This window comes from Pogona vitticeps, chromosome 6 (assembly GCF_051106095.1).
Source record: "Pogona vitticeps strain Pit_001003342236 chromosome 6, PviZW2.1, whole genome shotgun sequence".
Classification (NCBI taxonomy): domain Eukaryota; kingdom Metazoa; phylum Chordata; class Lepidosauria; order Squamata; family Agamidae; genus Pogona; species Pogona vitticeps.
Window position 1 is genome coordinate 104,350,413 of NC_135788.1, and position 126,100 is coordinate 104,476,512.

Genomic DNA, 126,100 nt, shown 5'->3' on the forward strand with positions numbered 1-126,100 from the left:
ACTTACAGCAATTTATGATACATTTAAACAGAAAGGTATTGGCACCCGGAACCATTCGGGGCAGACTTCTGCTCTAGCCTATTATGCAAAAGTCAACAGATTTAAGGATTATTCAGGGGACTATCGCATAAGGAAAATGTTAGGAGAGGGGTAGGATTCAGAACATGAGGGTCCCTATTTCATCACAGATATTGGAGCGCATGTGCCAGCAGTGGGCAATTTTATATAAGGATGAATATGAGAAGGCCCTTTTTGAAGAAATGTCTTTGTTAACATTCTTTGGGGCCTTTAGAATTAGTGAGGTGATGGCATCAGGAAAGGAGGATAAGTCTACGTTAGCCCTTCAATGGCAGGACGTTAGGGTGGAAGAAGGAAAGGTACAAATCCTCATTCAGTGATCCAAGGCCAATCAATTGGGCAAAGGTACACAAATCACATTAGGGCAGTGTAGCTTAAGCAACATATGCCCCATTAAAGCCACACAAAGATACTTGAGAGTCAAAGGACACTACCCAGGATATTTTTTCCAACATACTGACAGGTCTCCTCTGATGAAATATCAGTTCTGGAAATTAACTGACTTAGCTGTAGACAGTGTAGGCATACAAGGTATGAGATTTGGTACCCACTCTTTTAGAATAGGTGCAGCCTCTACCGCAGCTGCTATGGGTTACAGTTCAGAGGAAATCAAGAGGCTGGGCCGCTGGTATTCTTCCAGTTATCGCAAATACATGAGAACATTACCTAACATATAGGCAGGGGCCTGGTAGGTCGGTGAGACGAAGAAACATTACAATAATCGGACACAGTTATATTCACTGGGAGGGGCTTTATGCTGCTGCATCCACATGGGGGAGTGACCTGGGCCTCGCACCCAGTGTGCAAGTCACATGGAAAGGACTGCAAGGCATGCAATGGATCCAACTTTGCAGGTTGGCGGCCTTTGGCCAATCTCCTCCAGATATATTGGTCGTACACCTTGGTGGTAACGACTTAGCCAGACATCCTGGTAAGGCTTTGATTTTGGACATCATTTGGGGCCTGAATTGGTTGAAGGTCAGGTACACTGTTATGCAGATTGTGTGGTCCACAGTCATTCCACGATTGGCATGGAGAGATGCCAGGTTTTTCCTCAATGTTAACACAGCTCACAGGAGTGTTAACTGTGAGGTCTGCAGAGCAATCTGCAGTGGCCTTGGATCACTAATAGGTCACCAAAGGATCCGGATGGATAGGCCTGAGTTGTTGTTTTTTTTTGAATGACGGAGTCCACCTGTCCAATTTGGGTTTGGATGTCTTCTTGGGAGAGATCCAGGGGGTCTGCTTGTTGAGCTTGAGTGACTCAATGGCAAGCATGGAATATAGCATGGATATGGCAGCTAGTGTGGAAAAAACAGGTATTTCTCGGTGAGTCCCACTGTAAAATCAGGTAAGCTAACAATGCATCGGACCTCCCGGGGCTACGGATCGTGCAATTACAGCACTTGGGGGGAAAGATGCGCTTGGCCACCATCAACAGTCATCAAATAAAGATGGCTCAAGGTCTGGGGGTGTTTATTAGCAGCCAGCTGGGTTCCTGCTGTCTTTAAAACCACGAGAACCTCGGGCCGGGGACTAGCCCATATAATTATTGATTTATCTGTTTCCACACTACAGCAAGCCCCCTTTGCAAATTGATTGGCAAAATTTTTGGAATGAATATCAGTTTGTTTATTTATTTATTTATTTATTTATTTATTTATTTATTTATTTATTCATTCATTCATTCATTCATTCATTCATTCATTCATTCATTCATTCATTCATTCATTCATTTGATTTATATCCCGCCCATCTGGTATAATTATATACTCAATAAAGTGTGACCTGTGTTTTAATCCGTATCACTTGTCTCACATCTTTATTCTAGGGTTGGGGGGCAATGTTACAGGTGGGTGTAGTTATAGATGTACACAGGTACAGAGTAGCATTTGCTTCAACAGTCACATTTGTATCGGTGGCATCCTGTACATCAGCATTTTAGTTCTAGCTCCAAAAAGAGGAAACTCACTGAGATTTACAAAAGTATTCACCAACCATTCAGCAATTCATCCAAAGGGACTATTCTCTACTTGACAGTAGTCATAGATTCTGAACAATAGCTGTTGATTTTCCACTCAGGACCAATTAAAAATTGCAACATTCAAATACTTTGTATAAGGTCCATTTCTCTCCCAACTACTGTAAGGATTGTAACTAAGGTCATCCCGACCGAGGGAGTACAGTCAGAGTTCTCCTACACAAAAAGTCCCAGAATATTGATCATATGTAGAGATGTGCAATGGTCCTTCATTCAGATGCAATAGGCAGCCTTTGACAAGGTTATAATAATAATAAATGTTTATTACGGTCATTCACCAGCAAAAGTAAGATACTTTTTTTAAAAATTAGGAGACATAAAAACACTATAAAAGCATTAAAAACACTAAAAACACCAAAGCACTAAAAACATCTATATACATATATACATCTTACTAAATATCTCCTACCTCCCTGTCATAGGCCTTATCTATGGGCTATTACAGCTTGCATAGAAACTTCTTGCATAGAATGCCAAAATTGTTACTTTGAAGCTCATAGAGCCCGTGTGATCATTATACCAAATTGGTATATACCAATTTACAGATTCTATAGCTGCGCTTTAGGTTGACAAGGTTGGGACTCAGTTAGTGATGAGTTAGGACAGATAAACACTCAAAAATAAAGGATTTAGAACAAGCATTCAAAGAGCAATCTTTGTGAAAGATTTATAAATCCTTAACACCACATATTAAAGAAAAAAATAGCAAAGAAACATGCGTGGAAAAGGAACAGAATTAGATGTTCAGAAAACAACTGTAGAAGAAAATGTTAGTTTTAAGAGTTTCCATAAGGCAGCCTTGATCTCTTTGTTTTTCATGCTGTAGATGAATGGATTCAGGGTGGGAGAAATTGTGGAATACATCATAGCAGAAACCACATCCAGAGTAGAAGAAGCATCGCTGGGTGGTATTACATGGGCAAAGACTCCAGTTAAGACATAGAGAGAGACAACAGTGAGATGCGGAATGCAAGTAGAAAGAGCTTTTTTCTGGCCATGTACAGATGGGATTCTCATCACTGCAGTAAAGATCTTCACATATGTTCTGATAATGAAGACAAAGCATCCTAATACTACACTAGAACTTAGTGCAAGAAGCCCAACTTCAACTAAATAAACATCAGAGCAAGAAATCTTTAATAAATGTGGAATTTCGCAGAAGAACTGGTGGATAATATTAGAACAGAAGGTGTTTGCAAAGGTGGCAGATGTATGCAATGTGGCATAAAAAACACTAAATATCCATGCAGTAGCCACCATTTCAAGGCAGGTTCCTTTGTGCATAATTCTACCATACTCAAGTGGGCTGCAGATTGCAATATGATGATCATGTGCCATTATAGTTAGGATAATAAAATCTAATGGTGCCAAAAGTAAATAAAAGAACACTTGAGCAACACACCCAGGATAAGAAATGGACTTGTCCTCCATAAGGGAACCAGCCATAGATTTCGGGACTATGACTGAAATGAAGGCAAGGTCTATCATGGCTAAGTTCAACAGGAAGAAGTACATGGGGGTGTGTAGGTGGTAGTCAACAACAATAGCAATGATGATGAGAAGATTCCCTATTACTGCTGTGAGATACAATGCTAGAAATATAGAGAAATGGAAGATCTGTAGTTCTTGAATATTTGGGAATCCCAGCAGAAGAAAAGTGGACACAGAAGTCAAATTCTTCACATTGTCTGCAAGGGCTGCATATTCTCTACACCAAGAAAAGAAAATATTGCTAAATTTCAATATTCTTATTTAAACCAAAGTGAACTCACAGTTTTACCAGAAGTTCTTAATGAAATCAGTACTAAGCAATTATATTTCAGGATTGTAGCCCTACTCATTCTTTGTTGTTTGAATAGCATTATCTGTATGGGTTCTAAGGTAGAAGACACCATAATAAACAAGACATCAAGGAAACAGAATGAAAAAAAAATCACCAGAAAAACTTAAACGGAAAATGATACAATGCAAATGTAAGGTTCTTCGTCAAGGTCACAGTTTAGGAGCCCTTTGACGAAGTTATTTTGAAATGTAAAATGGGATGAACCACATGTCCTGGTGAGGTTATTCTACAATCTGGGTGCCAAGCGCAGAAATCCTTTTCTTCAGTCACCAAAAAATGAGCTATACCCACTACATGATTGAGAATGGCATCCCTAACTTATTCTAATGTACAAGATAGTCTGCACTGGGGATGCGGTCCTCTACGGAGCTCTAACTTAAATCCTTCCAATCTTTGTGCATAATTGCCAGCACCTTGGATGGGACCACCTGGTTCACAAGCAGTCAGTGCAGTACTTTGAAAAGGCACAGCCCATGAATGATGCACCAACTATAACAGCCATCAAGGATATTGCCACGTAGGAACTGGACTACAAGGGAAGAATCCACTCAAGGGAATATCAAGTCTGAAACTGGACTATTCGTCCATGAAGAGCCAGACCTGATGGACTAGATATTCTCTCTGTGGAACACATTTGCCTCTTTGTGCATCTATTCTAGCCCCATCATCTATATGCCATCTCCCCTATTAAACAAAGAAACACCTTCTGATACAGAACTTGATTTTGACAGTCTTAAACATCAGTTCATTGGCTCTTACCCGGCTGCTTGTGGTTGCCATCCGGAATATCCACAAAGGAGAAGGAGAAGCAGTAGTAGAAGACATCCTCCTCAACAAAAAGAAACAAGGAAACAAACACCAAAGTATTATGACTGAAAATCTTACAAATAAAACAGATCCATGGCTGCCATCATCATCATCATCATGATGTATTCTCGAAGGCTTTCACACAGCCACAATCCGATGGTTGTTATAGGATTTTCGGGTTCTAATTATAGGAGGTCTTTGAGATCTTATCAAATCATGCTGCAAATACATGCATTCTAGAAAAGTAACTTCCTAAATCATGTTTCAGAGAGTTCATTTACCTCTTGATAAAACATCTCTATTCTTCTCAATTGATCTTTTCATAAGGATCCAATGATTAAAGTCACCCCAATTTGTAGGAACTTCTTGCTAATCTTCTGTGGCTCAGCTACATGAGATTGTTGTAGCAAGGTACAACAGATTTGCACATCTGTCTATTTTAACACGTATTACTGACAATATTTATCACAGTGACAAAACAAGTGTAATAATAAAGTCCCAAGAGAAATTATTGCTGTCTGTATACTAAAATTGCTCTCTAGGAAAAACAAAGTGCAGGTTCTTACACACATGGGAGAGGTGCTCCCATGCAGATAGAGATGGACTAACATGACTTGTTTCCCTCCTGCCCTTAAGATATGCTCAGCCTCAGCTCTCCCACCCTGTCACTATCCCTATCCCTAATCCTAATGTTGAACTTAAACCTTACAGTCTTGTTCTCATCCTACCCTATGTGTATAGCATCACGCATAGAGTTAATATTATTTGGAAGCCAACATCAAGAATGACCTGATCAGCATTATCATTCCTAAATTTAAGAAAAATGGGAACGGGATGAATTTTCCCAACTAAGCCCCTATAAACAACCTCTGATTCATACGTGCTTCCTCTGTGCCTAGGGGAGGGGTGTGCCTCGCCACTGCATTACTATGGTTGTTATTCTGTTGTGCATTTGATTCCATGTAAATACTTATATCAGCCAATGTATTTTCATCTTTATCTTAAGATCTGAATACAGCTCACTTTCCTGTGTTCATGCCACATGTGACACCACCTCAAGGGCCTAAAAGAGTGTCTAGGGCTGAAAGTAGACCCATCAGAAAAAAATAAAACAACTTTTTTTATAGCTCATGATGCCAAACTCTCCTAAGGTTGAAAATTGTAACTAATCTTGTTTCTTTTTTTCCTTCTCCAGATTTTACACATACACTACAGCTTTTGATAATACATGATGGAATCTTACATCCTCACCAATTACCTGCCTGTCCTTTTCCTGCTTAGTCCATACATCACTCCCTTGCTCTCCTATCATCTGCTGCCATTGCCAAGCCTTGATTTTTTTTTCTTTTGTGACTCTCTGCACACATTGAGTGATTCTAACTTTTAAACCTGTAATTTAAGGCAATAATTAAAAGGGCCAGTTTGGATATTGCTCCCAAACACTTTTTTTTAAAGGCGGAGGGCATGATATTCCCACCATGAGACCTCTTTTCCACCCCAATAAATCTACAGCACACCTACTCACACCATTGTGTACCGGATTAAAACAGGAAAAATGTGTGCCTACTTAAGCATGTACTCAAAAAGAAACCAGGCCTGTTTGCTACTGATGTGCAACAAATACATTTTCCTCAGTTTAATGTGAAACTTGAGTTTTAGACCAGAAGGCATGAAGAGATTTGTAACATCCACCTGAAGAGTCTAGAATTCAGATTCATGTCTGCATACCATTTAACATGCTTTTACAGTGGTGCCCCGCTTGACAACAATAATCCGTTCCAGTGAAATCACTGTAGAGCGAAATCGTCGTCAAGTGAAAGTCTTCCCAGAAACGTAGGGGCACTTCGACCCCATTCAGACATTATGCATCAGTCCATATAGGACGAAATAGATGCACACTCTGAAATTCCACCCCATCTTCCCATCTGAATGTCAGTGAAACCTTCAAATGCAAAAGGGTCTTGAATCTTCATCAACCCTAGTTCCGCACTTTTCAACATAGAAATTCTGTCACACAGAAATATATTTTATAATATTTATTTTCAATGCCCTGGGTTCTGTCATTTTTGGATCCACACAGAAGCATTCTTGGAGTATATGAGAATGTAAGCAAATGTTCAACTGATTGGAGAGAAAAATAAAATTGAGACAGGCCTTATTGGAAGATTAAGTTGGCAGTAGCAAGGGGGGGGAAGCATATAAAAACAAAATTAGAGGTGGAGGGAATCTTGGTAGTGATGACAATGATGATGTTCAAGAAAGACAATAATTTAAATGTAACTAAAAATGAAACTATGGCCAAAGTTTCATGGCTTAATATTGCAAAAATAAAACTCAAGTAGGCCTACTGAATAAATAGGGATTTAGTGAGTCAAATCCTCCATAAGTTTTATTCTTCTAAATGGGGCTGCACTAAGTGTGACTAGAGATAGGCACAAATTAAAAATCAACACATTTGTTCAAAAATCACTAATTTGTTGATTCATATTCAAATGAATTTACATCCCCGTTGAATCACAAATCAGTGAATTTTTAGTGACTTTGGATTTGTCAATTCATTTAGCTATCAAATACAGCGGCCTCACCTACCGCCCCAGAACCTAGAGACACCAAAATACAGGGAAAGTTCGTCTGACTCTTCTTTACAATCCCTTCAAGTTTGGTGAAGACTGGGTTTCCCGAAGCCAGCTGCTAAAGGGCACTTTTCTGGGGGAACCCAATTTGTGGCTGTATAAATTGGATGTCTGAAACCCAATCTTCGCTCAACTTGGAGAGATAGTAGAGGAGAGTTAATAGATACTTTTCTGTGATGGTGGTGACTCTGGATGCCTGGAGAAAATTTTACAGGGGCCCCTACTTGTGGGTGTATAATGTGGATGTCTGAGAAATACATACATTCGTAATTTGTGATTTGTTGACCTTGATGAATCACGAATCAAAATGAATCATCATGTTTCTGATTCATGCCTATCTCTAACTGTGACTCACCAGGCCAAAGTAAGTGACAACTATGGTAGACTTAAAGTCAATAGAACTTGAGGAGCAGCTGACTCACTAAATTAAGAGGTTGGAGATGAGTTAGTCATGAGAAATGGCATAGTAAGAATACAGTGGTGCCTCGCAAGATGAGCGCCCCGTTTAATGACGAAATCGCATTACGACGATCCTTTTGCGATTGAAAAAGCGATCGCAAAATGATATTTCCTATGGGGGAATTTCACTTTGCGATGATCGGTTCCCTGTTTCGGGAATCGATTCTCGCAAAACGACGATTTTCAGCCAGCTGATCGGCAATTTCAAAATGGTCGCTGGATAAAAAAAATGGCCGCCCACTGTTTTCTGGGACAGATTCCTCGCTGCACAGGCAGCGAAAATGGCCGTGCTATGGAGGATCTTCACTGGACTGTGAGTTTTAAGCCCATCGGAACGCATTAAACAGGTTTCTATGGGCTTTTTAATTTCACTTTATGATGTTTTCGTTCTACAGCAATTTCGCTGGAACAAATTAACATCGTAATGCAAGGCACCACTGTAGTATCAGAATCGATGACCCATCTGAATACAACTATTGTACATGATTTGTACACAATTAATGCTACAGGTGCGATGAGATTTTTTAAAAGAAAAGGCTGGAATTTAACAGTTTCCACAAAATAGTCTTGAGGTCCTTGTTTCTCATGCTGTAGATGAATGGATTTAACAGGGAAGGAATTACAGCATATAGCACACCAAAAGCCATGTCCAGAACAGAAGAGGTACCAGTTTGAGGCCTTGTACTGGCACAGATTCCAGTGAATATAAACAGAGAGACAACCGTGAGATGGGGAATACAAGTAGAAAAGGCTTTTCTCTGACCATGCACTGAGGGGATTCTGAGCACTGTAGCAAAGATCTGCACATATGTTTTCATGATGAAGATAAGACATCCTAGCATAACACCACAGCTCAGTACAATAAACCCAACTTCCACAAGATAAATGTCAGAGCAGGAGAGCTTTAATAACTGTGGAATTTCACAGAAGAACTGACTGACTGTATTTGAACAGAAGGTGTTTGCAAATGTACCACCAGTGTGTAACACGGCATAACCAAGACTAGCAATCCACCCTAGTGCTACCATCTGAAAGCAGGCTTCTTTGTGCATGATTCTTTCATATTGGAGTGGGTTGCAAATAGCAATATGGCGATCATGGGCCATTATAGTGAGGACACAAAAACCTGAAGCTAAAAAGAAGACATAAAAGAAAGCCTGAGCAACACATCCAGCATAAGAAATTGATCTGTCATCTGTAATGGACATAGCTATGGATTTAGGGACTGTGACCGAAACTGAGCCAAGGTCCATCATGGCTAAGTTCAAAAGGAAGAAATACATGGGAGTATGAAGGTGGTAATCCAAGGCCACTGCAATGATAATCAGAAGGTTCCCAGTTACGGACATCATGTACAATGCAAGAAATACAAGGAAGTGTAAGATCTGCAGTTCTCGGACATCAGAGAATCCCATCAGCAGAAAAGTGTGCACTGTGTGATTATTCATCTTTCCTTTTGTACATGCATATTATCTGTAATTAAAAGGAGAGAAGAACTATGAATCTGCTCATTATAATTAACTGGTTATTTTAAACAGAATTTGCCGAACTAAACAAGGAAATTTATCAATCCTCCCCTACCCCCGATTTATTTGACTATTTGGTACCATTCAAATACAATAATATCTGAAATGCCAGAATGCATTTTTCTAAAAGAGCAAAACATGAAGTTAAAAAAGCTGATGTTCTGCTACTAAAGGAGAATTACTATTCTCATTTGGACCCCACCATCTCCCCTTCACCTCCAGTTTAAAGATTTTTTTTTTTGCATACACCAAATGCAACCTACCATGTGTGTAAGTTTTGAATAACTTTGGCTAAGTGCAGTTAATTGACAAAATGCTGGGTACATCGTGGTTGCATAATTGGGCACATCACCTGACATACAACTAGAGCATCTTGTAGCAACTTGTCAATTAGCTGCAAGAAGTGTGGCAAGAAGTCCAGAATCCACTGCAAGTATTGCGGGGTGTGGGTCATGTGCCCCCTTACAACACATGGGCAGGGTGGGGCACGGGAGAAGCCCCCAAGATGGTGCCATGATGTGGCCATGTAGCTGCTCAAGGTCTACACTGGTGGTAGTGGCAGCAGCAGAGGCAGACCCAGCACTCCTAGAAGCTTGAAGTCAAACTGCCAGGAGGGGAAAGAGCAGCACAAGCCGCCGTTGCAGGAGCACACCAGGTGGAGTGGCCTGTGAGGCCTTCTGCCCCTTCCCCCACACTATACCACTGCAAGTAGTTATGGCCACTTATGCAAAACCTACACCAGTGCCAATAGTACTGTAGTCATTCCGTCTGGTAAATCATACTCTCTCCCGCTGAAAACAAAATAATATTGTGGGATTTTTATTTTTATTTTTTTGGTGATACACTGAAATTCCCATTAATGTTGGAAAATCCATCATTGTATGAACAGAGTAAAGTATTTCAGCATTGCATTCCCATATAGTAGGTGAAGTAGCCTATACTAGTTGTAATGTGAGCAACCTTTGTGCCCAATAACACTACTGTCACTGATGGAATAAATGTCCTCAGAATGAACTGCCAAAGTTTGTGCCAATTTATTGGAAACCAGAGAACTTCACTTCAGCCTCTCTGAACTACATTTCATCAGTTAAATATACTTTGAGTAATTTGTAGCAATACATGTGAAAAGTGAGGAAAGCAAAAACAATGTCATGGAATGACAATGTTGTAGGTGTAGTTCTATGTGCTTTTTTGAGCAGTGATGAAATCTGGGAAACAAAACGCATGCCAGTGGCTGAGGAACAAAGTATGCTCTAACTTTATGGCACACATTTACATAAAGATTAGTTTGTAAATATCACCTCCATAAGGTGTTTTACTATTTAATGTGCTTTTTAAAAAAACTTATCTTCAAGTCCAAAGGACCTTTCATTTCTTCAGGGTTCATTATAAAACTGGATGAGTGCAGAGAATGAATTGATAGCTACAGTGAGACAGGATCACCTCAGGAAAGAAGGAATAGGAGGGCTGCTCTCAACATACCATTTGCACACCTTTGATAGGACTGGTTGCCAATAGTGGGAAGCAGGTGAAGAAAACCAGGCTGAGTCCTCTGCTTCTTGGTGAGGACAAAACATAATGTGCTAAGAAACTACAGTCATGCCTCGCTTTACAATTGCCCCGGATTATGATGAAACCGCATTACGACGATCTTTTTGCAATCACAATTGTGATTGCAAAACGATGGTCTAAATGGGGTTTTTCGCTTTGCAATGATCAGTTCCCTGCTTTGGGAATCGATTCTTCGCAAAATTACATTTTTTAAACAGCTGATCCGCGGTTTCAAAATGGCCACTGGGTAAACAAAATGGCTCCCCGCAGATTCCTCGCAAGACAGGCAGTGACAATGGTTGCCCTATGGAGAATCTTCTCTGGACGGTGAGTTTTGACCCCATTGGAACACATTGAAGGGGTTTCAATGCGTTTCAATGGGTTTTTTTTCGCATTACAATGTTTTCGCTTAACGGCAATTTTCCTGGAACGGATTATCGTCATTAAGTGAGGTACCACTGTAACTGAATAGTGATTGCAGGTTCCGAAGATAAGCATCTTCACTCTGCCTTGTGCGGAGCTGCCATGGCAGGGATGCTTTGCAGAGTGATGGAAGGGGTTGAAGGGAGGGGTTGAAGGGCAGAGCCTTTAAGAGCGTCCCTCTTGCCCAGCCTCTTCTTCCAACTGCAGAGCAACCCTCCCACCCACCGTAATGGTAAGAATGAGACTAGCTGGTTGCCTATGGAGCCAGATAGGAATTTTTGGCCTGCATCCACGATGGGCTTTGAGGGAGGCAGGTGTGTTTTCGCCCATCCCGTTCTTACTGCTGGGGTGTGGTTCTTTAATAAAATTAATTAAATAATTATAATGGATAGTTAAAGCCACATTTTCGGTCACAGTGTAAGTGGCGTAAGATAAACATCAGAGTGCCACTAGTTAAGAAATCAAAGCTTGTGTTCCTCATTGTGTGCTATGTAACAAGACTGGGGCTTTACTAAGAAGTAAAAGAAGGCTGGAGAAATGAAATAGTACCAGCCATTGTCCTCACAATGAAAGGCCATGGTTCTTCTCACTATAATTAAGAACAGAGCACTTCACTCCAGTTTCTCTCTACTACATTTTACATAAAGATTAGGGATTGTAAATAGCTCTATAATGCATTATATTTCAAACTGTTTCGTCATTTGTAGATCAAAATTTCCCACATGCAATAGCTAAAATAGCCAAGTGGCCTAGTATATCCATCCCATGATAACTATATTTTTGAGTGTGTATTTGCATGGCAGCACTCACAGACCAAGCATTATCCAATGTATTAACCTAAATAAAATATCTCCATCCCCCTGGAAATAGTTCACATAAATGGAGAGCATTTCATTTTACACCATTACAATGGTGTCCACTCATGTTATTCCAAGTTCTACTCTTCGGCATTTTATAAGATATTTCACCCAACAGCTACTTAATAGTCATCTTTATGAAAACAAGAAGCATCAAATTGGAGATTTCTGAAGGCAAAACGTACTCCAAGGGAAAACATTCACAAACCAATTGCTATAAATTAGATAGATAGATGATAGATAGATAGATAGATAGAGGGGGGGACATGGGGGGAGAGCACACAAACACATAACTATGGAATCCACAAAAAGAAATAAAACTTACTGAAATACCTTTAAAAGTGTGGAATAAATCTTTGTTTTAGAATTCAGCTTTGGCTTTAGTTTGAACTATGGCATGATACAGCACAGGTGTATGAGCAGATTTTTTGTCTACTCTAACCTCAGTATTTCTTCCTATGTAAAAGAAAATAAAGACCTTCATTTGCAGCAGCAAAAGAATCACACGGACAGGAACTGAAAACACTTGTAACTCGGCTTTCGCTTCTGGGAGGACCTTACTACCAAGAATCCTGATCGGAGGAAATAAAAACCACTGCTGAATCTCCCTTCATACACTTTTGAAGTTACTCAAGGGAGATCATTAGCACAACTCCTCTGTGTCTGAATTCCAAGAAAGAGCCCAATCTTGAAAATAAACTTGAGCATTCCCTCAGGGATTTGTTAAGGGTTTGCTTCATCAAAGTGTTCTTAGCATTTTCAGGTGCGCCAAAATGCCAGGATTTAAAGAAACACAACAAAGGTTTGGCTCCCCCATCACACAGAGCTGAATGAAGTTATGGCCCTTGTTTTCAACCCATCACTTGTGTCTCTCATCTCTTTATTTCAAGGTGAGTGAGCAAGGCAATAGGAAAATATGAAAAATTTAAAGGGTACATGAAATGATCCAGAAAGATATCCAAGCAAAATATTAAGCAAGCCATTTGCTCTGTCGGACCAATTTCCTTTAAGAGACAATCCTCCCAACAGAAGATAAAGCAGATGTCATGTCTTTGCAGTCCTGCCCATCCTTAACAGTATAGCACTCTTATGAGGAGTACCACCCCTCATGTCCTCCCAGGACACCCACTCACCTTCCTCTATTGCTCCCTCATTCTTCCAAAGAGTTTATTTTACTCAGTACAAACCCTTCGAAACCTTTTGTATCTTTGAAGCCACTTTGTCTCCAACATCCCATTCAGTGGAGCTTTCAAACATGCTGGTTTTTCTGATTGCTTGGCTACACATTGACATTCTTAGTTTGGGAAGGTGAAATGGAGATTTATTATCTGCTTACTCATTAAATTCTGAACAAAATGGGGAACCTTCTATGAGTAATGGCAGGCCCTTATCATTTCTGTGACTTTATATCTATTTATGTATTTTTACTTAAAATGTTTGTAGTAAAACATCACAACATATTGAAGGTTAGCAAAGTGCATGAAGGAACTGGAACTGTATATAAGCTTCAAACTTCAGAGGAGTTTATTCCCCAGTTTAGTGACCAATAATTACCCCTACACACATTTGTGAGGCATTAAAGAAATAATTACCAAACCATAGCTTTCTGAATACATGAAAAAAGAATTCTACTTGTAGATGAAATCTACAGTATGTGTCTCATTTTCTCTAAGTGCTTTGCATTTGTTCTTATTACATCAAAGGACCACTGGTTGAGGAGCCAAATTATGCCAGCTAGATATCCAGATGTCAGTATTTTATGAGCCATGATATCTTTGAACCTATCATCCACTTTATACTTCTACCAAGAGGTCCATCACTTTTCTTCCTTACCCTTTACAGCTACAACCTCCTGTCCCCCTTTGTAAGAGTTAAAGAGAGTCCAACCTATAAAATCTTGGGGAAATGTAAAACTGGCTCTAAAACTGAAGAGGCAACCAGCAATGTACTGTATCATCTATTCCGGCTTCTCAATTGAGGATGAGATCCAGGAAATATGTTTTTCCATTGAGTTCATGTTGGAAGGCCTCAAAACCTTTTTCTAGATTTGAGATTATTTGTCACAAACATCCCATTCAGTGGGGCTTTCTGACTACTAGGCATCAAATTCACATTCTCTGATCGGGGAGGTCAAAAGGAGATTTCTTACACTCATTCAGTACATTCAACACAATGGGGAGACCTCTGTGAGTGATGGCAGGCCCTCACTGCATCTATGGCATTATAGTGTGCTATGTGGACCCAAATAATGTAGCTGATACAGCAAATTCATAGGTATCAAGACCTTACTCCTTATGATGCCAGCTCTTTCTAGGACTACTCTACTTGGAATTTGTCCTACCAGGTGATACCAAAAAAGGTTCAGAGAGAATGCATATTGAACATTATCAACTTCCTCTCCTGCAGTACACAAAGGGTCCAGCACTCACTGCACTACAGGAGTGTACTTGGGACACAAGCTCTATAGATCTGGATCTTGGTATATGCCGTCAGCTTCTTATTAAGCCATACTCTCTTTGTGAATCTAGAGAACATGGTACCTGTTTTGCCAATGCATTTATCCAGCTCAACATCTAGAGAGAGTATCAGAGATCTTTGAGCTCAGGTATACGAAATTGTGAACAACCTCCAATTCTAGTGTAGAGGTGGTAATAGAGGGAGGTGACTCCATGCCCCGTTTGACGACAATAATCCGTTCCAGTGAAATCGCTGTAGAGCAAAATCATCAAGTGAAAGTAAAAAACCCATTAGAATGCATTAAAAACTGGTTAATGTGTTCTAATAGAGGAAATACCTCATCGTCCAGCGAAGATCCTCCATATGGCGGCCATTTTTCGGTGCCTGTAAAGCAAGGAATCTGTCCTAAAAACAACAGTGAGCAATTTTGCACAGCGGGGAGCCATTTCACGACCCGCTGATCAGCTGTTTTAAAACTATCGTTAAGCGAAAAATTGGTTCCCAAAGCAGGGAACCGATCATCGTTAAGTGAAAAAACCCCTTTGAATCATTGTTTTGCGATCGTGATAGCAATCACAAAAAACTCATTGTAAAGCGGATTCATCATCAAGCGGGGTAATCGTCAAGTAGAGCACAACTGTACTTATTTATTTTATTGAGAAACTGTTCCATTCAGGACATTTTGGGAGTGACGGACAGCAGAATAAAATAAACCAACATATCAAAATTATGATACAAACTATCAGCATAAAGTGCTGTCCTCTGAAGATGCTGGTCACAGAGACTGGAGAAATGTTAGGAAGAACAACCTTCAGAACACAGCCAAAGAGCCCAAAAAAGCCATAACAGCTATCAGTAAAGGCTTCTATAAAGACAAGGTTCTTCGTGAAAAAACATAAGCACTAAATGCATTTACAATTTTAGATGCAATTATTTTCCTCAAGGGTGTACTGTTGATATCCTAAAGACCATACTCATAGAAGGTTCCAAGCAGATCTTAGACACAAATGGAAGCCCCAGGACTGCCTCAACTAAAGGTTTTAGTCATGCTGGATGAAAAGGGAGAATGTGTGTCCTCCAGTAAAGTTACAGTGGTGCCCCACTTGACAATTACCCCACTCAACAAAGAATCCACTTTATGATGAGGTTTTTGCAACCGCTATTGTGATTGCAAAACAATGGTCTGAATAGGTTTTTTTCGCTTTGCGATGATCGGTTCCCTGCTTCGGGAACTGATTCTTCGTATAACGACGATTTTCCAACAGCTGATCGGCGGTTTCAAAATGGCCACCGGGTAAATTAAATTGCCCCCCGATGTTTTCTGGGACGCTGTTTTCGCAAGACAGCCACCAAAAATGGCCGATCTTCGCTGGACAGTGAGTTTCCAGCCCATTGGAAGGCATTGAAGGGGTTTCAATGTGTTTCAATGGTTCTTTTTATTTTCGCATTATGATGTTTTCGTTCTACAGCGATTTCGCTGGAACGAATTAACGTCGTGATGCGAGGAACCACTGTAAATTAAAAAGTACAAAACTACAGCCTTCTAAGTACATAAAAATCAATCATACTTGTGGATGAAATTCATGTCTCTAATTTTCTCAGAAGAGTTTTTGCACTTATTGTTATTACATTAAAGTACAGTTGGCAAATGTTTTCATGTCAAAGTGACAAATTATACATTGGGTTCCTACCTAGACATCTTGAGAATAATCCAGTGCCATCATATCATTGAACTTAGCATCAGTGACACATACCAGGAAGCCCGAAACATTTCTTCCTCCGACTCTAAACCTATAAACATTCTCCTTTCCAAATGTTACAGAAAGACCCATCTAATAAATGCTGGGAGAATGTAAACCTGGCCCTAGGACTGAGGAGGGAATCAGCAAGGTATGAACTATTGTGACTTAACAAGATGGAAACAGGTCCAGTCAGGCTGGCTTAGAGGCATCAGCCATTTTCATATTCTTGCAAAACTGTAGCAGTATTGTTTATGTAACTTAAAACTATAGTGACACCAGCAACATTTCTACAGATTCATACAAAACTGTGGTTTATGCTGCATCCATAATAAATTGAGGCCATTATATATATCATGAGAAGGCAAGACTCATTGAAACAGGCAGTAAAGCTGAGGAAGAGTGGAAAGGAGCAGAAGAGGAGGAAGACCAAAACTTAGGTAAATTGATTCAATATAGAACCCAGAGCCTTTAGTTTGCAAAAACTGAGCCAAGCTGGTAATAGTACAATCATCTAAAGTTCATTATTTGATTAGGACACCATGGTAGAAATGATTTGACAGAACATGACCATGAAATCAAGGGGTGGAATCATGGCGGTGATGGTGATGATAGAAGAGGAGGAGAAGAAGAAAGAGAACAACTTATAATTGAACGAAAATGAAATAATGGTCAATATCAAATAATGTTGCTTAGCATATCAAATCATGCTAGAGTAAACTCAATGAATATATAAGGATTTACTGAGTCACCTCCTCACTATAGGCTTACTCTGACTTACTATGCTAAAGTATGTCACACGAGGAGTTGACTCACTAAATTCCTGTTGAAACAATAGGCTTCCTCTAGTGCAATGTACTATACAAAGCAACAGGGTTTTGCCCGTTATGTTGTAGTCGATGATGTGAAACACAAATGGCAAAATGCATATTGTGGTGGGAAATTGTCACAACACTCTGTTTCTGCACATTGCTAGAAATCATCTATCATGGCTTCTCAAGATGGAAACAGACTCAGGTAGGATGGCTCACTTATTGCAGCCGTTAACCACCTAAATAATCTTGCAATTTTATTTAACTGCAATAATCTTTGAATATGTTCTTGAATGCTATGCTTATGCAATACAAACGGATTTTTCTATGAAACTTTATTTTTCTGATAAAAACAATCTTAAAAATTCTTATTGAGGACTGGTTACTTGAACAGCAAAGGTCTGACTAAATCCAGAAAGTGGAAAGGGCCACAAGTCTGCTACTATTCAGAGTCCTACCTCGCTGAGCTGTTGTGAGTTCTAAGGAATCACAAAGCCCATGTGTTTGTACTTGTTCTTTTTAGGTCAGACCTGTTCAAAGGGATTTATGCTACACACTGCTGGTGCTTAAAGGACTCAGCCAGCACAGAAATGGCAGATAAAGGCCTGGCGACTCTGATAGAGTGCCCATTGAACCTTTAGAGAACCATGAGCATAGACTAACTAAAAAAACCCCGGCAGTGTTAGGGGAAATTGGAAGGCAAAAGTAGACGAAGACCAAACTTGAGATGAATCGATTCAGTGCAGGAATCCAGAGCCTTCAGTTTGCAAGACCTAGCAAGGGCTAGTTATGATAGGACTTTCTGGAGGTCATCACACAAGCTTATGTTCTCCCTTCCCAGAAATGTAGGGGCACTTCAACCCCATTCAGACATTATGCATCAATCCATATAAAACGAAATAGATACACACTCTGAAATTCCACCCCATCTTCCCATCTGAATGTCAGTGAAACCTTCAAATGCAAAAGGGTCTTGAATCTTCATCAACCCTAGTTCCACACTTTTCAACATAGAAATTCTGTCACACAGAAATATATTTTATAATATTTATTTTCAATGCCCTGGGTTCTGTCATTTTTGGATCCACACAGAAGCATCACTGGAGTATATGAGAATGTAAGCAAATTTTCAACTGATTGGGGAGAAAAATATAATTGAGACAGGCCTCATTGGAAGATTAAGTTGGCAGTAGCAAGGGGGGGGAAGCATATAAAAACAAAATTAGAGGTGGAGGGAATCTTGGTAGTGATGACAATGATGATGTTCGAGAAAGACGATAATTTAAACTTAACTAAAAATGAAACTATGGCCAAAATTTCATGGCTTAATATAGCAAAAATAAAACTCAAGTAGGCCTACTGAATAAATAGGGATTTAGTGAGTCAAATTCTCCATATGTTCTATTCTTATAACTGTGACTGGAGATAGGCACAAATTAAAAATCAACACATTTGTTCAAAAATCACTAATTTGTTGATTCATATTCAAATGAATTAACACCCCTGTTGAATCACAAATCAATGAATTTTTAGTGACTTTGGATTTGTCAATTCATTTGCCTCACCTACCCATCCCAGAACCTAGAGACATCAAAATACAGGGAACTTTCATCTGACTCTCCTCTACAATCCCTTCAAGTTTGGTGAAGACTGGGTTCCCCGAAGCCAGCTGCTAAAACTTGGAGGGATTGTAGAGGAGAGTGAATAGACACTTCTCTGCGATTGTGATGTCTCTGGATGCCTGGAGAAAATTTTACATGGGGCCTTACTTGTGGGTGTATGATGTGGATGTCTGAGAAATTCATACATTCATAATTTGTGATTTGTTGACCTTGATGAATCACGAATCAAAATGTATCATCATTTTTCTGATTCATGCCTATCTCTAACTGTGACTCAGCAGGCCAAAGTAAGTGACAACTATAGCAGACCCATTAAAGTCAATAGACCTTGAGGAGCAGCTGCGTCACTAAATCAAGAGGTTGGAGATGAATTAGTCATGAGAAATGACACAGTAGGAATAGTATCAGAGTCAATGACCGATCTGAATACAACTACTGTACACAATTTGTAGATAGTTTTAAAAGAAAAGCTTGGAATTTACCAGTTTCCACAAAGTAGTCTTGAGTTCTTTGTTTCTAATGCTATAAATGAATGGATTCAACAGGGAAGGAATTACTGCATACATCACAGCAAAAGCCATGTCCAGAACAGAAGAGGTATTAGTCCGAGGCCTTGCATTAGCACAGATTCCACTGAATATAAACATGGAGGCAACTATGAGGTGGGGAATGCAAGTAGAAAAGGCTTTTTTCTGACCATGTACTGAGGGGATTCTGAGCACTGTAGCAAAGATCTGCACATAGGTATGGATGATGAAGATGAGACATCCTAGCATAATACCACAGCTCAGTACAATAAACCCAACTTCCACAAGATAAATGTCAGAGCAGGAGAGCTTTAATAACTGTGGAATTTCACAGAAGAACTGACTGACTATATTAGAACAGAAGGTGTTTGCAAATGTACCGCCAGTGTGTAACACGGCATAACCAAGACTAGCAATCCACCCTAGTGCTACCATCTGAAAGCAGGCTTCTTTGTGCATGATTCTTTCATATTGGAGTGGGTTGCAAATAGAAATATGGCGATCATGGGCCATTATAGTTAGGACACAAAAACCTGAAGCTAAAAAGAAGACATAAAAGAAGACCTGAGCAACACATCCAGCATAAGAAATTGATCTGTCATCCGTAACAGACGTAGCTATGGATTTAGGGACTGTGACCGAAACCGAGCCAAGGTCCATCATGGCTAAGTTCAAAATGAAGAAATACATGGGAGTATGAAGGTGGTAATCCAAGACCACTGCAATGATAATCAGAAGGTTCCCAGTTACGGACATCGTGTACAATGCAAGAAATACGAAGAAGTATAAGATCTGGAGTTCTCGGGCATCAGAGAATCCCATCAGCAGAAAAATGTGCACTGTGTGATTATTCATCTTGCCTTTTGTACATGCATATTATCTGTAATTAGAAGAAGACAATAACTATAAATCTGCTCATTGTAATTAGCTGGTTATTTTAAGCAGAATTTGCAGAACTAAAAAAAGGAAATTTACCAATCCCCCCCCTCCCAATTTATTTGACTGTTTGGTACCATACAAATACAGTAATATCTGAAATGCCAGAATGCATATTTTTAAAAGAGCAAAACATGAAGTAAAAAAGCTGATGCTCTGCTACTAGAGGAGAATTACCATTCCCATTTGGACCACACCATCTCCCCTTCACCTCCAGTTTAAAGATCTTTTTTAGCATATAGCAACTGAAACCCTACCATTTGTGTAAGTTTTTAATAACTTTGGCTAAGTGCAGTTAATTGACAACGGGAGGGGATGAAGGGAAGAGCCTTTAAGAAGCAGTGTCCCTCTTGGCCTGCCTCTTCTTCCATCAGCCAAACAACCCTCCCACGCACCCACCCACCGTAATGGTAAGAATGAGACTAGCTGGTTGCCTATGGAGCTGGATGGGACTTTTTTGCCTGCATCCACAATTGGCTTTGAAAGAGGCAGATGTGTTTTCGCCCATCCCATTCTTACTGTTGGGGTGTGGTTCTTTCATAAAATTAATTAAACAATTATAATGGATAGTTAAAGCCACATTTTCGGTCACAGCATAAGTGGCGTAAGATAAACATCACAGTGCCGCTAGTTAAGAAATCAAAGCTCGTGTTCCTCATTGTGTGCTATGTAACAAGACTGGGGCTTTACTAAGAAGTAAAAGAAGGCTGGAGAAATGAAATACTAGTTATTGTCCTCACAATGAAAGGCCATGGTTCTTCTTAATATAATTAAGAACAGAGCACTTCACTCCAGCTTCTCTGTACTACATTTTACATAAAGATTAGGGATTGTAAATGTCAACTCTATAATGCATTATATTTCAAACTGTTTCAATCATTTGTAGATCAAAATATCCCACATGCAATAGCTAAAATATCCAAGTGGCCTAGTATATCCATCCCATGATAACTATATTTTTGAGTGTGTATTTGCATGGCAGCACTCACAGACCAACCAGTATCCAATGTATTAAGCTAAATAAAATATCTCCCTCCCCCTGGAAATAGTTCACATAAACGGAAGGCATTGCATTTTACAGCATTACAACAGTGTCCACTCATATTATTCAAAGTTCTACTCTTCAGCATTTTATAAGATATATTTCACCCAACACCTACCTAATAGTCATATTTATGAAAACAAGAAGAAGCATCAAATTGGAGATTTCTGAAGACAAAACGTACTCCAAGGGAAACATTCACAAACCAATTGCTATAAATTAGATAGATATATATATAGAGAGAGAGGCATTGGAAGGGAGAGCACACAAACACATAACTATGGAATCCACAAAAAGAACTAAAACTTACTGAAATACCTTTAAAAGTGTGGAATAAATCTTTGCTTTTAGAATTCAGCTTTGGCTTTAGTTGGAACTATGGCATGATACAGCACAGGTGTATGAGCAGATTTTTTGCCTACTCTCTCAGTATTTCTTCCTATGTAAAAGAAAATAAAGACCTTCATTTGCAGCAGCAGAAGAATCACACAGACAGGAAGTGAAAAACACTTTGACTCAGCTTTGGCTTCTGGGGGGACCTTACTACCAGGAATCCAGCACCTGAATCTCCCTTCATACACTTTTGAAGTTACTCTGGGGAGATCGTTAACACAACTCCTCTGTGTCTGAATTCCAAGAAAGATCCCAATCTTGAAAATAAACTTGAGGATTCCCTCAGGGTTTTGTTAAGGGTTTGCTTCATCAAAGTATTCTTAGCATTTTCAGTTGTGCCAAAATGCCAGGATTTAAAGAAACACAACAAAGGTTTGGCTCCCCCATCACACAGAGCTGTGGAGGTGGGGGGTGCTCTTTGCTCACCCCTCGCCAAAGCCAGGCAAGTATGGAATGCCACAGCTTCCCATGTGGCTGGATTGGGGGTGGGGCAAGAGCACCTTATTTAAGGCAGCCCTGCCCCAGCTGAGGCGGGGTGCACAACTTACCCACCTGGCCTGGGTACCCACCGTGAGACTAACTGGTTGCTCCTAGAACCAGACAGGAATTTTTGGCACAATTTACCTGATTGGCAGATATGGAGCACAGTGAACAGGATGGTTTTTGCCTATCTCACCTATGGTCTGTCACGGACTGACTTGCTGGGGTCGTTTATAAATAGGTCACACTGTCAGGTAATACTATAGAAGAGGTGATGATTGGTGAATTCCCAAGGGGGTTGATAGTCCATCCTATTTCCCATCACTGAAGATTCCTGGGATTACAAGGTTGGAGAGGAAGACATTTTGGGCCCTGGCTCCAAACTGGGATTCTACTCTAGAGCAGGGCCATCCCCTGTCTGACTTGGGAGGGCTCAAGTTTAAAACTGAATAAAGTTGTGGCCCTTGTTTTCAACCCATCACGTGTGTCTCAACTCTTTATTTCAAGGTGGGTGAGCAAGGCAATAGGAAAATATGAAAAATTTAAAGGGCACATGAAATGACCCAGAAGGGTACCCAAGCAAAATACTAAGCAAGCCATTTGCTCTGTTGGACCAATTTCCTTTAAGAGACAATCCTCCCAACAGAAGATAAAGCAGATGTCATGTCTCTGCAGTCCTGCCCATCCTTAACAATATAGCAGTCTTATGAGGAATACTACCCCTCATGTCCTCCCAGGACATCCACTCACCTTCCTCTATTGCTCCCTCATTCTTCCAAAGAGTTTAATTTACTCAGCACTAACCCTTCGAACAGCAGCCCTGAAATTAAAAGATGCCTGCTTCTTGGGAGGAAAGCGATGACAAACCTAGACAGCATCTTAAAAAGCAGAGACATCACCTTGCCAACAAAAGTCCGCATAGTCAAAGCTATGCTTTTTCCTGTAGTGATGTATGGAAGTGAGAGCTGGACCATAAAGAAAGCTTACCGCCGAAGAATTGATGCTTTTGAATTGTGGTGCTGGAGGAGACTCTTGAGAGTCCCCTGGACTGCAAGGAGAACAAACCTATCCATTATAAAGGAAATCAACCCTGAGTGCTCACTGGAGAGACAGATCCTGAAGCTGCAAGGAGAACAAACCTATCCATTATAAAGGAAATCAACCCTGAGTGCTCACTGGAGAGACAGATCCAATACTTTATTTATTTATTTATTTATTTATTTATTTATTTATTTATTTATTTATTTATTTATTTATTTATTTATTTATTTATTTATTTATTTATTTATTTATCTATTTATCTATCTATCTATCTATCTATCTATCTATCTATCTATCTATCTATCTATCTATCTATCTATCTATCTATCTATCTATCTATCTATCTATCTATCTATCTATCTGGTTGGTTAAGACCACTCTACTTTGGCCATCTCATGAGAAGAGAAAAATCCTTGGAAAAGACCTTAATGTTAGGAAAGTGTGAAGGCAAGAGGAGAAGGGGACGACAGAGGATGAGATGTTTGGACAGTGTCATCAAAGCAACCAATATGAATTTGACACAACTCCGGGAGGCAGTGGAAGACAGGAGAGCCTGGTGTGCTCTGGTCCATGGGGTCATTAAGAGTCGGACACAACTGAACGACTAAACGATGACGAACCCTTCGAAACCTTTTGTATCTTTGAAGCCACTTTGTCTCCAACATCCCATTCAGTGGAGCTTTCAAACATGCTGGTTTTTCTGATTGCTTTGCTACACATTGAATTCACATTCTTAGTTTGGGAAGGTGAAATGTGTGTGTGTGTGTGTGTTTAGTCGTTTAGTCGTGTCCGACTCTTCGTGACCCCATGGACCAGAGCACGCCAGGCCCTCCTGTCTTCTACTGCCTCCCGGAGTTGTGTCAGGTTCATGTTGGTTGCTTCGCAGACACTGTCCAGCCATCTCATCCTCGGTCGTCCCCTTCTCCTCTTGCCATCACACTTTCCCAACATCAGGGTCTTTTCCAGGGAGTCTTTTCTTCTCATTAGATGGCCAAAGTACTGGAGCCTCAGCTTCAGGATCTGTCCTTCCAATGAGCACTCAGGCTTGATTTCCTTTAGAACTGATAGGTTTGTTCTCCTTGCAGTCCAGGGGATTCTCAAGAGCCTCCTCCAGCACCACAATTCAAAGGCATCAATTCTTCGGCGGTCTGCTTTCTTTATGGTCCAGCTCTCACTTCCATACATCACGACAGGAAAAACCATAGCTTTGACTATTCGGACTTTTGTTGGCAAGGTGATGTCTCTGCTTTTCAAGATGCTGTCCAGATTTGTCATCGCTTTCCTCCCAAGAAGAAGGCGCCTTTTAATTTCAGGGCTGCTGTCTCCATCTGCAGTGATCATGGAGCCCAGGAAGATAAAATTTGACACTGCCTCCATATCTTCCCCTTCTATTTCCCAGGAGGTGATGGGACCAGTGGCCATGATCTTAGTTTTTTTGATGTTGAGTTTCAGACCGTTTTTTGCACTCTCCTCTTTCACTCTCATAGACCGTTTTTTGCACTCTCCTCTTTCACTCTCATAGACCGTTTTTTGCACTCTCCTCTTTCACTCTCAGGTGAAATGGAGATTTATAATCTGCTTACTCATAAAATTCTAAACAAAATGGGGAATCGTCTATGAGTAATGGCAGGTCCTTATCAGTTCTGTGACTTTATATCTATGTATTTTTAATTAAAATGTTTGTAGTAAAACATCACAATATATTGAAGGTTATCAAAGTGCATGAAGGAACTGGAACTGTATATAAGCTTCAAACTTCAGAGGAGTTTATTTCCCAGTTTAGTGGAGTTGACCAATAATTGCCCCTATGCACATTAGTGAGGCATTAAAGAAATAATTACCAAACCGTAGCTTTCTGAATACATGAAAAAAGAATTCTACTTGTAGATGAAATCTACAGTATATGTCTCATTTTCTCTAAGTGCTTTGCATTTGTTCTTATTACATCAAAGGACCACTGGCAAGTGATTTTAAGTTGAGGAGCTGAATTATGCCAGCTAGATATCCAGATGTCAGTATTTTATGTGCCATGTATCTTTGAACCTATCATCCATACTTCTACCAAGAGGTCCATCACTCTTCTTCCTTACCCTTTACAGCTACAACCTCCTTTCCCCCTTTTGTAAGAGTTAAAGAGAGGCCAACCTATAAAATACTGTATTGGGGAAATGCAAAACTGGCCCTAAAACTGAAGAGGCAACCTGCAAGGTATCCTCTATTCTGGCTTCTCAACTGAGGATGAGATCCAGCAAATATGTTTTTCTGATTGTAAGTCATCAGCCACCTTCATGTTCTTACAAGGCTACAACTGTGCTCTTTAAACTGTGCTACAACTGTACTTTAAAACAATAGCTGCACCACCAATATTTTCCTGCTTTGTACAAATCTTTGGCAGAATATCTGCTGCAACCATATTGAGACTTTATGCATGAATCCAAAGAGGGCTAAGTGGGTGGTGATACACTGAAGCCCCATCCCTTAAGTTCCCACCTGAATATCAGCAACATATTTAAATGTGAATACAGCCCTGCTAAAGCTTGCTTGATAGCCATAAATGGATTTTGATGCAATTAAAGTATGGAGTCTTGTATTTTTACATAACTTGTTCCTTATTTTTCAGCTTTGAGATTCTGAAATATATAAACTGCAGTCCAACTGAAATAAATTCTGTAACATTTATTTTCCCTGTCCTAGGGAATGGTTCTCTCATACAGGAGAGCCACATACAAACATCCTTGGTGTGTGTGATATGGGTGGGAAGCCACTTGTTATTGAGACATCAAAATTCACTAGCAGACTAAGGTGGTACTACCAAGGGAAGGGGTCTTTGCCATGGCCCAAAACTGGCTTTCTACCTCACTATGTAAATTGGAATCCTGTATAATACATATATCAGAGGTGTTTTTAATGTCAGCCTATGTAGGTTGTCTTCAACTCAAGGGGCTAAACAGGAATTAAGAAGGATAAATGATACAAAATTAGTGATCAATATAAATAGAAAAGTATTTGTACAAAATTCTAAAGATGGGTGGAAATGGTTTTAGAAGAAAGCCTGAAATTTAACAATGTACACAAAGCAGTCTTGAGCTCATTGTTTCTCATGCTATAAATGAATGGATTCAACAGGGGAGGAATTACAGCATATATCACAGCAAATGTCATGCCCAGAGCAGAAGATGTATAAGTCGGAGGCCTAGCATAGGCAAAGCTTGAGCTGAATACCAACACAGAGACAACAGTCAGATGGGGAATGCAAGTAGAGAAAGCTTTTCTTTGACCATGTACCGAGGGGATTCTGAGCACAGTAGCAAAAATCTTCATGTATGTTATGATAATGAAGATAAAGCATCCCAGTACAATAAGACAGCTCACTACAAGAAGCCCAACTTCCACAAGATAAAGGTCAGAGCAGGAAAGCTTTAATAACTGTGGGATTTCACAGAAAAATTGACTGACTGTATTTGAACAGAAGGTGTTTGCAAAGGTGCCAACAGTGTGTAATAAGGCATAACCAAAACTAGTAATCCACCCTAGTGCTACCATCTGAAAGCAGGCTCCTTTGTGCATGATTCTTTCATACTGCAGTGGGTTGCAAATAGCAATATGGCGATCATGGGCCATTATAATTAAGAGAATAAAATCTGATACAGCAAAGAAGATATAGAACAAAACTTGAGCAACACATCCAGCATAGGAAATTGAAGAGTCCTCCATAAGGGCCATAGCCATGGATTTGGGCACTATGACCGAGATTGAACCGAGGTCTAGCATGGCTAAATTGAACAAGAAGAAGTACATGGGGGTATGAAGGCGGTAATCTAAGGCCACTGCAGTGATAATGAGAAGGTTCCCAATGACTGTCATCAGGTACAATACTAGAAATACAAAGAAGTGTAAGATTTGCAGTTCTCGGACATCAGAGAAACCCATCAGCAGAAAACTAGACATTGAAGAATGATTATTCATATTGTCTTCTGTAGTTGCAGATTATCTGTAATGAGAAGAACAGAAGAACTGCATATCTGTTAATTATAATTAACTGGTTAATTTAAACAGATTCTGCCTATGTAAACATGGAAATTTATCACTGCTTCCTCCCTTACAAACAGCAGGTAGTGCAGGGGCCTACAGAGTAGAATAAGCTTCAAGTTTCCCCAAAGTAAACCACCCCTTATTGGTTATCCTCAACTGGCATTGTTAGTCTCAATAATTCACTCTGAGAGATTGGTAAGAAAAAGAATAAAAGGTTCAATTTACTCATAGTTCTGAACAAATAAAAAAAGCATATTGTAGAAAATTGACTGGTTACACAAATAGGCTTTAATAAGCAGAGAAGTGTGGCTGTCTTCAAAATTAGAGGCAGAAATGGAAAAATTGGTTACTGATTGACAGTCATCTCAGCTTAGAAAAGGTCCCTCTGAGCTAAACCTCTTAAAGGCAACATATAAGGCTGACAATAATTCCAAAAAATATCACTGTGGTATAATTTTCTGTGATTCACAAAAATTCATGTCTGAAAATTCATCACAATATGAATAGCATAAGACATCTAAGCATTGTATATCTATATACTAGGTGAAGTAACCTAAACTCTTTGGGCTATAGAACTTTTTTTATTGCCAGTTACACAACTGTTAGTGGTGAAAGAAATGCACTCACAATGAAAGACCCTTGTTCATGCCAGTTTACTGAAGACCTAAATAAATTTGATTAAAGAATCACAATACATGTAAAAAGTGACTAAATCAATAACAATATCCTGGCAGGACTATATTGTGGGACTACCTCTGTGTGCTTTTGCAACAGAGACAAATAAATCAGTGGAAGCAACATGGCATATGCTAGTGCTTGAAGCCTAAGTATATTCTTACTTTATGTGGGGCCTTTAAATCAGGAATAGCACTTGTAAACATTCATTTTACAATTCAGTATATGTCCTCAGTATATCCAGCAGTTCATGATCTCTTTAAGAATGAATGAATGAAAGGACTTTTTCGAACACTTTGTTTGTATACCTCTGATAGGACTTGCTGGAAAGAGTAGAAAGCAGATGAAGAAAGCTGGTTAAGTCTTCTGCTTCTAGGTGAGGACGAAACATCGTGGGATAAGAAACTACTTGCAGCGTGATTCCTGGTTCCCAAGACAAGCATGCCTGTTCTTCCCGAAATTAAGAACAGCATTACTCCACATGATCCAAGCTTATCTGATCTTCAGAAGAATGCCCCCAAACCATATGCTGCAGTGACCATGGTCAGAATTCTGTTTTTTATGTAGATTGGCATAAAATAAACATCAGAGTGCCACTAGTTAAGAGATCAACATTTGTGTTCCTTATTGTATTCTATGTAACAAGACTGGGGTTTTACTAAGAAGAAAACAAGTAAAAGTAAAGAGGGACGTGGTGGTGCTGTGGGCTAAACTGCAGAAGCCTTTGTGTGTTGCAGGGTCAGAAGACCAGCAGTTGTAAGATTGAATCCACGCGACGGAGTGAGCTCCCGTCGCTTTGTCCCAGCTCCTGCCAACCTAGCAGTTCGAAAGCATGTAAATGCGAGTAGATAAATAGGTACCACCACAGTGGGAAGGTAAACAGCGTTCCGTGTATAGCCGCGCTGGCCACGTGACAACGGAACTGTCTTCGGACAAATGCTGACTCTACGGCTTGGAAACGGGGATGAGCACCGCGCCCTAGAGTCGGACACGACTAGGCTGAAAATGTCAAGGGGAACCTTCACAAATAATGAGCATGAGATATTTTCCCAGCCGTGATGCAATGAAGTTCTCTTTGACACTGGAAAATCCAAAACAATGTGAACTCTATGAGGCATTTGAATGTTTTATTTGCATACAGTTCCTTAAGTAATCTTACATTGATTGTAATGGCTCACTAATGAAATAGCTGTCCTCACAGTGGATGGTTATTTTTTGTCATTGTTTGTGCCATCAAATCACCCTTGACTTATGGTGATCCCATGAATGAGTGATCTCCAGAATAACCTCTCCTCAGCTCTTGAAAACTCAAACCTGTGGTTTCCTTTAGGGAGTCAGGCCATCTTGTATTTAGTTTTTTTCCTGCTGTCTTCATCCTTTCCCAGCATTATTTTCTTTTCCAGAGAATCCTGTCTTCTCAAAAGGCACCCAAAATAGCACATCAGTTTCAACATTTTTGCCTGGAGAGACAGTTCAGGCTTGATTTGAATTTTCCTATTTAACACAGTATTTATTACTGTGATCTTTTAATAACGTTCAGTTACTTCAGGATTCATTATAAAAGCAGATGAGTGCAGAGAATAAATTTGAAATATTTTATGAGACATGATCTCCATAGGAAAGAAGGAATGGGGAGATTTCTTCCATCATTCGTGTACCTATAGTAGGACTTGTTATAAGTTGCATTGAATCAAGTGGGCTTACACTAGTTGCAACATACTGCACCAAGCAACAGGATTTCAGCCTTTAAATATCATAGAGAAGATGGTCAAAGAAGAAAACAGAATAAGGAAGAGTCTGTTTAATAAAAAAGATAAGAGACACAGAAGGGAGAGGAAAATATTTGTGAAATGAAGTCATGAAAACAGTGAACAGTAGTCTCCTAGAGAAAAAGTTCTTAGACTAAGAATTCTACCCTAGATGGCAGACGGTTAGTTGACTTTTTAAAAAAAATTATTTATTTTTAATAACTTGCGTCCACTTCAACTTGTGCTGAGGTGACATTCCTCCAAGCCAAAGAGTGCTGGAGATTGCTTAGGACTATCCTCACCGTAACCTAACTTTGTGCCAGCCAGTCAATGCCTCTGGTGGCAGACCTTTGAGATCAGCTAGCAGAAATCAGTGTGAGGTGATTTCTGTTAGAAAAGTGTCTTCTCCCTATTCTGCTTCCTACAGAGAGCGCTTCTTTGTGCAGGGATTGTACCAGGAATCATGGAAGAATCTGGGGGGGGCACGGTAAGGACTATTACTGTTTGTTAGGCATGTTAGGCATGTAGACAACGGAGGCTACAGTGCAAAAAAAATGTCAATTGGTTGAAGTGGGATAGTGGCACAAGACTATTTGTAGGCTGTACAAACTAATTTCTCTGGCTAGCTGTCTGAAAAGTATTTATGCTAGAACATGTTCCTCCACATACGCATTCATATATCTACAGTACTAAGTTGAGTAATTTTTGGTGGTGTTTGAGGAGACAATGATTCCCAAGTGTCAAGGCTTCAGCAGAATTCAGAGAGGCGCAAATACTGACTAGTTTGGACTACAGTATGAAGGATACCATGACTAGCATGGCCACCAACATATTCTGTTAACTGTAAACCACCCAAAATTAATTTTCTCATCTCTGTTATAAATTGTGATGATACCCATATGGACCACAAAATATATAGGGAGATTTTAATCTGACTTTTCCATACACATTTTTGAGCAATAGTGAAAATTAGACATTTGATTTTAGTCTCATTAAGCAACAGGAAATTTGTTCGAGGTGTCCACATATGATGTTTATTTCCAATATGACTGTTCATTTCACAAGCCACAGTAATTGTTTGAGAACAACGCGGTATTTGCTGGCAATAATTGATACATTATATAGATTAACTGTTGCAATCAATTGTGAATCTAGGCATTCCACATGCAATAGCTAAGAGACTCAACTTCTCCTGTTATACATCCCATGATAACTATATCTTTGCATAAATATTTGCATGGCAGCATTCACAAACCTACCAATGGACATCATACCAAGTGTGAACAAAATCTTTTCCCCTGGAAATAGTTCAGAAAGATACAGGGCATGGCTCTTCCCCCATTACAGAATCACAGGATTATCTACTCATGCTAACAGAGCCTCAACTGTATAGCATTTTATAAGGCATAGTTCATATTCACTGCAACTTAATAATGTTCTTTATGGAAACAGCAACAATGAGAAGAAACAAACTGGACAGATTTCTGAGGGCAAAATGTACTCCAAGAGGAAACATTCATATCCTGTAAATTTCATAGACACTGGAGAGAGAGAGAGAGAGAGAGAGAGAGGACGGGGAAGGAGGATAAAAGGAAACATCCCACAAACTCTGGAATTTCACAAAAATATATAATTTTAACCAAAAAACCTTAGAATAGGGTTAAATAATCACTTGCCTTGTAAGATTCCTCTTCTTTTCCAATTTGAATGATGGCATGATACAGCACAGGTGTATGAGGTGACTTTTTGCCTGCACTAATATTAATAACCCTTCATGTGTAGACAAAATGAAGACCTGCATTTGCAGCAGCAAAGTTAACTCACATGCAAGAAGGGGAAACACTTTAACTCTGCTTTGGTTTCTGGGGATCTTACTCCCAGGAGTCCAGCATACCTGATTAAAAAACATTGTAATGTTCTTCACACACTTTTGCAGTTACCCAGTCAGATCATTACCATCACCCATGTGTTTCTGAATTTCTGGAAATAGGCCAATCTCACAAATGAATTCAAGCATTCTCTCAGGGCTTTTGTTAACTTTTTGTTGTATCAAAGTATTACCAATATATGTTGTGTCAAAATACCATTATTTAAAGCAAAAGAAGAATTGCAGTAGAATTATATGTTTTTTTAAAGAAAATATGTAAAATGATAAGTGATTCAGAAGGATTATCTGGTTGAAATATTGAACAAGCCATTTAACCATTGAGGCTATATTCAATAAAGATGCTCACTTCCCAACAAAAGATAAATGAAATGGGTAAACGAACACAGACCCGCTCTAAAACACACACACACACAGAGAAAGAGCATATTAGAGTTTAAAATATATCTAGGAAAACTAGAGTTCAGTTTTGGATGCACTCTTGGGAATAATCCAGATGTCATCTCTCTGCAGTCCTGCCCATTCTTGACAGTACAGCAGTCTTACAGGACCTACTGGAAGTCCTCAAAACCTTTCCTAGGTTTGAGGTCATTTGTCACTAACATCTATTTCAGTGTTGTTTTCAAACATAATGAGCTTTCTCACTGCTAGCCTTTGAATTCACATGCTCAGATTGGGAAGGTCGAGATTTCTTATCTTCTCATTCACTACATTCAAAGCAAAACAGGGAGACCTCTCTGAGTGACTGCAGGCCCTTAGCAACTCTAGGACATTATTGTGTGTTGTTGTTGTTTAGTCGTTACGTCATGTCTGACTCTTCGTGACCCCATGGGCCAGAGCATGCCAGGGCCTCCTGTCTTCCACTGCCTTCTGGAGTTTGATCAAATTCATGTTGGTCTCTGTGTTATGCAGACCCAAATAATATAGCAGATACAGTAGATTTACAGGTGCTCAGACTAGGACCTTACTTTTGATCATCCCCTTCCAGCAGGCCTTGGGATTTTCCCAATTTAAGTAATTCATTTTATCAGGATTAATTGATTCTGGATAACAAAGCAGGTTTAGTATAAGATTACACAAACCAATATTTGTATCCAAATTCTTATACAATTATGTTCTAATCATGATACCACTAAGCATGACTTTAGAGGAAAGTCCCAGATCTAACCATTTGTCCATAAGATACTTAATCTCTTTGTTTCTCATGCTGTTCATGAATGGATTTCCCAAGGAAGAAATTATGACATATATCATGAGAAATGCTGTTGGCATATGATGAAAAATGTGAAATTGTTTTATTGCATTGTGGGAGAATGAATGAGAGGAATTATTTGGCATGGGAGCTGAAAATGCACATGTTCCTTCTCAGGGAAGGTCTTTGGGACATTATAAATAACCCACCAAATCCCATAGAAGTTGAGGATGATGAGGATGAGGAAGCTGTACAAAAGGAGAATGTACTGAAGAACCAACGTGCCTTAGATGCAATTATTTTGTGCCTTGAAGATAGCCAATCGCCACTGGTGCAAGGGATTAATTCCACACAAGAATGTTCGCAAATTTTGCGAATGGTGCATGTCTGGGACACTGTTGCTTCTTAAGTTACCCTGACCAGGCAGGAGGAAGTGTAACCAAGTGCCAATTGTCTTGTCATGTCTGGGTGCCTCGTGTGATGTATTGGCAGTGATGCTGGAATGTAATCCACAAGACCAGCTAATGATGGCATATCTATTTGGACAGCTAAAGGAAGAGGAGTCGAAGAGAGCTGATAATCTGGTCGCCAGGAGTTAGCATTTTCCAGTGGAGAAGAAAACTCCACCAAAGCAGCACAGTGTTCCTGGAATCTTGACGATGTGCAGATGTTTTTCCTGTGGGAGTTCAACTCATCTACAAAGTGTTTGTCTGGATGTAAAGGAAAAGATTTCTACACATTCGTCTCCAGAAAGGAAAGGCGGACAGCAACAGAAAAGGAGAACTCAATGGATCCCACAAGCTTCTGTAGTTTGCCGTGCAAAAGATTCTCAAAATAAGGACTGGATTCTGGACAGTGGAGCCAGTCAACATCATTATTTCACTACCTTTTTTAGTTATATATTCTATGTAGAGAGATATTTTTAAAAAGAAACTATGCAACAAATAATTAGAACATACTGACAATTGGGAAAATATGTGAAGGAAATACAGCTGAGCTTCTTTTGATTTCAGAAGAGTTTATCTCCCAGTTTAGTATAGTTTATTGAAAAACACAGAGAAAAATTGCCCTTATCCAGATCTCAGTATTACAAGTGTCATGTTATCTTTAATTTATTATCATACTCACACATCTACCAAGAGACCCATAACCCTTCTCCCTTACTCTTTACACTTACTATTGTTCCCCATCCTTTCCTCCTTACTAAGAGCTAAAGAGAGCCCAACCTAATGTGAGAAGATAAACTAGCTCTAGAGAAGGCAATCAGTAAGGAATCAACTATCAGAGTGGTTTAGGTATCTGGCTGCAGAGCCACCGTTGGGGAGTTCAATTCCCCATTATACCTTTTTGACGGTATAGAAATGATGATCCCCAGGGTCCCTTCCAACTCTGCAGTTGTAAGATTATTGTTCGCAAGAAGGAAACAGATCCAGGTAGGCTAGCTCACTGATTAGGAGTAATCAGCCATCTTCATATGGCTGGAGAAGGGTTCTTTATATGTTGCTGGTGGATCTAGAATACTAGATGCATCACCAACATATTCCCTGGTTCATCCATATCTTTAGCTCATGCTACATGCACAATACATTTCTACATGTTACTGGTAAGACCAAATGAAACTCTACAAGGAGACTTGTTTTTTGTGAATCATAATTCAAGTTAATGTTTTATGCATTCTCAAAGGCTTTCATGGCCAGGATCCTATGGCTGTTGTGGGTTTTCTGGACTGTTTGGCTGTGTTCTTAAGGTTTTTCTTCCTAATGTTTCACCAGTCTCTGTGGATGGCATGTTCAGAGGACAGGAGTCAGAATTCTATGGAGCAGAGATAGAGTTCTGACTCTTGTCCTCTGAAGATGACAGCCACAGAGACTGGCAAAACATTAGGAAGAAAAACCTTGAGAACACGGCCAAACAGCTCAGAAAGCCCACAACAACCAATTAATGTCTTATATTCTTTCGGAATGCCTGGACACTACATCCCTCTTCAGATGTTATGCATGAATCTACAGAGGGCTTAGCAGGTGGTAGGGATGGAGGGCATCTCCTATGTTCCCATCTGAATGTCAGCAAGATCTCCGAATGCAAAGGTAGATGGGCTAAAGCACAGGCCATAGATGAAGATGGATTTTGGCCTAATGCCAGAATTGGGTCTTATATCTTCACAAACTTGCTTCCTCATCTTTCAACTTAGAAATTCTGAAATATATCACTTCCTTTTCATACTGAAATATATTCTATAACATTTATTTTGTCTCTCTTAGGCACCGGTTCCCTTATGTAAGCACTCTCACAGAAGCAGCCCTGGAGTTTCAGAGACTGTATCAAAGTGAAAGTTGCATGAGATTGAGACCTCAGTAGCAGGCTAAAGTTGAACTAGCAAGGAACAGAGGTCTTTGCAACTGTCCCACCAGTGTGTTAAATCCACAAATTGTAATTTGGAACTCTGCATATTACTAATGAATATCAATGAAATCAATGAACACAAATTTCAATATATTTTCTCTGTCAGATCATGTAGGTGTGCAAACATACCTCAATATGGTGAAGATGCATCCAAAAAGGTGACCTACATAAGAGCAAAGCTATCAGGGCCAAAAACCAATTTGAATAGAAGTGGCCTTGTAGAGAATTAACTCTAAAGGTGGGATAAAACAGTTTTAGAGACAAACCTGACATTTAGCAATTTCCACAAACCTGCCTTGAGCTCTTTGTTTCTCATGCTGTAGATGAATGGGTTCATCAGGGAAGGAATGACTGCATATATGAAAGCAAAAGCCATGTCTAGAGCAGAAGATGTATCTGTCAGAGGCCTTGCATAAGAAGAGCTTCCACTCATTATAAACACAGAGACAACAGTGAGGTGAGGGATGCAAGAAGGCTTTTCTTTGACCATGTACAGAGGGGAATCTGAGCACTGCAGCAAAGATTTTCTGCACATATGTTTTGATTACGAAGATAAGGCATCCTAGCAGAATACCACAGCTCACTGCAAGAAGCCCAATTGCCAGAAGATAAACATCAGAGCAGGAGAGCTTTAACGACTGGGGGACTTCACAGAAAAACTGCTGGACTGTGTTAGAACAGAAGGTGTTTGCAAAGGTGCCACCAGTGTGCAACAGGGCATAACCAAGACTTGTAATCCACCCTATCACTACCATCTGAAAGCAGGCTCTTTTGTGCATGATTCTTTCATACTGGAGTGGGTTGCAAATTGCAAGATAACGATCATGGGCCATTATAATTAAAACAATATAATCTGAAGATAAAAAGAAGAAACAAAAGAAAACATGAGCAACACATCCAGCATATGAAATTGAGGTGTCCCCTGTAAGGGACATAGCCATAGATTTGGGCATAGTGACTAACACTGAGCCAAGGTCCAGCATGGCTAAGGTGAAGAGGAAGAAATACATTGGGGTATGCAAGTGGTAATCAAGGGTCAGAAAATATGTGTCAAGCTTAGTCTTATTCAAAATCAAACATTGTACTGACTTGGATGAGATTTTTAAGAAACTCATGAAATCTGAAATTAAAAATGGAAAGCTGAATTATAAAATATTTATTTATTTATTTATTTATTTATTTATTTATTTATTTATTTATTTTTCTATCCCGTCCTTTTATACAATGTATACTGTGGGCTATGCTCACAGAATATTCTAAGAAACATTTCTTCTTCCTGCCCAGGTCTTCTGCTTTACTGGGCCATCACCACCACACCCAGAAGAGCTGGAGACTCAGGTGGAACAACAGGCAACACTGCCATGGCCGCAACAATTTATCAATCCTTCTGCCATCTTGGGTGTCAGTGTTCCCAGCATGCACTGTGTACTTGCATCATTGAGGCCTCTTTGATCTATAGCAGGGGTTTTAAACTCAATTTACCTGGGGGCCGTTAGAGGCAGAGTCTGGGTGAGGCTGGGCCGCATCAGATTTTCCGCCAAGCGGAGCAAGAGCCCGAGGAAGCCGCCCAGGAGTTTCCTTAGCCAACGGACAGGTGGGCTGGCTGGCAGGCTGCAGTTCTGGATGGAGGGTGCAAGAGGTGCTGTCTTGGGAGAGAGCAGGCGAGCGAGGCAAGGCTTTTTTTTTACTCTTGACAGCAGAGGATGTGTGGGCGCTTTGGGGGGGGCAGGCAAGGCGAGGGCCACAAACTATCATCTGGGGGGCCGCAAATGGCCCCCAGGCTGCATCTTTGAGACCCCTGCTCTAAAATATATTTTACATGCCCAAAAGACTCTGTGACTGGGTCATTTTCATAGGGACCTACACATAAGCATCCTTGGAGTGTGTGGGAATATATGCCAGTGTTGAGCTCCGTGGGAAGCCATCCGAGACAAAAAAAACTTCAATAGCAGATTAAGGTGGCACTAGCAAGGAAAAGAAGTTTCAGTAGTGACTTTAATCACAAAAATCTAATTTACAAACATGCATGATATTTTTGGATTACAGTTTAATAAATTTTTGCTATCAGGTCCTATAGGGGGCCTTCAATAAAGAGTGTCAACAGAATTCAGAACATGAATTGGGAAGGATAAATGATAAGATCAGTGATGAATCTGAAAATAATACGTTCAGAATCATTTCTAAAGATGGATAGAAATGGTTTTAGAAGAAAACCTGAAATTTAACAATTTCCACAAAGCAGCCTTGAGCTCTTTGTTTCTCATGCTATAGATGAATGGATTCAACAGGGGAGGAATTATAGAATAAATCACTGCAAATGCCACATCCAGAGCTGAAGTGGTATTAGTTGGGGGCCTTGCATGAGCAGAACCTCCACACAGTATTAACACAGAGACAACAGTGAGGTGAGGAATACAGGTGGAGAAGGCTTTTCTCTGACCATGTACTGAGGGGATTCTGAGCACCGTAGCAAAGATCTGCACATAGGTTTTGATGATGAAGATGAGGCTTCCTATTGCTATACTGCAGCTGAGTACAATAAGCCCAAATTCCACAAGATAAAGGTCAGAGCAGGAGAGCTTTAATAACTGTGGGATCTCACAGAAGAACTGACTGACTGTATTAGAACAGAAGGCATTTGCAAAAGTGCCACCAGTGTGTAATAGGGCATTACAAAGACCAGCAAACCAACCTAGTGCTACCATATGAAAGCAAGCTTCTTTGTGCATGATTCTTTCATACTGGAGTGGTTTGCAAATAGCAATATTGCGATCATGAGCCATTATAATTAAGACACAAAAACCTGTAGTAAAAAAGAAGATAAAAAAGAACACCTGAGCAACGCATCCATAATATGAAATTGAAGTGTCATCTGCAAGGGACATAGCAATGGATTTGGGCACTGTGACTGACACTGAGCCAAGGTCTAGCACTGCTAAATTGGACAGGAAGAAATACATGGGAGTGTGAAGGCGGTAATCCAAAGCCACTGCAATAAGAATGAGAAGGTTTCCAATTATTGACAGCAGGTATAATGCTAGAAATACAAAGGCATGTAAGATCTGCAGTTCTTGGACATCAGAGATTCTCATCAGCAGAAAAGTAGATTTTGAAGTATGATTATTCATATTGTCTTCACTATTTGCATATGATCTGTAGAGAAAAGAACAGAAGAATTGTTAATATTTAAATTCTAAATAGTTTATTTAAACTTTGTTGTTGTTTAGTCTTTAAGTCATTTAAAGGAATGGGTTCCAAACCTCAGGCCATGGACCCCAGCCTTACCTAACACTAAGTCGGTAATTTTCCAAAATTGGTATTTTGTTAGAGGGGTTCCATCCTCATGTATGAAAAAATAATCATGACCATGTCCTCTAACCTTTAAGTAAACTCCTATTGCTTTTACCGGACAAAAAGATTTCTATTGAACAGGGACCTAAAGTAAGGTTTGCTCCCTTCCCTCGCTGGTCTGCCTTGGACCGGCAGATGCGAATTTGCACCATATCCTCTGCTAACGTCACATCGTGCCATTGTAGGGCTAAACTCGATGCATCGCCTTTCCCAGCTGCTACCACCTCGCTGATCCTTAGGGCACCGAAAAATGTCAGCAAGGAGGCAGCTTGAAACAGTACTGCTTCAAAGGTGTCCCTGCAGATATTTGGCAGCAACTAGCTAAACCCCTTCTATTAAGGAACACTGTAAACTGCTGCAGGTGCTCCATGGGAGCAGGCCACAATGGTTCCCGGTCTACTGATCTCCTGAACTCCTGGAACTCTGTACTCACTGCCCGGTATGCCTTCCGCACCCTTGGAGCCAGGGCCAGGCCTATAGCTCTTTCGGCGTCCTCCTGCCAATTTGCCAGACCTCTGCTGGTAGTCTGTCTGGACGCCACTGGCTCCTGAATCTAACTCCCTGAACCACGGGATCTGTTGGCATGATACAGCATCAGCCAAGCTGTTATCCAAACCAGGGATATATTTTGCTTGGATAAGAACATTGAATTTCAAGGCACGCAACAGGATTAATTCAATCTGCATAACAAAGTGGTCCTAGCGTAAAATTGCAGGTCACAAAACCCAAGATGATATCCAAATTCTTATACAATTTTGTTCTTACAGGATACATTTAAGCATGAGTTACCTGCTCACTCTCCACACTGGCATATAATTATGATATACAGTTCCCTGATATCACTGTTTTGCATAGGGTGGGGGAAAAGACTTCATCTACTTGTGTTTCTACTTAAAATGATCCATTCTTCCTCTTTAAGAGCTGGCATTCTTTGAGATACAAAATAGATGTTTGTTCTGCCTTCACAATGGATATTGAGAGTTAAAATAGATTGCACTGAAAATAAGGACCTTTTAAGCACCAGCTGGATCTCACCAAATTTCACTGTGCCAGGAAAAGTGTAGTTCAAGACAAAGTGGGGACACACCTAGAGAGAGTTCTCTAAGAAAGAGGGCAGGCCCTTAGTAGCAATAGGCCTTTAGTGTGTATAATGATGACCCAAAGAATGTAACAGGCATAGCAGAGTCAGAGGTTTCTAGACCACGACCTTACTTCGGTTGACTCTGTCTTTTCAAGTCCATAGTATGCTGCAACCTTCCAGCATGCATTGAGACTCTTCCAATTTAATTAATTAATCCTAACATAATTAATTTGATCTTGATACAGATACGGTTCAAGCAAAAGGTTAGAAATTATGGAAGCCAATATTCATGTCCAAATTTGCATACAGTTTTATTCTTACATGACACATTTAAACATGGCTTAGAGTCAAGTTCCAGATCTAACATTTTTCACAGAGCATTGTTTTTCATGCTGGGGATCAATTGTTCACAACCATAGGTCCCCAGGTGTTCTTGGTCTAAAACTCCCATAAGCCTTGACCAGTGGCTATGGTGGCCAGGATTTCTGAGAGTTGTAGTCCAGAAACTTCCAGGGACCCAGGTTTGGGAACCACTGAGGTAAAGGAATCAATTCAGCACTGGATATACTGTATATCTTGGGAAATCCAATTACCAGATTAGAAGAGGTATCAGTGGAAGCTGTTCATAGGTAAATAATACAAATAATGCAATATTTCAAAAAACATAGAGGCAGTATAACTGAAGAGGGTAAACATGAATTGGGAAAGATAAATGAAAAAGTAACAAGGGAATCAGGATTAATACACAATATGAATAGAACTGCATTAGTACACAATTCACACTAAAGATCAGATGAAATGGTTTTAGAGGCATGTCTGAAATTTACCAATTTCCACAAAGCACTCTTGAGATCTTTGTTTCTCATGCTATAGATGAATGGGTTCAACAAGTGAGGAATTATAGAATATGTCACAGCAAAAGCTACATCCAGAGCAGATGATGTATCAGACCGAGGCTTTGCATAAGCAAAGATTCCACAGAATATCAACATACAGACAACAGTGAGGTGAGGAATACAAGTAGAGAAGGCTTTTCTCTGACCATGTGCTGAGGGTATTCTGAGCACTGTAGCAAAGATCTGCACATAGGTGTGGATGATGAAAATAAGGCATCCTATTGCTGTACTGCAGCTGAGTACAATAAGCCCAACTTCCACAAGATAAAGGTCAGAGCATGACAGCTTGAGTAACTGTGGGATTTCACAGAAGAACTGACTGGCTGTATTAGAACAGAAGGTATTTGCAAAAGTACCAACAGTGTGTAAGAGTGCATAAAAAAAACTACTAAAGCATCCTATTGCTACCATATGAAAGCAGGCTCCTTTGTGAATGATTCTTTCATACTGCTGTGGGTTGCAAATAGCAATGTTGCGATCATGAGCCATTATAACTAAGATACAAAAGCCTGAAGTTAGAAAGAAGAGATAACAGAAAACCTGAGCTACACATCCAGCATATGAAATTGAAGTGTCATCCATAAGGGACACAGCCATAGATTTGGGCACTGTGACTGACACTGAACCAAGGTCTAGCATAGCTAAATTGAACAGAAAGAAGTATATAGGGGTATGAAGGTGATAATCCAAGGCCACTGCAATGATAATGAGAAGGTTGCTAGTTACTGACATCAGATACAATACTAGAAATAGGAAAAAGTGTAAGATCTGTAGTTCTCGGACATTGGAGATTCTCATCAGCAGAAAAGTAGACATCAAAGTATCATTATTCATGTTGTCTTCTGTACTTGCATATGATCTGTAATGAAAAGAACATAAGAACTATTAATCTGTTACTGCCAATGAATTGGTTAACTTAAACAGAATATGTTATGTTTTCTGCCATCAAGTTGGAAACAACTTAAAGTGACCCTAATCTAGCTTTCAAAATAAGTGAGATATTTAACAATATTTACCAGTTCCACACCTTTAGTGAGCTTCTATAGTTGAGCAGCCTCTTGAGTCCTTTACTGTCCCTCTATTTACTAAACAACTGATTGAACCTTGCTGGGCGGCTCGCTTTTGCCTCCCTCCTCAGATGACGTGAGACTCTTAGTCTTGTGGTAATTGTCGTTGGTGAGAGGAGGGAATGTTAGGTTATTTAAGGGTGTTCCACCCTCTCCCCGCCCTCTTCCTTTCCTGGCGCCAGTGAAAGAGAGAGCTCCAATACACTGCGCTTTTGCTTTTGCAAGTGAATCATTGTTTGGAATGGAAAAGGTGGTTCAGAAAAAAGTTTCCAAGGAAGAAAGGGAAGGGAGAGTCTTGGGTCCTTTCACATCACCCCCTCTGGAAACCTTAAGGGTCTCACCTTTAGGAATTGTTCCAAAAAAGGTACAGGGAGAGTTTAAATTAATACATTATTTGTCCTACCCTGAGGGAGAGTCGGTCAACAATTCCATCCCTCAGAAACATTGTACAGTGTGCTGCATCTCTTTGAGGAGGAGGTTCACATGATACTGAAGTGTGGTGTAGGGGTGGAGATGGCAAAATGTGATATTAAATCAGCTTTCCAGATTTTGCCAGTTCATCTGCATGATTTTGATCTGTTAGGCTTTCATTTTCAAGGATCCCTCTATGTTGACAGAGCCTTACCCATGTGTCAGGCGCAGCACTTGAGCGTTTCAGCTCGTTTATTGAATGGAAGCTCAGAAGCAGGGTGGGCCGTAAGTGTAAGGCCCATTACCTTGATGATTTTCTTTTTTGTGGTGAGAGGAACACAGGGAGGTGTAAACTTATCCTGAACACTATCCAAGCAATGGCAGAGGAGATAGATTTACAACTGGCAGAGGGAAAAAACAGAAGGACCAACATTGAGCTAGACACTGTACAACAGACATCAAAGTTGCCAGGCAACAAATTAGCTGACCTTAAAATTTGGATCGCATCACTATTACAAAGGAGAAAGGTGTCTCTGCAAGAGCTGCAAGAAATCATAGACCATCACGACACCATAGAGTCATGGTGCTGGGACGTGCCTTTTTGCATCAGCTTTGCAATGCGATGGAGGGCCCGCATCACCCATTGCATAGGACTAGGGTTACGCAAGGTATGAGGGAGGACCTACAAGTCTGGAATCAGTTTTAGCAGGTTTTAATTGAATATCTTTCTGGAGAAGTGAGATAGGGTTGAAGGTGGATTTTCCAGGTTCATTCAGACACTGCGAGCTCCTTAGGTTTTGGGATCTATTTCAGAGGGAGATGATGTAGCAGCACATGGCCTGAAGATTGGCATCAGGCCCGTATTACCAGGAATCTAACATTCCTTAAATTCTTCCCAATAGTAGGCACACTGTGGCTATGGGCAGAAGAATGGTCAAACTCTGTCGTACATTTTTGGTTCGACAACCTTATGTCTCATTCAGAGAGGGTCATGGAATTGATTAGGGCATTCACACTGCAGGCCTTGAAATTCAACATTTTGGTTCAGGCACAACACATTCCAGAGATAGACAATAGTTTAGCTGCTGCCTTGTTGCATCAACAGATCAGGTGGTTTAGGGAGCTAGATCCAGGAGCCAACGAGTTCCTGGAGATTCTGCCCCCAGAGGCTTGGCAGCTTGGCACGAGGATGTGGAAGATTTTCCTACCCCATAGGACAAATCACTGATGAAATAAATGTCCTCAGAATGAACACCTACTATTCATGTCAATTTACTGAGAAACAGAGCATATCACTTTAGCTTCTCTGCTCTACTTTTCCAAAATAATTTAGATATATTTTCACATTTATTGTATAACAGCCTTAACAACTGATTTCTCTTTGGGTGAGAAGTAGTTAACTAATCTAAAAAGGAGTCAGCTTCTGGGGATTTCCCCTGCATGGTGTCACTTTGTGAATGGTAGTGAGCAGAAGAGGGCACCCAGTAGACCACCTTGACTGCTACCAGTATTGTTGTCAACATTCAGGCTGCCCTTTGCTATGTAAGACTTGGCATCCTTTTTCCTGCTGGCAATGCAAGCAGGATATTGTGTAGCAATATTGGGCCAAATTCTGGTTTTTGGAATCATAGGTACAAAAGCCCAATATGCCACATTCATTAACCAGAGGGTTTTAAGGAACTGAATCCAAATCAGCATTTCTCTCCAGAATCTAGGCATACGTGGTTTCAAAAGGAATACTCTGCAGTGACCATAGCCAAAATCCTGATCTTTATGTAAATTGGCAGAAGTCAAATACAATACCATAAATCACGCTATTGATGTGCCACTAGTTAAGAAGCTGAAGTTTACATATCTCATTGTATAGTATATAACAAGATGGGGATTTAAATAGTAGGAAAGGATACTGGACAAAAGGAGTACCAGCCATGAAATCCATTTAAAGTGGAATAAACTTGCTTAATACAGTATATGATAAATTTAGTTTCCAATACCCAAATTCACAAACAAAGGCTGCAGAGAACAAATAAGACATGTCTAATTTGTTTGTTTCATAGGGAATCAGTTCTTATATCTGTTCTAAACTATTTGGAGGTTTCAGTTCAATCTGAGAGGAAGAGGGATTAATTTCTATGGTCCCACGAGACCCTTTGTCCATTGTGCATCCTCTAATAGCTGGCAATATGTCTGGAAATTTCTGTAGGAAATTTTCTCCCCATACCCATTTGTATATCTACAAAGTTTGGTGACTTTTGGTGTTTCATCTCTTGGATTCTTAGGGTGGAAACAGACCTCTACGTGTTAATGCTTCAGTAGAATCCAGAGTTGGGAGTGGGCAGCTTACTATTTTGGTCTACAACATCCAGAACACCAGAGATAACAAGGCTATGTGCACAACTGTAGACCACCCCAAATTAATTTTCCCATCTCTGATATGATCAGAGATGATGCCTGTATTGAATACTAAAGATAGGGACATTTGATTTTAACCTTTTTATACTGATCTTCTGACCAATCATGAAAATTAGACAATTGGTTATAGTCTCATTAAGTGACAACAGAAAAAGTGATCAAGATGCCAACATAGAGTATCTCATTTTATTCCAACACGACTGTGCATTACACAAGCCATAGTGATTGTATGAGAGCAACATGATATTTTCAATAATGGAAACATTAAACAGATTAACTATTTCAGTCATTTGTTAATCAAGATATTCCACAAGCAATAGTTAATAGAGCCAAGTGTCCAAGTATATCCATCCCATGATAATTGTATTTTTCAATGAATATTTGCATAGTAATACCCATTATAAATAAAATATTTATCCTCTGGAAATAGTTCACATAGACACACGGCATTGTTCTTTTAGACTCTTAAACCACTACAGCATTGTTTCCTCATGCTAACTGAAGCTCTGCTTTCCAGGGTTATCTGCTTGATGTTTCACATCATCTACAACTTAATAATGTTCTATTTGAAAACAACAACGACAATGAGAAGAAACAAACTGGACAGGTTCGTGCTGGCAAAATGTATATGAAGAGGAAACCTTCACAAACCAGATCTGTCAATTAGATGGACAGTGAGGAGAGAGGGGAGAAAAGAGAGACATGTGGAGAAAAAGAAACGACCCACAAACTCTGAAATATACACAAATATAAATAGAATATCCCCTCAACTACTCTAGAAAATTGTTGAATAATCACTTGCCTTGTAGGATTGCGATTCTTCTCCAATTTGAGTTAAGGCATGATACAGCACAGGTGCATGAGTTGACTTGTCTGCATTTATAGTAGTAGCTCTTCAGGTGTAAATGAAACAGCCAACCGTATTTGCAGCAGCATGTTTATGGCATACAGGAAGGGAAAGCACTATAACTCTGCTTTGATTTCTTGGGATCATATTCTCAAGGGTCCAGAACACCTGGTTAAAAACAACAACTAAAAAAATAAACTCTTGATCCTCCTGTGCAATGTTCTGACACACTTCTGTAAGCACCCAGGGAGATCATTAGCATCACCCATTCATGTCTCAATTCCTAGAATTAATGATTTGCGCTATTTAACGATTCTTCACAAGCACTGTTGGGGCAAAATGCCAAGGTTGAAAGAAACAAAACAAAAGCCATAGGAACATATGGGATATTTTTTTAAGTGTATGAAATGAGATGTGATCCTGAAAGAGCAAAATACAAAGAAACCCTTTGACCAGTCAGGCAGCATTCCATAAAGACTCTAGCCTCCCTATAAATGATAAAGAAAAATGATAGAATAACACACAAATGTGCACACACACAGAGAGAGAGAGAGAATTATTGTACAATGTGCAAATATGTTAATATGCTTTTGCTCTCAGATCTTGTACGTGGACTTCAAATATTGGCAAAGGACCAATATACAGTGGTGCCTCGCTTAACGAGTGCCTCGCTGAGCGATGAAATCGCTTAACGAGGCACTCTGGGTCATCACTGGAGCATTCGCTCAGCGATGGCCCCTATGGGGTTTTTTCGCTTTGCAAAGATCGCTAAGCGATTCGCTTAGCGATCTTCGCAAAATGAAGCCGGGGAGAACAGCTGAACGGCGGTTCCAAAATGGCCGCCGGAAGGTCCGGGCCGCATTTTCGCGCCCTGCCCTCGCTTAACGAGGGTGCGAAAATGGCGGCACTATGAAGAAACATCGCTGAACTGTGAGTTTTCAAGCCATAGGAACGCATTGAACAAAGTTCAATGCGTTTCTATGGGTTTTTTTGTCCCGTTTAGCGATGTTTCGCTATAGCGAAGGTTAATCCGGAACGGATTAACCTCGCTATGCAAGGCACCACTGTATTCTCGAAGGCTTTCACGCCCAGCATCCAATGATTATTCTAGGTTTTGTGGGCTGTTTGGCTGTGTTCCGAAGGTTTTTCTTCCTAATGTTTTGCCATTTCTCTGTGGCTGGCATCTTCAGTGGACAGGGGTTAGAATTCTGTCTGTGTTCTTGTCTAGTTAGTGGGATAGTTGAGTATTTGTAGCTGTGGGATCGGCTTTTTGTTATTATGGTAATCAGGGTGTATTTTGCTATGGGTGTATTGTTGCAATAAGGGCGGAGATGGTCTGTCACTGTGATTGATGGGTTTTGTTATCCAGTCTTTTGTGTGCAGTGATCACATACATGTTTGTCGATCTCTTGCAGGCTGAATTTTTTTAGTACTGGGAGCCAGGCTTTGTTGAGTTTTAGACTTTCTTCTTTTTTGTTGAAGCTCTGCTGATGTTTGGGGATTTCAATGGCTTTCCTCTGTAGTCTAACATAATGATTGCTGATGTCATCCAGTAGTTCTGTGTTTTAAAATAGGATTTCATGTCCAGCTTGTTTCAGGGCATGTTCAGTACTACCGATTTTTCCGGTTGTTATAGTTTGCAGTGTCTTTCATGTTCTTTGATTCTAGTGTGGATGTTGCATTTTGTGGTCCCAATATATACCTGGCCACAACTGCAAGGTATCTGGTATACTCCTGCAGTGGTGAGAGGGTCCCTTTTGTCCTTTGCTGACCATAACAGTTGTTGTATTTTCGTGGTGGGACTGCATACTGATTGTTAAGTTGTGTTTTTTCAAAAGTTTCCCCATGCAGTCCATGACTCCTTTGATGTGTGGCAGAAAAAATTATTTGTGGGTGGCTGTTTTTCTTCTTCAGTTCAAAGTACAAATACATTGTGCATTAGCAGTATTCAACATTCCTTATGACAAATCAGAAAAGTGCCCATAACAAAAAAATATACAGTGGGGTCTCGACTTACGAATGACCCTACTTGCGAACAATTCAACTTACGAACCCGCCCTATAGAGGAAATAAGGACTCGACATACGAACGACCCTCGAGTTACGAACGGGGGAAAAACTGCCCCCTCCCTCCCCTTAGAGGCTTCTGGAGGGGAAAAAAGGGTCAGAAACTTTAAAATAAATAAAAGAAAGTCACTTACCAGGCCTTGGTAGCCCCCAAACAGCAGGAAAAAGAGCAGGAAACAGCTAAAAGCTGACACCCAAAAAGAAGCCTGGCAGCCATTGTGTGATTTTCCCCCGCTCCTGCACCCTCCTCTGCCCGCCTATCAGCTGATGGGCTGGCTCTGAAGAGGCTTGGGGAGGCTTGCTCAGCACCTAAAAACCCTGCCTGTGTGTCTTTGTGCTGAAAAAATCAGCACAACATGGTTTAAAACATGATTTAAAATTGGCTTTGTTGAAAAAAAAAGATTTCTAAAGTGCTTTGCAAACTGTTCCCTGCCTTCCTCCTCGTTTCCTGAACCTAAGGGGAAAAAGAAAAAATATCCCCCATCTAGTGGCAGAAGGCGGAATAGCAGCTTCCCATTAGTTTCTATGGACAGAAAAGAGCAGATACAGATTAATGGTTTTCAATGCATTCCTATGGGAAATGCAGATTCGACCTAAGAACTTTTCGACCTAAGAACCACCTTCCAATACAGATTAAGTTCGTAAGTCCAGACCCCACTGTAACCATGAAACTTAACCTCGGATCAGTACCAAATTTGGTATGGATGTAGCAGAAAGTCTGCACTCACTGTGTGCTAAATCTGGGGACATTTGTTCAAAGAGGTTTTGTGTTGTGATTTTTTTAAAACAAATAATAACACTGTTTTATCCCCGTACAGAAACAGGACTTCTGAGAATTCAGAAGGACCTATTTGCATCGCGTAGCATCTTGGCCAATCAGAATGTGTCTCCAATCAATCCACAGAGCAGATGCCAAGGCCTTCTGTGTGAAAGAAAGAAGACATAGTAGAATGGAGAGTCTCCCATTATGGAGTGTTTTGGAAAATTTCTTCTTGGAGCTGAAACACCCAGAATTATCCCTCCACCATAGTTATCTTAGTGTCATGAGTTCAGCTGAAGATCCAGAACCTGAGGGGTTAACTACAGCTGAGGAGAATGTTGAGCAATTAGAAGCAAAGACAGCTGAATCTCCACCAGATTCTCCTCCCCCAGTAGCCAGGGTAAGGGCTAGACTTCAGCAAAGATTTTGACTCAAAGGTCAGAGGGTCGCCTGAATGCTGCCGGCAGAAACATCAGGTCAGCTAGCCCTGAGCATTGACAGGATGAAAGGCTACCAGCAGTTCAATGACTGTTTTACTATATAAGCAGCTCCCAGATGGCTGGGAAGCTCGTGGAAGCAACAAGTCAAATCTCTGGCTTGCATCCACGCTTCTGACTACCTTGAACCTTGTTCTTTGGACCCTTGGCTTTGGACTCTGACCCTGGACTACATTGTGTGATTTAGCTTTTGACTGTGACCTTGGATTTACGGTTTGTGATTTGTCTTTGGCATTTTGATATTGGCTCTTCATTCTCTGAACTTTTGACATTGGACTGGCTTATCGGTCTCTCCTGTTGAAACCCCCCGGGAACGTGACACTTAGGCTTTTACTTAGAAACATATCCTCTCTTCTCTGGTATGATCTATGCTCACGCCTGTATGGCCCTCTACATATAGCTTTCCTTTCACAGCAACTGTGATAATGAGACATTTGTTTTTGGTCCTTTTAAGGAACAACAGAATAACAGCACATAAAGTTGCCAACATATAACATTTTATTCCAACATGTATTACAAAGGGCATCATTATTGTAGGAAGACAATATGATGCTTAGTGACAGTAATTGACATACAGAGTAATTGCTTCTATCTTTTACAAAGAATCATGTATATACAAATTTTGTATCCTGCTCCACATACAATAGCTGATAGAGGAAGGTCAAAATAGAGGTTCTTATTAGTTTACTTATTAAATTCAAGAAAAGGCAGTCCCGAAACCAGCAAAACCAGGGAGCCAGACAGGGGACAGATTGTATTTGTCTTCAGTGTGGAAGGGATTGTCACTCTGGAATCGGCCTTCTCAGCCACACTAGATGCTGTTGCAAGACCTCTATTTAGAGCATGTTACCATAGTTTCTTGAGACTGAAGGATGTCTACTAGCAAGACAAAGTGGGGATACAACTGGGAGAGGAAGGTGTCATGGTATATTCATTCCATAAAAACTATTTTCTAAAATTAATATTTGCATAGTAGCATTCATAGATCGACCTATAATCACCATATGAGCTTGAATTTAAACAAAATCTTCACATGGAAACATACAGCCCTGATTTTTACCCAGTTCCAGAACAGCATTTTCCACTCATGTTAAGAAAAACTCTACACTTCAACATTTTGAAGGTGATATCTGTACTACCCAATTAAGTTCTTTATGAAAACAACTAAGAGAAAACAAACCAGAGAAATTCCTGGTGGGAAACAATTATCAACCCAATGATAATTACACAGACAATGGAGGGGGGCATGAGGAAGAAAGGAAACAACTCACAAATTCTGCACTACACAAACATAAATAAAATGTACCCCTAAAATACCTTAGAATGGTATTTAAAGAGCACTTGCCTGATAAGAATACAACATGGGTGGACAAGCTGACCTTTTGCTTATACTAATATTAGTAGCTATAATACTAGCCCCCCAACCAAAAAATAAGAAAACATCATGGAAGAAGTGATTTAGGCATCTAACTACAGAGCCAAAGGTTGGGAATTCATTTCCCCACTATTCTTCCTTGACAGCAGCTGGATTATAGGGTCCCTTCCAGTTCTGCAGTTCTAAAATAACACCTCTAGCATATCAGATTTTTAAATATATTAAGTAAAACCAACTTTTTGGGGTGAACTATAGAAAATAAGCCAGATATCATTTCTCTGCGGCCCTGCACATCATTGACAGTAGACCAGTATTATGAAGACTACCACACTATATCTCTTCTGGGCATACTTACGCTTTTCCCCCCATTGCTCCTTCACTCCTCCAAAGAGTTTGGAGTATCAAAAACCTCTCAAAACTGTATCTAGGTTTGAGGCCACTGTCATTGAAGTCCCATTCAATAAAGCGTTCAGATATGGTGGCATTTCTGACTGCTGTTTACTGCATTCGTATTCTCAGAGTAGGAAGGTCAAAATAGAGGATCTTATTAGTTTACTTATTAAATTCAAGACAAGGCAGTCCCGAAACCAGCAAAACCAGGGAGCTGGACGGGGGACAGATTGTATTTGTCTTCAGTGTAGAAGGGATTGTCACTCTCGAATTGGCCTTCTCAGCCACACTAGATGATGTTGCAAGACCTCTATTCAGAGCATGTTACCATAGTCTTGAGTCTGAAGGATCTCTACTAGCAAGACAAAGTGGGGATACAACTGGGAGAGTCTACTACTAGCAATGGTCCCTTAGCAGCTGTATGATCTCTGTGTGTTATACGGACCCAATGAATGTAACAGGCATAGCAGATTCAGAGGTGTACAGACAGTGACTTGCCTTCTGATGACATTATCTTTTCTAACCTTCAGTATGCTGTGCCTTTCCAGCATGCATTGAGACTCACCCAACTTCATTAATTAATCTTAACAAACGTACTTGGATCTGGATACTGAAGTGGTCCTAGCATAAGACAACTGATTACAGAAGCCAACATTAATATCCAGCTTTTATACAATTTTATTCTTGAAGAATACATCTAAGCATGGCTTTTGAGGAAAGTACCACATCTAACAGTCTGCATAGAGCATTCTTGATCTCTTTGTTTCTCATGCTATAGATGAATGGATTCAGCATGGGAGGAACTGTGGCATATATCATAGCAAATGCTATATCCAGATTGGAAGAGGTATTGGTGACAGGCTTTGCATAGGCAAAAAGTGCACTGAACATAAACAGAGAGACAACAGTCAGGTGGGGAATGCAAGTGGAGAAGGCTTTTTTCTGACCATGCACAGAAGGGATCCTGAGGACAGTAGCAAAGATCTGCACATATGTTCTGATGATGAAGATAAAACATCCTAACCCTACAGCACAGCTTAATACTAAAAGCCCAGCCTCTGCTAAGTAAATATCAGAGCACGAGAGCTTTAATAGCTGTGGTATCTCACAGTAGTACTGATCAACAATGTTAGAACAGAAGGTGATTGCAAATGTACCACAAGTGTGCAATGTGGCATAAGCGAGACTAACAATCCAGCCAATGGCCACCATGTGAAGACAGGCTCTCTTATGCATAATTCTCTCATACTGGAGTGGGTTGCAAATTGCAACATTCCGATCATGGGCCATTATGATTAAGACAATGAAGTCTGATGATAGAAAGAAGAAACAAAAGAAAACCTGAGCAACACATCCAGCAAAGGAAATGGATGTATCATTCATAGCAGAAATGGCTATTGATTTGGGTACTGTGACAGAAATAGCACCAAGGTCTAGCATGGCCAGATTCAAAAGGAAGAAGTACATGGGAGTGTGCAGTCTGTGATCAACAGCAATTGCAAGGATGATGATAAGATTCCCTGCTAGTGCAATCAGATACAACACTAGGAACACAAAGAAGTTTAAGATCTGTAATCCTCGGATGCTTGAGAACTGCAGCAACAGAAAGGTAGATGTGGAAGTACGATTGTTCATGTTGTCTTCAGTACTTGCATATCAGCTGTAGAACAACAAATACAAAACTCTTAATATACTCAGAAAATGAGATGCATTAAATTGCCAATGTTGATTATTCAAGTTAATATAAACGGACTCCCTTTAATTCAGCAAGGACATCTATCAGACATTTCTTTGCTTAATCATTGGGGTCAAACAATTATTTGTCATAGTACTGGTGTTCTGGTCTCATGTACCTGTAGTGCCTTCCTTTTCTCAGTATTCGGCTTTCTCATCCTACTCTAGGCACCTGTCTCACACTTGGACAGCCCATCCAGACCCAGAATTTGATTGCCTAAAATCCCCAGTGGTTTCATGTATGGGTGCAATACATGAAATATGTAGATAGTGAATGCATAAGACACATGCGCATATAATGAAATAAGATTCTTTTCATCAATCCTGTGCATACTCCTTGCAATGCTGGAAATGGGATTATATTTTCATATAATCTCCATCCAGTCCAGATCCCAGATAATTCAGACTGTCTGAACAGCTGGAGACTAGGTGCTTACATTTGGCTTTAATGAGTCCCCTCGCTGACATTCTTCTCAGATACTCCCTCTGTATAAACACTAAATTTTTGTGTATGCAGAAAACTAGAACAATCCTGGTGTAAGAGATTCAAATGGAGATATGACTGAAAGTGAATATAGATCTTGTCTCCTTCACTCAACCGTGTGTGTATGTAAAAATGGTGGATTGTTATAACATGAAGAATTAAAAAACAGAATGAAAAATAAACTTTTTGTAAATGAAAAAGTAAAATTGGTGAATTGCAATGAGGTACAAACATGGAGGAAACTAGCATCATTGAACTCTATGCTGTTTCACACAGAAAACAATTTCTTCAGCATTTAAAGTCTCAAAACCCAATTTCATTAAAAGAGAAGTTTTTTAAAACAAAAAGGAGATATACTAGTGATTAAGCAGATTAAGTTGCAAAATATTTAATCAATGTAATCAATAAGTAAATGATTGAGTTCACACATCGAGAAGTTTCTGTTCATGCTAACATAAATTCTTAATTGTGGAATTTATATAATACAAAACAAGTTGGATTTGTGTTTCCAGGAAATGTCTTTCTACTCTAGTTAAAATATTACTATAGTTTGGTAGCACTAGCAATCATTGATCAAATAAATGTTATATTGGATGGGTGAGCTTACACAAGATTACTTTCATTATAAATGTTCATATTAATGTGAAATTACACAAGATCTTGCCTATGCTCACTCTTACATTCTCACATGCACAAATACACAAGCCAACTGAATTGATAGTTATTTGCATAGGATTTACACATAATATCATTATTAGGTCATAATAATATACATGCACAATTCATTTAGCAAATAGCATGCCAAGTGGCTGCTGCAAATTTAATTTGAACAATGTAACAAGTTCTTCCTCAGCATCATGATGTTCGAAATATATATATGAGCATTTGAAAATATTTTAGCAAAGACGTGAACAAGTCACAACAAATACTGTATATTAAATTCTTTTTTTATTGTACTGAAGTCAATAGATTTTTGGCAGCAAAATGTTCTTCCCAAAACCCAGATTATAAATAAAAAGAGATAGATAGGCCAATAGCAAAAATTAAGAGAAAAGAAGAGAAGAGAAGCTGGACAGATGATAAGAATGTTAATGTTCTAATATGCCCAATTTCATAAAACTTACCCAAACACCATTAAATGGTTTTAAATAACCACTTGCATTTTCATGCATTTTGCTCCAATTTCCCAAAAAGTAATCTAGTGTAAGGTCACCCAAACACCCTTTAAATCTTCATCTTGAGATTACTACAGGATGCCTGCCTTGTTTCTTTTCTGTTCCTTTTAATGGCTCTTCCCTCAACTCCTGAGATTCCCAAAGGCTTCCCTGGGCAAAGAGGAGCCAAAGGGAGCCTCAGAACTTACAATGGACAGATAGGAAGCTTTTCATTAGTGTAAATTCAACTCTTCCATTGCCTGATCTGGATTAATCAGGGTGCAAAGTTACATCATTATCTCATGTGAGCCTCCCCAGTTTTTAAGAGCTTTGTTATATATATATATACATATATATACATATACATACATACATACATACATACATACATACATACATACATACATACATACATACATACATACATACATACATACATACATACATACATACATACATACATACATACATATATATATCTGTCCCCTGAACAGCTCCCTGTTTTTGCTGGTTTCGTGACTGCCTCTTTGCCTCAGCCTGCTGAACAAGGGTCTCTTCAAATTGGGAGAGGCCATGCTGCACCGCCTTCCTCCAGGCTGAACGCTCAGATGTTTCCTGTATGTTGAGGTGCATTCCTAAGGCCTTCAGATCCCGCTTGCAGATATCCTTGTATCGCAGCTGTGGTCACCCTCTGGGGAGGTCACAGCTGTGATTCTCCCATACAGGACATCTTTTGGAATCCAAACATGAGCCATTTTCACGACATACCCAAGCCAATGTAGACATCGCTGTTTCAGTAATGAATACATGCTAAAAATTCCAGCACGTTCTACGACTACTCTATTTGGAACGTTGTCCTGCCAGGTGATACCAAAAATGAGTTGGAGGCAACGCATATGGAAGGTGTTCAGCTTCCTCTCCTGCCGTGCACGAAGGGTCAAGGACTCACTGCAGTACAGGAGTGTGCTCAGGACACAGGCTCTGTAGATCTGGATCTTGGTATATGCCGTCAGCTTTTTGTTAAGCCATACTCTCTTTGTGAGTCTAGAGAACATGGTAGCTGCTTTGCCAGGGCATATGTATTTATTAATTTATCGATTAACTATTTAATTCTATTGTAAAGAATATCTACTGAATTAATTGTTCAATTAATTAATTACCCAATTAATTTCCTGCTTGATTAGATCAACAATTATTCGTTATAATAAATTAGCTATTGCTTAATCAAATTGATTTTACTGCCCAATATATTTTATTTAATAATTAATTCAGTAATCAATTAATTATTAATTTAATAAAGGTACCACTTAGTTTAGTATTAATTCTTTATTATTCTTAATATTATTTTTGTGCTTCTCCCCCTTTTTAAACTATTATTTTATTTATCTATTTTATTACTTTTATTATTTTTGTTATTATTTGCTGTAATTATCCAACTTTCTAATTTGCTTTCAACTTCCCCATTTTCTAATTTGATTTAATTTTACGTTTTTCTTTTAATTTAATTTTTTTTACTGTTGCACACTTGGTTAGGAGGTTGTCCGGTCCCGCAGACAAGTTGCTTCCAACTGTTAGCACTTAAACGCAAGGGGGGGGGTAGGCGCTCTCTTAAGTGTAAAACACAAAGCGGATTCCCAAGCCTTGCCAAAGAAACTCCTCCAAAAAGGTAGGTAACAAATCCTTAAAGCAACTGAAATTATCATAGAGCCAAAAGAAATTAAATTATAGCCTCCCGCTAATGTAAAACACGGCAGCACTCAGTTAATTTTTTGCTTGTGGCTCACCCGACTATTGTCCTCAATCCTACCCCGTCTTCCACTAGGTAATTTTTTTGTACTAAACCCGTCTCTGACCTTTCCTGCTGTTTGCTTCTGTTTCCCTTTTATTAATATTTTGTTATATATATATAAAACTTTCACGCTGCTGCGCGGCGGGCGTGAAGCCATTCCGTCACTTCCCCCCCTTGCCCGCTCAAACTTCTTAACAAAATTTAAGTGAAGAAATTATACAATTAATAAAGTAACTCAATGAAATTAATAAAGCAACTATCAAACTTAGACCCTGGGAGGAAGCCGATGCTTGGAGTGTGTGGGAATATATGCCAGTGTTGAGCTCCGTGGGAAGCCATCCGAGACAAAAAAAACTTCAATAGCAGATTAAGGTGGCACTAGCAAGGAAAAGAAGTTTCAGTAGTGACTTTAATCACAAAAATCTAATTTACAAACATGCATGATATTTTTGGATTACAGTTTAATAAGTTTTTGCTATCAGGTCATATAGGGGGCCTTCAATAAAGAGTGTCAACAGAATTCAGAACATGAATTGGGAAGGATAAATGATAAGATCAGTGATGAATCTGAAAATAATACGTTCAGAATCATTTCTAAAGACGGATAGAAATGGTTTTAGAAGAAAACCTGAAATTTAACAATTTCCACAAAGCAGCCTTGAGCTCTTTGTTTCTCATGCTATAGATGAATGGATTCAACAGGGGAGGAATTATAGAATAAACCACTGCAAATGCCACATCCAGAGCTGAAGTGGTATTAGTTGGGGGCCTTGCATGAGCAGAACCTCCACAGAGTATTAACACAGAGACAACAGTGAGGTGAGGAATACAGGTGGAGAAGGCTTTTCTCTGACCATGTACTGAGGGGATTCTGAGCACCGTAGCAAAGATCTGCACATATGTTTTGATGATGAAGATGAGGCTTCCTATTGCTATACTGCAGCTGAGTACAATAAGCCCAAATTCCACAAGATAAAGGTCAGAGCAGGAGAGCTTTAATAACTGTGGGATCTCACAGAAGAACTGACTGACTGTATTAGAACAGAAGGCATTTGCAAAAGTGCCACCAGTGTGTAATAGGGCATTACAAAGACCAGCAAACCAACCTAGTGCTACCATATGAAAGCAAGCTTCTTTGTGCATGATTCTTTCATACTGGAGTGGTTTGCAAATAGCAATATTGCGATCATGAGCCATTATAATTAAGACACAAAAACCTGTAGTAAAAAAGAAGATAAAAAAGAACACCTGTGCAACACATCCATAATAAGAAATTGAAGTGTCATCTGCAAGGGACATAGCAATGGATTTGGGCAGTGTGACTGACACTGAGCCAAGGTCTAGCACTGCTAAATTGGACAGGAAGAAATACATGGGAGTGTGAAGGCGGTAATCCAAAGCCACTGCAATAAGAATGAGAAGGTTTCCAATTATTGACAGCAGGTATAATGCTAGAAATACAAAGGCATGTAAGATCTGCAGTTCTTGGACATCAGAGATTCTCATCAGCAGAAAAGTAGATTTTGAAGTATGATTATTCATATTGTCTTCACTATTTGCATATGATCTGTAGAGAAAATAACAGAAGAATTGTTAATATTTAAATTCTAAATAGTTTATTTAAACTTTGTTGTTGTTTAGTCTTTAAGTCATTTAAAGGAATGGGTTCCAAACCTCAGGCCATGGACCCCAGCCTTACCTAACACTAAGTCGGTAATTTTCCAAAATTGGTATTTTGTTAGAGGGGTTCCGTCCTCATGTATGAAAAAATAATCATGACCGTGTCCTCTAACCTTTAAGTAAACTCCTATTGCTTTTACCGGACAAAAAGATTTCTATTGAACAGGGACCTAAAGTAAGGTTTGCTCCCTTCCCTCGCTGGTCTGCCTTGGACCGGCAGATGCGAATTTGCACCATATCCTCTGCTAACGTCACATCGTGCCATTGTAGGGCTAAACTCGATGCATCGCCTTTCCCAGCTGCTACCACCTCGCTGATCCTTAGGGCACCGAAAAATGTCAGCAAGGAGGCAGCTTGAAACAGTACTGCTTCAAAGGTGTCCCTGCAGATATTTGGCAGCAACTAGCTAAACCCCTTCTATTAAGGAACACTGTAAACTGCTGCAGGTGCTCCATGGGAGCAGGCCACAATGGTTCCCAGTCTACTGATCTCCTGAACTCCTGGAACTCTGTACTCACTGCCCGGTATGCCTTCCGCACCCTTGGAGCCAGGGCCAGGCCTATAGCTCTTTCGGCGTCCTCCTGCCAATTTGCCAGACCTCTGCTGGTAGTCTGTCTGGACGCCACTGGCTCCTGAATCTAACTCCCTGAACCACGGGATCTGTCGGCATGATACAGCATCAGCCAAGCTGTTATCCAAACCAGGGATATATTTTGCTTGGATAAGAACATTGAATTTCAAGGCACGTAACAGGATTAATTCAATCTGCATAACAAAGTGGTCCTAGCGTAAAATTGCAGGTCACAAAACCCAAGATGATATCCAAATTCTTATACAATTTTGTTCTTACAGGATACATTTAAGCATGAGTTACCTGCTCACTCTCCACACTGGCATATAATTATGATATACAGTTCCCTGATATTACTGTTTTGCATAGGGTGGGGGAAAAGACTTCATCTACTTGTGTTTCTACTTAAAATGATCCATTCTTCCTCTTTAAGAGCTGGCATTCTTTGAGATACAAAATAGATGTTTGTTCTGCCTTCACAATGGATATTGAGAGTTAAAATGGATTGCACTGAAAATAAGGACCTTTTAAGCACCAGCTGGATCTCACCAAATTTCACTGTGCCAGGAAAAGTGTAGTTCAAGACAAAGTGGGGACACACCTAGAGAGAGTTCTCTAAGATAAAGGGCAGGCCCTTAGTAGCAATAGGCCTTTAGTGTGTATAATGATGACCCAAAGAATGTAACAGGCATAGCAGAGTCAGAGGTTTCTAGACCACGACCTTACTTCGGTTGACTCTGTCTTTTCAAGTCCATAGTATGCTGCAACCTTCCAGCATGCATTGAGACTCTTCCAATTTAATTAATGAATCCTAACAGAATTAATTTGATCTTGATACAGATACGGTTCAAGCAAAAGGTTACAAATTATGGAAGCCAATATTCATGTCCAAATTTGCATACAGTTTTATTCTTACATGACACATTTAAACATGGCTTAGAGTCAAGTTCCAGATCTAACATTTTTCACAGAGCATTGTTTTTCATGCTGGGGATCAATTGTTCACAACCATAGGTCCCCAGGTGTTCTTGGTCTAAAACTCCCATAAGCCTTGACCAGTGGCTATGGTGGCCAGGATTTCTGAGAGTTGTAGTCCAGAAACTTCCAGGGACCCAGGTTTGGGAACCACTGAGGTAAAGGAATCAATTCAGCACTGGAGGAAATACCGGTATGTATACTGTATATCTTGGGAAATCCAATTACCAGATTAGAAGAGGTATCAGTGGAAGCTGTTCATAGGTAAATAATACAAATAATGCAATATTTCAAAAAATATAGAGGCAGTATAACTGAAGAGGGTAAACATGAATTGGGAAAGATAAATGAAAAAGTAACAAGGGAATCAGGATTAATACACAATATGAATAGAACTGCATTAGTACACAATTCACACTAAAGATCAGATGAAATGGTTTTAGAGGAATGTCTGAAATTTACCAATTTCCACAAAGCACTCTTGAGATCTTTGTTTCTCATGCTATAGATGAATGGGTTCAACAAGTGAGGAATTATAGAATATGTCACAGCAAAAGCTACATCCAGAGCAGATGATGTATCAGACCGAGGCTTTGCATAAGCAAAGATTCCACAGAATATCAACATACAGACAACAGTGAGGTGAGGAATACAAGTAGAGAAGGCTTTTCTCTGACCATGTGCTGAGGGTATTCTGAGCACTGTAGCAAAGATCTGCACATAGGTGTGGATGATGAAAATAAGGCATCCTATTGCTGTACTGCAGCTGAGTACAATAAGCCCAACTTCCACAAGATAAAGGTCAGAGCATGACAGCTTGAGTAACTGTGGGATTTCACAGAAGAACTGACTGGCTGTATTAGAACAGAAGGTATTTGCAAAAGTACCAACAGTGTGTAAGAGTGCATAAAAAAAACTACTAAAGCATCCTATTGCTACCATATGAAAGCAGGATCCTTTGTGAATGATTCTTTCATACTGCTGTGGGTTGCAAATAGCAATGTTGCGATCATGAGCCATTATAACTAAGATACAAAAGCCTGAAGTTAGAAAGAAGAGATAACAGAAAACCTGAGCTACACATCCAGCATATGAAATTGAAGTGTCATCCATAAGGGACACAGCCATAGATTTGGGCACTGTGACTGACACTGAACCAAGGTCTAGCATAGCTAAATTGAACAGAAAGAAGTATATAGGGGTATGAAAGTGATAATCCAAGGCCACTGCAATGATAATGAGAAGGTTGCTAGTTACTGACATCAGAGACAATACTAGAAATAGGAAAAAGTGTAAGATCTGTAGTTCTCGGACATTGGAGATTCTCATCAGCAGAAAAGTAGACATCAAAGTATCATTATTCATGTTGTCTTCTGTACTTGCATATGATCTGTAATGAAAAGAACATAAGAACTATTAATCTGTTACTGCCAATGAATTGGTTAACTTAAACAGAATATGTTATGTTTTCTGCCATCAAGATGGAAACAATTTAAAGTGACCCTAATCTAGCTTTCAAGATAAGTGAGATATTTAACAATATTTACCAGTTCCACACCTTTAGTGAGCTTCTATAGTTGAGCAGCCTCTTGAGTCCTTTACTGTCCCTCTATTTACTAAACAACTGATTGAACCTTGCTGGGCGGCTCGCTTTTGCCTCCCTCCTCAGATGACGTGAGACTCTTAGTCGTGTGGTAATTGTCGTTGGTGAGAGGAGGGAATGTTAGGTTATTTAAGGGTGTTCCACCCTCTCCCCGCCCTCTTCCTTTCCTGGCGCCAGTGAAAGAGAGAGCTCCAATACACTGCGCCTTTGCTTTTGCAAGTGAATCATTGTTTGGAATGGAAAAGGTGGTTCAGAAAAAAGTTTCCAAGGAAGAAAGGGAAGGGAGAGTCTTGGGTCCTTTCACATCACCCCCTCTGGAAACCTTAAGGGTCTCACCTTTAGGAATTGTTCCAAAAAAGGTACAGGGAGAGTTTAAATTAATACATTATTTGTCCTACCCTGAGGGAGAGTCGGTCAACAATTCCATCCCTCAGAAACATTGTACAGTGTGCTGCATCTCTTTGAGGAGGAGGTTCACATGATACTGAAGTGTGGTGTAGGGGTGGAGATGGCAAAATGTGATATTAAATCAGCTTTCCAGATTTTGCCAGTTCATCTGCATGATTTTGATCTGTTAGGCTTTCATTTTCAAGGATCCCTCTATGTTGACAGAGCCTTACCCATGTGTCAGGCGCAGCACTTGAGCGTTTCAGCTCGTTTATTGAATGGAAGCTCAGAAGCAGGGTGGGCCGTAAGTGTAAGGCCCATTACCTTGATGATTTTCTTTTTTGTGGTGAGAGGAACACAGGGAGGTGTAAACTTATCCTGAACACTATCCAAGCAATGGCAGAGGAGATAGATTTACAACTGGCAGAGGGAAAAAACAGAAGGACCAACATTGAGCTAGACACTGTACAACAGACATCAAAGTTGCCAGGCAACAAATTAGCTGACCTTAAAATTTGGATTGCATCACTATTACAAAGGAGAAAGGTGTCTCTGCAAGAGCTGCAAGAAATCATAGACCATCACGACACCATAGAGTCATGGTGCTGGGACGTGCCTTTTTGCATCAGCTTTGCAATGTGATGGAGGGCCTGCATCACCCATTGCATAGGACTAGGGTTACGCAAGGTATGAGGGAGGACCTACAAGTCTGGAATCAGTTTTAGCAGGTTTTAATTGAATATCTTTCTGGAGAAGTGAGATAGGGTTGAAGGTGGATTTTCCAGGTTCATTCAGACACTGCGAGCTCCTTAGGTTTTGGGATCTATTTCAGAGGGAGATGATGTAGCAGCACATGGCCTGAAGATTGGCATCAGGCCCGTATTACCAGGAATCTAACATTCCTTAAATTCTTCCCAGTAGTAGGCACACTGTGGCTATGGGCAGAAGAATGGTCAAACTCTGTTGTACATTTTTGGTTCGACAACCTTATGTCTCATTCAGAGAGGGTCATGGAATTGATTAGGGCATTCACACTGCAGGCCTTGAAATTCAACATTTTGGTTCAGGCACAACACATTCCAGAGATAGACAATAGTTTAGCTGCTGCCTTGTTGCATCAACAGATCAGGTGGTTTAGGGAGCTAGATCCAGGAGCCAACGAGTTCCTGGAGATTCTGCCCCCAGAGGCTTGGCAGCTTGGCACGAGGATGTGGAAGATTTTCCTACCCCATAGGACAAATCACTGATGAAATAAATGTCCTCAGAATGAACACCTACTATTCATGTCAATTTACTGAGAAACAGAGCATATCACTTTAGCTTCTCTGCTCTACTTTTCCAAAATAATTTAGATATATTTTCACATTTATTGTATAACAGCCTTAACAACTGATTTCTCTTTGGGTGAGAAGTAGTTAACTAATCTAAAAAGGAGTCCGCTTCTGGGGATTTCCCCTGCATGGTGTCACTTTGTGAATGGTAGTGAGCAGAAGAGGGCACCCAGTAGACCACCTTGACTGCTACCAGTATTGTTGTCAACATTCAGGCTGCCCTTTGCTATGTAAGACTTGGCATCCTTTTTCCTGCTGGCAATGCAAGCAGGATATTGTGTAGCAATATTGGGCCAAATTCTGGTTTTTGGAATCATAGGTACAAAAGCCCAATATGCCACATTCATTAACCAGAGGGTTTTAAGGAACTGAATCCAAATCAGCATTTCTCTCCAGAATCTAGGCATACGTGGTTTCAAAAGGAATACTCTGCAGTGACCATAGCCAAAATCCTGATCTTTATGTAAATTGGCAGAAGTCAAATACAATACCATAAATCACGCTATTGATGTGCCACTAGTTAAGAAGCTGAAGTTTACATATCTCATTGTATAGTATATAACAAGATGGGGATTTAAATAGTAGGAAAGGATACTGGACAAAAGGAGTACCAGCCATGAAATCCATTTAAAGTGGAATAAACTTGCTTAATACAGTATATGATAAATTTAGTTTCCAATACCCAAATTCACAAACAAAGGCTGCAGAGAACAAATAAGACATGTCTAATTTGTTTGTTTCATAGGGAATCAGTTCTTATATCTGTTCTAAACTATTTGGAGGTTTCAGTTCAATCTGAGAGGAAGAGGGATTAATCTCTATGGTCCCACGAGACCCTTTGTCCATTGTGCATCCTCTAATAGCTGGCAATATGTCTGGAAATTTCTGTAGGAAATTTTCTCCCCATACCCATTTGTATATCCACAAAGTTTGGTGACTTTTGGTGTTTCATCTCTTGGATTCTTAGGGTGGAAACAGACCTCTACGTATTAATGCTTCAGTAGAATCCAGAGTTGGGAGTGGGCAGCTTACTATTTTGGTCTACAACATCCAGAACACCAGAGATAACAAGGCTACGTGCACAACTGTAGACCACCCCAAATTAATTTTCCCATCTCTGATATGATCAGAGATGATGCCTGTATTGAATACTAAAGATAGGGACATTTGATTTTAACCTTTTTATACTGATCTTCTGACCAATCATGAAAATTAGACAATTGGTTATAGTCTCATTAAGTGACAACAGAAAAAGTGATCAAGATGCCAACATAGAGTATCTCATTTTATTCCAACACGACTGTGCATTACACAAGCCATAGTGATTGTATGAGAGCAACATGATATTTTCAATAATGGAAACATTAAACAGATTAACTATTTCAGTCATTTGTTAATCAAGATATTCCACAAGCAATAGTTAATAGAGCCAAGTGTCCAAGTATATCCATCCCATGATAATTGTATTTTTCAATGAATATTTGCATAGTAATACCCATTATAAATAAAATATTTATCCTCTGGAAATAGTTCACATAGACACACGGCATTGTTCTTTTAGACTCTTAAACCACTACAGCATTGTTTCCTCATGCTAACTGAAGCTCTGCTTTCCAGGGTTATCTGCTTGATGTTTCACATCGTCTACAACTTAATAATGTTCTATTTGAAAACAACAACGACGATGAGAAGAAACAAACTGGACAGGTTCGTGCTGGCAAAATGTATATGAAGAGGAAACCTTCACAAACCAGATCTGTCAATTAGATGGACAGTGAGGAGAGAGGGGAGAAAAGAGAGACATGTGGAGAAAAAGAAACGACCCACAAACTCTGAAATATACACAAATATAAATAGAATATCCCCTCAACTACTCTAGAAAATTGTTGAATAATCACTTGCCTTGTAGGATTGCGATTCTTCTCCAATTTGAGTTAAGGCATGATACAGCACAGGTGCATGAGTTGACTTGTCTGCATTTATAGTAGTAGCTCTTCAGGTGTAAATGAAGCAGCCAACCGTATTTGCAGCAGCATGTTTATGGCATACAGGAAGGGAAAGCACTATAACTCTGCTTTGATTTCTTGGGATCATATTCTCAAGGGTCCAGAACACCTGGTTAAAAACAACAACTAAAAAAATAAACTCTTGATCCTCCTGTGCAATGTTCTAACACACTTCTGTAAGCACCCAGGGAGATCATTAGCATCACCCATTCATGTCTCAATTCCTAGAATTAATGATTTGTACTATTTAACTATTCTTCACAAGCACTGTTGGGGCAAAATGCCAAGGTTGAAAGAAACAAAACAAAAGCCATAGGAACATATGGGATATTTTTTTAAGTGTATGAAATGAGATGTGATCCTGAAAGAGCAAAATACAAAGAAACCCTTTGACCAGTCAGGCAGCATTCCATAAAGACTCTAGCCTCCCTATAAATGATAAAGAAAAATGATAGAATAACACACAAATGTGCACACACACAGAGAGAGAGAGAGAATTATTGTACAATGTGCAAATATGTTAATATGCTTTTGCTCTCAGATCTTGTACGTGGACTTCAAATATTGGCAAAGGACCAATATACAGTGGTGCCTCGCTTAACGAGTGCCTCGCTGAGCGATGAAATCGCTTAACGAGGCACTCTGGGCCATCACTGGAGCATTCGCTCAGCGATGGCCCCTATGGGGTTTTTTCGCTTTGCAAAGATCGCTAAGCGATTCGCTTAGCGATCTTCGCAAAATGAAGCCGGGGAGAACAGCTGAACGGTGGTTCCAAAATGGCCGCCGGAAGGTCCGGGCCGCATTTTCGCGCCCTGCCCTCGCTTAACGAGGGTGCGAAAATGGCGGCACTATGAAGAAACATCGCTGAACTGTGAGTTTTCAAGCCATAGGAACGCATTGAACAAAGTTCAATGCGTTTCTATGTTTTTTTTTTGTCCCGTTTAGCGATGTTTCGCTATAGCGAAGGTTAATCCGGAACGGATTAACCTCGCTATGCAAGGCACCACTGTATTCTCGAAGGCTTTCACGCCCAGTATCCAATGATTATTCTAGGTTTTGTGGGCTGTTTGGCTGTGTTCCGAAGGTTTTTCTTCCTAATGTTTTGCCATTTCTCTGTGGCTGGCATCTTCAGTGGACAGGGGTTAGAATTCTGTCTGTGTTCTTGTCTAGTTAGTGGGATAGTTGAGTATTTGTAGCTGTGGGATCGGCTTTTTGTTATTATGGTAATCAGGGTGTATTTTGCTATGGGTGTATTGTTGCAATAAGGGCGGAGATGGTCTGTCACTGTGATTGATGGGTTTTGTTATCCAGTCTTTTGTGTGCAGTGATCACATACATGTTTGTCGATCTCTTGCAGGCTGAATTTTTTTAGTACTGGGAGCCAGGCTTTGTTGAGTTTTAGACTTTCTTCTTTTTTGTTGAAGCTCTGCTGATGTTTGGGGATTTCAATGGCTTCCCTCTGTAGTCTAACATAATGATTGCTGATGTCATCCAGTAGTTCTGTGTTTTAAAATAGGATTTCATGTCCAGCTTGTTTCAGGGCATGTTCAGTACTACCGATTTTTCCGGTTGTTATAGTTTGCAGTGTCTTTCATGTTCTTTGATTCTAGTGTGGATGTTGCATTTTGTGGTCCCAATATATACCTGGCCACAACTGCAAGGTATCTGGTATACTCCTGCAGTGGTGAGAGGGTCCCTTTTGTCCTTTGCTGACCATAACAGTTGTTGTATTTTCGTGGTGGGACTGCATACTGATTGTTAAGTTGTGTTTTTTCAAAAGTTTCCCCATGCAGTCCATGACTCCTTTGATGTGTGGCAGAAAAAATTATTTGTGGGTGGCTGTTTTTCTTCTTCAGTTCAAAGTACAAATACATTGTGCATTAGCAGTATTCAACATTCCTTATGACAAATCAGAAAAGTGCCCATAACAAAAAAAATATACAGTGGGGTCTCGACTTACGAATGACCCTACTTGCGAACAATTCAACTTACGAACCCGCCCTATAGAGGAAATAAGGACTCGACATACGAACGACCCTCGAGTTACGAACGGGGAAAAAACTGCCCCCTCCCTCCCCTTAGAGGCTTCTGGAGGGGAAAAAAGGGTCAGAAACTTTAAAATAAATAAAAGAAAGTCACTTACCAGGCCTTGGTAGCCCCCAAACAGCAGGAAAAAGAGCAGGAAACAGCTAAAAGCTGACACCCAAAAAGAAGCCTGGCAGCCATTGTGTGATTTTCCCCCGCTCCTGCACCCTCCTCTCCCCGCCTATCAGCTGATGGGCTGGCTCTGAAGAGGCTTGGGGAGGCTTGCTCAGCACCTAAAAACCCTGCCTGTGTGTCTTTGTGCTGAAAAAATCAGCACAACATGCTTTAAAACATGATTTAAAATTGGCTTTGTTGAAAAAAAAGATTTCTAAAGTGCTTTGCAAACTGTTCCCTGCCTTCCTCCTCGTTTCCTGAACCTAAGGGGAAAAAGAAAAAATATCCCCCATCTAGTGGCAGAAGGCGGAATAGCAGCTTCCCATTAGTTTCTATGGACAGAAAAGAGCAGATACAGATTAAATGGTTTTCAATGCATTCCTATGGGAAATGCAGATTCGACCTAAGAACTTTTCGACCTAAGAACCACCTTCCAATACAGATTAAGTTCGTAAGTCCAGACCCCACTGTAACCATGAAACTTAACCTCGGATCAGTACCAAATTTGGTATGGATGTAGCAGAAAGTCTGCACTCACTGTGTGCTAAATCTGGGGACATTTGTTCAAAGAGGTTTTGTGTTGTGATTTTTTTAAAACAAATAATAACACTGTTTTATCCCCGTACAGAAACAGGACTTCTGAGAATTCAGAAGGACCTATTTGCATCGCGTAGCATCTTGGCCAATCAGAATGTGTCTCCAATCAATCCACAGAGCAGATGCCAAGGCCTTCTGTGTGAAAGAAAGAAGACATAGTAGAATGGAGAGTCTCCCATTATGGAGTGTTTTGGAAAATTTCTTCTTGGAGCTGAAACACCCAGAATTATCCCTCCACCATAGTTATCTTAGTGTCATGAGTTCAGCTGAAGATCCAGAACCTGAGGGGTTAACTACAGCTGAGGAGAATGTTGAGCAATTAGAAGCAAAGACAGCTGAATCTCCACCAGATTCTCCTCCCCCAGTAGCCAGGGTAAGGGCTAGACTTCAGCAAAGATTTTGACTCAAAGGTCAGAGGGTCGCCTGAATGCTGCCGGCAGAAACATCAGGTCAGCTAGCCCTGAGCATTGACAGGATGAAAGGCTACCAGCAGTTCAATGACTGTTTTACTATATAAGCAGCTCCCAGATGGCTGGGAAGCTCGTGGAAGCAACAAGTCAAATCTCTGGCTTGCATCCACGCTTCTGACTACCTTGAACCTTGTTCTTTGGACCCTTGGCTTTGGACTCTGACCCTGGACTACATTGTGTGATTTAGCTTTTGACTGTGACCTTGGATTTACGGTTTGTGATTTGTCTTTGGCATTTTGATATTGGCTCTTCATTCTCTGAACTTTTGACATTGGACTGGCTTATCGGTCTCTCCTGTTGAAACCCCCCGGGAACGTGACACTTAGGCTTTTACTTAGAAAAGATATCCTCTCTTCTCTGGTATGATCTATGCTCACGCCTGTATGGCCCTCTACATATAGCTTTCCTTTCACAGCAACTGTGATAATGAGACATTTGTTTTTGGTCCTTTTAAGGAACAACAGAATAACAGCACATAAAGTTGCCAACATATAACATTTTATTCCAACATGTATTACAAAGGGCATCATTATTGTAGGAAGACAATATGATGCTTAGTGACAGTAATTGACATACAGAGTAATTGCTTCTATCTTTTACAAAGAATCATGTATATACAAATTTTGTATCCTGCTCCACATACAATAGCTGATAGAGGAAGGTCAAAATAGAGGTTTTTATTAGTTTACTTATTAAATTCAAAAAAAGGCAGTCCCGAAACCAGCAAAACCAGGGAGCCAGACAGGGGACAGATTGTATTTGTCTTCAGTGTGGAAGGGATTGTCACTCTGGAATCGGCCTTCTCAGCCACACTAGATGCTGTTGCAAGACCTCTATTTAGAGCATGTTACCATAGTTTCTTGAGACTGAAGGATGTCTGCTAGCAAGACAAAGTGGGGATACAACTGGGAGAGGAAGGTGTCATGGTATATTCATTCCATAAAAACTATTTTCTAAAATTAATATTTGCATAGTAGCATTCATAGATCGACCTATAATCACCATATGAGCTTGAATTTAAACAAAATCTTCACATGGAAACATACAGCCCTGATTTTTACCCAGTTCCAGAACAGCATTTTCCACTCATGTTAAGAAAAACTCTACACTTCAACATTTTGAAGGTGATATCTGTACTACCCAATTATGTTCTTTATAAAAACAACTAAGAGAAAACAAACCAGAGAAATTCCTGGTGGGAAACAATTATCAACCCAATGATAATTAGACAGACAATGGAGGGGGGCATGAGGAAGAAAGGAAACAACTCACAAATTCTGCACTACACAAAAATAAATAAAATGTACCCCTAAAATACCTTAGAATGGTATTTAAAGAGCACTTGCCTGATAAGAATACAACATGGGTGGACAAGCTGACCTTTTGCTTATACTAATATTAGTAGCTATAATACTAGCCCCCCAACCAAAAAATAAGAAAACATCATGGAAGAAGTGATTTAGGCATCTAACTACAGAGCCAAAGGTTGGGAATTCATTTCCCCACTATTCTTCCTTGACAGCAGCTGGATTATAGGGTCCCTTCCAGTTCTGCAGTTCTAAAATAACACCTCTAGCATATCAGATTTTTAAATATATTAAGTAAAACCAACTTTTTGGGGTGAACTATAGAAAATAAGCCAGATATCATTTCTCTGCAGCCCTCCACATCATTGACAATAGACCAGTATTATGAAGACTACCACACTATATCTCTTCTGGGCATACTTACTCTTTTCCCCCCATTGCTCCTTCACTCCTCCAAAGAGTTTGGAGTATCAAAAACCCCTCAAAACTGTATCTAGGTTTGAGGCCACTGTCATTGAAGTCCCATTCAATAAAGCGTTCAGATATGGTGGCATTTCTGACTGCTGTTTACTGCATTCGTATTCTCAGAGTAGGAAGGTCAAAATAGAGGTTCTTATTAGTTTACTTATTAAATTCAAGACAAGGCAGTCCTGAAACCAGCAAAACCTGGGAGATGGACAGGGGACAGATTGTACTTGTCTTCAGTGTGGAAGGGATTGTCACTCTCGAATTGGCCTTCTCAGCCACACTAGACGATGTTGCAAGACCTCTATTCAGAGCATGTTACCATAGTCTTGAGTCTGAAGGATCTCTACTAGCAAGACAAAGTGGGGATACAACTGGGAGAGTCTACTACTAGCAATGGTCCCTTAGCAGCTGTATGATCTCTGTGTGTTATACGGACCCAATGAATGTAACAGGCATAGCAGATTCAGAGGTGTACAGACAGTGACTTGCCTTCTGATGACATTATCTTTTCTAACCTTCAGTATGCTGTGCCTTTCCAGCATGCATTGAGACTCACCCAACTTCATTAATTAATCTTAACAAATGTACTTGGATCTGGATACTGAAGTGGCCCTAGCATAAAACAACTGATTACAGAAGCCAACATTAATATCCAGCTTTTATACAATTTTATTCTTGAAGAATACATCTAAGCATGGCTTTCGAGGAAAGTACCACATCTAACAGTTTGCATAGAGCATTCTTGATCTCTTTGTTTCTCATGCTATAGATGAATGGATTCAGCATGGGAGGAACCGTGGCATATATCATAGCAAATGCTATATCCAGATTGGAAGAGGTATTGGTGACAGGCTTTGCATAGGCAAAAAGTGCACTGAACATAAACAGAGAGACAACAGTCAGGTGGGGAATGCAAGTGGAGAAGGCTTTTTTCTGACCATGCACAGAAGGGATCCTGAGGACAGTAGCAAAGATCTGCACATATGTTCTGATGATGAAGATAAAACATCCTAACCCTACAGCACAGCTTAATACTAAAAGCCCAGCCTCTGCTAAGTAAATATCAGAGCACGAGAGCTTTAATAGCTGTGGTATCTCACAGTAGTACTGATCAACAATGTTAGAACAGAAGGTGATTGCAAATGTACCACAAGTGTGCAATGTGGCGTAAGCGAGACTAACAATCCAGCCAATGGCCACCATGTGAAGACAGGCTCTCTTATGCATAATTCTCTCATACTGGAGTGGGTTGCAAATTGCAACATTCCGATCATGGGCCATTATGATTAAGACAATGAAGTCTGATGATAGAAAGAAGAAACAAAAGAAAACCTGAGCAACACATCCAGCAAAGGAAATGGATGTATCATTCATAGCAGAAATGGCTATTGATTTGGGTACTGTGACAGAAATAGCACCAAGGTCTAGCATGGCCAGATTCAAAAGGAAGAAGTACATGGGAGTGTGCAGTCTGTGATCAACAGCAATTGCAAGGATGATGATAAGATTCCCTGCTAGTGCAATCAGATACAACACTAGGAACACAAAGAAGTTTAAGATCTGTAATCCTCGGATGCTTGAGAACTGCAGCAACAGAAAGGTAGATGTGGAAGTACGATTGTTCATGTTGTCTTCAGTACTTGCATATCAGCTGTAGAACAACAAATACAAAACTCTTAATATACTCAGAAAATGAGATGAATTAAATTGCCAATGTTGATTATTCAAGTTAATATAAACGGACTCCCTTTAATTCAGCAAGGACATCTATCAGACATTTCTTTGCTAAATCATTGGGGTCAAATAATTATTTGTCATAGCACTGGTGTTCTGGTCTCATGTACCTGTAGTGCCTTCCGTTTCTCAGTATTCGGCTTTCTCATCCTACTCTAGGCACCTGTCTCACACTTGGACAGCCCCTCCAGATCTAGAATTTGATTGCCTAAAATCCCCAGTGGTTTCATGTATGGGTGCAATACATGAAATATGTAGATAGTGAATGCATAAGACAGATGCGCATATAATGAAATAAGATTCTTTTCATCAAACCTGTGCATACTCCTTGCAATGCTGGAAATGGGATTATATTTTCATATAATCTCCATCCAGTCCAGATCCCAGATAATTCAGACTGTCTGAACAGCTGGAGACTAGGTGCTTACATTTGGCTTTAATGAGTCCCCTCGCTGACATTCTTCTCGGATACTCCCTCTGTATAAACAGTAAATTTTGTATATGCAGAAAATTAGAACAATCCTGGTGTGAGAGATTCAAATGGAGATATGACTGAAAGTGAATATAGATCTTGTCTCCTTCACCCAACCATGTGTGTATGTAAAAATGGTGGATTGTTATAACATGAAAAATTAAAAAACAGAATGAAAAATAAACTTTTTGTAAATGAAAAAGTAAAATTGGTGAATTGCAATGAGGTGCAAACATGGAGGAAACTAGCATCATTGAACTCTATGCTGTTTCACACAGAAAATAATTTCTTCAGCATTTAAAGTCTCAAAACCGAATTTTGTTAAAAGAGGTTTTTTTAAACAAAAAAGGAGATATAGTGATTAAGCAGATTACATTGCAAAATATTTAATCAATGTAATCAATGAGTACATGGTTGAGTTCACATATTGAGAAGCTTCTGTTCATGCTAACATATGTTCTTAATTGTGGAATTTATATAATTCAAAACAAGTTGGATTTGTGTTTCCAGGAAATGTCTTTCTACTCTAATTCAAATATTACTATAGTTTGGTAGCACTAGCAATCATTGATCAAATAAATGTTATATTGGATGGGTGAGCTTACACAAGATTACTTTCATTATAAATGTTCATATTAATGTGAAATTACACAAGATCTTCCCTATGCTCACTCTTACATTCTCACATGCACAAATACACAAGCCAACTGAATTGATAGTTATTTGCATGGGATTTACACATAATATCATTATTAGGTCATAATAATATACATGCACAATTCATTTAGCAAATAGCATGCCAAGTGGCTGCTGCAAATTTAATTTGAACAATGTAACAAGTTCTTCCTCAGCATCATGATGTTCGAAATATATATATGAGCATTTGAAAATATTTTAGCAAAGACGTGAACAAGTCACAACAAATACTGTATATTAAATTCTTGTTTTATTGTACTGAAGTCAATAGATTTTTGGCAGCAAAATGTTCTTCCCAAAACCCAGATTATAAATAAAAAGAGATAGATAGGCCAATAGCAAAAATTAAGAGAAAAGAAGAGAAGAGAAGCTGGACAGATGATAAGAATGTTAAAGTTCTAATATGCCCAATTTCATAAAACTTACCCAAACACCATTAAATGGTTTTAAATAACCACTTGCATTTTCATGCATTTTGCTCCAATTTCCCAAAAAGTAATCTAGTGTAAGGTCACCCAAACACCCTTTAAATCTTCATCTTGAGATTACTACAGGATGCCTGCCTTGTTTCTTTTCTGTTCCTTTTAATGGCTCTTCCCTCAACTCCTGAGATTCCCAAAGGCTTCCCTGGGCAAAGAGGAGCCAAAGGGAGCCTCAGAACTTACAATGGACAGATAGGAAGCTTTTCATTAGTGTAAATTCAACTCTTCCATTGCCTGATCTGGATTAATCAGGGTGCAAAGTTACATCATTATCTCATGTGAGCCTCCCCAGTTTTTAAGAGCTTCTGGGGAAGCCCTTCTTGTGCATCCACTGTTTTCACAGGCTTATTAGGCAAGGACATGTCATTGAGAACAATGATCAAGACAAGCAATCAGTCTATTATATATATATATAATATAGGTCCTCTTAGATTAGGCATCCTTCAGTCTCGAGAGACTATGGTATTGTGCTCTGTATGGAGGACTTGGAACAGTGCCTAGTGTAGCTGAGAAGGCCAATTCGAGAGTGACAATCCCTTCCACACTGAGGACAAATACAATCTGTCCCCTGAACAGCTCCCTGTTTTTGCTGGTTTCGGGACTGCCTCTTTGCCTCGGCCTGCTGAACAAGTGTCTTTTCAAATTGGGAGAGGCCATGCTGCACCGCCTTCCTCCAGGCTGAACGCTCAGATGTCAAGGTTTCCTGTATGTTGAGGTGCATTCCTAAGGCCTTCAGATCCCGCTTGCAGATATCCTTGTATCGCAGCTGTGGTCACCCTGTGGGGAGGCCACAGCTGTGATTCTCCCATACAGGACATCTTTTGGAATCCAAACATGAGCCATTTTCACGACATACCCAAGCCAATGTAGACATCGCTGTTTCAGTAATGAATACATGCTAAAAATTCCAGCACGTTCTACGACTACTCTATTTGGAACATTGTCCTGCCAGGTGATACCAAAAATGAGTTGGAGGCAACGCATATGGAAGGTGTTCAGCTTCCTCTCCTGCTGTGCACAAAGGTCCAGGACTCACTGCAGTACAGGAGTGTGCTCAGGACACAGGCTCTATAGACCTGGATCTTGGTATATGCCGTCAGCTTTTTGTTAAGCCATACTCTCTTTGTGAGTCTAGAGAACATGGTAGCTGCTTTGCCAGGGCATATGTATTTATTAATTTATCGATTAACTATTTAATTCTATTGTAAAGAATATCTACTGAATTAATTATTCAATTAATTAATTACCCAATTAATTTCCTGCTTGATTAGATCAACAATTATTCGTTATAATAAATTAGCTATTGCTTAATCAAATTGATTTTACTGCCCAATATATTTTATTTAATAATTATTTCAGTAATCAATTGATTATTAATTTAATAAAGGTACCACTTAGTTTAGTATTAATTCTTTATTATTCTTAATATTATTTTTGTGCTTCCCCTTTTTAAACTATTATTTTATTTATCTATTTTATTACTTTTATTATTTTTGTTATTATTTGCTGTAATTATCCAACTTTCTAATTTGCTTTCAACTTCCTCATTTTCTAATTTGATTTAATTTTACGTTTTTCTTTTAATTTAATTTTTTTTACTGTTGCACACTTGGTTAGGAGGTTGTCCGGTCCCGCAGCCAAGTTGCTTCCAACTGTTAGCACTTAAACGCAAGGGGGGGTAGGCGCTCTCTTAAGTGTAAAACACAAAGTGGATTCCCAAGCCTTGCCAAAGAAACTCCTCCAAAAAGGTAGGTAACAAATCCTTAAAGCAACTGAAATTATCGTAGAGCCAAAAGAAATTAAATTATAGCCTCCCGCTAATGTAAAACACGGCAGCACTGTTAATTTTTTGCTCGCGGCTCACCCGACTATTGTCCTCAATCCTACCCCGTCTTCCACTAGGTAATTTTTTTGTACTAAACTCGTCTCTGACCTTTCCTGCTGTTTGCTTCTGTTTCCTTTTATTAATATTTTGTTATATATATATAAAACTTTCACGCTGCTGCGCGGCGGGTGTGAAGCCATTCCGTCACTTCCCCCCCCTTGCCCGCTCAAACTTCTTAACAAAATTTAAGTGAAGAAATTATACAATTAATAAAGTAACTCAATGAAATTAATAAAGCAACAATCAAACTTAGACCCTGGGAGGGAGCCGATGCTGCCATCCGTGGAGTTGGTAGGTGTAAATGACGCAGTTGAAACAATCGCCACAACACAGCCTAGTCTCCATCTCTTTTGGTGCCCAAAAAAGAAGAGGGTGCTGCAAGAGGGGAAAGTAACCTGGCTTTCCACCCCTCCCACCTGCAAGTCACATGATACTGGATGGTCTTGCATTATCTGGAATGGAGGGCAAAGAGCCAGCCTCTCTGTTTGAAGACCCCTGAGCTCTCATTGGCTGCAGCATTCTGATAGTCAAGGGAGAAACTGTCTTGCCAAGACAATGAACATGGACATTCTACAAAGTGATCACTGAAATTGTGGGACTTAAATTTGTCTTGGCTAACTTATGGCCTCATTTTCCCCCCCAATAGGCCCACTAAAAAAACTAAACTAGTTCCAACCCAATAGTTGCGCATGGTCTAGAACTCCTCGCTGGATTGCAGGGCAATTCATTTACTTAGCACCACCATCAGTTTGCAAGAGAAGTTTATACAGTGTAAAAGGAACCTACTGTATGCTGATGTACATACAGTCTAGAATTCAACAGTGGAGGTAGTGGGAGGAGAGAAAGACAGAGAAAAAGTAAAACATGTCCTATCAGCAAGAGGTTAGATTGATGGACAGGAGGGATAAGATATTTTTGCAGCAGCATGTTGACTGTGAAAAACCAATGGAATTCTGGTTGACTGTATGCCTACTGTACTCTCTGCCATTCACAGTTGTCAAAAAAGCAGCCCTAACAATTGTTTTGTGTTTGGGTGAGAAGTGGCTAAGCGATGTTAAAAAAAAAAAAAAGGAGTCATCTTCTGGGATTTTCCTTTGTATGATGTCACTTTGAGAGTGGTAGTGAGTAGAACAGGGTATCCTGTAGACCAGTGGTCCCCAACCTTGGGCCTCCAGATGTTCTTGGACTTCAGCTCCCAGAAATCCTGGCCAGTAGAAGTGGTGGTGAAGGTTTCTGGGAGTTGTAGTCCAAGAACATCTGGAGGCCCAAGGTTGGGGACCACTGCTGTAGACCATCTTGATTGCTGACGTTGCTATTGTCAACATTCTGTCCAATTATTACATATAAAGGACCCCTACATTTTAAATAATCACATTTCAATAAAGAAAGAAAGAGCAAATATAGTATAAACAATGTATAGCTTATTGCTGCAAATTAAATAGCATCATCAACTAAAATACATCACATCCTGGGCCATTATCTGAAGGTTCAGTCTAACTGTTAGTTCCAACTAAAGTAGATCCATTAATCAAATGGACTTAAACAATTGTTGGATTAATGTGACAAAATCATCTACTCAGTGGGTCTACTCTATTTGAGACTAAAAGGTTGGCCACAAAATTATACATTCTAACATGCTAATCCAAATGTGTCCATCTTACTGCATAAATGATAACTTGCTGAATAAAGACTTCTCATAAATATTTTGTTGTTTAAGATTTTTTCTGTTTTTATACAAAATATGAATATATGTTCAAGATATTAGTATTTTACAAAGGTAAGGCTTAAGATCTGATGAACCTCTTGGGTGTTTTTGAGTTCTTACATTGTTTTCTTGAATCTCACATAATTATGTTTACAACAAGCAATTCATACTTTGAGAATACAATTCATACTTTGTTTTATTCCCTTTGAGATTAATTAAGATACACTAACTTCATTCCTACTTCAGCGCTGACATAGACTCATTAAAGCACCTTGTATCTCCACACCTTCCTTGGAACTCTCTTGACTAAAAATATTCTTCTAAGGATTGTTGAGAAAGATAATGTCTCTTTAATGCAAACAATTGTCCTCAAGGTGTTTCACAACCAATGATAACAGATTTTTTTTTCAAGCTAAGTGTTTGCAGGTCTGGTCAATGAATGGATGGGAGAACTCAATGTGTCCTGCTTTGAGTTCCACCATAGGTGTGCAGCAAGATAGAAAAAGGAAAATAAAATTATTGTATGCAAAGAAGGTGCATCTATAGCCCATTGGTAGAACTCTGCTTTGGATGCACCAGGACTTCTGGGCAAGCCCAGGAAACTCTGGAGAGACTCTGAGAGTCAGTGAAAACAATGTTTAGTTCCCAGATGAATAGATCAGAGGAGGGGAAAACTCTAGTCTACGAGTTTACTGGAGACCTCAGACGGCCCCAATCCAGATCAGAAAGCACCCAAGAGTTAACTGCACTTGCCCACTATGCCCTTAAGGCTCTGTCTCATAGAATAGGACAGATTCTTGCATAGAATGAGAAGATTCCTCCAGGTGCTGCTAGTTGGAAACAGCAGAATCCTGTTGAATGCTGATTGAGTCTGATATTCCATTGAAAGACTTATGCATGATCTCCAACTTGCCATTGTGCAAGCAGAAATCATGCCATTGCAATGATTGGGGCTGCCCATTGCATAAGGATGTATCGGATACCGCCTTGGCTGAGGTGGGGAAATATTGAGCTACTTACACAATGAATTGTTCAATTACACAGGATGGTTGTTTGTTAGAGGAAAAGGCGGCGACTTTATTGGTTACAGCAGTAGTCCCTGGCCTAGTATTGGGAATTCTGTCCATTGCATCATGAGACTTACTTGCCTCCCCAATACTTGCCACCATCCATTTAAGCAGCCACTGAAGTTTCTTCCACATTTCTGGAAGCACAACTGGCTATTTTAAGAAAAATGCATTGATTAACATTCAAACATTTAAAAAAAATTGTCAAATGCCAATGGTATGACACCCTGCTGTAGCTGATGTCATTAAACCATACAAAACAAGACATAGATCTTAGTAGGTTAGCTAAATTGACCTTACATCCCATTGAAATCAATTCTATATGTTCACCATGGCTTGAAAATTCAATTTTGTTGGAAACTAAACATAACTAACAGTTTGAATGCACTTCAATATTTTACTTGGGAAAAAAAACATTTTTGAAGACTTGGTCTAATATCAAGTTCCCCAGGCAAAAATAAAAGAATTTTTTAAAAAAACAAATACAAACATCTTGCAGCACATTAAAGACTACTATATTTAAATGAGAGCTTTCATAGACCACTTCCTCAGATATAAGAGTGGGACTACATGGCAAATATTCAAACATTTATACATGGCCCCCAAACAGAGGCAGGCAGGGTAAAATATTTTCAATCAATCAATCAAATTAAACGCACCCAAAGAACCCTTTGAATATTGGCAATTAATCAAGACATTCTGAATTGTTATATCTGGACGTTTAAAAAATTTATTCTGATAAATGCAAGGTGATAAAGCTGCCATAATTTTCATACTTAAATACAATCAGAATCGAGAAACCTGCTGGAGGAATATTCTTTTGTGGTCCACAGTATCTTTATATGATTTAACGTGCCATTAAGTCTATTAATCTAAGCTACCAAATCACTTTATCCAACACAGGATAGTCCTACTTTATGAAAAGCTTATCTATATTGTCTGTGCATTTTATTTCTCAGTATTTCAAAGATTCTGAGGATGTGAAGAAACTTTGCTTTTTACAAAGATGTTAATAGCAGAGAGAAGCATTGATTAGAAGAAACCATAATTGTTTTGTTAATATTATATGTTGTTCTTTGATTTTTAAATTAAGAATATAAGTAAATCGAAAAACACACACACATAATCCAGTTGAAATTATTGACAAGTACAAACTCAACTCCAAAAGAAAAAAGCCCTTTCCTTTTCAACTGCCCTGTTTATGCTATCAAAATGAAAAAACCCTCAACCTTTCATGTTGCTACTTATTGTTGTTTGCATTTTTATTTGATTACATATCAAACCTTTGACAACATTTCCAGTTTCTTCAGATTCTTGGAGAAAACAAGGGTTCGATTGTATGTGTCCCTCACTACCTCCTTCACCAACCTATTCCTTAGGCTGAAGATGAACGGATTGAGTGCTGGGGTGACAATCGTATTAAGAACAGCTACCAGTTTATCTTGAACTGAGGTGGACTTAGCTGGACGCACATAGAGGAAGACTGTGCTACCATAACCTAAGACAGCCATGGTTATGTGAGTTGCACAGGTGGAGAAAGCTTTCTTTCGTTCTTTCATAGATGGTATCCTGTGGATGGTCACTGTGATGAAAGCATAAGCCACCATGGTCACAGAGAGAGAAAAAATAATTACTATAGAAGCAAATATGAAATTGAGCAACTCAATGAAGCCGAAAAGTTGGGCACTGATGCAGGTCAGCTTAAGCAAAGGCGCACTGTCGCCTTTCTCCCTGCCTTTTTGGGTTCAGAGCTCTCAAAGGTCTTCCTTCGATCTCGGGGGGGGGGGAGCCCTTTGAGAGCGCCGAAGGGAAAAAGGTAGGGAGAAAGGGTGGGATATTGGAATTTCCAGCCCTTTATTTCTGCCTTTTTGCCTTCAAAGCTCTCAAAGGGCTTCCTCTGATGTTGGGGGGGGAAGCCCTTTGAGAGCCCCAAAGGCGCCGATCGCGGCGGCAGGGACCCCCAAGGAGGTCTCCCATGGTGGCACCCCATCAGTCAGTCAGGGCAATGTTGGTGATTGCTTTTGCCCATGTATAAAAAACCAGTAGGATTTTGGCTACTGTCAGATGAGTACATCTGAAATTGTAGGCTAAGAACCCTAAAAACAGATTTAGAGTTAGGCTGCATCAGCCTTTCCAAGGCAATCTAAATTATAGGGGAAGAGCCTTTGCATGAAAGCAAAGAAATAAAGAACCTGCTTAGGACCAAATACAGCCTATTCGTTACATAACTGACATACAGTATTGGCTAAGTAAATGTGAGCTCGTACTGGGGGAAGTAGCCTCAAAGCCCCCATCTTTCTCATTCCATTAGCGGGGGCCTCAGAAGATGCTGGGGTCATTTCATATTAACTTATACTTCTTCCCTCTTGGTTTCAAAGAGCTGGTTGTAATCTTAATGTCTACAACGGTGTGAGGCCAAGCTATGTGAAAGACCACTGGCACCTCTAAGAAACTAAGCAGCCTTTAAGATCTGCTGTGGAGACCTTGTTCTTAGGTTTACCTGTAAGGCCTGCAAAGAACTTTCTTTATTATGGCTTCATAATTCTGGAGCACGCTCTCTCCGAAAGTCTGGCTTCTTTGCGATTAGTTAAGAATCTGCTGGGATATGTCTGCCTGTAATAAATAAGATTGCCAGACTTCACCTCAGGTTGTTAAGTTTTATAGGTGCTGCTTTTTAACAGTCAGTCTGAAGACAATTTTTTCTTAGTTGTTGCGAATTTTTACAGGAATTTTAACTCGTTCTATAATTATTTTATTTTGCTCCTTCGAGGAAGTATAAAAATAAATCGACATAAAACTTCTACCAATAAGGGGTGTTGCTAGCACTGAATGTAATAATGATCATTTATTTGTTAACACCAGAGTTCAATTCCTGATTTGCATACGTTTAACTGAAATGGCACAAGTCATGGCAGCATATTGCCTCTAATGAATGAGTTGTTAATTGCATTTCTAGGTTTCATGCCAATGTAAAGGAGCACTAATACAGTGGGGTCTTGACTTAAGAACGGCTTGAGTTAAGAACATTTTGACTTAAGAACCACTCTCATAGGAAAATATTGACTTGACTTACATTTGAGTTAAGAACTGAAAAAAACCACGTGGGAGGCAGGGAAAGTGCAAAATTTGAACTTTCAGTTAACTGTTGGCCAGTGAAAAGGGTGCCTGTCTGCTTCCTCACTCCTCCCAGTGTTTAGAGAGTGGATTGGGAGACAGTCTTCAGACTGCCTGGTACTGTACTTCCTGGACTGTATTTTCCCTGCCTTCCCTGAACCTTTCCTGACCTAAGGAAAAAAGAAACAAAATATCCCCCTCTAGAGGCCAAAGGCGGAATAGCAGCTTCCCATTAGTTTCTATGGACGGAAAAGAGCAGATACGGATCAAATGGTTCTCAATGCATTCCTATGGGAAATGCAGATTTGACCTGAGAACGTTTTGACTTGAGAACCGCCGTCCAATATGGATTAAGTTCTCAAGTCAAGACCCCACTGTACTAGTGATGCATATGCATCACAGGACATTTTCAATCAATAATACACAAGGCTGCATAGTAAAACCTTTTCTATGTAGAGAAGGTTTCTATTAAGCCATGCATAGCAAATGGGTGGTTTTAAGTCTGTCTGATATTTTTATAGTAGATGTATATTGGGTTACCTCTTTATATATATTATTGGTTTGCTGACTTCTTTTTTCATTCACCTCTGCGTTCTCAGCGTTTATCTGAAATATCTTTAATGGCAAATAATCCAGCACTTTCTCCCCTGTGTGTTTGGTGAACTGAACTGAGGGAGGGAATCTCTCTTGACAACCAAAAGAGAGGCTTAGAAGAGTATAAAATTCTGTATGGCTTGGTCAGGTTTTATACTTGCATTTGAAACCAGAGAGAAAGCAAGGAAATACAAATAATTAAAGGATGGCAAGAGGAAAGAGAGGAGGCTAATGTATACCACATCAGGCTCTTTATTCTTGAACTCAGTATCATTCTTACTAACTCATCATGCCTTTCTGAATTTTGTATTTCTGGATACAGCAGAAGTGTGGTGCCACTGAAGTCTACACATAGTTGGAGGAAAGATTGCTTCACAAAGATTGAGACGGTAAAATCATTTTTGGCTTCAGTTACTCTGCTTCACAGAAGCACAGATTCCTTCTTACTTTATCAGATGCATGCTTGCTTGTTATACTAATCAATGGTGACTGTGTTAATTTATGTACATAATATTATGAGAATCTCTCTTCCTCTCTATGTCTTGGCTCTGTTATATGGTAAACTTATTTCACCTCCACCTTACTGTTCTTGTGCCATCTTTCTTGTCCATGGTCTATTGGCATATCAAGATCAGAAATATGTGTCAGTGTATGAGAGAGGGGATATATTCACAGATACATATGCACACATGATTTTCATTAGGGTTGCTTCATTCAAAGAATCATCAGAATTCACGACAACAGTTGTGACTTGCAACAACGAATAATAATTAATTATGAAATCCTGTCAAGATTAAAACCATTTCCATGGTTTTCTAAGTATAGAGCACTCTGAAGTGGGTTACTGATCTCTTGTGGTAGAATTTATAGGCTTGCCCAAAGCTATACAAGATGGTGCTTCTGTGGTAAATTTCAATACCCAGCCTCTGGCTCTGCAGCCAGGTACTCAAATTATTGGTCTATCTAGTCAACCAAACACCATAGTTTCTGAAAACTTAGAAGAGCTTTATTTTATATATATATTGTGAAGTTGCAGGAGAGAGAATGAGACAGTGATGTGGGAAAGACAGAACGTTAAGCCTTTACTCCAGCCACAGTTTTCATTGGAATTCTATAACTTTATCTACTATTCATTGTGAAAGGAAAGCTCCCATTGGCATTTCTTACACTACAGACTTGGGGTATCCACTGTTCTTCCTGTCAGGCAAAATCGTAGTTAATTCTGGTTAACCTTATTACTCTGTATGTTTCCAGAGATTGACTAAAGTTAGGTGGGTGCTTCTGCTTCAGTTCCTTATAACCTCTCAATTTTTCCCACTTAAATTCTATTTTTCCTGATTTTTGAGGATTTGGACTTGTTTGTGTGCTTTTGTGAGCATGAAAATGCATATGATCTTTTTGCTAGCAATGATCATGTACCTGCTACTTTCTATGCAATTTCCTATAATGGACACACTTATGAAATATATTGTCCTCACATGATGAGGTCTTCAAAATGATTTTCACTAATATATTGTTTGTGCATGCTTCTGTGAATATATATATTCCTCAAACTCATGGGTTGGGATTAACCCCTTTGTTGTATGCTGAATAGAGCTTACTCAGTGCGGTCCTTACATTTTCAAGGATGCATTCTAATAAAATGACACACTGAGTAAGCTCTATTCAGCATACAATAAAGGGGTTAATCCCAACCGATGAGTAGGAGGAGCACACTAACTCTGCCACCCCCATCATGACTCTTATGTGTAGAGAACTAAATCTAAAGCGGAGAACCACCTCTAAGCATGGAGTATCTCATTGCTGGATAGATCAGTGGTTTAGGTCTTTGGTTGCAGAGCCAGAGGTTTGGAATTCAATTTCCCACTGGGCCTCCTTGACTGGACTCGGTGATACACAGGGTCCCTTCCAGCTCTGCAGTCCTAATTCCAATTGGGAACTCTGCTTGTCTAGGTTTTCTGATGGAGATCCCCTCACCTTTAACTCAGGTGTTTGGTCACCCCCTTTTGTACGTATCAGACTCCTTATCTGGTTTTGGACACTTGAACCTATAATTTGAACTTTTAGAAATTCCAAGCAGTCACTAATTAATTGCATGAGTGCCATCTCATCTAATATGGTCATAAGGTAACTGGAACTTTTCTGGGAGGAAGATTGCTAACAGCCAGTGTAAATGGGAAAGTACATGACTTTAAAGGAGCTGACTGGATGATACAGAGAGTAGTAATGTGCACACTGTGATGAAATTTGGAATCATAAATGACTGAGCAAGAATTACTAGTTTTAACCTGTTGTATTTATCATTCTTTTTCTTACATATTCCCAGCAACATTCTGAAGAAGAGATGCCCAATGGAAGTGTTGTAAATGAATTCCTACTTCTTGGATTCTCGAACAGCCCAGAGTTACAGATTTTGTATTTTGTCATATTTCTAACAATATACCTGGCAGCTCTGATGGCAAACTTCCTGATCATTACCATCATATCTCTTGACCACCACCTTCACACCCCAATGTATTTCTTCTTGATTAATTTGTCCATTGTTGATCTTGGTGCCATCTCTGTTACCATCCCCAAATCTATGAGCAACACCAGGTCAATCTCTTACTTGGGATGTGCTGCTCAAGTGTTCTTCCTCATCTTCTTTATGGCAGCGGACCTCTCCTTCCTCACCATCATGGCATATGACCGATATGTAGCCATTTGTGATCCCTTGAACTATACAAGACTGATGAGCAAGGGCTCTTGTGTCCAAATGGCAGTCACTTCCTGGGTCAGTGGTCTCCTTTATGGAACATTACATGCCAGCAGCACCTTTACAATCACATTCTGCTCCAACAACATCAACCAGTTCTTTTGTGAAATTCCACAAGTACTGAAGCTCTCCTGCTCTAACTTATACCTCATAGAAGCTGGGGCCCTCGCTTTCGGTGCATGTTTAGTTTTCAGTTGCTTTATATTCATAACAATTTCTTATGTCCAGATCTTCAGAGCAGTAATGAAAATTCCATCAACGAAAGGAAGGCAGAAAGCATTCTCTACCTGCTTGCCCCACCTGACAGTAGTCTCCTTATTTATCTTCACCTGCACCTTTGCCTACCTGAGACCAATCTCTAGATCTTCATCTGATCTTGACCTGGCAGTTGCTGTGATCTATTGTGCTGTGCCACCAATGATGAATCCAGTAATTTATAGTATAAGGAATAAGGAGATCCAAGCAGCTCTAAGGAGGTTGATGAAGAAAGTTGTGAATCAGATTATTTAAGTCATGCTTGCTTGCACTGTTGTTGTTTAGTCGTGAAGTTGTGTCTGACTCTTCATGAACCCATGGACCAGAGCACGCCAGGCCCACCTGTCTTCCACCGCTTCCCGGAGTTTGGTCAAATTCATGTTGGTAGCTTCGATGACACTGTCCAACCATCTTGTCCTCTGCTTACCTTGCTCAAATATGTGTATAAGTGATGATAGTTAACTGTAAAACATCCTTTTTATTAAATAGGGACATGGAAGAGAGAAAAGGAAGCAGAACCAGTCCTTATGAAGCCAGTCCTTCCCTTTTACTTCTGTGTATAGGTATAGAATCATAGACCTGGAATGGAACCTTGGGGCATTTACTACATAATATCCTGACAAACAGCAGCCTAGCTTCTGCTTAAATGCTTCCAGTGAAAGAGAACCTTCTACTCTCTGGGACACTTTGCTTCACTTCCAAACAGTTCTTAATGTCTGGAGCTTTCTCGTAATAATTCAGACACATGCTGATCCCAACATGGAGTTTCCTCTCAACTGTGTAAGTAGTGGTATCAATGCATATTCGCCAATCATACTGGCACAATAAGGATCTTTGAAATTCACAAGGCGTATGTGACAGAATGCCCACGTCACCCCTGTCACTCATAGCTGAAGCTCAAGGGCAAGAACCTATGAGAGGACAGGAGGGGCAAAGATAGTTAGAGAGAGGAGGAGTTAGGAGGAGAGGAGGTGGAAGAGAGAGTGAGTATGTGGAGGAGAGAAATTAAATAGTCAAGATAGATAGAGGACTAGAGAGAACTGATATTATTAATAAGTTGGTTAGAGTGAATAAATCAATAAAACTAATGAAGAAGTGAACGTGTAACCAAGTATAAGAAGTTTTAATGAGTGATTCTATACAATGATTAATAAGAACATCTGTGATTCAAATTCAATCTAAATAAACAAGTTATGTTGGCATCAAGTGTCTGATTCAAGTATTGTGCAGCGGATGAAAGAGAAAACGTCGCCAGAGTGAACCTTGGTTTAGGGGGGGGAAACAAACAGGGAACATTGTGTATTATTCGCATAATAATTCAGACACATACTGATCCCAACATGGAGTTTCCTCTCAACTGTATCAGTAGTGGTATCAATACATATTCGCCAATCATCAAAGTAGTGAGAAACTCCAGCAGTGGTCCTACATATGCTTTCCTTTGGAGATGATCACACTGACACAATAAGGATCTTTGAAATTCACAAGGCATAAATAGGTGCAAACCAAAAAAAAAAAAAAAACTCCTTCAGGTTAAAAGTTACCCCCACTGACATCACAGCCACCAGCCTCAATTGTTTGAAGTCATTGGATTCCAAACACCAGACAGAGGATTTCCAATTGGCACTTCAGCAAGGAAACAAGTTTGGTTTTTCCCCACTTATGGACAGGAGTAAAAGCCCCTCAGTCAGACGTACAAGCACCTCAGCTGAACTTAAATCAGTATTTAACCAGGGTGCTTCTAAATGAGAATGAGAAGCAACATCTTGCCTCTCCTTTGCCCTTCCATGGAGGGAAGCAATAGAAAGCAAAGTCTTCTCAGCTGGTGGCTGAGTTTTGGTTAGGATTCAGCCCTGATACTTGTAAACCAGGCTGAAAATACCTTTCTATCATTGCATCCCAGTTACCCTCACAATGGAAACCCTGAGCAGGACAAAAAGGAGATCCCATATCATTTCCAGCCAGTGATGAGAAATTACATGGGTATGTCTATATTGCCTTTTCAATGGGGAGAACATGCAGCCAGGGAAAATTTAGCAGGCATAGGTCTTGTAGAGGAGATTCAAAAGAGTCAAACTTCATTGGCTAGATCCACATCCTTACGGGCCAGATTAGGGCCATAAATTAGAGATCACTCCCAATGAGAATGCATGAACAGGCACAATGTAGCTTTATCTACTCATGTTTACTTCCCATTGTTGTCAATAGGAAAGCTCTTTATTTTTCCTGTTGAAGTCAACAGGGTTTGAACATACTTAACTGCAACAGGATTGTGCTCCAAGCAATTTGAACACACTTCAACACTTTTCAGTGTTCTGGTTAAACACTATTTAAAAAAGAATGTCTAAGAACTTCTAGGAGTGTTTATGTACTCTTTTTCTCAGGCTCATTTTTGTCACTCTATGAATTTAATGTCAACATCCATGTCATGGGACCAAGACTGCACTGGTCGATCTGCAAGATGGCCTGTTAGAGGAGGCTAGCAGGGGGCTTTGACCCTGTTAGTGCTCTTTGATTTCTCTGTGTCTTTTGATAACCATCAGCTTTAGTGTCGTCCTGGACAGACTGTCAGGGCTTGGGATTGATGGGCTAGTTCAGGTCCAGTGTGTTCAGCTTGGAGAGTCTTTTTCATCCCCATGGACCTTCGGTTGTGGGGTGCCTCTCTCCAAGTGTTTTGTAACATCTACACAGAGACTGCTGTAAGAATTCATCCAACGTTTTGGAATGTGTTGTCATCAATATCCTGATAACACTTGTCTCTATTTCTCCTTTACCTCCTCTGGTTGTCCAGGACCTTGAATCCAGCTTCAACCTATTTGCCCTGTTTCTGGGGCCGGGGGGGGGGGCAGACTGTTTAGGGAAGCATCTGTCTGAGCTGGATGGACAACTTTGTCCTCCTGTACTCTCCCTGGCTTTCTCAGGAGCAAAGCTTACTAACACTGCTGTCTTCTCCTCATATCCAAGTCCGTTCAGACATTTCTGTAGTAGTAGTGATGATGATAGAAAGAATGATGTTCCTCCAACTGAGGTAACTGCCTGCTCCATCCAGATGGTAGCAACAGCCCTTTCTTTAAGGTTCTTTGTTCTAAAGCCATTAGATATTAAAAGTAGTAGATAGACACATTTACCCATAATTCTACAACTTACATATACCAAAGTCAGTCCAATGGTATAAATCTTAGTATAGAATTACCATTAGTTAAGGTGTCAACTCATACATTCCTCATCATGTGTCAAACCATGCAACTGGAACACAATGAAGAATACAAGTCTCAACTTCTGTAAATAATAGGATTCTGGCCATTGATGTGAATTGCCCACTCAACCAGGAGAGACGAGACACATAACATGGGGTACCTGGGCCAAAATTTTATCAACTTTTTTAAACTTGAATTCCTCTTTCACAAGGGGGGGCTTTTGTTGTTGTTGTTTAGTCGTTTAGTCGTGTCCAACTCTTTGTGACCCTATGGACAAGAACACACCAGGCCCTCCTGTATTCCACTGCCTCCTGGAGTCGTAGTGCAAATACTGGCCTGTGAACATACAGTGGTGCCTCGCTTAACAATTGCCTCGTTAAATGACGAAACTGCTTGACGATAAAGTTTTTGTGATCGCAAAACGATGTTTAAATGGTAAAAATTTGGTTAATGATGATTGGTTCCCTGCTTCGGGAACTGATTTTTTGCTAAACGATGATTTAGAAACAGCTGATCGGCAGTTCTAAAATGGCTGCCCGCTGTGGAAAATGGCTCCCCACTGTGTTTTCAGGACGGATTCATCGCTTTAAAGGCACCGAAAATGGCCGCCCCTATGGAGGATCTTCACTGGATGCTGAGCTACTTAGCCCTTTGGAACGCATTGAACCGGTTTCAATGCATTTCAATGGGCTTTTTTGTTTCGCTTGATGAGGATTTTGCTCAACAGCAATTTGAACGGAACGAATTATCCTTATCAAGCGAGGCACCACTGTAGTCCAAATTAACCTTCCATTCCAGACCTCTCTTTCATGAATTCCTAATCCACAAGTGTGCTGTTCTACTAAAGGTAAAGGTGGGGCTCACCAGCCCCACTTTCTACTGACAGGTAGGTGGGACTATGCTAATTCCTTTGCTGTGGTGGGTAGTGCGGAAAAAACAGGTATTTTCCAGTGAGTGCCACTGTAAGATCAGGTAAGCTAACAGCACACCGGACCTCCCAGCACTGCGGATTCTGTGATTACAGTGATGGGGGGGGAGATGCGCTGGGCCACTTCCAGACGAACAATTATCAACTAAAGATGGCTTGAGATCTGGGGCTGTTTATTAGTGGCCGGCCGGGTTCCTGCTTTAAGACTGCTAGAACCTGGGGCCGGGGACTTGCCCATCTGTTGATTAAGGGGTATTTGGATACCTCTGCGATTTACCTGTATCCGCACTACAGCAGCCCCCCCCCCCTTTGCCAAAGGACGGCAAAATTGAATTTTCAATCAATAAAGTGTGGCCCTTGTTTTAACCCATATTATTTGTCTTGTGTCTTTATTCCAGGGTTGGGAGGGCAAAACCAGTTGTTGCTACTCTAGACTAATTACAGCCTGGAGCTTTCAACTCTAGATTCTTTAAAATCCATGGATTTTGCTCATTATGAAATTCTTTCACTTCCACCAGGAGACATTGTTAATCTTCAAGATTGTTTCAGGTGGCCCCAGAATAAATTGTCTGGGTTTTTAAACAACAACTACAAGAAGAGGAAAAATGTGGCCATGACAGATATTCAGTATCAACAGAGATGAGATCATGGTTCTCAGATAAAAGATAAAAGCTCCCCCATGAAAAAGAAAACTAAAATCATATTGTATGTAAGGTATCTTTAGGTGATCATAGCCAGACACTTCTAATGCCAAGAAGAGGGGCCTCTTGCAGGTTCAGTGGGTCTACTCGAGTTGCAATTTACTACACTAAGCAACAAGATTTCAGTCAAAACTTGTTTTTCCAATCATCATCATCCGAGAGTATTCTAGTTAAAACTTTCAGGCAAGCATGTACTGTATAGTTCCCCTGGGAATATATCACTGGTATATTTGCCTAGCCTGAAAAGCAGTCATTTGGGGCTGTGATCTGCAGAAGCCAGACCAAGACTGGTGGCTCTTAATGGTGTGAATGAGTTAAGAAAACTTGTGTCTATCAAGTTATTTTTCCAGGCTCCAGAACTGATTATTGCCTGCAATGAAATAAAACATCACAACATTACACAGCAGGTAAGTTTCTAATTCACATACTGTGTGTATAATTATTGTTCTTCCTTACCTCTTTATCTCCTAAATATACAAAAATGTCTCAGTATTGATTTTGTTGGTTTCCCCCCCCCCCAAAAAAAATGGCATTATGATCATTATTAAAGCTTTCAAGATCTGAGAATGAGAGATGAGGAATTTCCTATGAATACCCATTGATGGTTGTTGTAGGTTTTTCAAGCTGTTTGGACATGTTCTGGAGGTTTTTCTTTCTAACATTTCACCAGTCTCTGTGGCCAGCATCTTCAGAGGACACAGGACAGGAGTTAGAATTCTGTCTGTGTATTGAATCCTGTTCTCTGAAGATGCCAGCCACAGAGACTGGTGAAACGTTAGGAATAAAAACTTCAAGAACACAGCCAAACAGCCCAAAAAAAGCCTACGACAACCGTCAGATGCTGGCCATAAAAGCCTTCAAGAAAACAATACCTTGTGTTCTGTAGTTAACACACTGATAATCATCATTTGATAATTGCACCAAGGGCCAAATTAAAGCACACAGAAGCCCGAAGTAAAGTCAGCTTGGAAAGCTCTTAGAGCATGAGCAAAAAAGCTTATTCTTCATATTTTGAAAAGGAAAAAAAAGCTTTGTTCATGGTATGGTACTGACCAGCCCTCATAAACCTCGGGTACAAAGTGTAATTTATTTTGCTCCTACCAACCTGGCTCTCACTGTAACATCAAGTGATGCATTGCTGGAGTGAAGGAGCAAACGTTATAAAAAGACCTATCAAATGGCCTCACGTATATCCTTGATGTCTTGCAGATTTAAGGCAGCCACAAGATTGACCTTTGTAACAGATACAGAAATGTACATAGTGCTTTTCAAAAGAACATAAAGCAATACTCTTATTTTTTCAAAAGAACCCACTCACATAATAAAAAGACAAAAAGAGAAGGAGCTGCCTTTCTTTAAATAGAACCATGTTCACTTATTGAACCAGGATTTTTAAAGATTGTGAATTGCTATGATTTGGCTTTCTAGATTACTGTCAGAGTGTGTGGGTGTGTGGCATAACCTAAGATCCGATGGTAGATAGATATTGCAGTTATCACAGGTCTTACTGGTGAGACATCTAGGTTTTCAGAATATGGAACCTATCCACATTTGGACATGAAACAATTTATTGAAGCAGCTTGAGCATTAAGCAAAACAAGGGGAAGCTGGGCTGCGGAGACACTAATCCATGGACTGTGATTCATTGAAGCCATAACCCAGCTTTCAATGAGGCAAAATAAATCCCCATCTGCCACCTGCCTCTTCCTTATTCTTCAATCTCACTTCTGTTGTTCCCTCTCCCTTTCCTCTAGCAAGGTCTTTAGCAAGGATATGACAAGTGTTGATGAAATGTCTCTTTCTGAGCCATTTTCTGAGTCTCACCCTGCGAGAGTCATTTCCATTTGCACGATTTCTTGGCTTCCTCTGAAAATAAGACCAGGCTTGTCCTCACCATTTGCATCCATTGTTATATACCGACTTTAACCAATTTGCTCATTTTAATACCCTTTCTGGTTAATCCTGTAGAGGAAGGTTGTCATTCTGCATAGGAATTCCAATAATCCTGCACAGTTAGATTTTTTTTTCAGAAGAGGAAAGTCCACAAAAATTCTTTTTAAAATCCTGCATTATTCCTTATGAATTAAAAAAAGCAAATATATTGTGTGGAGAAATGTCAGCACGAAGTGGAAAAACATCTTCTATTCTCCTTTCTCTGTGAGAACAAGAGGTTCCAGAATACATATTCTTCTCATTTAGTGATGTGTCCTTCTTGCTGTTGAGAGAAAGAGAAATGTAGGTTTATGACAGAGTGGCGGTATTTCAAGGATTACCCCAGGAGGTGATAACCAGCAGAGCAAGTGAAGACACAGGCAGCAAACAATCTTGATAGTAGAATATTTTGTATTATATACAGGATATGTACAGGTATACACAGCATAGTCCTTGTCCAGTTCCAATTGTCACACACAGCAGTTCCACAGAATTACAGAGTGCATAAATCAGTGTCAGAGTCCAGTCAATAGTCAATATACCATGCAGTCAGTCCAGTTCACCAGAATTCCTCTTCTCCCAAGCTCGTAGATACGGCTTCCACAGGATTCTCTAGCACGACGACAGCACTCCACAACCGACAGCAACACCCACAACAGTCCACAATGTTGTCTGCTTGGTCTCCCAGCTATATCCCCATGACTAGCCAATCATGTGATTGTTCATCCTGCTGATACAATCAGCTCAGCTGCATTAACTCATGCTTAGTTTTAGTTTACAGCTCTGATCCTTACAAATACTTAGATCTTGTTGCCAAAACTGCATTTAACAATTTACTCAGGTTTATCCCAAACCTGACAGTTTGGGATCTAGCTTAGAGTCAGACCTGAGGGAAAATGGCTGGCTGCTACTGTATAACAGTCAACTTTATTGTATAAGTTCTGGAGCCAGGACCACAGTTCACCCTCCCAGGTCTCAGGAAATAAAAGGGAAGAGTGGCAAAGTGGCTTCAGCAGGACCCTTTTGGCCATGGCGTCTGTTCCTTCCCAGCCTCAGCTTCTCCTCTTTTCTATTAGCGTAGGAAATAATATAACAGGCAGTTACAAGTCATTGCTTCTCAAAGCCTTTTTCTAGAATGGGCACAAGAAATCCAAAGTTTGGGAAAGTTACTTTTTTTGGACTGCTGTTCCCAAAATCCCCCAGCCAGCATGAGAACAGGTCACGTTAGCTGGCACATATTTGGAGTTGTAATACTAAAAATAGTAACTTTCTCCTCAGATAGCCTTCTATTTTGGGGACTGCCAGAGTACAACCTCCTTCTAAAAGTCTCTTCTGTTTCAAAAGTTGCCAAGTCAAAGAACCATCAGATACGAACCTGATATTGTCTCTCCACAGGCAGCAGTGCCTGGAGAGCAAATCCAGCAGGCGGAAAGATCACCACACTCTTCCCTATTCAGGTGAGTTACCCAGTAATTCTCATTACATTAGTTGAAGTCCTTCCTTTTTTTCCCATCTGTACATAGAACCAAGCATTGACAACTTTATTCAAATAAGTATCTCAGTTTTTGGTAATACATGTCCTTTTGCTTCCTTGAATTGTTTCCATTGGCTTTTAATAAACTGTCAGAAGAGCTTCCAGCCTCTACACCAGGCCAGAAAGAGATAAGGCCTTTTTTTCTCAACAGACATTGGATATATTATACTGAAGATACAGATAAATCTTTGAAAACATAACAGGTTATTGTGAACTTTGAGCAAATAACTTTGCCCTGCCAGCCCAGAATAACAAGGCGACACACAGGAAGTGGGTATACAACAGGGCCATGCTTTACTGAACGCAGTGAAAACGATAATCCCTTTTCAAAACGGGGTGCTATAGTAGTGCGGAAGCATGATCTGTATCTGGGGACAGCCTTGCCTGAGACCCAAATCTTCTCATGGTGAGTTCCCATAAATCCGGGTTATCCCCAGAGCATGGGCTGCCCGAGGCTCCTGAATCTAGGCAGTTCACGTCCCAGGGAGACCCTGTTTGTCAATGTCCTGGTACTGAAAACATGTGGTCTTCAACTCCAGAACATGTTACAGCTACACCCCTGTCGGGTGCCCCTTACAATTCACCCAAAAAACTCCTGCCTTCTCCAGTACCTGCCTGTGTGACCAATATTTGAAATTGGCAATGCACTTCCCCACTGACAAATTCAGCAATAAATTCAGTAATAAAAACACCCAACCAAAATTCGGCTGGCGCCCTCGCTGGGTGTCTTTAAAAGTCAGTTAAAAACTTGGCTATTCAAGCAGGCCTTCCCTCCACTCAATTAAGTGATTTTCATCCTTACCTCTTTCTTTTTCCCTTATGGTATGCCATCGTGGTAATTAATGTCTTGGTCATAATTAACTGTTATAACTGCAATTTTAATTGTAATTTTTAAGATGTTATTTATATGATATTGTTGTCTTTTATTTGTAAGCCGTCCCGAGTAGACACAGTCTAGAGGGACAGGGTAGAAATCTAATAAAGAAATAAAGAAATAAAATAAATAAAAAGAATGGGATGGGTGAAAACACACCTGTACCTAAGGGAGCCAATTACAGATACAGGTCAAAAATTCTAATCTCGCCCCAAAGCGACCTGCTATGTGCATTCTTATGAAGGGTGGAAGGGTGGGTCAGTGTTCCAAGGAGAAGAGGCTGAAGCAGGGGCAAGCTCTTCTTTTAAAGGCAAGCTTTGCCTTGGCCCTACCAGCCACTGTAGCTTTATCTGTGTGCACACCATCCGGGTGGTTAGACAAAGTGCTCCCGCCCTTACAGCCACGGTTGCGGAAGTAGCTTTGTGGGAGGAACACCCATTTTAGTTGCATACGTTGTTTGCTATTATTTTCCGTATAGGTTGGCTCTCAAGACACTCCTTCTCAATACATGTCCCCTTTTGTGTTTATGTGTGGGGAGTGGGAGAGATTGAGAAAGAGATGAGCAAACTTATTTCTTCTTCCAGTCATTTACCTGCCTGTTTTGTACATATGAGACAACCACAAGATGCAGGTCAATGCCTTCGTCTGGATGTCCCCCTCTCAAAAATGCTTCAAGCTCTCAGGTACATGATGAGCAGACCTTTGAAATCACCAAGGGGAGTAATGACCGGGCATGGATTTCTGACACATAACTGCTGTTGACCACTTTGACCTGTGTTCTGTTTCTCCAAATGAAACAGCATACCAGGAGAGGGAAAGAGGTGGTCTGTCTTTTTTGGAGGTGGGATAGAGCTGTCCCCTGGCCATAGCACCCTACTAGCTTCTGCATAGCACCCTACTAGCATCACCACCCTTAAACATTGTGATGTTAAATATAGCAACTGTGGCACACTGAACTCTGGCTCCACCTGCCGCTCTACACAGTCTAGGTGCTAGTAACCGTACATGATTGCAGTCTCCTAGTACAGTGGTGCCTCGCTAGACAGTTACCCAGCATGACAGTTTTTTCGCTAGACATTGACTTTTTGTGATCACTATAGTGATTCGCAAAACAGCGATTGCTATGGGGGAATTTTGCTGGACAATGTTTGGTCCCTGCTTCGCAAATCGATTTTCGCTAGACAACGATTTTGACAGCTCCCACCACGCTCACAAAACAAGTGTTTTGGGGACCTAAGCTTCGCAAGACAGCGATTTAAACAACTGATTGGCAGTTCGCAAAGCGGCTTTTCTATGGTCGATCTTCGCTAGACAATGACAATTCTTCCCCATTGGACAGGTTTCAATGCATTCCACTGGGGAAATCCTTTTTGCTAGACAATGATTTTGCTAAACAGCAATTTCAGTGATTATCATTGTCTAGCAAGGCACCACTGTACATAGTTTTCAGTTCAACAGTTTTCTTGTGGAATGGACTCAAGAAGGTGCTCTCTTGGTGGACCTGAAGGGAAAAGAGCAACAAGAGTGAAGGGTGAGATCAAGGAATCCTATACTACCGGGATCAATGGATTTATGGTGGGAATGGAAGTCATTTTTCGGTGAGAAAGGAGGTCTGAGGAGAGGGTGAAGAAGAGGTAGAGACAGAGAAACTGTAGCCATTTCAGATCTTTCAAGCAGAACTGCAGTGTTGTAATAACTCTTGTGCTTGTTTTGTTGTGGCTGAGTCTTGGCTTTTTTGTAAAGCAAACATTCAAAAAATTTCTCTTCACATTTCCTAATAGGTGGAATTCTCACATCATATAATGAAGAATGAGACGGCTATCACAGAATTTATACTCTTGGGACTCTCCAGTAACCCTGAGGCCCAGATGCTTCTCTTTACTCTCTTTCTTATCTTTTATTTGGTGGCCTTGGCGGGAAATGTTCTCATCCTTCTCATTATCAATTTGGACAGAAGACTTCACAATCCCATGTATTTCTTCCTGGGTAATCTCTCTGTGGTAGACATTGGGTACACCACTTCCACCGTGCCCAAAATGCTGATGAATTACCTCTCTCAGGACAAGAGAATCTCCCTAGCAGGCTGCCTCTCCCAGATGTATTTCTTCATCTCCTTTGGTGGAGTTGAGTGCCTTCTGCTTGGTGTCATGGCATATGACCGCTATGCAGCTATTTGCCATCCACTCCACTACAATGTACTCATGAGCCCCAAAATCTGTGCATCTCTTGCAGGAGCTTCTTGGATTCTGGGCTTGTCTAACTCAGGTGTTCATGCAGGCATGATGTCTCGTTTGTCCTTCTGCAAGAACAATATAATCCAGCATTTTTTCTGTGATATCCCACCTCTCTTCCAGCTCTCTTGCTCTGATACCATGCCCAACCAAATTGCTACCTTTGTGGTGGGTGGAGGAGTGATCATGGGCTCCTTTCTGGTTACTTTGGTGTCATATGTCTACATAGTTGTGGCCATCCTCAGGATCCGTACTAAAGAAGGGCGTCGCAAGGCATTTTCCACCTGTGCTTCTCACCTGACTGTTGTCAACATCTATTTTGGCACCATCATCTTTACATATATACGCCCCAACACTACTTATTCGCAAGAGCAGGATAGGGTATTGCCTGTACTCTATGGGATTTTAACACCTATGCTGAATCCAATAATCTACAGCCTGAGGAACAAGGATGTGCAAGGGGTGCTCCGGAAAATTTTTGGAAAAAAGTAATGGGAGAAAAAAACAAATTTCAGTAACCTTGGGAATCCTTGGCTTTCTCAACCTCTTTCTTTTGATGATCATATCATTGTTAGGGATGGAAAATGGAAAATTGCTTTTTCTTTCAAGTGTTAATTTAAAAATCATAGTCCTTGTACCTCATGTTCCCCAAAACCAAACTGGAGCTTTTCAACCCTATTTATAGAGATGGGCATGCACTGGTTCATACCAGTTTGTTCTAGTTTGTAAAGAGACAAACACAGGTAGTGGTGGTGCTCCTCTCCCCAGCCTCCTCAGCCAATCTATCCATTCTCCATGTCCAGTTTATGTGTTTTTTCTACTTCCTTGGCTAATCTACCAGTCACGTGCAAGAGCACAGACTTCTCTAACCCTCCCTTTTGTCTGAATCAGTGATCAGTCAAGAGAGCAAGGAACAAAGTCTGAGCTACAGCTGGAAGATTAGTTAAGGAGGTGCCGGAAGTGAGCTAACTGGGTCTAGTGAGCACCTGTCAGTCTCTGAAATGCCTAGTTAGCAAGCAAAGTCACATGAAAAGACAGCTATGAAGCACATGATGGGTCAGCCAGTCAGCAAAGAGCTCTGCAAGGCATCACTGAAGGGAAACACAGACACCTACTGAGTAGATACACAAAGAGGGGCAAGCAATACATCCATGGTGATGCACAGCAAAGAGGTTCATGAGAATTCACCAGACAGCTGCATCTCCAAAACAGGAGTTAGGATGTAGAAGCCTTGATAAGCACCGGTATCCAGGAAATTTGCATGAAGCCGTGTGGGGTCTTCTACATGCAGATAGGAAATATTATGTGGACCGGGATCAGCCACTGCACTGGGGTACCAGATACCTTCACTCAGGATACAGACTGGTGGTTCTGGGTCAGAAGATTCTCAAGAACACTTGCTGTCTCAAAGCACATAAACATCATCCAGTGATCACTGTGAATTTGAAACAAGACCCTGACCTTTGTGCTCTACCTCCAGCCACAAGGTATTCCCCATTCCCCATAGTGGTCTCACTATGCAAATAAAAGCAGATGGAAATGTCCAGGATGAAGGGAAGAATGCCCATGATGTGGGTGGCAAGGAGGATACATGAGTAGGAGGAAGTCAAGTATTAAACTATAGGTTTAGTGTTATCGCTTGAACCACAGGTAAGGGAGTAACACCTGAAACGGAGAGCTTCCTTCCAAGTGGTGTCACCATGAATGAACAGGAAGAGGGGGAAATGATGACATGGCAGTATCTCCAAGCAACACGGGGCCTGACAGGTTGAGATGATGCTCAAGGTTATTCTTTCATCAGTTGTGACCGCCTAGCCATAGTATAAAGAAGTGATACATTTAGGACTCTTACAGTCCTTGAGGCAGAACCTATCCATTTTCTGGGGAGGTAGAGAAGAAGGAAGAGTTGTTCATGTGCATATTCAATAAACATAAATAAAGGGAAAACCCTCAGCTAGTTTCACACAAATCAGTCACCGGCACAGCTTCCAGAAACATCCAGAGATGGAAGGATTCAAGCTTCTGGACATCATTAGTCATTTCCGGGAAGTGGAATCTAGACCAATAAACAATTTTTGATATTTTAGACAAATTGCAAGCCTAGAGCCTTCAACTCTAACTGCCTTGAAATCCATAGATATGGTTCATTATGAAATTCTTTCTCTTCCACCAAGAGACTATGTATTCTTCTTGTCTCCAGGCCAAAAATTAAGTTAGCCCCAGAGGAAATTGTATGTTTTTTAAAGAAAAAACAAAGAAAGAAAATGTGGGCACAAGAGACATTCAGGAGGGACAAGGTTGAGCCCATGATACTCAGGTGAAAGAAAAAGGCTCCTCTGTGCAAAAGATTACCGATAATTTCCTGTGAATAATATTTGGATGATGATGAGACACTCCTAATGCTAAGAAGAACCTCTTTTGGTTGACCTGGTGAGTCTACTCTAATTCCAATTTACTACACTCAGCAACAAGATGTTGGCCAACTATTACTTTTTTTAACAAATCCCAGAAGCGGCTCTAGTTAAAAGATTCATGCAGTGCATATTTCTCCTAGGAATATATCACTGGTATATTTGCCTAGCCTGAAATGCCAGTCATTTGACGTTGTGACTTGCAGAAGGCTGAGCCAGAATAGTAGCTGGTATTGATGTTAATGATTTAAGAAGACTTTTTTGTATCAAGTTATTTTTCCATGAGGCTCCAGAATGGATTATTGTCTGCAGTGAAATAAAACATTACAACACCACACAGCAGGTAAATTTCTAACTGAAATGCTGTGTTTATAGTTATTTTTGTTCCTTACCTCTCTACCTCTTAAATGGACAAAATGTGTTAGTATTAATTGTGTTCATTTGCCCCCCAAAAATTACATTATTATCATCATTCAAGATTTCAGTCTGAGAGATCTGAGAATGAGAAATGAGTTTCCTATGAATACCCATTCAGTTTTTACCTTACAGGGCTGTTATGCAAGGAAAAGTGAATGGTATGTATTCGCGAAGGCTTTCACGGCCAGGATCTAATGGTTGTTGTGGGGTTTTCGGGCTCTATGGCCATGTTCTGAAGGTTGTTCTTCCTAACATTTCGCCAGTCTCTATGGCCGGCATCTTCAGAAGAAAGTGAATGGCTTTTTTGATTTTTAGCTCCTGGAGAGCACATCTGACTCTTAGCTTAACTGGTGTGCTATGAGCTAAGGTTGCAAACAGGTTCTGGAGCCAGGACTACAGTTTCCTCCCAGGTCTCGCATACACTCAGGAAATAAAAGGGGAGAGTAACAAAATGGCGTCTGCGGGACCCCTTTGGCCATTACTTTTTCCCAGCCTCAGCTTCAACTCATTTGCATTAGCATAGGATATAATATAGCAGACAATTACAAGTCACTGTTCCTCAAAGCCTTTGCTTTGCTTGCTTTTGACTAAATCCTGGTTTCTTTAGATCTCCACTTTGGGATGGAAAAACAGTTCAAAAATGTTCTATTGATGTTTCCTAAGAGGCAGAGTCATCACATCATATAATGAAGAATGAGACGGCTATCACAGAATTTATACTCTTGGGACTGTCCAGTGACCCTGGGGCCCAGATGCTTCTCTTTACTCTTTTTCTCATCCTTTATTTGGTGGCCTTGGTGGGGAACGGTCTCATCCTTCTTGCTATCAGTTTGGATAAAAGACTCCACAATCCCATGTATTTCTTCTTGGGCAATCTCTCCGTGATAGACATTGGGTACATCACTTCCACCGTGCCCAAAATGCTGATGAATTACCTCTCTCAGGACAAGAGAATCTCCCTAGCAGGCTGCCTCTCCCAAATGTATTTCTTCATCTCCTTTGGTGGAGTCGAGTGCCTTCTGCTTGGTGTCATGGCATATGACCGCTATGCAGCTATTTGCCATCCACTCCACTACAACGTACTCATGAGCCCCAAAATCTGTGCATCTCTTGCAGGAGCCTCTTGGATTCTGGGCTTGTCTCACTCAGGTGTTCATGCAGGTATGATAACTCGTTTGTCCTTCTGCAGAGACAATGTCATCCAGCACTTTTTCTGTGATGTTCCACCTCTACTCCAGCTCTCTTGCTCTGATACCCTGCCCAATCAAATTTGTATATTTGTGGTGGGAGGAACAGTGGTCATGGGCCCATTTCTGGTTACTTTGGTGTCATATGTCTACATAGTTGTGGCCATCCTCAGGATCCGTACTAAGGAAGGGCGTTGCAAGGCATTTTCCACCTGTGCCTCTCACCTGGCTGTTGTCAATATCTGTTTTAACACCATCCTCTTTACATACCTACGCCCCAATTCTACTTATTCCCAAGAGCAGGATAGGGTATTGCCTGTACTCTATGGGATTTTAACACCCATGCTAAATCCAATAATCTACAGCCTGAGGAACAAGGGTGTGAAAGAAGCGTTCTGGAAAATCTTGGGGGAAAAGTAATAGGTGAAAGCAATGAAATTCATTGACCTAAGTAATTATTGTTTTTCCAGGCCTCTTTCTTTTGACAATCATATCATTGTATTCGCGAAGGCTTTCATGGCGTGATCTAATGGTTGTTGTGGGTTTTTAGGGTTCTTTTGCAGTTTTCTGAAGGTTGTTCTTCCTAACATTTCGCCAGTCTCTGTAGCCAGCATCTTCAGAGGACAGCAACCTATGCTCTGGTGTAGTTGGCTTGGGAGTGGAGTATTTATGGCTATGAGATAGGCTTTTGTCCTATTCAGGAGATGGGTGATTAGTGTGTCTTGTTGTGGGTGTAGTGATAAGGAGCAGAGATTATCTGTCACTATGATTCATGGGTGTCATTAGCTGGTCTTTTGTGTGTAGTGATCCCCGGTCCTTGTGGCTGGGTAAAGGTCATTGACCTTTGCACACTGTATTTTTCAGAGCTGGAAGCCAAGTTTTGTTGAGTTTCAAACTTTCCTCTTTTTTGTTGAAGTTCTGCTGGTGCTTGTGGATTTCAATGGCTTCCTTGTGTAATCTGATGTAATGATTGCTGGTGTTGCCCAGTATTTCAGTATTTTGAAATAGAATTTCATGTTAGGAAGAACAACCTTCAGAACACGGCCAAAAAGAGAAACCCACAACAACCATCAATCATATCATTCTTTGAAACATAACATGGGAAACTCTTTTCTTTTAAATACCAATTGAAAAATTACAGTCCTTGAATCTAATGTCCCTTGAAACCAAAACAGAGCTTTGATTCTAATGTATTATATTGGTTATACATGCTGGCTTCCCATTGTAAGCAGTATCTACTGCACTGAACATATATGTGCCTATATATAAAAATCATGACCTGTTTCTAGATAAACATGGTAGAATGTGACCCAGCCATTGTTAATGATTTTTCCTCCCCTTCACTTTCATCAGGAATGTCAATTACACTGTTAACTCTCTCACCCTGAAACCACTGATACTTTAAAAAGCTTAATCTCATCAGGATCACACTTCCTATAATTTCTATGCGCTTGAATGATTTCTGAGTTTTCGTCAAATGCTATTTATAAAGACATGGAAGAACTTTTGGGACTTTTTCTGTATTGTTTCCCTGAGGCTTTTTCAATTTCTGTAGCTGTTCAAAATTTTATTTGAGAAATCAAAGTCACTTTACACAACAAAAGTGGAACAAGAGATTTCCAATAAATTGTATACATTGTAAGAAAAACATCAAGCTGCAATTTGTATACCCATTTAACCATAACTGCCTCCCACTGAATTCAGTAAGGCTTACCTCTCAGTCAATATACATAGGAATATACTTCCATACATTCAGGTTGGAATTCTTGACACATATACCTTATAACAACTCCTCAGTGGACACCATGGACTTTGCCTCCAAGAAAATATGCCAAGTAGTCATATCCTATATGGTGCTGAAATGTTATTGCAAGCTGTGGACATACTGTCAAAAATGGTTCCTTCTATGCATGGGATTAATTAGAGTGGGTCTTTCTGCTTTTTTACATAAGAGTATGTCACATACCGCACTGATGGTACCTGTCTGTCATGGGTTTGGAGGGAAAGTTCCATCCTATGGGGAGTGGAAGGCGGGACATCAGGGGGGAGGAGCTGTACTGTATATATTTGGGGGAAGTCCTTCGTAAGAGAGCTGACGTGGAGAAGTGGAGTTGGAGTCTGTGGGTCAGACTGGGTACAACTGTTCGTCAGATAGTACATACCTGATAGGTTCAGGTTTCTATCTAGGTAGCCAGAACGGATAAGTTCAGGGTCTGTGCGTTACCTTAAAGTGTTCCGTGGGAACCAATCTGTTGTATGTGTATGATTGGGACTATCCCAAGTTCCAGTATCCTATTTACCTGATCCTTTTATTTACCCTGTTTGTTTTTTCAATAAACCTTGTTCTCTTGTTTATTAAAATCCATTCCTGGTCTGGGTGACTTGGGAGAGCGAAGGGTTGGTGGCAGCATAACTACAGGGTGGGATACTCCAGTAGGTCTGGGGTTGCTACATTTGTTGGTGTCCAGCGGGTGGGATACGACTGGTCCAGTTGCCCAGTGGTCCAGCAAAGCCTTGGCTAGTGTGCCCAGAGCAAGGGGGGTCTAGTCAGGGAAAATCTGAGGGCGCGTAGGTAATCTTCTAGGCTTACCTCACGGGGAGGTAGGCTAGTGGAAGAACGTGCAAACTCAGATTGGGGGACTAGATTAGGGAGCTCTGAGGCAACCCGTTTTGGCGGGAAAGGGCTGAGGCAAAGCTGCGTGAAGTAACAGTGATCTAGCCTGTCTGCTGAGAGGCCTAGCAGAGGGGGTGGATTCTGCCTGGCAACAGTTGCAAGTTGGTGCTGGAGGGACAGCAGCAGTCTATAGAAGGCTGTTTCTGAGGCAAAAGGAAAAAAGTCGTCGTTTTATTTTGAGGCGTGACTTTTGAAGGCAGCCTGGTCTGGGGGGATTATGCCCTTGACTCGAAGCCAAATGGCAGAAATGGGGGAAGTGAGAGAACCACAGGGAGACCAAGGTTCTGAGGAGGAATTTGGCTCAGTGCAGGATGAGAGCACGGGAGAACTGACCTCAGAACTCCGAAAAATGCTCCTAGCCCAACAGCATGAACTGAGGGTGAGGGAAATGGAGGAGAGGGAAAGGGAGAAACAAAGACAATTTGAAATGGAAAGGGAAGAGAAACAAAGACAGTTGGAGTTAGAAAGAATGGCGTTTGAGCTGAAGAAGCTGGAAATAATGAGTAGAAATAGGAATAACAATAATAATGAGGGGAACCCAGGGAATGGGGAAGGCAGCCTGTCTAAAACTGACTTGAAGAAATTCCCTGTGTACAACAAGGGAGATTGCCCTGAGGTGTTCTTTTCCCTCGTGGAAAGAGCGTTTGTGGACTTCTCAGTAAGGGAAACTGAGAAGATGACCATTATGCGATCTTTAATCAGTGGCAGCCTGGCAGAAGTCTATGCAGAGATGCCAGTGGAACTGCTGAAAGACTTCGCTGAGTTTAAAAAACTGGTGTTTGCCCGGCATGGGATAAATGCTGAACAGCTGAGGCAAAAATTCAGGTCACTCACAAAAAAAACAGAGCAGACTTTTACCCAAGTGGGGGCCCAACTGGTGAGGTTGCTAGAGAAATGGCTGTCTCAGGAGGGGACAGAAACCTTCCAGCAGCTCAAAGACCTGATAGCGCTGGAACAATTTTATTCAGTCCTGCATGGGGAACTAAAGTTCCATGTGAGGGAGAGGAAACCTAAAATTGTGACAGAAGCGGCGGAGATCGCAGATTTTATTTCCCAGATAAGGAAGCCCTTAGGTGCTGAGGGGAAAACTGTGGGTAAGCCCAAAGAAACCTACAGCAGGTACTCTCAGGGACCAGGGAAAAACCAGCAAGGGGGAGGGGCCCATGTTGAAGGGAAGCCCTCTGACATGAAACCACCAAGACCTCAGATTTTGGAGGGAAAACCAAAAACAGAGGAGAAAGACTCCAAGTACAGCAGAAAATGTTATTTCTGTCAAGGAAAGGGCCATCTAATCTCAGAGTGTGAGAAATTAAAGCAGCTAAAGGGAAATTTGCCTCATGATTTGAGTGGAACCAAGCCAAAAGCTGTGTTCTGTGTCCAGACAGAGCAAAGCTCCTTGCCACTGAGGGAGCCTGTTGCCATGGCGACTCACTCTGGACCAGTTACATCTGCTGATCAGGCTGGGGAAAATGGTCCTCTTGTGGAGGTCAAGCGCTGCTTACTAGTTAGGACAGATTCGCAATTGTTTGAGGCCGCTGGGGTGGACGTAGGAATACTTGACCATCAGTATAGGGGGCTAAGGGATACTTGTTCCCAGGTGACCCTGTGCCATCCAGACATTATTCCTAGGAAGCATATAATCCCAAATGAGAGCCTGAAGGTGGCAGGGATTGAGGGGCAGGTGATCTCACTGCCAGTAGCTGAGGTACCTGTGAGCTTTCAAGGCTGGAGGGGAGTTTGGCGTCTAACGATTTCATCGACTCTGCCAGCAGCCGTGCTCGTGGGAAATGACCTGGCTGAACATGTGAAACGGGTGCTAGTGATTACACGCTCACAAGCTACCACGGGGACAGTTCAGGGGGGTACTGAAGAGCCCGAGGCTGAAGCAGATGAGGGTAGTCCCGAAGCTGTGGCAGAAACCTTAACCACAGACAGCAAATTTGGCCAAGAGCAAAAGGCAGATGCCACTCTCCGAAAGTGTTTTGAAAAGGTGACAGACACCCAGCTAACACCTGAAACCCCAGCGAGATTTCACGAGAAAAAGGGGATTTTATATAGAGAGACCCTGATGAATATCTCAAAAGGGGGAGATGGGATCAGAAGTCAGCTAGTGGTACCTGAAAAGTATCGCCCCATGATCTTACAAAGGGGGCACTCTGACATGTTTGCTGCGCACTTGGGGGTGAACAAAACACAGCAGAGAATCACACAAAATTTTTACTGGCCTGAAATAGGGAAGCAGATCAAGGAGTTCTGTAAACAATGTGATGTGTGTCAGAGGCAGGGGAATAACCGTGACAGGACCAAAGCGAAGTTGTGCCCTTTGCCTGTGATTGACACCCCGTTCAAATGTATAGGAGTGGATATTGTGGGACCTTTGCCCAAGGCCACAAAGAGGGGGAACCGGTTCATTCTCACCATTGTGGACCATGCCACGAGGTACCCCGAAGCCATTCCCTTGACTAACATTGAAACTAACACAGTGGCAGATGCCTTGGTGGGGTATATGTCCAGGATGGGATTTGCCTCAGAAATAATCACAGATTTGGGCACATCGTTTACATCAAAGCTCATGAAACGGTTATGGCAAATCTGTGGAATTAAACACAAGGAAACCACTGCCTATCACCCCGAAAGTAATGGGTTAACGGAGAAGTTCAATGGGACTCTGATGCGCATGATTAGGGCTTACTTGGCAGAGAATCCAAACAATTGGGACCAGAAGCTGCAATCCCTTTTGTTTGCTTACCGATCAGTGCCCCAAGCCAGTACCGGGTTCAGTCCGTTTGAACTTTTGTTTGGGAGAAAAGTAAAACGTCCACTTGATTTAATCAAACAGAATTGGGAGCAGATCACCCAGGGTGACCCACAAGATGTTGTGACGTATATAGACACTTTAATGAATGACCTGAAGAGAAACCTAGAGCTAGCAGCAGAAAACCTGCAAGCTCAGAAGGTCAGACAGAAAACCTGGTATGACCAGAAAGCCAGGGAGAGGCACTTTAACCCAGGGGAGGAAGTGCTTTGGCTTAGGCCCTGCAAAGAGAACAAACTGCAGCTCAAATGGGCAGGACCATACAGGGTCATTTCCAAGATGTCGGACCTGAACTACCTTATAGAACAGGAGGAACACCAAGCACGGAGGGTGGTACATGTGAATGCCCTGAAACCCTACTACAGAGGGGAACAGAGGGTTTTATTTGCCATAAAAGCAGCTGAGAGTGAGGAAGCTGAATTGCCCTTCTGGGAGGGTAGAGGGGAAGTGAAATACAACCCAGATGAGGTGAAGATCAGTCCTGCACTCACCCAAGACCAGCAGCAAGAACTAAAAGTCCTGCTCACTAAATATCATAAGGTTTTTTCAAATAAGCCGGGGATAGTGAAGGGAGTGATGCATCGGATCCACACAGGGGATGCACCCCCGCAAGCAGTATCCCCGTACCGAGTGACGGGACCCTATAGGGACAAGGTGCGGAAGGAGCTGGACGAGATGCTTAGGGAGAACATAATCGTCCCCTCTTCTAGTCCTTGGTCCTCTCCGATAGTCCTGGTGGACAAGCCTGATGGGAGCATTAGATTTTGTGTAGATTACCGGAAATTAAACCGCGTAACCACTCCTGATGCCTACCCAATGCCCAGGCTAGACAACCTGATCGAAACCATAGGGGGTTGTCGGTTCATTTCATCGTTGGACCTAGTAAAGAGTTACTGGCAATTAAGGATTGATCCCAGGGATCAGGAAAAGACCGCATTTTGCAGCCCTTTCGGTCTATATGAGTTTAGAGTCCTTAGTTTTGGTCTCAGAAATGCACCAGCCACATTCCAAAGGCTGATGGACCAGACCTTAGCAGGGCTCAGTGACTTTACTGTGGCCTACATTGACGATATAGGGATCTTCAGCAATACCTGGGAAGATCACCTGAAACACCTGGAGATAGTGCTGCAGAGGTTAAGTGCAGCAGGGCTAACAGTAAAGGCAAGCAAGTGTCAGCTGGGTAGCCCAGAAATAAAATACTTGGGTCACATAGTAGGGGGAGGAGTGATCAAACCCCTAGAGGCCAAGATAGAAGCCGTTCGTGATTGGCCCAGACCCAACACCAAGAAAAAAGTCAAATCATTTCTTGGGTTGGTGGGCTACTACAGAAAGTTCATCCCGAGGTTTAGCGAGATGGCGACTCCGCTGACCAATCTGAGGCGGAAGAAGACTGATGACCGCATCCCGTGGACCAGCGACTGTGAGGAGGCGTTCCAGAGGTTGAAGGAGGCGCTCATCCATTATCCAGTGCTGCGTGCTCCCGACTTCGACCGGGAGTTCATCATCTACACCGATGCGTCTAACAGTGGGGTAGGAGCAGTTCTTTGCCAGGAGGATGAAAATGGTGACCAGCATCCAGTGTCCTACCTGAGTAGGAAACTCCAGAAAGGTGAGAGACATTTGGCAACCGTGGAAAAGGAGTGCCTGGCCATAGTATACGCGATTCAGAAGGCCAAAGCTTACATCTGGGGAAGACATTTTGTTCTGTGCACTGACCACTCACCACTGCAGTGGTTAAAGACAATGAAAACCCATAATAGTAAACTTATGAGGTGGGCTTTAAACCTGCAAGATTTTGACTTTGAAGTGAAGGTGGTCAGAGGGACAATGAACTGTGTTGCTGACGCCTTGTCAAGAAGACCCGACGAGTGAAGACGGCGAAGAAACCATGGACTGTGTATATTGGTGACCAAAAGTTAAATGTACCTGTTTATTGAACAGGCTTGGTTTGTATTAATAAAGGTAACTTAATGTATTGCTAATATTAATGTATAAATGCATAAGTGATATGTTTGACCTAGAGTGAGTAAGTATGGGTTATGGGATTGTATTATAATGTATAACTGTTTATGTGTTTTGATCCTGGTTGTTTTTTGGAGAAAAGCACTTTAACTTTTCCCCCGCAAAACAACTTATAAAGGGGGGAGGTGTCACATACCGCACTGATGGTACCTGTCTGTCATGGGTTTGGAGGGAAAGTTCCATCCTATGGGGAGTGGAAGGCGGGACATCAGGGGGGAGGAGCTGTACTGTATATATTTGGGGGAAGTCCTTCGTAAGAGAGCTGACGTGGAGAAGTGGAGTTGGAGTCTGTGGGTCAGACTGGGTACAACTGTTCGTCAGATAGTACATACCTGATAGGTTCAGGTTTCTATCTAGGTAGCCAGAACGGATAAGTTCAGGGTCTGTGCGTTACCTTAAAGTGTTCCGTGGGAACCAATCTGTTGTATGTGTATGATTGGGACTATCCCAAGTTCCAGTATCCTATTTACCTGATCCTTTTATTTACCCTGTTTGTTTTTTCAATAAACCTTGTTCTCTTGTTTATTAAAATCCATTCCTGGTCTGGGTGACTTGGGAGAGCGAAGGGTTGGTGGCAGCATAACTACAGGGTGGGATACTCCAGTAGGTCTGGGGTTGCTACAAGTATACAAGACTACAGTATTTAAGATCACTTAATGCAATCCTCTCACTTAGAAATTTTCACTGGCATGGACTGTGACAGAGGAAGCCTCAAAGCAAAACAGAGCGCAGTCCACACAAGTCCTCAAAGACACCCTATAGTGAAGCACCTTTCAATAAGGTTACTTCTGTCCCACTGACATCAGCTGGAATTAACTATGTTTGTATGGTTCATGATATTGAAATGTGCTTGAGTATTCATGTCTTACTGATCTGTCTCAGTTTCAGACAAATCTGGAATTTGGCTGTTATATGATTTCACAGCCAGATTGCAAAAGGGAAACACCTCTTCTGTGTACCAAAGAATATAAGACATTTCATCCACAACAGAAAGGGGAAAATACACTAATTGTTGCCATCATAGAGCCCCTCATAGACTGATTCCTACATTTGGTTGGAGACATCAAAATATAAAAATGCAGAATATTCATTACAAAGGAGGGGATGTTTGAAACAACAACACAGTGCAGTGATTCGATTACTTTTATTGTGGAGTGCATTTGTCACTTTAATCTGTTGCTGCTAATGGTCATGTGGAGAATATTCACATCTCTGTGTGCCAATTGTCTATAAAATGATGTCCTGGTCTAAGACTCACCAGTAGAGAAACAAAACAATATACCATATATACTCGAGAATAAGCCGACCTGAATATAAGCTGAAGCACCCAATTTTACCACAATTTTCTCCCTGCCTGAGCTGATGGATGTAGTCTCAGACCTGGTGTTGAGGACTCCCAGGCTGTTGGTGCTGGGGGACCTCAACATCCATGCCAAGGCTGCCTTGACTGGGGCGGCTCAGGACTTCATGGCCTCCATGACAACCATGGGGCTGTCTCAATGTATCTTTGGCCCGACACATGAGAAGGGCCATACCTTGGACCTGGTTTTCTCAATGGAACTGGAACACAGTGTTTTGGATGTGGAAGAGTTGGTTGTGATCCCATTGTCATGGTCAGACCACTTCCTGGTCAAGTTTAGTCTATTGGCTTCTTCTCCCCTCTGCAAGGGTGGGGGATCTATTAAGATGATCCGCCTCTGAGACTAATGGATCCTGGTGGTTTCCTGAATGCTCTGGAGAATTATCTGTCTGATATGGTCGGCACTCCTGTCAATGGAATAGGCAGATGACCCGGTTGACACGATTGTGCCTAGGCACCCTCTCCCTGCACACAGAGCCCAGACAGCTCCCTGATGTAATTCTGAACTGTGGGTGATGAAGCGAGAGGGGAGACAGCTGGAGCACAGGTGGGGAAAATCCTTCTGGGAGCCCATTGGAACACGACTTAAAGCCCATTATTGGGCCTATTTTGTGGCAATACAGTTGGCGAAATGGCATTATTTCTCCAGTCATCTTCCTCAGAATATCATCCAGCCGAGCTGTTTCGGGTGGTCCGGGATCTTCTTCAACCGGGAAATCCAGTGGAGGTCCCAGACTGCCCATCAACTCACTGTGATGAGTTTGCCATGCATTTTGAGGGAAAAATCACTCAGATTCGCAGTGGGTTGGGAGACGGGCGAGTGTGACCCTGTTGATACTTCTTGACCTCTCAGTGGCTTTCAACACCATTGACTATAGTGTCCTTCTGGATAGGCTGGCTGGGTTGGGAGTTGGGGGTACCACTATACACTAGTTCCACTCCTTCCTGGCTGACTGTGTCCAGAGGGTGGTGCTGGGGGACAGTTGCTCTGTCCCATGGCATTTATGTCATGGAGTTCCTCAGGGCTCGATACTGTCCCCCATGCTATTTAACATATACATGGAACTGCTGGGAGAGGTCATCAGGAGGTTTGGGCTGAGGAGTCAGCAATATGCAGACGACACTCAGCTCTACTTCTCGTTTTCTACCAATCCAGGTGAGGCGGTCTCTGTGCTGAACTCGTGTCTGGACCTGATAATGGACTGGATGAGGGTTAATAAATTTAAACTCAATCCAAACAAGATGAAAATTCTGTTAGTGCGTGCTTCGCCATTGCCGCTGTGCTGGTTGCTGCCAGATGGGTCAAGACTCCTCTTCTGAGGAAGACTGAAATGATGACACCTGAGGGGCTCATTGCTTGCCCTCTCTGATACACAGACTTGGATCACTTTCCACAGAATGAAACTGATTTTTAAGGAAATATGTGATATATTTGGAAAAGATATTGAATTCAATTCTAAAATTGCTTTGTTGTCAATTTTTCATAAGATAGAACTTAATTCTTGTTTGAAGGAATTGATTTCCAATTTTATGACAAGTGCTAAAATATTAATAGCTAGATTTTGGAAAGACAAAAATGACATTAAATTAGAAGATTGGTATAATGAAGTATGGGACATTGCATTAAATGATAAATTAACCACTGAACTTAAGATAAAAAGAGGGGAAATAAGCTCAAATATTTTTATGCTGTTTAGGATAGATTTGTTGAATTTGTACTAGTGAAAGGAAAGGGGAAAGCCTCTAAACAACAATCAATACATTTTTGGAAAGGAAGATCGTATTCAAAGTATTGTTCTAAGGGGTCCCGTGGGTATGGGATGCACGGTAGTTTAGATTGTGTAGTAAGTATTTTGCACTTTTGTATTTATTTTTGTTCTGAAGAATAAAATAAAAAAAATTATAAATAAAAAACATTTTTAAAAAGACCCTCACGATCAGAATCTTGCCACTTTTGCCAGCCACACCCACTGGAAGCCCGATTTCTGTATTGTTATTAAACTGCATTTTTGAATCTTCACATAAGAATCTTAACAGGGAAGTGCATGGAAAGGCCACAATACCTTCCCATGCCTACACCATTGATCTGCAGCTATTCCCTTGCCCTTTCATGTGATTTCCACTTGGCACTGTTTTAACAAGAAGGTAAGGTTCTTAACATTCCTCAAGGGGCTAATTCCAAGGATACCATAGAGGAATAATCAGAGTTTAAAATTAATGTTGGCATCCAAACCTCCTATGGAGTAAGTCATCAAAAAGAGGATGGGAGGAACTAATAAAAAGGTAAGAAAAATGGCACAACCATTCATTGTCTTCCATGCTGCCCATTTGAAAATGTCATAGCAGCGGAGTGAACCAGGTTTGTTTCTCGCTCACCCTTTTGCTGTTAAAACTGGGCTGTTGCCCGTGTGTTATATCATCTTGGGCAAACACAGAGAGATCTAATGTTTTCATATATAGTTTGAACCTGATAAAATGTTTGTTTCTTTATACTAATGACAAATATGTACTGTCATGTCAATACATGGGGACTCTACCAGTGGTACTCAGAAGTGGATTGTCAGATGCTCTTCCCTATGGTGTTCTGGGACTGAGCTTCTTCAGCCATGCCCAAATTCTGAGGCACACCCTAAGAATTGTTGAGTTGTGTATTAATTTAGCCTTTTTCAAACAGCCAGTCCCTACGCTGTATATCTAAGTTGTTTTGGAAAGTTCTCTCAGTTTCAGATGGGATGTGACATATGACACAGAAGGCTTGTATCAGAAGAAGACAAGCCCAAAGGCTTCCTGGGTGTAGGGACGGCTCCAGATTTCACCCTGTGTCTGCCTTTTCCTAGGCTCTCCAACTCTCTTTGTTTCTCCTGAATTAACTATTCAACGGCTTTTTGTGTATTTTTATATGAAGAAATGCAAGAGTAGAATTAGATATAGTTAAGGTGTAGCAGGACAGCCTTTGATGTTCATGGTTTGTGGAATAAGTTTGGTTCAACTGGATCTGAGACACCACAGTTTAAGGACATGCATTTTGAAACTCTGGATACAGGATACCACCACACCGATTTGATTCACGACATGATTCACACAACCAAGCCTCTGAGAACATTGCAGCAGTACATGAAATGGCAACCAACCAGCAACTGATATTTTATAAATCAATATAGCATTGAGTTATATAATATAACTGTTCAGGTGATCCCAATGTTCAAGAGAGAGAAAATCCTGCAATTGAGCATTTATTTATTAATATTAAGTTGCACATGGGCTCTAGAAGAAGAGTATAAGAATGGGAGGGGGTTTAAAATACATAGGAGAAACATAGCACAAGGGATATCTGGTGGCCTGGGATCACCATGTATAGATCATGTATACCTAATCTGATGATTTTTGTACATGGAAAAATAATTTTGTAGTCAAAACTGGGTAGAGAAGATAAATCTTTACTTTTTCAGAAGAAGCTGGACTCAGACCTAATAAAAAGTTTTTCTAAAACATAGCTAACAAAAGTGCAATATTCACACCTTTGAAGACGGCCTTCAGGCCAAGCTGAAACTACATCAGACTTTTCTTTTGAAATAAAGTGCACACTACAGTTTTTCCATCCTAGGGTTATAGTCTCTCCTTGCCTACCACCTTGGAAGATGTACCAGTTCCTTTTTGCTATTGCATTCACAGTAGCCTTGCCAAACACCAGCAAACCTGGGCAATCCTGGGCTAATAATGGTACCTGAAGTTTCCTATTTCCTACTTTTGAGATTCATGCAGAAGATAGTAGTATGTGATAGGCACAGAGCAGAGAGACCAGGAGCCACCTAATACAGCGTGTACAAAGCCAACTGTTCCAGTTATTCAAACAAGTCTTAGCGTGAACATGTAAGAATCCGGCTTTGTATTATATACTCATGGAGAAGAATAGGACCCTTTTTCCAAGATGTTCATTTAATGTCTTTGAGAACATAGTAGACTGTGCATGTTCCAAGCAGGCAGGCTAATGCCAATATCCAGAGGATGGAGAAAAGAATAGAGCAGATAAATCATTGGAAGAGACAGAGGATGAGTGTGGAGACTAACAAAGAAATGTCACAATTTGCATCCTGTGTAGCAACGGGGCACCGGAATGTCTTATGCTGAAAAGCATCCAATGTGCTAATGCTAATGTGCTAACTAGCACTCAGAATTATTACCAATAGGTATAAGCAATATGGAAGTTTTAGTTTCATTTCAACCTCTCTGATTATCCAGTTCCAAGCATAGCAAATTCAAACAATAACCTGAACCAGATGATACTGTACTGAAATGTATCCAGTTGATATAAGACATATGAGTGAAGAGAAAATTGGAAGTTTAGTATCTGTGCTTCCAACAGTAGGACTTATCTGGACATGTTTCCTGAAAAGTATTTGATGAATAAAGGATGGAAAATGGATTTGTCACAGGTATGTCACTGACCAATCTATTTTGAAAAATGTCTGTCTAGATACATACCATCTGTGATTATTAGTCAAATCTTAATTGTGAAAACAGTCTACGGAGTTTGTCTTCATGATAGTATAGTGGGTTTCTTTGAAAAAAACAAAAACAAATCCTGTTGTATAACTACACGGTTAGAAAGTTAAGCTCCAGTCCATATACCGGTAAAAATTCTCACTACTTAGAAACTGTCATGTTTTCTATATCTCCAGAATGTATATCCCCTCATGTGTCCAAGGAAGTCCCTTGTCAAGTTCTGATGTCTACTATAACAGAAAATTGATGAGAAAATGGAAACAAAGAATCAAACAAATTTAAAGGAATTCATTCTTCTGGGGCTGACTGATGACTTGGAACTCCAGACCTTGTTCTTCGCTACAGGGCTGTTGATCTATTTGTTCACTTTGGTGGGAAATCTGGCTGTCATTATCCTCATACTGGTAGACCCACACCTCCACACTCCTATGTACTTTTTGCTGCGCAATCTCTCCTTTACTGAGATCTGCTACATCACCACCACCATGCCTAAGATGTTGTGGGACCTTCTTTCAGGTGACAAGACCATCTCCTTCACTGGCTGTGTGGTTCAAATGTATTTCTTCCTAACCACAGCTGCCACAGAAGGTGCACTGCTCTCTGTTATGGCATATGATCGCTATGCTGCCATCTGCCGCCCCTTGCATTACACCTTGCTCATGAGCCAGCCTATCTGTAGATGGCTTCTGACTGCTTCATTGACCATTGGAAATCTCAATGCCATCATCAACACATCCTTTGTCTTCTCTCTAGACTTCTGTGATTCCAACAAAATAGTGCATTTCTTTTGTGACATCCCACCTGTCTTGCGTCTCTCTTGTTCCGATACCTCCCTTGCTGAGATGGTGACTTTCATCATTTCTGGCAGCATCATAGTAATAACGGTGTCCTTGATTGTCCTCTCCTATGTCTTCGTTGTCTCAGCTGTGCTCAAAATCCATTCAGCGCAGACTAGAACCAAGGCATTCTCCACCTGTGCCTCCCACCTTATTGTGGTGAGCATCTTCTATAGCACAGCCATCTTCACCTACATGCGCCCTTCTTCCAGTCACTCCGTAGAACAGGATCGCTTTATCTCTCTGTTGTACACGGTCATCACTCCTTTGCTAAACCCTCTGATCTATAGCTTCAGGAACAAGGAAATGCAGGTAGCATTCCTGAACATATTTGGAAAGAAAGAACATGTTCTGCTTTGAAAGCTTAGACTTCCTTCCATTAGACAAGTGACAGGGAGACTGTGGTCGATGTGTGAAAAGCCAGAAGTGAGCACTGATGCTAATACACTGGCTATAAAAGGAAGCTTTCTAACTAATACGTGGTTGGCAATTGCATTGGCAAGGATGCAATGGCATACATCTGCTATATCCTGCTGTGTCCACCAGATCCAATGATTTCTCTGTCCACCTAAAGCCCTTTATGACCCCAAAACCCTTCTCAGGATCAGGTTTTAGTGCCCAGTGATTTGCAGTTGAACAGTACGGAGAACAAAGTCCTAATTCAACAGGTGCTGGATAGAAATATACACAATTGGTTTATACTAATATACCCAGTGTGGTGTAGTGGATAGAGTGATGAACTAAGACTCTGGAGGCCAGGGTTTGAATCCCCACTCAGCCATAGAAATCACTGAAGGAGCAGAACCGGTAAAACCACTCTTTAAATATCTCCTTAAATATTGAAAGCCCTACTAAAGTCACTATAAGTGACTTCCGGCTTGACAGCATGTAACAATATTGGTCGAAATTCTGTTGCATAACATGAGCAAAGTGGTAAGTTTTGGTCTGTTTGGTCTGTTCCTCACTAGCAAATAAAGATTTTCCCCATAGCAATTCTTGGGGGGCCCCTGGCTTGGTGAAAATTCATGGTGGAGGCTCTTTATTTACTGGCAGGGATGTTAGCAAGTCTTTGGGTCCGCGTCCAAGTCTTTGGTACCAAGTTCCGTGTCTGAGCTTTTAATACCAAGTCTGAGTCCCTATTAAAAATCAGCTCGTTTCTCCAGAAAAACAGAAGAGGGTGGGTGGGTTCCACATCCTGAGTTGAGTCTTAGTCATTGAAAAAACAAACCAAGTCCAAGTCAAGTCATCGGTGCAGCTTAAGTTTAACTTGACAGAGAGTTCCACAACTCAAGTCACCATCCCTGTAATTGATGAGAAATGGACCAAAACTGAAAACCTTATTTCTGTTACTCAACATGAACTTGGTCTTTGGATCCCAGCTTCATTACTCAGTTAATGGTTGATTTTACAGGACAAATTATGTACGATTGCTTCCGTCACATTCAGAAATATAAAATAAATATGATCACTTAGATTCATTTAGATTTTTTTAACTTGCCAAAATAATCACCTTGTGAAGAAAATGGAACGGGAGAGACAACATACTGGAGGAGCTGTACTTCCTAAGCCTATCTGGGCTTGTGGCAGCCAAAGATGGAAAGAGCGGAGCTTTTTACCACGTCCCCTGTTTATTCACTTTCTTGTTACATTTTCTTTTCCAATTTTCATTCTCTTCTCTTTGTTCCCTCGCCAGTCCCATAGCCCACCATATACTGAGGACTGAATATATGAAGCTACCAGTCTACTCCCCTAGTATTGGCTCACCAAGCAATTTAGAACTCAGGATATCTGCACATTCTGAAAACATGCAAAAAGCCTCAGCAACAAGTAAAAGGCCCCTCCATTTCAGATATTAGTCCTCTAAGTCATGTAAGGTTAACATGGCTGGTGACAAATATGCAGTGGAGTTAATAGCACTATTGGGCTCATCCCTGCTTTGCTCTTTGCAGTCCAACAGCAGAGGACTGGGAAGCTAACTGTAACTGATCCTTAAAGGGGGAATACTGAGCAATATTTTATAGGCAGAGTCCTGCTCATTTCTTCCACCATGCAGTGGTCTATCACATGAGAATTTAGACAATTTCTAAGCTTGAGCAAGAAGATATTATTGGATACATTCCTGTAAAAACCTCTGGACCTCCCCAACCTCTTGCAACGCATTGTGTAAGAGGAAGGAATGTATAGGATTGTTTTCTGTTACAGTACTTCCCAACTTTGGGTCCTCAGATGTTCTTGGAGTCCAACTCCCAGAAATCTTGGCTGACAAATCTAGTGGTGAAGGCTTCTGGGAGTTTTAGTCCAAGAACATCTGGGTTAAATAGTTGGCATTAACCACAAAGAACAATCTGTGAAGTTCCCACAGCCCTTGAGCACAGCCTTTGAAACATATAACTGATAGCACCATATAAAGGTACTCCATCTTCCCTGTATAATTCAGACCTGTAAGAAACAGTATTGGGGTGTGCAATGGAAATACCCTAGCTACGTAGCCGGATGCTTTTTGACAGGTACCAGAACCCAAATTCTGGGAACTTTGACTCATGTGGAAGTCTTATGTTTGAGAACAAGAGATGTAAGATTAGATGTGATGCACTGATCCATGACAATTCTACCTCTCTTCCCATGAAGAAACTGGAAATGAACGTTGGCAGATGAACAGATGACTTCAATAAAAGGAAGGGGCTTGAGTTATCTCTCCATCCTTATAATTTTTCAACTTACCAGGTTGATCCTGGAATGAAATCCATTTCCTGAGAACAGATCAACCTCACCCATCCCACTACAATGCTATGAATAGTTACTTCCTTCTTAAATTTGGATCAGTGTGATTGTGATAGGTAATGGTAATCTGAAGGCTAAAATGGTGAGCATTTGGACAAATCGGAGTGGCTAAGGAAAGCATTTTCAGCCAATTTCACATGGCTTCCTAGTATGGATACCTGAAAGTCTTTTTCTGAGCCAAACACTTAATGGTTGAAGGATAATTACATGCAAAGGGCTGTACCAAAGAACTATACGTTGTATCATCCAGTAAGAGGACCTGTGGTTATGTGCCCTGAGCGAATGATATGAATGGATTTCCTCTTTTCCAGCATCTGAAAGAACCCGTTTCCTATTCAAGAAGCCAGAATCAATCCCACACCTGAGTGACGCAATACGGAGAAACTTTTGCAAGCTGCCAATTTATCGAGGAGAAAGAAAAAACTTGGATAGGACTGAACAAACATGTTTTTGAGAACAGAATGTGTGTCATCAGACAGACAGTACCTTTCTCTATGCTGTCATTATCTAAATTACTGTTATTAATTTCCCTTCACTTAGAGACAATAGCTACAACAATGTCTAGATTAAAAATATAACTAGTTGAATTTTGAGCTCAGATTGTCCCCACAGAAAATTTGAGGTAAAACTATTTATTCCTGGACAGTGTATTTCACAGCCTTTGTCCTGTGCTTGCTGTGGAGATCAGTATAGTAGTGAGGACAGCTAGGAACTCATGTTTATGAAATGTTGACATGCATTACAATCCTGTGGCTGTTAGTTCTTCTGTCCTTGCTCCCTCCTCTTGTATCTCATGACAGGACTGCCAAATGCTCTTTCCATAACAATAGACATATCCAAAACAAATTTTACAAGCCTGGTGGAGCTGTCATTGGTGGCATCTTTTCTTTAATACATCCTAATATTTACCTGAACAACTTTAGAGAAAATCCAGATGGAAAATTTAAAGTGTATAGGTAAGTTCTTCTTCTTTAGCAATAATGGATCTATTGGAAAGAGTTTAGTTAAAAACTGTCTAGCCGCCTAGAGTGGTCGAAATGACTAGATAGGCGGGATATAAATACAATAAATAAATAAAATAAAAATTAAAAATTATATAAGTTGAGGGCATTGGACAATGGGCAATTCTCATTAGCCCTCATGTATAATGAAAATTTATATTTTTATCTGTTGATTTATAGATTTTTATGTGTATGGTTTTTCTGGCTTTTTGGCCATGTTCTGAAGGTTGTTCTTCCTAATGTTTCACCAGTCTCTGTGGCCAGCATCTTCATGGGACAGGAGTCAGAACTCTGTCTGTGTTCTGGTAAAGTTTGTTTGGGTAGTTGAGTATTTATAGCTGTGGGATCAGCTTTTGTCCTTTTTATGAGATAGGTGATTTAGTAGTAAATAAGATTTATTTAGGTGTTTATTTAGGAGTGTCAAAAGCTCTTTCCATAACAAAATGAATTTTACAAGCCATTGGTGGCATCTTCTCTTTAATATATCCTAATATTTACCTGTCTAGCTTTAAAGAAAATTCAGGTGGAAAATTTAAGTTCTTGTCCTTCAGTAATCATGGATCTATTTCATAGAGAGTAGTTGAAAATTGTCAGGCGCTATATCAATTGAGGACATTGACAATGGGCATTTCTCACTAGCCTTCATGTATAATGAAAATTCAAATTTCTACATTTGGGTTTGTACCAAAGCATAAATTCTAAGTTTACAAAGTTTTGCCTTTTTTTAGCCTATCAAACATGCACAATGACTGATGCGTTGAGGCAGGGCAGGGCATGCTCTGCTAGCAGGGCAATGTCTAAAGAATTATGCACATGATTTCTCAGGAAGAAACTGATGATATTTTGCTGACCAAGAAATCAAAGGGAGAAAAAAAAGGCAAAAAAATCCCATAGAAAGCTGTGGCACTATATTCAGGGCCCTAGTAAACATGACAGAATTCCACTTGCTCTTCTAGAGAGGAGGATAAACATTTTTGTTGTTGCTGTTGTTTCATGTCTCTGATTAGATCATGTACAAAATCCATGAACATCTCAACTACTCCCACTTTTTCTTCTCATTCCTACTGTACATCGACATGATGCACCCAGATCCCCCCCAACAATTACTTCCTTGATGATCCTAACCTTCCTTTCTCCTTCTTAGGGAGCTTTAAAAATCATGACCCTTTTTCATCTAGGGTGCTGCTGACTATGACCCCACAGCTCATTCTTTCATAAAGAATATGCAAGTGCCTACTTTGGGCATTGTGGAGTCATAAAAAGAAAGGAATGTGATAATAGTAGAGCATTATTCTTTTCTTTTTCCTGCCAAGCGTTGGGAGAGGCAAATGCAGAATTCTCCTGCCAAAATAACTTGGTTGGTTTTGAGTCTATGCAGCTTTGACGTCATGAACTAGATGTTATTCCTTCTGTAATTTTTCTGACAATTCTCTCTTCCATTGCAGTGTGGCTCATAAAAACTATCAGCATGTCCTCTCCTTGCTATTTGCCATCAAAGAGATCAATAAGAATCCCAGTCTGTTGCCCAACCTGACTCTGGGATGCTGCATCTATGATGACCTCTTTGATTCAGGAAGGACATATGAGATGATCATGGATCTATTATTCACACATCAAATCCATACACCTAATTACAAGTGTGATAGGAGACAGAACATACTATCTGCCATTGGGGGGCTCTCCATGAAAACCTCTACAGCAATGGCCACCGTCTTGAGCACTTACAAGATTCCCCAGGTATGAGAGCATGTAGATATTTTGTGGTCACAAAGTCTTTCATTACTGTCACATGACATTTTCAGTTACATCCTCAAACCCTTATTTCTTTTTTAAAAAAACATTGTCGTAAGAACAAATAATTGCACATAAGGATAAGATATTGTTAAATACTGCTAGAAATACACACGATATAAGACACTAGAATTTATCATTCCTAATTCTAATAAGCCACTTTATCCCCATTAGCTCGTCTATGGAGCATCTCAGACTATAAGAAATGGGAAAATGCACTTCCCTGCTTTGTACTGGATGGCACCAGAGGAAACGGTCCAACACATAGGGATAGTCCAGTTACTTCTACACTTTAGATGGACATGGGTTGGCCTCATTGTTTCCGATGATGATGATGGAGAGAGCTTTGTTCAGAGCCTGACACCTCTGCTGACCGAAAAAAGTATTTGTGCTGCTTTCACAGAAAAGATTGAGGCAATGAATTACCGTTCATCGCAGCTTTCCTTTGGAAAACCACTTTTGCAATTAAAAAGAGTACTTGTTTCAGCTAAAGTCAATGTGATTATAATCAGTGGGACCTCTCAGTCTCTGAATTCTTTAATATTGTTCTTAGAGGTATATGAGTTTCACAGAAAAGCCTACATAGGGAAGGTCTGGATCCTGCCACCACAGTGGGATGTCACCAATACACTCAGTAGCAATGGATTCTCTACAAAAACCTTCCATGGTGCTTTTTCTTTCTTCATCCACATGGATGAGGTGCCCAAATTCCAGGAGTTTCTCTGGACCTTACAGCCTGAGGAAACACTGATGGATTTCCTCTCTGTGTTCTGGCAAGATGCATTCCATTGTCAGCTTCTGAGCGAATTCTATAAAAAGTGTATAACATGCCGGACCTGTACAGGTGAGGAGAAGCTGGAGAGTTTGCCTGGACATGTGCTTGAGATGGAACTTACAGGAGAGAGCTACAGTATCTACAATGCAGTGTATGCTGTAGCACAAGCATTACACATTCCAAGGCAAAAAGCAGTGCGAGATCGAAGGAAATTCTTGGAGTTGAATGTTCAGCCATGGCAGGTGATGGCATCTTTCTTATGAATTCCTAAATTTTAATCCTTCTTCTTTCACTCATGATTGTAACAAACCTCTCTCACATCTTCTAAACTGCAGTTATTCTTAGGAGTCGAAGATTTCACAGGTATCGCTCTGTCTCTCTTCACTGATGAAGCTCCTTCCCTATTTATTTTACCTTGAACAAACAGCTACAATAGTCTGTATTTGTTTTTATTTCTCATTAAGTGACCAAAGTATTTAATCTCTGCATTTTATTACTCAGCTGTTTTTCTGTGGTACTTCGCTCACACTTATCATCTTTAACATAATTAAGAGTGGAGTGCTATTTAAACTCCAACTGAATTCATGTTCAAACAAATAGTCTGTTGCTGTTGTTTTTCCTGTTGTTGAAGTGTGCTTCCATGTGCTTTGTTGGCTGTTCTTCCCTGGGGTTTATAACGTGTTGTCACTCAAATGCTTGGAAAGTGCCAGAGCACCAAATTTCACCACCACTGGCTCACTTCATAATGGTACAAAAATAAAGCTTGCATTGGGGAGGGAGATGCTGAAACTCACAGGGGGTAGGAATTGTACCAAGGAGCCCAACATAAAATTAAAAAATTGTTTTCTGAATGTTGGGGAAATATTCACTAAGAGCAATTCCCAAACTAGTTCTTCAGCCAGAACAAATGCTGCATCTAGAAGATTCTGCACAAACATAATGAGAACACTTAGGAACTAGATGGCATTTTGTAAATTTTGCTACATTCTCTCTTGATCTAGCTCCACTCTACCCTCAGGAACATCCGTTTCAACAATGGTGCTGGGCATGAAGTCCAGTATGTGAATGGGAAATTGTTGGCTGGTGGGTACGATATTGTCAATTGGATCATTTCCCCTAATCTATCCTTCATTAAAGCGAAAGTTGGAAAGATTTCATCAACCCAAGAGTTCTTGATCAAGGAGGAGATCATTAAGTGGAACAATAGATTTAACCAGGTAAGAATGAACTGGGTGTCTTAAAATGTGATCTCAGCAAAAAGCAGGACATCCAGAGGTCATAGTATGGCTGTTGGAGAACCTTGTTTATGCTGATCCTTTGAATGCTGTTGGAGAACTCTTGCCTCTGCCAATGAATTCCCCATTGAAAACTTAATTATACATATTTGCTTTCATTGCTATTTAAAATGCTGGGATTTACTGAGACTCCATCAGACTTAGAGTAGAAGCACTGATGTCAATGGGAAGTTCATCATTTCTAAACTAAGACCCATTCATTTCAGTGTGTTAACCTGATCAAACTCATGCTTTTCCATTGGAATTAGAGTTTCTACAGACTTATTCCTCAGTAGACATTAAGGAAAGCCTCCTGAACATAAGCACTGTTGCCAGTGGAACGGACTACCTTTAAAAGTCGTAGACTCATTTACATTGGAGATTTTTAGACTGAGATTGGATTGCCGTTAGTCAGGGATACTTTAGCTGCAGATTTCCTTCTTCAGCAGGAAACATGTAGTTGGTGACTTCCATCGGAGCCCTACAATTCTGTGATTCTGTGATCACACAGCATGAAGAATGCAGAAAGGAACTGAAAGTGGGTTAATCCACTAATATACTTCAGAAAGTTGGTGATGACTCTAAGATAAGCATATGGACAACTGAGATTTTTGTTTCAAATTGCATTCTTAATTTTAAAAACTGCCATGGTTTGCATGTGTTTTCATATTTCAGACAGAAACACTATGAGATCCTAAAAATTTGAATGTAGAAGAAAATAGAACAGAAATAGCAAGGATAAAAACTCACAGGCACTACATTTTTGTAACAATTTTCTTGATATTCCAAAGCACAGATTCATAAAATTCAGGTTGTGATCTCAAAATAAATTCCATATATTCCCATGTATGTTTTTCTTATTTAGACATTGCCCCTCTCAGTGTGTGTCAAGAGTTGTCAACATGGATACAGCAAGACAGTTAGGGAGGGGAAACCATTTTGTTGTTATAACTGTACTCTCTGCCCAGAAAACATGATTTCTAACCGGACAGGTAAGTTACATCATCAGTGGTTGTGTGTGTTTTTTTGACATTGATCATTTCTTACTTCTGTTACATTCCTCACATGGCTCATGTGTAACCGCTCTCATCTTTAGGAAAGCGTGGGAGATGTCAGAAAGAAAAAGGAAGTCTTTGAATGCTAAAAAATTGCCACAAGTGGTGTAATCATCATTCATGGCATAAAGACTTTCTTTTCAACTTGGGGGTTTATGCAACTTTGGGTGCAACTACACAGCAAGAAAAATGTGAGTTGATCTGCTGAGAAGTCACACCTGGGAAGTCTGGTTTCTCTAGGGAAATTCCCTTCAACTGGCCACACAAGAAATCAGGAGAAAGAGAGGGAGAAACTGGCAAGCAACTTTGTTTGCAGCTTGTTTAACATCTCTTCTATAGCCTTCCAGATTTGCAGGAGGCAGAGCTATAGGATATAAGCTGTAAGCAAGAGCTGAGTGGCAATTTCCTCTTCACATTCCTTCCCTCTCCCTTTCCCTCTCCCTCTCTGTGTTTCTAAGTGACCTAGCACAAGAGTAGTGACACCAAAAAAGAAAGAAACAGCATTACTAGCAAAGATCTGGGGCTCCAGGGTTTTTTTATACATTGCTCCTCGTGTCACTGCACCATCCCCTTCCTCCTGCCACCTAATCATAATCATTCTAGCATAGTAAGCTGCAGTTAGAGTAGAAGCATTTGAATCAATGGAACCTAAGACATACTAACTACACTAAATCCCCATTGATTTAGTGGGTCTACCATAGTGAAATTTACTATGTTAATCAACAGGATTTTGGCTAGTGTGTCATTTAGAGGTTTTTTTCTACAATATTCTTGTGACAAAAACTGGTATGCACAAGGATGGGTTTTGACCCATGTTAAGAACCAGTGGTGAGTTTCACGTTCACACAATGAATTCCAAAGTGCATAATTTCCCCCCAATTTGTTTCATTTCCCTAGGAAGTGAATTAAAATTAACAGCCATCAGAAGGAGGTTTATTTTAGCACACTGTTTTCTTAACCATTTTAGCCAATTGTGATCTTAACAGCTTGGCTTTAAAAGGGAGCTTCTTAATGTGTATCTGATTGAAGACCACCAGGTGGAGCTCTAATGATAGTCTCTCCCCCTCTTTTGTGGAAAAAGTAATCTATATATTAGCAGAAGAAATAGGAATACAGGAGACAGCTCAAAAACCAAGTTACAGTGGTGCCCCGGATAATGACGATAATCCGTTCCGGATTAATCGTCGCTATCCGGAAACATTGCTAAACAGAACTAAAAACCCCATAAGAACGATTAAACTTCGTTTAATGCATTCCTATGGGGCCCAAACTCACCGTTATCCGAAGACCCTCCATAGTGCCGCCATTTTCGCCGCCTCGGTAAGCGAGGGCAGCGTGTGAAAATGGTTGTGGCGGCCATTTTGGGCACCCGGTGGCCATTTTGGAACCGCCGATCAGCTGTTTCCCGATCATCGCAATGCGAAGATCGGTAAGCAAAACACTTACCGATCATCGCAATGCGATGTTTAGGCTATTAAAACTAAAACTAGGCTAAAAAATAGATTGCTATGCGGATTCGTCGTTAAACGGTGCACTCGTTATGCGAGGCACCACTGTACTTGATTTGATTTAAAATTAAAACATTACATATTATAGTTTTTTTGGTTTCTGTTTGTTTGCCTGCTTTTTAAAATGTAGACAGGCTCTTAGCTTGACATCCCTCTCACCTTTGCTTAAAGCTGCCTCTCTTGTCTCAGCTTGGTGCCCTGGTGACCATCAAAGTTATATACCTATAAAACCAGTCCTACATATATACTCTACAAAGATTGAAACTGATGAATTGCTAGATGGTGGGGAATATTTTGTTATATTGCATTTGGACAGTTGTCATAAGCTGGCTGTAAATTGTTTAACTTGTATGGAAATGGAGCCTGAGGTCTGATTCTGAACAATGCAATTCCATCAATTCAGATATAAGAGAAATTTCAAATGAAATATTCTGGTCTTAAAGATATTTTTAGATAATGACCCATAACAAATTAGGCACACTTCAGTCAAATTCTGCCTAATTCCATGTTTGTTTGGAAAAATGGCATGCAATACTGTCATCTAGGAGCTGAAAAGGCCATTAATGCAAAAATGTAAAAAGCTGAAGAAGTTTAATCAGCTAAATTAATGCTTAATCTGTAAAAAATCCCAATTTCCACCTAAAACAAAGAGTACAATATGAACAATAAACATTTAAAAGCACTGTTTATCACTTTCAGATGCCGATCACTGTATCAGATGCCCTGAAGATCAATATTCAAACAGGAACAAAGATCTATGTATTCCCAAGGTTATAACTTTCCTGTCTTGCCAGGAACCCTTAGGGGTGATTTTAATTTCTCTTGCTGTTTTCTTTGCTGTGGTCACATGCCTGGTGATACAAACCTTTCTAAAGAACTGGAACACCCCCATTGTCAAGGCCAACAATCGGATCCTCACCTGCGTTCTTCTCAGCTCCCTCTTGCTCTGCTACTTTTCCTCCTTCCTCTTCATGGGCAAACCTGGGAGGTTGACCTGCCTTCTCCGACAAAATGCCTTTGGCATCATTTTCTCAGTTGCCGTTTCGTGTGTTTTGGCAAAAACCACCCTTGTCATTTTGGCCTTCCTGGCGTCAAAGCCTAGCCACAAGATGAGAAATTGGCTGGGACAAAATGTGGCCAATGCCATTGTTCTTTCCTGTTCCCTTGTTCAGGTATGCATTTGTCTGACATGGCTCTTCACTTCCCCTCCGTTCCCCGAGGCTGATAAGTACTCTCTGGCTGGACAAATCATACTGGAATGCAATGAAGGGTCTCTAACCATGTTCTACAGTGTCCTCAGCTACATGGGTTTTCTGGCAATCGTCAGCTTCATGGTGGCTTTTCTAGCCAGAAAATTGCCTGCCACTTTTAATGAAGCCAAGCTGATCACCTTCAGCATGCTGGTGTTTTGCAGTGTTTGGATCTCCTTCATTCCAGCTTATTTGAGCACCAAGGGCAAATACGTCATAGCCATTGAGGTTTTTGCCATCTTGGCTTCCAACACTGGTCTGTTGGCTTGCATTTTTCTTCCAAAATGTTACATTATCGTTCTGAGACCTGACTTGAATTCAAGGAAGCTTTCAGGAGAGAAAAGAAATCATTAGCCCTTCTATTAAGAAGTGAAGAGCCAATGAACTCTCTAAGGTAAAAAGTAAATTACAGTGGTGCCTTGCTTAATGAGCGCACCATTTAACGACGAATCCGCATAGCGACGTGTTTTTTGCGATCGCTAATGCGATCGCATTATGATGTTTTAGGTGGCAAAACATCGCATTGTGATGATCGGTAAGCGTTTCGCTTACCGATCTTCGCATTGCGATGTTTGCAGAACAGCTGATTGGCGGATCCAAAATGGCCGCCGGAAGAAGAAAATGGCCGCCTGCTCCGTTTTCGCACCCTGCCCTCACTTACCGAGGCAGCAAAAATGGCAGCCGGATGGGGAATCTTCGCTTACCTGTGAGTTTTGTCCCCATAGGAACACATTAAACTGAGTTTAATGCGTTCCTATGGGGTTTTCCCCCCCGCATAGCGACATTTCCGGATAGCGACGTTTTTCCTGGAACGGATTAACGTCACTATGCAGGGCACCATTGTATTTGGTCTAGTATTCTATCACACCAGAAGTGACCTTCATGCAAGCCACAGACAGACCCACTGTAATGAACAGGACCCCTGTTTTCACAAGGAAGTACTAAACATCCTTATCTGAAACAGAAGGGAAAAACCCAACAGCTTAAAGATCCAGCCACCTATCATGAAGTGCTGCTTGTAGCTCTTAACTATGGAGAATCTATCTACAATTATTCTAGAATAACCCAAAAGAAGTCAGCAGTAACGTACAGAAATAAGCAAAATGTGGCCCTTGTGATCTGCTGTTATATGGTTGCAATATTGTCATAGGTGGACAATGATTGTTGGAACATT

At 40.6% G+C, this 126,100-nt stretch overlaps 14 protein-coding genes and 1 pseudogene across 15 annotated transcripts; 4 read left to right on the forward strand and 11 right to left on the reverse strand.

Moving 5' to 3' along the window:
• Window positions 1-1,705: 1,705 nt before the first annotated feature.
• LOC110086473 (olfactory receptor 14I1-like) lies at window positions 1,706-4,822 on the reverse strand. Its single transcript, XM_078378103.1, has one exon. It carries the CDS (start codon window positions 3,632-3,634, stop codon window positions 2,864-2,866), a length of 771 nt encoding a protein of 256 aa, XP_078234229.1. The 5' UTR covers window positions 3,635-4,822; the 3' UTR covers window positions 1,706-2,863.
• A 934-nt stretch (window positions 4,823-5,756) lies between these two features.
• On the reverse strand, window positions 5,757-9,960 carry LOC110086474 (olfactory receptor 14I1-like). Its single transcript, XM_078378105.1, has one exon. It carries the CDS (start codon window positions 9,307-9,309, stop codon window positions 8,386-8,388), a length of 924 nt encoding a protein of 307 aa, XP_078234231.1. The 5' UTR covers window positions 9,310-9,960; the 3' UTR covers window positions 5,757-8,385.
• Window positions 9,961-10,203: 243 nt separating this feature from the next.
• Window positions 10,204-21,751, reverse strand: LOC110071019 (olfactory receptor 14I1-like). Its single transcript, XM_078378104.1, has 2 exons — window positions 21,672-21,751; window positions 10,204-20,255 (listed from the first exon to the last, which is right to left on the reverse strand). The coding sequence occupies exon 2, from the start codon at window positions 20,228-20,230 to the stop codon at window positions 19,307-19,309; it is 924 nt and encodes a 307-aa protein (XP_078234230.1). The 5' UTR covers window positions 20,231-20,255; window positions 21,672-21,751; the 3' UTR covers window positions 10,204-19,306.
• Window positions 21,752-26,285: 4,534 nt separating this feature from the next.
• Window positions 26,286-28,488, reverse strand: LOC110086476 (olfactory receptor 14I1-like). The gene has a single exon (XM_020807413.3). The coding sequence runs from the start codon at window positions 27,231-27,233 to the stop codon at window positions 26,286-26,288; it is 948 nt and encodes a 315-aa protein (XP_020663072.3). The 5' UTR covers window positions 27,234-28,488.
• A 1,466-nt stretch (window positions 28,489-29,954) lies between these two features.
• On the reverse strand, window positions 29,955-38,657 carry LOC144583698 (olfactory receptor 14C36-like). The gene has a single exon (XM_078378106.1). It carries the CDS (start codon window positions 38,328-38,330, stop codon window positions 37,383-37,385), a length of 948 nt encoding a protein of 315 aa, XP_078234232.1. The 5' UTR covers window positions 38,331-38,657; the 3' UTR covers window positions 29,955-37,382.
• LOC110071023 (olfactory receptor 14C36-like) lies at window positions 35,435-36,317 on the reverse strand (annotated as a pseudogene). Its single transcript, XR_013537808.1, has one exon. The product of XR_013537808.1 is annotated as an olfactory receptor 14C36-like (transcript).
• A 1,553-nt stretch (window positions 38,658-40,210) lies between the features above and the next one.
• On the reverse strand, window positions 40,211-41,606 carry LOC110086467 (olfactory receptor 14I1-like). The gene has a single exon (XM_073002949.2). The coding sequence runs from the start codon at window positions 41,362-41,364 to the stop codon at window positions 40,417-40,419; it is 948 nt and encodes a 315-aa protein (XP_072859050.2). The 5' UTR covers window positions 41,365-41,606; the 3' UTR covers window positions 40,211-40,416.
• Window positions 41,607-49,086: 7,480 nt separating this feature from the next.
• Window positions 49,087-55,801, reverse strand: LOC144583699 (olfactory receptor 14A16-like). Its single transcript, XM_078378107.1, has one exon. It carries the CDS (start codon window positions 51,988-51,990, stop codon window positions 51,034-51,036), a length of 957 nt encoding a protein of 318 aa, XP_078234233.1. The 5' UTR covers window positions 51,991-55,801; the 3' UTR covers window positions 49,087-51,033.
• A 309-nt stretch (window positions 55,802-56,110) lies between these two features.
• On the reverse strand, window positions 56,111-58,109 carry LOC110071022 (olfactory receptor 14C36-like). The gene has a single exon (XM_078378750.1). It carries the CDS (start codon window positions 57,056-57,058, stop codon window positions 56,111-56,113), a length of 948 nt encoding a protein of 315 aa, XP_078234876.1. The 5' UTR covers window positions 57,059-58,109.
• Window positions 58,110-58,252: 143 nt separating this feature from the next.
• LOC144583700 (olfactory receptor 14I1-like) lies at window positions 58,253-60,646 on the reverse strand. Its single transcript, XM_078378108.1, has one exon. The coding sequence runs from the start codon at window positions 60,105-60,107 to the stop codon at window positions 59,160-59,162; it is 948 nt and encodes a 315-aa protein (XP_078234234.1). The 5' UTR covers window positions 60,108-60,646; the 3' UTR covers window positions 58,253-59,159.
• Window positions 60,647-68,739: 8,093 nt separating this feature from the next.
• LOC110086478 (olfactory receptor 14A16-like) lies at window positions 68,740-70,995 on the reverse strand. The gene has a single exon (XM_078378109.1). It carries the CDS (start codon window positions 70,734-70,736, stop codon window positions 69,780-69,782), a length of 957 nt encoding a protein of 318 aa, XP_078234235.1. The 5' UTR covers window positions 70,737-70,995; the 3' UTR covers window positions 68,740-69,779.
• Window positions 70,996-79,435: 8,440 nt separating this feature from the next.
• LOC110086480 (olfactory receptor 14A2-like) lies at window positions 79,436-86,276 on the forward strand. The gene has a single exon (XM_078378110.1). The coding sequence runs from the start codon at window positions 83,204-83,206 to the stop codon at window positions 84,122-84,124; it is 921 nt and encodes a 306-aa protein (XP_078234236.1). The 5' UTR covers window positions 79,436-83,203; the 3' UTR covers window positions 84,125-86,276.
• An 8,200-nt stretch (window positions 86,277-94,476) lies between these two features.
• On the forward strand, window positions 94,477-96,805 carry LOC110086452 (olfactory receptor 5AP2-like). The gene has a single exon (XM_020807378.3). The coding sequence runs from the start codon at window positions 94,838-94,840 to the stop codon at window positions 95,756-95,758; it is 921 nt and encodes a 306-aa protein (XP_020663037.3). The 5' UTR covers window positions 94,477-94,837; the 3' UTR covers window positions 95,759-96,805.
• Window positions 96,806-97,039: 234 nt separating this feature from the next.
• LOC110086451 (olfactory receptor 5AP2-like) lies at window positions 97,040-101,079 on the forward strand. The gene has a single exon (XM_078378111.1). The coding sequence runs from the start codon at window positions 98,781-98,783 to the stop codon at window positions 99,699-99,701; it is 921 nt and encodes a 306-aa protein (XP_078234237.1). The 5' UTR covers window positions 97,040-98,780; the 3' UTR covers window positions 99,702-101,079.
• A 7,897-nt stretch (window positions 101,080-108,976) lies between these two features.
• Window positions 108,977-115,241, forward strand: LOC110086482 (olfactory receptor 5F1-like). The gene has a single exon (XM_078378112.1). The coding sequence runs from the start codon at window positions 112,910-112,912 to the stop codon at window positions 113,849-113,851; it is 942 nt and encodes a 313-aa protein (XP_078234238.1). The 5' UTR covers window positions 108,977-112,909; the 3' UTR covers window positions 113,852-115,241.
• Window positions 115,242-126,100: the final 10,859 nt, after the last annotated feature.

Bases quoted from the DNA above. Each gene is read 5' to 3' on its own strand.
- LOC110086473 (XM_078378103.1), bottom strand. From the start codon at position 3,634: ATGTACTTCTTCCTGTTGAACTTAGCCATGATAGACCTTGCCTTCATT.
- LOC110086474 (XM_078378105.1), bottom strand. From the start codon at position 9,309: ATGAATAATCACACAGTGCACACTTTTCTGCTGATGGGATTCTCTGAT.
- LOC110071019 (XM_078378104.1), bottom strand. From the start codon at position 20,230: ATGAATAATCACACAGTGCACATTTTTCTGCTGATGGGATTCTCTGAT.
- LOC110086476 (XM_020807413.3), bottom strand. From the start codon at position 27,233: ATGAATAATCATTCTTCAATGTCTAGTTTTCTGCTGATGGGTTTCTCT.
- LOC144583698 (XM_078378106.1), bottom strand. From the start codon at position 38,330: ATGAATAATCATACTTCAAAATCTACTTTTCTGCTGATGAGAATCTCT.
- LOC110086467 (XM_073002949.2), bottom strand. From the start codon at position 41,364: ATGAATAATGATACTTTGATGTCTACTTTTCTGCTGATGAGAATCTCC.
- LOC144583699 (XM_078378107.1), bottom strand. From the start codon at position 51,990: ATGAACAATCGTACTTCCACATCTACCTTTCTGTTGCTGCAGTTCTCA.
- LOC110071022 (XM_078378750.1), bottom strand. From the start codon at position 57,058: ATGAATAATCATACTTCAAAATCTACTTTTCTGCTGATGAGAATCTCT.
- LOC144583700 (XM_078378108.1), bottom strand. From the start codon at position 60,107: ATGAATAATGATACTTTGATGTCTACTTTTCTGCTGATGAGAATCTCC.
- LOC110086478 (XM_078378109.1), bottom strand. From the start codon at position 70,736: ATGAACAATCGTACTTCCACATCTACCTTTCTGTTGCTGCAGTTCTCA.
- LOC110086480 (XM_078378110.1), top strand. From the start codon at position 83,204: ATGCCCAATGGAAGTGTTGTAAATGAATTCCTACTTCTTGGATTCTCG.
- LOC110086452 (XM_020807378.3), top strand. From the start codon at position 94,838: ATGAAGAATGAGACGGCTATCACAGAATTTATACTCTTGGGACTCTCC.
- LOC110086451 (XM_078378111.1), top strand. From the start codon at position 98,781: ATGAAGAATGAGACGGCTATCACAGAATTTATACTCTTGGGACTGTCC.
- LOC110086482 (XM_078378112.1), top strand. From the start codon at position 112,910: ATGGAAACAAAGAATCAAACAAATTTAAAGGAATTCATTCTTCTGGGG.